Genomic DNA, 142,181 nt, shown 5'->3' with positions numbered 1-142,181 from the left:
CCCTCTGCCTGCCGTGAGACACAACCATGGGGTGTAATGTGTCACAACACACACACACACAACCATGCACACACACAGGCACAAACACAGACACACACCAATAATACAGGAATATGAATGTGTCAACCATTACATGCCTGGTCGCCTCGGATACGGCCATCCTGGTAATCAAATCTGGGCGATTGGGAGCGACATGTTTGATCAGAATGAGTTAAAGCAGAAATGAGAGACTGATTTCTTGCCCTGTTGACCATGACGACATTAGGACTGGAGGAGACGAGAGAAGGAAAGGAGAGGAGGAGGAGAGGAGGGAAGCTAAGGAGAAGACATACTGATAAAGGGTAAACGTGTAGAGCACAGTATAGAACCATAGAGGAGAAAAGAAGCAAACAGAACTAAGGATGACAGTTAAGGAACTAGTAATGACAGTTAAGGAACTAGGAATGACAGTTAAGGAACTAGGAATGACAGTTAAGGAACTAGGAATGACAGTTAAGGAACTAGGAATGACAGTTAAGGGAAAGGGGTATACCTATTCAGTTGTACAACTGAATGCATTCAACTGAAATGTGTCTTCTGCATTTAACCCCTCTGAATCAGAGAGGTGCGAGGGGCTGCCATAACCCACATCACTGTCACGACTCCCACCGAAGGTGGCTCCTCTTCCTGTTCGGGCGGCGCTCGGCGTTCGTCGTCACCGGTCTACTAGCTGCCACCGATCCCCTTTTCCTTTTCTGTTAGTTTTGTCTTGTTGGTTCACCTGTTTCTAGGTTTTGGTTAGGGCTATTTAAGCCGGTTATGCCCGCCTGCTTTTGTGCGGGCTTGTTTCTCTGTTCATTTTTGTGGTTGTGCGAGTTTCTTGTTGTCTCTGGTCTGTTTGGGTCCTGTTTTTGGGCCGGTCATTTGTATGCGCCTGGTGTTTTGGCGTGACCGTTTTCTGTTCCGGAATAAACACTTTGTCCTTTACCCTCTGCACTCTACGCCTGACTCCACACCCACTACTCCTAGAAGTCTCTCTATGCCTGACTCCACACCCACTACTCCTAGAAGTCTCTCTATGCCTGACTCCACACCCACTACTCCTAGAAGTCTCTCTATGCCTGACTCCACACCCACTACTCCTAGAAGTCTCTCTATGCCTGACTCCACACCCACTACTCCTAGAAGTCTCTCTATGCCTGACTCCACACCCACTACTCCTAGAAGTCTCTCTATGCCTGACTCCACACCCACTACTCCTAGAAGTCTCTCTATGCCTGAGAAGTGCGTAATAATCACGTCTTCGGCGCACGGGAACAGTGGGTTAACTGGGGTTAACTGCCTTGCTCTGAGGCAGAACGACAGATTTTTACCTTGTCTGCTCGGGGATTCAATCCAGCAACCTTTCGGTTACTGGCCCAACACTCTAACGAATAGGAACTAGGGGTGACAGTTAGGGAACTAGGGGTGACAGTTAGGGAACTAGGGGTGACAGTTAGGGAACTAGGGGTGACAGTTAGGGAACTAGGGGTGACAGTTAGGGAAAAGAGGAAAGCAGAGAAAGAAGGGGAAAGGCAGAGGAGAGGAACGGAGGAGGAGTAGAGAGGAGCGGAGTAGATGAGGATTTCGAGAGGACAGGGGATATGAGCGAGAAAACATGAGAGAAGAAGAGAGGAGGAGAAGAAGAAGAGAGGAACGGAGGCTCCAGAAGTCAGTTGGGTGGAGCGGAGCGTTGTCAGGCTAATCCGTTGTGACAGCGTCGCTACGCTCAGACCGTCTCTGCGGTTACGTTAATATCCCCGCCAGACATGGCTGATTAGAGCCGCACAGAGACGACAGTGTGTGTGTGTGTGTGTGTGTGGGGTTAAAGTCACGCTGAGCCAATACGGACAGGTGTGTGTGTGTGTGTGTGTGTGTGAATGAGGAGAATGTGGACCAACCTCAGCCAGGCAGGGTGTGTGTGTGAGCAGAGTGTCCACCAAGTCCCTTTAGGCTCACAGCAGCTCAGACACAGACATTAACTGAACTAACAGCAAAACAGACTGCATAGAGTCACAGATTTACAACATACAGTGGGGCATAAAAGTATTTAGTCAGCCACCAATTGTGCAAGTTCTCCCACTTAAAAAGATGAGGCCTGTAATTTTCATCATAGGTACACTTCAACTATGACAGACAAAATGAGAAAAAAAATCCAGAAAAATCACATTGTAGGATTTTTAATGAATTTATTTGCAAATTATGGTGGAAAATAAGTATTTGATCACCTTCGAACAAGCAAAATTTCTGGCTCTCACAGACCTGTAACTTCTTATTTAAGAGGCTCCTCTGTCCTCCACTCGTTACCTGAATTAATGGCACCTGTTTGAACTTGTTATCAGTATAAAAGACACCTGTCCACAACCTCAAACAGTCACACTCCAAACTCCACTATGGCCAAGACCAAAGAGCTGTCAAAGGACACCAGAAACAAAATTGTAGACCTGCACCAGGCTGGGAAGACTGAATCTGCAATAGGTAAGCAGCTTGGTTTGAAGAAATCATCTGTGGGAGAAACTATTAGGAAATGGAAGACATACAAGACCACTGATAATCTCCCTCGATCTGGGGCTCCACGCAAGATCTCACCCCGTGGGGTCAAAATGATCACAAGAACGGTGAGCAAAAATCCCAGAACCACACGGGGGGACCTAGTGAATGACCTGCAGAGAGCTGGAACCAAAATAACAAAGCCTACCATCAGTAACACACTACGCCGCCAGGGACTCAAATCCTGCAGTGCCAGACGTGTCCCCCTGTTTAAGCCAGTACATGTCCAGGCCCATCTGAAGTTTGCTAGAGAGCATTTGGATGATCCAGAAGAAGATTGGGAGAATGTCATATGGTCAGATGAAACCAAAATATAACTTTTTGGTAAAAACTCAACTCGTCGTGGACAAAGAATGCTGAGTTGCATCCAAAGAACACCATACCTACTGTGAAGCATGGGGGTGGAAACATCAGGCTTTGGGGCTGTTTTTCTGCAAAGGGACCAGGACGACTGATCCATGTAAAGGAAAGAATGAATGGGGCCATGTATCGTGAGATTTTGAGTGAAAACCTCCTTCCATCAGCAAGGGCATTGAAGATGAAACGTGGCTGGGTCTTTCAGCATGACAATGATCCCAAACACACCGCCTGGGCAACGAAGGAGTGGCTTCGTAAGAAGCATTTCAAGGTCCTGGTGTGGCCTAGCCAGTCTCCAGATCTCAACCCCGTAGAAAATCTTTGGAGGGAGTTGAAAGTCCGTGTTGCCCAGCAACAGCCCCAAAACATCACTGCTCTAGAGGAGATCTGCATGGAGGCCTCTCATCTTTTTAAGTGGGAGAACTTGTACAATTGGTGGCTGACTAAATACTTTTTTGCCCCAGTGTATAGCCTCTCACTGCTGGTGATGAAGTGTGTTTGTGCAGCAGAGAGTAACATGCTTGCCTAAAAGTTAAAAAAGTATAATGAACAGATAGCCACGGGAAGTAGGGGTGCTGCAGCAACCCCTGAGAAATTAGAATAAAACATATATTTTCTCTACTAGTCCTGTATTTGCTAACTGTTCGAACTGAATTTGGTAAAAGGGCTTTTATGTACTCTGCGCCATCGGCTTGGAACGACTTACAAAATACTTTTAAACTGGAAGAACTTGTCCCGATTGGTGTTTTTTAAATCATTGATGAAGGATTTTGAGGCGGATTCCTTGACTTTCCAATGTTTTTAATTCGCTGTTTTATGATTGTTTTGTACTCCTGTGAATTAAATGTTTTTTTTTACTAGATTACCTGTAGTTGTTCATGTTAACTGTCTGGAATTGTGTAATGACTTTGTGCTTCCTATCTTGGCCAGGACGCTCTTGAAAAAGATTTCAAATCAGCACTTCCTGGTTAAATAAAGGTTAAATAAATATCTGCAGCGAGGGAAGTACTGCGCTGGGCCTTTACAGCTATGAATCAACAACATTTTAGATGCAATCACATAATTCATCTTCCCCTAGATTGTTTTCTCTCCTTACTCATCCAGGTAAATTCATGGAGAACATGCCTTCATTTTCAATAACTTCAAGAGGAAACTCATCTTCAGGCTGTTATCTTCTATAATGAGTACGAGAGCAAATTCTCTCACACACAGAGAGAGAGCGAGATTGAGAGAGGGATTGAGAGAGAGGGAAGATGGAGTGAGAGATACTCTCTTGCTTCTCTCTCACTCCATCTTCCCCCCTCTCAATGTCTCTCACCGGAGTGAGAGAGAAAAACAAGAGAGTGAGTATAGCAGGGAGAGAGTGAGAGGAGGGGAGAGAAACCTCCAGACAGCCCTAGCCTCCACCAGACTCTCCAGTCGACGAGCATCATCGCACAGAGACAAAGTATTGCCATGGGAACTGGCTCCTTCACAGAACAGGCACTGGCTGTCATTCATTCCCTGCCTGTCTTCCCTCCATCCTGTCCTTCGCTCACCTCTCTCCATCCTCTCGTCTGTCTCCATCACTTCCATCTCCCTCCCTCTTACATTCACCATCTATTCCCTCCACCCCCTGTCCCTACATTCACCATCTATTCCCTCCATCCCCTGTCCCTACATTCACCATCTATTCCCTCCACCCCCTGTCCCTACATTCACCATCTATTCCCTCCACCCCCTGTCCCTACATTCACCATCTATTCCCTCCATCCCTTGTCCCTACATTCACCATCTATTCCCTCCATCCCCTGTCCCTACATTCACCATCTATTCCCTCCATCCCCTGTCCCTACATTCACCATCTATTCCCTCCACCCCCTGTCCCTACATTCACCATCTATTCCCTCCATCCTGTCCCTACATTCACCATCTATTCCCTCCACCCCCTGTCCCTACATTCACCATCTATTCCCTCAATCCTGTCCCTACATTCACCATCTATTCCCTCCATCCCCTGTCCCTACATTCACCATCTATTCCCTCCATCCTGTCCCTACATTCACCATCTATTCCCTCCATCCCCTGTCCCTACATTCACCATCTATTCCCTCCATCCCCTGTCCCTACATTCACCATCTATTCCCTCCATCCCCTGTCCCTACATTCACCATCTATTCCCTCCATCCTGTCCCTACATTCACCATCTATTCCCTCCATCCTCTGTCCCTACATTCACCATCTATTCCTTCTATCCCTACATTCACCATCTACTCCCTCCATCTACCATCTATTCCCTCCATCCACAATCTATTCCCTCCATCCACCATCTATTCCCTCCATCCACAATCTATTCCCTCCATCCACAATCTATTCCCTCCATCCACCATCTATTCCCTCCATCCACAATCTATTCCCTCCATCCACCATCTATTCCCTCCATCCACCATCTATTCCCTCCGTCCACCATCTACTCCCTCCATCTACCATCTATTCCCTCCATCCACAATCTATTCCCTCCATCCACCATCTATTCCCTCCATCCACAATCTATTCCCTCCATCCACCATCTATTCCCTCCATCCACAATCTATTCCCTCCATCCACCATCTATTCCCTCCATCCACCATCTATTCCCTCCGTCCACCATCTATTCCCTCCATCCACCATCTATTCCCTCCATCCACCATCTATTCCCTCCGTCCACCATCTATTCCCTCCATCCACCATCTATTCCCTCCGTCCACCATCTATTCCCTCCATCCACCATCTATTCCCTCCATCCACCATCTATTCCCTCCATCCACCATCTATTCCCTCCGTCCCTACATTCCCCCTCCTCACTCCTTACCATGTTTCTCTCCTTACATTTCCCCTCTGTCCATGTGTCTCTCATACAGTAGCCCTCTCTCATCAATTTAGACATTCCCTTCCTTCCTCCGTTACTCACCCACTCCCTCCCTCCCCCACTCCCTCCCTTCGGTTCACATCTCCTATTGCTCTAACAGCAGAAGGTGCTTTTCCCATAAAGTAGTCCAACCACATTCTCCACCAATCCTGTAAGAGACTGCTTCCGTTATTAGAAGACACAGATAAACTACAACCACACTGTCCTCTGTGCCCTAGGCCTGTAAACACACTGTTTGTATGCTAGCTAGCACACAGGGAGAACATGAAGGTTAAAGTAAGGCAGGAGGAGACACGCTTCTAATTGGTTCTACTGTTGAAGCTTTTAAAAGGCTCAGTGCAGTCATTGTTATCTCAATATCAAATCAATTAAGTACCTTACTGTTGTTCTTTTTTTCACAAACAAATTGTACAAAAAAATAGCTTTTTAGCAAACAGCAATTTCTCAAGCAACAATTTTGCTAAGACTGCCTGTGAGTGGTCTGAGTGAGGGGCCTAATTGGATGTGTGACCTAAAAACAAGCTATTATTGGCAGAGAGGTTTGAAACTTTGTTATTGGTCTATTAACTTATACCGCATGGTGATGTCACCAGGCAGGCCAAAACTCTTGTAAACTTTTCAAACAGCTCTTACACTAAAATTACATTATCTTAATTTTCACAATATTATTCCAAACTCAGTGTGGAAATATATATAAAAATGTTTTATGACTGCACTGGGCCTTTAACTGGTTCTACTGTTGAAGCTTTTAACTGGTTCTACTGTCCTGTTCCAAGCTTTTAACTGGATCTACTGTCCTGTTCCAAGCTTTTAACTGGATCTACTGTCCTGTCCCAAGCTTTTATTTATCTAGGCAAGTCCGTTAAGAACAAATTCTTATTTACAATGTTGGCCTACCAAAAAGGCAAAAGCTCTCCTTCGGGGACTGAGGCTGAGATTAAAAATATACGACAGAACACACATCACAACAAGAGAGACACCACAACACTACATAAAGAAAGACCTAAGACAACAACATAGCATGGCAGCAACACATGACAACACAGCATGGTAGTGCCACAAAACATGGTATAAACATTGGGCACAGACAACACCACAAAGGGCAAGAAGGTAGAGACAACAATAAATCACGCGAAGCAGCCACAACTCTCAGTAAGAGTGTCCATGATTGAATCTTTGAATGAAGAGATGGATATAAAACTGTCCAGTTTGAGTGTTTTATGCAGCTTGTTCCAGTCGCTAGCTGCAGCGAACTGAAAAGAGGAGCGACCCAGGGATGTGTGTGCTTTGGGGACCTTTAACAGAATGTGACTGGCAGAACGGGTGTTGTATGTGGAGGATGAGGGCTGCAGTAGGTAGCTCAGATAAGGGGGAGTGAGGCCTAAGAGGGTTTCATAAATAAGCCTCAACCAGTGGGTCGCAAGTATACACATATGACACGTTTACAGAGGAGTATAGAGTGCAGTGATGTGTCCTATAAGGAGCATTGAGGGCAAAACTGATGGCCGAATGGTAAAGAACATCTATCATCTTTTAACTGGTTCTACTGTTCTGTTCCAAACATTTACCTGATTCTACTGTTCTGTTCCAAACATTTACCTGGTTCTAATGTTCAAGCTTTTACCTGGTTCTACTGTTCTGTTCCAAGCTTTTACCTGGTTCTTCCTGCTCTACCTGTGTGTGGTTTGAAGAGTTGGGCTTTTATGATGATGATGCACTGTGGTCCCTAATAACTGCTCAGCGCTACCTGTGGAGATAATTTACCCTTTAGCATCATCATCATCATCCTCCTCCTATCACAAGGTTGAGGGGTGAGGCATCTAAACCACCAGTAAAAAGAGACCTTAGGAACGGCAAGAGGACTGGGGTTTTAGGAGCTTTGCGCTGGGGTCTTTTTGTTGAAGTGTCATCATTTCAAGGAGAGAGCACACACAGAACACACAGTGGCAGACTTACCATTAGGCAGACGAGGCAATTGCCTCAGGCCTCACATCATCAAGGGGCCTCAAGAGCTGGGCATATATAATTTAAATATAATTTCACAGTTTGAGGACCCCCCATGCTCCACTCTACCCCGACAGAGTTCGTGCTTTGTTTCCCTTGATATGATTGAAAACGTGACTTTCATTGAAATTAAGCTGCAGCAATGAGGCGTGTTCAGAGCAGAGAAAATAAAATACAAAAATAACCTAAATTAATGCATTTCTTTCATAAAAAGACAGGTACTGTACTGCTGATAATACTGCCATTTTCGTCAAGGCCCATGTCATACTATTTTTAGCCAGACAGCATCAGTTACACGGGCTACATATAGTAAAACAGAGGGGCGTTGTTTCGCTCGCTCGGATGCTTTCTCTCCTGTAAAATGGTTTCGGATGCTGGAATTATTTATTTTGGGATGAACCCACAAAGGTAACCTACTTTTTGAAGTTATTTGTTTGACAATCAGATGAAAACATGAATGGTTGTGTTCATGGCACATTAAGAAGGTAATACATTTTTACATTCTTGTCACGACTTCCGCCGAAGTTGGTCCCTCTCCTTGTTCGGGCGGCGTTCGGCGGTCACCGGCTTTCTAGTCACCACGGATCCATGTTTCATTTTGTCTTCATTATACACACCTGGTTTCCATTCCATAATCAATGTTCCTTATTTAACCCTCTGGCTTCCCTTTCTGTTTTGTGAGTGATTGTCATTGTCATGTGGGTTCGTTCTTTGTGCTCTGGATATTTGTATTTTTCCTTCTTCGAACATTGCTTACATTTGGAGTAAATTCAGATTATTACTCATACCTGTGTCCTGCGCCTGACTCTGTTTATCCATTCACCTAATCGCTGACAATTCTAGTAATTTCACTCTCTTACTCAGGGATTCAAACCAGCAACCTTTCGGTTACTGGCCCAACGTTCTTACTGGAACTGCTGGCTACCTGCCACTGTATTACATTTTTACAGTTAAATTACATATTTATTATAAAAACATTTATAGTACTGGCCTCTGCCTGGGGTCTCCAAATCACTAAATACACCAGTGCACGCACACGCATACACACAGGCAGGCAGACAGACAAACACTAAACTAGCATTAAATGACCAGCAAAGGAATGAGGAAAGAGAGAACAGATAAAGAGACGAAGGTAGGGGGGCATCTCATTAGAGCTGCTCTCCTAACAGAGTATTTTTAAATGACAGCGCAACCAAACACGGATTACACACGAGGATAATCCGTCTGTGCTGTGCCAATGCTCCTCTCTCGGCAATCTTCTGGGAAACGCAAGGGTGCGGAGAAGCGCCATTCATCTACCGCTGAGAGCGAGTGCGGGATAGGCACGCAGATGAGAAGACACACTAAATATAGAAGAAGATGCAAGGGAGAGGATGAAAAGAGAGAGGGAACGAGAGAGAGAGAGCGCGTAGGAAAGTGTCAAATCGCTCAGAGGGAGGCATGATCCCTGAAGAAATAAAATGTACCTAAACGGGTGTAGGCTATATAATGAATACGATTTTGCACTTAAGAGGAAAAACCTTCTTTGACATTCATGAATTGCCTGCAAACAGTGTCATCCAATTCATTTCAATGTGTAGCCTAGCCTACTTTCCATGAATTGGACCAGAAGTATTGTGTAACACCAAGTCCTATGAATTTTTAGAAACGTTTCATTTGTGATTTAAAAACCTTAAAAAGGCCCATTGCAATCAAACGTTATTTAGCTGTATTTTATATATATTTCCACACTATGAGGTTGGAATAATAGTGTGACATTCTGAAAATTATGATAATGCCATTTTAGTGTAAGAGCTGTTTGAAAAGCCAGGTGCCATCACCTGGCGGTAAATTAGTTAATAGACAAATAAGAGAGTTCCAAACCTCAGCCAAAAACAGCGAGTTTTCTGTTTTCCCCTCCTTACTCAGACCACTGCCAGACAGTCCTAGCAAAATTCTTGCTTGAGATATTGCTATTTGCTAAGAAGCAAATTTTATTTCTGGTTGACCATTTTGATTGAAAATCATCACATTAATTGTTGCTCAGAAACCATTTGATATTGAGATAAAAACGGCTGCATTTGGCCTTTAAGAAAACGCCAACGGTAAATTGCACGAGTTTGCACGACACATGGAGTGCGCCTGTGGGTTTGCCTTTTTGCTCCTGCACGCTCACCGCACGTGGCGAACTGCTTGGTGCGCATTATAACGATGGCAGTTTAGCAAACTGGAAATTATACATGACAGGTCGCTTACGCACGGAATCACTCTCTCCACGCTCACTCCATCTCTCCAGCTGCGCTTGACAAAATTTACTCTGTCACGAATATCTGGGCTTTAGCCTCTGCTTGGAATAAACACCGCACATAGTATCTGGCACAGGCATCACAATCAACATAACACAGGAGACAAGACTCGTTTTAGGCAACAGGTTTTTGGCAGAACGTAAGTACAGACTATTGGAGAGAATTGGTGGGTTGTTAACCGTTGTGACCCGAACTTGTGCTGTGCCCATCAAACGAGCCCGTGTTTAAGGGATCCATCCGGTTACTTCCCCCGCCGTCAAAAGTTAACGCTGCACAGTTGAGCCTACACACGTCTCATAAAACATCTCACAAGATTTATGTTTTGTATTTGAGGCCCGAGAGATGTTGCCACTATAACATAACACATTATGAGAATACTTGGTTTCATCTAGGGACATAACACCCGTGAACTCTGACCTACATTTCCATATCTCAATTCATAAACATATTTCATTTGTTTTTAGAGTAGACAAACAAAAGGTAGCCTACCGTTTGGAATCACCCGTAAGAGAAGTCTCTCGACAAGTCAGGACGCATGCGTAAGCGATGTGCTCATGTTTTTTTTACACGGTCACCGACACACAAACCCGAACTTTCTGTGGTAAGTGTCTTCACCCTGAGCGCCTGTCTGTCAATCCCGTCCTCTGCGTGATCACCACGGTTGACGAGCCACAAACAGCCGTTAAGGTCATGCTGCTCCGGTAACGGGAAAGCCCGAATCCTCCCTCTGACAACTGTACGGTACTGTATCTCTCCGGCAGCCCGACGCGTGATAACAGTGTGTGAGGAGTTCTCTCCTCCTGCTCCCTCCCTCTGTGTGCGAGAGGAAGTCTGCCTTTCCATTTCCCTCTGCTTATTGAACAGTCGCAGAAGGCTGATTTAACATACAAGGAGGGAAGATTATGAGTGTATGTGAAGAGGATGCCACAGAGCTACCATAAGAGCATGCTACAGCAAATGCTTTATGTCCATTTGTAGGGAAATTGAGATTGTGTGTGTTGTCTGGGTTCAGTTAGTCATGGACAAAAGTGTTTTTATGGTAAGGGGTTCAACGTGTGTGTATGTGAGTGTGTGGCCTGGTGTGTCCAGGGTGTCTGGGATTCATGTTAGACAGCGGTCAACACTGTAAATTCATTTTTCACAAGGGCTATCCAGACTGCTCCATAATTCAGAGCAGTCTGTCTGTCGGGGGGCAGTCACACCATCATACTGCTGTTTGTGAGAACAAAATGGTCTGTGACAGAACATTATGGTCAGTTATGTTGCCATGACAGAAAGTCTGCTCTGACCAACCAGCAGCCACTTCTGGGGTGTATGCCCGAATCAGAGGAACTAATCTGAATTTGTCCAATAATAAATTGTTTTCCGTTGCAAAATAACCACCCTGGGTCAAATTGTGTGCGTACCTTCACCAAATCCTAACAAATAAAACAAAGCTGACTTAAGTTAGGGCCAGCTTCATACTTTAATTGACTGTAGTAGAATCGTTAGGCATGTCTGCTCTTTGGATCACACTCTGGGTGTTGACCAACTTCAGATGTCAACCAGTCCAGTGAAGACAGAGCATCTATGCAACAGTAAACAGATACATTTTTCAGAAACAATCTTCTGGGAAGAAACTCCAAGGGTTATAATACAAAGCAGGATCAATGAGTTAGCCAGCTAACTTTCACAAACAACCAGAAATAACTATAGATTGTCTGGTTCATTATAACAAAGCTAAACTTGGATGTGTGTTTGTGGTTGAGTCAATTCTTTGACAATTCCAATTTCAAGCTTATCTTTCAAAAAATACAAATGTATTTGGGAAACACTGGCTTAGAAGACAAAGACAGGGAGTCAACAAATGTCTCTCAACTGATGTATCAAATAAATAAATATCTTGAAATGCAAAATGTGTTTATCAAATTTAAATGCAACCAGTTAATCCGTCGGTCTGAAAAGTGATAATCAAACTGAAAATATGGTATTAATACGTCATAAACACATCAAATCACACCACCTCTAAAAAAAACAACAAAAGAAAACAAAACATTCTTACAAAACACACTTGGTCAACAAATCAATCAGTGCAACAACAACAAATATATATAAAGTCAACTTTAAGAGAACTTCAACCATTAGTGATGGAACGCATTGCTGTTAGTTATGTCCTTCATTTCAGAGTGAATTAAAACAGGTTTCCCGACCCAGGCTGCTGGGCTGCATTATAAAAGTAGTTTATCAACACCGTCAGGTGAAATTGACTCAATGATTTTCCTCTTGGCGACGTACTGCAAGAGCTGGAACCGTCTAAGAAACATTGGCCACAGGATCCATAACTTAAGAAACGGCAACACTCAAAGGCTTATTCCCTATAGTTCACTACTGTTGCTCAGGGTTCTAGTCAAAAGTAGTGCACTAAATAAGGACAAGGGTGCCATTTGGTACGCAACCTAAGAAACATTGGCCACAATAAAAGGATTCATAACTTTGTAAACAGCAACACTCGAGATGATATCAGTGCATCCCAATTGTAAATACACTAACATCAATTCAATTAACCCCTCAACAAAAAAAAGCAGGCAGGCACTTCTAATTCACTGAAGTAAATCGAAATAAAAAGGTGATTTAAGTAGCGTAAGACAAGAACCTGTCAAGAAATTATATAAAAAGAGCACTAAGGCAACAGGAGTGCCTGAAAAATAATGTGCCAGTGTTGTGCCCAATTCTGCCCACAATAATTTGATGCATTAGTTTCTTAAATCAGAGGAAGATGGGGATGGAAACTTGAATTAATAATAGAAAAAGTCTAAATCAACACACTACTTTAAAAGGCTAATTTGTTGTTACAAATCTATGTACAGAAGCCCAGCAAAAAGCTTTACACCCAAACAAACTGACATTCAAAAACTTTCAACATAGTCAAACATAAAATATAAATATGCAGATGAGCTTAAAAGTATTTTCTTTTTGGGGGTTATCAAAACCAACCCCCACCCCCCCCAAAAAATAACATAAATGTAAAAAAGGCGTTGCTCTGTGCTGTAAACAAGCTGAAGCTCCAAAATCACTCCCTCTCTTCCCTGCGTTAGTGTTTGAGATGGGTTGAAAGCGGTCCAAACGCCAGGACCATGGTCCTAGCCAAGCCAAACACGGTCACAGTGACCAGGTGCAAGTGTCGAGCCGCCGTGGTCGGGTCGTAGAGATGTCGTAGAGAGAAAGCATCCTGAAAGTGATTATTTTTAAAGTCTATTGCTGCTAGCTCTCTAAAGGCCAGGATGTCACCGTGTGCTCCAGTCTGCATGGAGACGTCGCCCCCTTGTGGTGGTGAGGAATAACAAGCATTCAGTCAACTATCAGCTAGGATTCTAGAGCTTTTTCCCCAATGGGAGAATATTCATTGCATTTATTTTATTCCTTGCGTCCTTTCCGCGCCTCCTTCTCAAAACCCATTGGGTTACCTTGTCCTCAAATTGCATTGGAAAATAAGACCTGAGGGGCAGGACCTTGGTCCATCTCCTCCAATTTGATTGAGAAGGAGGCAAGGAGATAGGATGCGAGGAATCACAAGACAAATTGAGACTGTCCACATAGTCTGACAACTAGAGGAAAGAGAATAGAGTATGTTCCTCAAGATGGACATATTCTGCCATCATCCCTGACAATACAGACAAACTAGAGATAATTCACTAATTGAGCATTCGAATCAGCACTTTGAACACTTGCTCCACAATCACTAATTACTTAGAAATGACTGAAGAATGGAGGGAGAACAATTGAGATGAATTGTAAGAACAATGAAGATATGGAGAAAGACTTGATAGAAATGGCAGATGAGATACAGGAGGGAGGGGGAAGATGAATAGAAAGATTAGCAGAACAAAAAGAGACAGAAATCAGGAGGGTCTGAGTGTGTGTGTGTGTTCGTTCACCTGGTACAGCAGGAGGGTCAGTGGGCTGTGGACTACAGCAGAGTCTGGACTCCGCAGTCCACAAAGTTCTGGAAACGGGGCATCACATCACATAATGAGCAGTCTGAAACAACCACAGTGAACCTTAACACAGGAACTACTACAGCAAACACACCCTTGGCAGAAAATCAGTCATCCTTAGCCAACACATGAATTACTGCACTGGCAGGCAGATGGTTGATATTATATCCGCTTAAAGCACTCACACCAACATGACAATATAGGCTTTTCCCAACATTGCCACCTAGTAGTCATTACTCGATTAGATGACAGAATACACATCAGGGATGGGCAACTGGTTGCCTGGAAACTTCACGTTGAATTGAATTATACGTCGGGCTGAAATGAGCATTTGAGTCAGGGCATTTTTCACAACTTCTACAAGTCAGAATGTTGAATAAAACTTTACCGGTTGTCCGTGTGGTTTGTCCATTTGGCAGTAGGAATGTGAGACAATATAGGCACAGGAAAGTATAATTATTACATCAACGTTTCAAAGCACTGGTAGTGCAGATTTTGATCAGCTGAAGCATGCGCAGAACCATGTAAACACGGACACGAGCTCTGCAAGTATGCATGAGTCTCGTGCATGTATTTAAAAAAAACTTGTGCACTTGCTTCAGTTGATAAATCTGAACGCACTACCAGCGCTTTGAAAAGTTGATATAATTAGACTTTCCTATGGATATACAGTGCATTCATAAACTATTCAGACCCCTTCCCCTTTTCCACATTTTGTTACGTTACAGCCTTATTCTAAAATGGATTAAATACATGTTTCCCCCTCACCAATCTACACACAATAACCCATAATGACAAAGCGAAAACAGGTTTAGAATGTTTGAAAAATAAAAAACAGATACCTTATTCACATAAGTATTCAGACTCTTTGCTTTGAGACTCGAAATGGAGCTCAGGTGCATCCTGTTTCCATTGATCATCCTTGAGATGTTTCTACAACTTGAGTCCACCAGTGGTAAATTCAATTGATTGAACATGATTTGGAAAGGCACATACCTGTCTATAGAAGGTTCCACAGCTGACAGTGCATGTCAGAGTAAAAACCATGCCATGAGATCGAAGGAATTGTGCGTTGAGCTCCGAGACAGGATTGTGTCGAGGCACAGACCTGGGAAAGGATACCAAAACATTTCTGCAGCAATGAAGATCCCTAAGAACAGTGGACTGGCCTCTATCATTCTTAAATGGATGAAGTTTGGAACCACCTAGATTCTTCCTAAAGCTGACCGCCCAGCCAAACTGAGCAATCGGGGGAGAAAGGCCTTGGTTAGGGAGGTGACCCCGATGGTCACTCTGACAGAACTCCAGAGTTGCACTGTGGAGATGGAAGAACCTTCCAGAAGGACAACCATCTCTGCAGCACTCCACCAATCAGGCCTTTATGGTAGAGAGGCCAGACGGAAGCCACTCCTTAGTAAAAGGCACGACAGCCCATTTGGTTCTCTGATCTGAAGTAACCAAGATGGAACTTTCTGGCCTGAATGCCAAGTGTCAATTCTGGAGGAAACCTGGCACCATCCCTACGTTGAAGCATGGTGGTGGCATCATCATGCTGTGGGGATGTTTTCAGTGGTAGGGACTGGGAGACTAGTCAGGATCGAGGCAAAGATGAACGGAGAAAAGTACAGAGATCCTTGATGAAAACCTTCTCCAGAGTGCTCAGGACATCAGAACTGGGGCGAAGGTTACAACGATCCTAAGCACACAGCCATGACAATGCAGGAGTGGCTTCGGGACAAGTCTCTGAATGTCCTTGACTGGTCCAGCCTCAGCCTGGATTTGAAACCAATCGAACATCTCTGGAGATCCCTGAAAATAGCTGTACAGTGACGCTCCCCATCCAACCTGACAGAGCTTGAGAGGATCTGCAGAGAAGAATGGGAGAAAGTCCCCAAATACAGGTGTGCCAAGCTTGTAGTGTCATGCCCAAGAAGACTCGAGGCTGTAATCACTGCCAAAGGTGCTTCAACAAAGTACTGAGTAAAGGCTCTGAATACTTTTGTAAATGTTATATTTCAGTTTTTGAAATGTAATACATTTGCAAGAATTTCTAAACACATGTTTTTGCTTTGCCATTATGGGGCATTGTGTGTAGATTGAGAAAAAAAAAGAATTGAATCTATTTTAGAATAAGGCTGTTACGTAACAAAATGTGGAAAAGGTCAAGGGGTCTGAATACTTTCTGAATGCATTGTATTCTCACATTCCTACTGCCAAATGGACCAACCGCAGACAATCGGTAAAGTACATAAAAAATATAATTTTATTCAACATTCTGGCTTGTAGAAGTCGTGATACGAAACGGAAATTTCTGCCCAACGTAAAATTCAATGCCAGGTTTCCAGGCAAGGCAACTGATGGTCCGTGCTGAACACTGTCGGGGTCTTAACTTACTGTTGAGAGTTAAAATAGTGGTGTAATTATTTTGGGGGGCGATTGTGCGCCAGCTGTTGTTCTCTTGATTTGTAAATTATCCCATGTCAGCTAACATTTTTTAGAAGTTAGTCTAAACAGCTGTCGAATTACTGAATGGGGGACCCCACCACAATTTGTTTGTCACTCTCATTCAGATATCATATTAAAAACGGCAAACATAGGTCTCCTGAGTGGCGCAGCAGTCTAAGGCGCTGCATCACAGTGTTGCGGCGTCACTACAGCTTGGGGTTCGATCCCAGGCTGTGACACAACTGGCCGTGACTCGGAGTCCCATAGGGCGGCACACAATTGGTCCAGCGTCACCCTGGTTAGGGGAGGGTTTGGCCAGTGGGGCTCTACTTGGCTCATCAAACTCTAGCAACTCCTTGTGGTGGGCCGGGCACCTGCGGGCTGACTTCGGTCATCAGTTGAAAAGTGTTTCAAAAATGTTTTATAATTCCATTTATTTTTTAATTATGCTAACATTTCTCTCCACCCATGTCAAAATGTGTAGAATTGCAGTAAATGAACAGTAAAAAGCCCCTCCAACAACACACAAAAGGCTAGGGCCGGGTCTGACATTTACTTTTTTAGCAACTTTTTAAAACTTGTTATAAAGCTGAAGTCACTTGTGTCAACAAACAAACAAAAAAGGTCCATTAACACCATATGCCAAAAGGGTGAACTTGAAAATGAGTGAAGTACATAGGAGGGATCTGAAATCATTTTCTGTGCTTGCCCATAGACCACGTGTCAAACTCGTTTCACAGAGGGTGTCCACAGGTTTTCCACTCCTCCCTTTTACTTAATTGATGAATTAAGGTCACTGATTAGTAAGGAACTCCCTTCACCTGGTCATCTTGGGCTTAATTGAAAGGAAAAGCTAACACTAGGCCCTCCATGGAATGAGTTTGACACCCCTGCCATAGACAATGTTATCACCCCTTTACGGCCATCCAAAATAATGTACAAAAAAACTAAATAAATAAAAAGGACTGCTACATTTAGCTGGCATGTTCCAGGAGGGACGAGAGGAATCATGACATTGATCAAATATATTTAGAGGAGCCAAATATTTTTGAATAGCCTATTCCACTCTGGCTTTCCGTGGTACCAGCGAGATGTGTAGTAGCCCATCTGGCTTTCCATGGTACCAGCGAGATGTGTAGTAGCCCATCTGGCTTTCCGTGGTCCCAACGAGATGTGTAGTAGCCCATCTGGCTTTCCGTGGTACCAGCGAGATGTGTAGTAGCCCATCTGGCTTTCCGTGGTACCAGCGAGATGTGTAGTAGCCCATCTGGCTTTCCGTGGTCCTAACGAGATGTGTCGTAGCCCATCTGGCTTTCCGTGGTCCCAACGAGATGTGTAGTAGCCCATCTGGCTTTCCATGGTCCCAACGAGATGTGTAGTAGCCCATCTGGCTTTCCGTGGTCCCAACGAGATGTGTAGTAGCCCATCTGGCTTTCCGTGGTCCTAACGAGATGTGTCGTAGCCCATCTGGCTTTCCGTGGTACCAGCGAGATGTGTAGTAGCCCATCTGGCTTTCCGTGGTTCCAACGAGATGTGTAGTAGCCCATCTGGCTTTCCGTGGTACCAGCGAGATGTGTAGTAGCCTAGGCCTATCTGGCTCTCTGTGTGTCTGTGTGCTCCAAAGCATGCAGATGGAGAAAGTGACAGTCAATGAGCCTTGCTGCAGTGCAACTCTGCGGTCCTCAGAACTGGATAAGTATAAACTCATTCACATTTCCCCCCTTCATCCTCCTCTCTTATTTAGGCCTAGGCTGCTATATGCGTTGTAGGTAGGTTGCACACTGCTAGGATAACATGTAAATAGGCCTAAGCCAACTACGCATCTCTTTCATAAGCTTTCCTCAGCTGTAGTCATAGTTCTCTTTTCACTCATTAGATTTTTCCATCTTGGTATTTTTTCTCAATTTCATTTGTCATTCAAATATATTTGTCATTCTAAATAAATCTGTGAATGAGAATAGCATATTACGGTGGAAATTACAAGACTATGTTATAATGCTGTTATTGCATCAAATGGTTGTTTTATGCAACAGAATAAGGGGTTGTTAGAACACTCATCTGTGTGTGTTCTACTGAGGATGGGCCTCTAGAATATTTACAATGTCTTTGGGTAAAACCACATTCCAGAGCATGAGTTAATGTTTCTGTTCTTATAGGGTACCAGGGAGAGATGACCCCAGACCCAGACCCTGGTCTCTACACAATGAGATACTGTCTGCTGTGAATTATAAGTATCTTTCACACAAATCTTAACCTTGTGACACATTCCAAACATCTGTTGTTTGTCATATAGACTGAAGGAGGATGTACTTTGCTATAAAATGCTGTGGCTCAAACCAGGGGTGATTACTGACCAGCTCCATTACGGCACTAATTAAATAATGAAGTTTCATTATTTTGAGGAAATATAAAAGTCTCTCCTTTTGATTACAATAATTCCACCACAATAGACTCCGATGTTCATAATTATTCCCATTTAAAAGCTGCAATTTTATTAGAATAGTTTGGAAAAAACTTGTCGTAACTTTATTTCGTCTTAAAGTTTTTATGATATTTCAATTAGTAGGACAAGGCTTTTGGTTGTTTGGCTCACTATGATAAGGACAGATTTTTTTTCTGCCAGATGCATGCATCATTACTGTCTAACGCTTTGCTCAACTGTAAGGTTTGTTCAAATTTCTCATTCGATTTTTATATCTTGCTATTGTTTCTTCTCTCTCGCTCTCATTTTTACCTTAGGCCTCCCATGTGGGGTTATTCAAAAGCAACTTAAAACTTTGAGACATCTAACGGAGTTCAATGTTTGATCATGAAATCTAGCATGCATTAAACTAAAAGTGGCTTAAAACCCTTTAGAACCAATAGTGGTGGTCAACAGCCTTTCTTTAAATTGCTATAGCGGCCGCGAATGGCCTTGTTTTTCTAACAATAATATCTGTCTATCGCAAAATTAACTTGCTAACAAACTGTTGTCATATTCGCATGGCTGTTGTCATCAACCAGAAACAGGGTATGCTGTCATTTGACTTTAGAAAAAATATACAAAAATAAATGTATTTACCAAATGATGGTGCCGAAGCAACGATGACTATTCACTGTGGAAGAGGCTGTATCCATGTTGGTTTGTAATAAGGATTTCGGACACGTACTTGCACTTTGAAAGCGATGATGTCGAGGTGAGTGAAACAAGTCAACAGCAGATATACGTTTGGTGTTGTTGATGTTTGATGCTGTAAAACTTGGGGAGTAGCAAATCCTGTCATGATCACTTGGTTGGTACAGCAAGTACAGGCGAGCACATAAGCGTGGAGCAGGAGCTCCAATGGTTGCTCTCTGACTCATGGAAATAGTTGCAGTGTTTAGCTGTATATAGATATAGATTCTCTCAAATGTTGTGCACAAATTTGTTTACATCCCTGTTAGTGAGCATTTTTACTTTGCCAAGATAATCCATCCACCTGACAGGTGTCGCATATCAAGAAGCTGATTAAACAGGATGATAGTTACAGGTGCACCTTGTGCTGGGGACAATAAAAGGCCACTCTAAAATGTGCAGTTTTGTCACAATGACACAGATGTCTCAAGCTTTGAAGGAGCGTGCAATTGGCATGCTGACTGCAGGAATGTCCACCAGACCTGTTGCCAAATAATTTCATCTTAATTTCTCTACCGCGGATCACGTGTAACCACACCATCCCAGGACCTCCACATCCAGCTTCTTCACCTACGGGATCATCTGAGACCAGCCAACCGGACAGCTGATGAAACTGTGGGTTTGCACTGTCAGAAACAGTCTCAGGGAAGCTCATCCAAGTGCTCCTCATCCTCACCAGGATCTTGACCTGACTGCAGTTCAGTGTCATAACCGACTTCAGTGGGCAAATGCTCACCTTCGATGGCCACTGGCCTGCTAGAGAAGTGTGCTCTTCATGGATGAATCCCGGTTTCAACCGTTCCGGCCAGATGGCAGACAACGTGTATGGCGTTGTGTGGGTGAGAGTTTTGCTGAGGTTGTGAACAGAGTGCCCCATGGTGGCGGTGGGGTTATAGTATGGGCAGGCATAAGCTACGGACAACAGACACAATTGCAGACATCGTGATGAGATCCTAAGATCCATTGTTGTGCCATTTATCCCTCGCCATCACCTCATGTTTCAGCATGATAATGCATGAGTGTTAATCTGTTGTTTTTTTATAGTGAGGGTCTTTACACAATGAACGACAAAATGAGTTATTCTTACTGACATGAATGTGGTGTCATTAAAGAATAGGTTGTGCTCTTTAAAAAAACAGGTTAATTGTTATTTGTTCTTTGTTTTTGCACAAGGTATGTTTGTTTGAAATTCTGAGTATTCTACAGCAGCGGCCTAAAATTCTATTGGGATCTAAAGGGTTAATAGGCCAAGTCAGATTCATATCAAATGGACAGAAAATAGACCATTTGGGCTTCTATAACGATAAGACATCGGAGTGTCCCCTATAAAAACAGACTTTGGCTATTGGCCCTTATCATTCGAGAGAGAAAAATATAGATTTAGCTAGATCTATCTACATTGTTCTCTTGCTTTGTGTAAATATAAAATATTTATTGAAATGGGCTATAGCAAATGGGAATATGGCCAATTTACTGCCCTGCTGTGTGCTGCCACTGCCAATTCTGATTGGAGTAATTGTTTCATATTGTGATTTTTTTAACTTGCCCATTCAGTCAGACAACTTAAATCTATATTCTGGTTGTCCAACATTTTTTTATTATATTTTTTTTTTTATACTTGCCCCGGAACGCTGACGAGCCCTGGCATGTATGGGTATGGAACTCATGATGAGTTTAGATTTTTTGTGGCCCCACCCCCATCAAAGTTGCCCATCCCTGATAAAGATAGATGGTAAAAACATCACATCTACATAGCTTTTCCAATCAGTTAAAATAAAATATTGGGGATGCATCTTAGCAGTTTGCAAAACGTAGTCATTCAGAGGAAGTGTCACCTGGTTGATGAGCCGTGTCCTCTGCTCTCCAGTCCAGTGTGGTGAGGCGTACTGGGAGAGGAGAGCAGGAGTCAAAAGGTCAATACATACATGTCTAAAATGCATCCTTTTCCTTAATAAGTTATATGGGGAGAGGAACGAGTGTGTTTATCATGCTATGGTACAGTATTAAAGCAGATGTATGTGTGTGGTCTCTAGCATGTCACGCATGTATATTAGTTTGGATTAGTGTTGATGAGGAATGTGTCATGTTGTAGTGCATGTTTTCATACCAATCGCCACTAAGAGAACATGTATTGTTCTCCAGGGAACAATACATTTATTCAATGAATACGTTATCCCCCGCAAAAAAAGGTTATCTGCCTGCATGAGTGTGTTTGTTTGTTTACCTGGTACGTGTAATTGGTTTGCGAGTAGCGCATGGGGATCTGTGGAATCATGACTCCTGGAAAGCCGTTGTACGAGTAAGGCTGAGAAGAGAGGAAGGAGAAAACCGCAGTGTCAAAGGTAGATGTACGCAAAGTTCTATCTGCAACGTGCCACAATGTTTGCCTGCTGAACATGGTCCTGGTGTGCTGGGCGGGCAGGTTGGGGTTGGTGCACTTTTGGGACCACTATTAGTCCTAAAGTGTGAACTGATTCAAGCCCATCTTGCAACACAGTGCTTGCGTCCCAAATGGCGCCCTGGTCAAAAGTAGTGCACTTCACATGGAATAGGGTGACATTTAAGACACACTCAGTGGCTTTGGGGTAATGACAGGGCCTTACCTGGAAGTAGGGATTGCCGCCATTGAGTACAGGTGAAGGCTGAGCCATGCCCCCGCCCATAGGAGAGCAGCAGGTGCAGTAGATGTACTGGGAGGGGGTTATCCAGGGGGCCTGATCAACCAGGTGAGACGGCATGGAACCTGGGCGGGTAAACAAATGAACAAACCTTCGTCCTCATTCTAGGCTGACTATAATTAAAGACATGCCAGGTCTCACAATGCCTAGATGGGTGTTTGACATTTCAACTAACCACTAATAATTTGATATAGCAATTTGACGGCCGACTGCAGTCGATCTGGCATGCAACCATTGGTTGATGCAATGCAATGTCTGCAATGTGGTCGACGTAAATCACGTTTAGCCACAACCCAGACTTCTGTTGTGGCAATGGATTTACCAAAGGCAAGGAGCCAAAGACATAAGAAAATGTTGAGACTACAACATATCAATGGACCAAATGCACACAAGCAACACACTCACGTGAGCTCCTTTCCTTCATGATTGCTGGACCCAGCTTGAGTTTCCTCCCTTTAAAACTGATCTGTTGCTACAGAGTAAACATGGTGAAGACGAAACACATTAGCTTGTGAGTAGAGTGAAGGCAAAGTTTGAAAGACTTGAATGTGACCATGTTAAATAAATTACCCTTACTTCAATGATGGTTTGGATGTCAACGTCTTCATTGAAGTAAACAAATCCATAACTACACAAAGTCAAAGAGTGACATTGTTCCATAAGACAATGTTTACGGGGATGCACTTTTCTTGAATAAAGGTGGAGCCTACTAATTTGGGACTTACCCTTTGCAGATACCTCCACGGTAAGTGATGATTTTCACTTCCTTCACGGCACCAAATCTCGCAAAGAAGTCACGGATTTCGTTCTCATCCACCTGGAAAGGACAATATGAGCACGTTAGATAATGACGATGTATCCCAATCCATTTGGAAATTATTTGAGCTACTCACCTTCATGTCGATTCCTCCAACAAAAAGTGTGTTTGGAGTCATTTTACCTTCAGGTAAAATATAACCATTTGACAGCTTCAAACTTGCGGAAGTCTGACATCCGTTGCTCTGTTTCTGGATATCCTGGAAGAAATTAAAGTAGCTAGACATTGGTCATACCAGTTGCCTTTCACTTTTCTACAAAGTCCAATCACAACATGCTCAAGTGGGCAGAAAGATTGTAGCCATCTCAGAGTAAGCCTCATCATCAGATGGAGAATCTATTGATCCAGCTAGCTAGCTCAGTCACAGGTGAAAGGAATTAGTTATACCATGTGCTCAACCATTCTATCCAGGATTAGAACGTCAAGAAGGCAAGGGGAACTCTCAGAGGGCAATCCACTTCTATTTCAGCCATCAGGGTATTGTCATTGTCCAACCTTTCCCGGCTAGTTAGTTCCTAACTAACTTACCTATAGAAAAACTTGATTAGCTAAAGTTAACTATACAAAAATTGTATTATTCATATGTGACAAAACTAGCTAGCTAGTTAGCCAGCCAGGTAATGAACGATTGCCTATCTTGGATGGCCGGGCCCTAGCTTGCTAGCGTAACAAAGACACAGAGGAGCAACTAACTTTAGCTAGCTAGGTACGTTATGTTATTAACTAGAAACGTGGTCGTTTATTGGAGGGAAAATGATTAACTAGTTAACTAAACGACCTAGCTATAATGTTATGAACTGAATTTATCAAGCATGAGAACAGACGATACACTACTTTAATGTTAAGTATATTTAACTTGCTAGCTAACCTAGAAATTAGATATATAGCTTGTTGACTTTAGCTAACTCACTCCTGAGAAATTGGACAGTGATTTTTTTCCTCTTATTCCTTACTTAAAAAGTATACATATGTTTGGGTCATTCTCAAAACAAGGATGTAGCTAGCTACTCACCATTTCTAAAACCGTTAAAACAGAATAAATTAAACACACTGCCGCGCAAACTTTCCCAGCTTGAAGTGCACGAAAAAACGTTGAACCGATCGTCAAAAGCGATGCGCCACGCGCAAGCTTACATTTGCTGAACCTAATTGGGATGTTCCAAAAAGTACATTGGTTGCTTTTGTGTGTTTTTATTCTGTTGTTTTTTACGCGTAATTTCGTTACACGAGTAAAACTTTGTCGGGAAAAAAAGGTTAACACTATTTTGGGGTGTATTCTTTAAATAATGACATCTGATATCAAGCGTCTAGATTTCATCTCCCTCCGCAAATAAAATGTAGCAGATCTCGAACCCTCAACCCACTATCCCGAAGTCCAACGCGCTGTCGACTGTGCCACGAAAGTATCCTCCAGAAACAGAGTCTATATCCGCGCTTATAAACCCAGAGTCGTTACGCTACTCCCGCCTTTCAAATAGCGCATCAATTCTAGTCTGAGACTCAACGTTTTATAGGAACGCGCTCACCGGTCAAGCACACGCACAGTCCGATCACTTCTGACACCAGTGTAATGAAACAGCAGGGAGCAGGTCTTGAACCCTCGACGTTCTAGCCCGACGTCCAGCGGGCTATCGACTGTGCTGCAAAATCATGCTCAAGCGGCAGAGTCGATATCCGCGCTTATAAACCCAGGGTTGTAACAAAAGGTTTCACAAAGAGCAAGAATGTAGCTAACGTTAGCTGTTTCAAGTGTGTGAAAGTATAGGATTGTTCACAAATGGCGCCTGTGTTGACATTCAGCAGCAGCTCCATTGCAACAAATAACTAATTAACCACAATGTGGCATTAAGTACAGTAATCCATTCCTTTGATGACATTTAGCTCATCAGAGTCAGGTCCTGATCAATCGAGCTACCACATGATTTTGCTGAGGGAGAGTAAAATCAAAGATTTTTACAACTAACCAAAGATAGACCATAACCTGACTTTTCCAATGAGCAAATTAATCATACTGGGCAGAACAAATAATGAGATGGGCAAAGCCAAGCACGCGCTATTGAGATCCTATTTGCGCATTCCAGCAATTATTTGGACATTCCCGAAAGGAAACGCCTACTATGTCAAATGCGCGGGTGCAATAACTCAATTCGCCCTTGTACTCCTAAACGCATTTTTTTTTTGTAACTTTGGCAAAGGGTAAAGTCCACAAAATTAAGTTCACTCTGTTTGTTACAGATTGTAGTTTTGGAAATAGAAAAATGTATGGACATCAAATGTTTAATCGGTGAGAAAATTGGCAGAATCTATTTTACTCCATCATCTCCCACTACCGGTCACTAGGCTCCCGCTCATCACCATATGTGGTAGTGAGTGGAAACGCCAAACAGATGCTTCACATTTACACATCCGGTGAAATATTTGTTTTTTACTCGTTAGCAGCTGCCAAGGCAACAGCCTGGGGTCCAGCAAAATTAAGGCCGTTTATACAATTTTAAAAACATTACAGTAGATTCACATATTTAAATATCTGTCTCATTGTTCTATCTATGGTGACATGCTGGACAGGCGTGACTCTAGTCTAGACAGGGTTAGGGTGCCCCCTTGTGTCTGCATTTCATACGGTTGAGTTCCTATCAGAGCTTCCAACAAATGGCCACTAGAGTTCACTATAGAATCACCGTGCTTCTACACCTGCATTGCTTGCTGTTTGGGGTTTTAGGCTGGATTTCTGTACAGCACTTTGAGATATCAGCTGATGTACGAAGGGCTATATAAATAAATTTGATTTGATTTGATTTGTTGAATGTGTCCTGTTAGTTGTGTGCGTGTGTGTGTGTGTGTGTGTGTGTGTGTGTATGTGTGTGTGTGTGTGTATGTGTGTGTGTGTGTGTGTGTGTGTGTGTGTGTGTGTGTGTGTGTGTGTGTGTGTGTGTGTGTGTGTGTGTGTGTGTGTGTGTGTGTGTGTGTGTGTGTGTGTGTGGAAGGGGGGGGGGGGGTCCAATCACAAACTACTCTAATTTATGTAAAACATTTTTGATGATTCATGTTGTATTTATTTAGAATTCACTGCACATAACTTAACTGCATCTAAGTAGCATCACTAGCAAACCCCTTGTTTTACTGCCAGTCGTTAAGTTCATAGAGAACCAAGATAGTATGTGTTCTATGTACATATTCTCCATCAGTCAATTTCTCTGGGTGAAATAAAAAAGTAAAGAACTGTTCATCATTTCCATGCACTTCACAAGCCCCCTTTGTTCCATGTTGGGAATGACGTGGAAACAACGTTGATTCATCCAGTGTGTGCCCAGTGGGATGGATGTCCTCCAAATGTCAAACAGGCCATACTGATAGTTCCCCTGAGAGCTCCCTCTCTCAATGACACACCAGGGACTGGTTGGAGTATATAGATTGGAGTAAACACACACACACACACACACACACACACACACACACACACACACACACACACCAGCCCATTGCCTTTTAAGCATAAGTGCCAAAAAGGAGTGAGGGAGTGAAATCCCTTGGGAAAATGATCACACACTTTGTGTCTTTGTGTACCCATGTAGACTAATGACATATTTGCCAACATGCTCTAATTAGCATTCCATTCCCCTTCATCAGTACAAGCTATGATGCAATAATCCAGCAGATATGAGAGAGCATGGAATATCTAGGGTTCCTATGTATCAAGCGTCTCAAAGTAAGAGTTCGATTTAGCATCAGTTTTGCTTTTTAGAGCACAATGAAAAAAGTTACATGGACAGGGAAGACCTGATCTCAGATCAGTACTCCTATATGGAATTATTTTGTAGACCTAAAAGTTAAAAGTCTGATACAGATGTCAGCATATTACCCAAGACAGTGTAATAATTATGACATTATAGAATATTGGAGGCTCTCTAGCTGTATTTTGAAGTGCGTCATGAATTCAACTGATCATCGAGCCCATCCAGGTGTACAAACGTGTCACGAGGGACTGGGTGTGTGAGGTAAGAATCAGGCGCAGAGAGCAGAGAGTTCCACAGGGAAAAAGTGCACTTTAATATGGCACCAAAATCCAATGCCCAAAACACAGGGCGCGAAAAATACTGACCAACCCAAAACACAGGGTACACGGTCTGGAGCACGAACACACCCAACGACAACAACATGTAACACAAAATCAATCCCGCACAAAACAAGGGCGGGTTCACTAGTCTTAAATAAGGAAACAAATCAGAAAAACACAATTAGACACAGGTGCAACTAATAAGACAAAACAAACAGAAAAAGGGATCAGTGGTGGCTAGTAGGCAGAGCACCGCCCGAACAGGCAGGGGAGCCAACTTCGGCGGAAGTCGTGACAAAACGAGTTACTGCAAGGAGCAGAACAGGGATTGTTCCTCTTGCAGCTATAGGTCCTGGATGCCCCTGTGGCAACTTGTATTTGCAAGAATAGGTTGGTGTTTTTTTGTTTTGAAGGAAGAACTAAATAAAGCACAATATATTTATTCAATGCATCTGGCTGGTATTTAACCTTGAAGAAGAAAGGCTCCATAATAACGCCCCTCAGAAGCCCAGCTAATGCAATTTATTGTGTTATTCATCCCATGACATTCAATTCAACTTATTTTTAAAAGGGCATCCAATATGGGTTGCTATACAAAAGACAACGAGGACATTTGCAGCAGATCAGTGCAGATCAGAAAAGAGCAACTTGTGCAATTTTCCCTACAGGTTTTGTCTTACAGAATAGAATAGTGTTTATGCATCCGTAGCCTGGATATGTCCATTGGAATATTGGCACAATTACATTTGTTTGCCCAATAACTTTTCATGTGAAAATCCAATCATTATAATCAAAAAAGGAAAAACTCACTACTGAAAATCGCTCTGGATAAGAGCGTCTGCTAAATGACTAAAATGTCAAATGTAAATGTTATATTCTCATGAAACACAATTTTTAGATTTTTTTGAATGTAATATAATGTAAGTGTTTGGGGTGGAAGAAAAACATGTTATATTGTTATTTATCTTTCATTGTAAGTGCAAAATTGTCCTCTGTAGTTGTCATTAGGACATAAATAAGAAACAAAAAGTACCTTACAGTCAATGGGTATAGTAGATGAAGAACATTTACATTACTGTCAATGGGTATAGTAAATGAAAGCATAGCTGTGACATCTGGGTGTCCACTACAGAGAACATTTCTTGATAATCTCTTATTTAGCTTTTATTTAATGTAAAAAAAAAATATTACACAGTCCTGACAACTCACTTAACCATTCCTTACTTACTATATTCAATTTGAATATCAGATAAGGTAATACTTACAAATACATACTTCTTTTCAAATTTCCATAAAATGTGCTAATTTTCTAGGCAGGAACCAGGAAGGTAAAGTTGTCAAGGTAACACACATGTGATATTGGAAAACCCATAATGTCTTCTCAAAGGGACTACAGGAGTTAACACAGTGGCTTGAATGGACTCAGAGATACTGACAAATAACTGATGTCCACTAGAGAGGACACAAATTAATTGCTGGGTCTCAGGAGGGTATGCTGTTTCATACCACGTGGGGATCACCACGGTTCACACTTACCAGTCGAGAAGAAGTAGACATGTTTATGGAAACGTAGCCAATATTGCATCCGTACTAGGCTGTTGTATGAAAACCCATCAATAGGTAGGTGCCCAAAGTGTAACACTCGCGTCACTGTTTCCACGCAGACAGTGAATAAATTCGACAACAGCTGGAAATATGCTGCTCATCTACTGTAGTAGTATAGACTATGCCTAGGCTACAACGGGTAGGTGGTGAGAACTGACAAGTCAAGACCCCGAAGCAGTTTTATCTAGAAGGGATACAGCTCTTGTCAAACTTGACTTTTCGTAGCAGGTTTAGGAGAACTTACGCAGCAGGTTAGGATAATTTGGTCAAGGTTGGCTAAAATGCACAAAAAAATATAGTTTTGACGTCAATTTGACAAAATCTGTATCCCATCTAGACATGACCCATGAAGCCAGTTGCTTTCACTTCCCTGTTATGAAGATGACTATAGCGCCGTCAGGAGTGGTTACAACTGCGCAGGGCACTTGAGGTGTGCCATCCGGTTCATTGTAACATAAATCTCTTTTTGAATTTCCATTATGGTGAGTCGCCGGCAGAAGGTGATGCTGCAGATTATTTCTATCATTGGCATTCCCATTCTCGTGTAAAGCAATGTCTACCGACGGAGAATCAAGATTTGTAGAGGATATCTTTTGGGTAGTCTACTTTGCAAGATAACACGGGCTGTGTGGCTGTCTGTTAAAGCCTTGTCGCTTTGGCGTGCTGAAGCATCGTGGATCGTATTATTGTCAGTTATTTCACGTAGCGAGGCGATCACCAATCAAGACCTACACACAGCTACCGTGAACGAAAATCCACATTTATAGCGGATTTAAAGACAGTTAGGGTGCGCGCCCACCTGTTGCTGGGATGAAACCCTCGCCAGGCAATGGGGTGAGCCTCGAGAGGCATCGAGAGGAATTGCTGTCCAACGGAGGCTGCGGGGTGTCAGACACCGTGACTGCTGTCCAACCTGAAACTGGTCCCGGATCCCCAATGACTGGAGAAACTACAGATGCCAAAGGAATCCCTAGGCGGAGCAGTATTATCAAGGTAAAGGTTGGAGGGCATTACATACTATTTCTCCCTGTCTCCTATCTGTTTCCTCTCCTTTCTCTCAGTCTCCTATCCTTCTCCCAGTCTCCTCTCATTCTCCCAGTCTCCTCTCCTTCTCCCAGTCTCATCTCCTTCTCCCAGTCTCCTCTCCTTCTCCCTGTCTCCTCTCCTTCTTCCAGTCTCATCTCCTTCTCCCTGTCTCCTCTCCTTCTCCCTGTCTCCTCTCCTTCTCCCTGTTTCCTCTCCTTCACCCTGTTGCCTCTTCTTCTCCCAGTCCCTCTCTTTAGACCACACTGATTGGCAAGACCTGGACAGGTGATTGCTTTCACCTATCCTGTCTTTCCAGATCAATGCAGATAAAGGGAAGGATACAAGGAGAGGAAGCACCTTTAGACTATTGAGATGCACCCCAGATCCATGCGCTCCAGCTACTGGCAATGAATGCAATACATGCTTGAAATAAATAGGCTATTATTTGGCAGTGTTTTCAATGCCTATCTCTAGGCCTATTACTAAGCTAGCTTTGCGTTGTCTTCATCTTCAAGACAGACAGAAAGACAGACTTATTCGTAGATCTTTGGACTGGGCTGGATGGAATGACACATCTGACCCAGCTCCTCCCTCTTTATTCTTCGACTTTAGACAGACTTCATTCCTGTTTTAAACTTTATAACATTATCTTCACATCCCGAAGGTAATCTGACAACTGGTGAGAAGGACTCAAGTATGTGATGAAATCATTGCTTGATCTGTGATCACAGCAAGACTTATGTTTCTTTATGGGACTTTAATGTAATTCATAAACATTGGGCTTGTCCAAACAGTTCATCTTGTGTTGTAGGTTTTGCTGAATGTTTTATTAGGCCTTATATTGATCTCTTACGTTGCCAGTTTTGTATGATACTGCTCCCTACAGAGGAATGACTTGTCGTCAATGTTGGCTCTGTGCCGGTCTGATTCGCTCCCAGCGCTTGGCAGGGCAGGAGGTTGGCCAATTTCCTCACATTTGATGTTGCAATGTTGCTTTGAGTCACGAACAGTTAGAGATACTGATGACTCTCTCTCTCGCGCCATCTCTCTCTCTCTCTCTCTCTCGCTCTCTCTCTCCTCTAACTTTCTCTCTCGTGTTTTGTTGCCGTCACCTCTCTCTCTCCTCTAACTTTCTCTCTCGTGTTTTGTTGCCGTCACCTCTCCCACTCTCTCTTTCTCACCCTCTCTCTCTTTCTCGCCCTCTCTAACTTTCTCTAACTTTCTCTCTCATGTTTTGTTGCTGTCACTCTCTTTCAACTCTAACTTCCTTCCTCACTCCTTTTTTCACTTTCTCTTTCTATTCGTTGACTTTATTTGTTTCTGCGTTGCCAGTAAAGGATTGTCAGAAACACAAATGTGTTTAACTTTCTGTCATGCTTCAGAAAAGTTGTGTGGCGCCTAAAATAACCAGCTCTGTCCCACGCTGGGCTGAAAGTGGCGTTAAATGACTTCTTTGCAAGGGCGTTGCTGCTCGACGTATGCGACAGAGTGTGGAGCCACAGCGCTGCTATCTGCTGTGGCTCCGTTTGTTTGATGTGGTGGTGATAGCTACAGCACACGTCTAACTTGCAACACAAACTGTGTATCTTCAAAGGGCAGCAGAGAACGACACGGCATGGGACAACTGAACACAAAGATAAATGCATACATACATGCATACGAAGTCGGAAGTTTACATACACCTTAGCCAAATACATTTAAACTCAGTTTTTCACAATTCCTGACATTTAATCCTTGTAAAAAATTCCCTGTTTTAGGTCAGTTAGGATCACCACTTTATTTTAAGAATGTGAAATGTCAGAATAATAATATAGAGGATTATTTATTTCAGGTTTTATTCATTTCATCACATTCCCAGTGGGTCAGAAGTTTACATACGCTCAATTAATATTTGGTAATTGTTTAATTTTGGTCTAACATTTCGGGTAGTCTTCCACAAGCTTCCCACAATAAATTGGGTGAATTTTGGCCCAGTCCTCCTGACAGAGCTGGTGTAACTGAGTCAGGTTTGTAGGCCTCCTTGCTCGCACACGCTTTTTCAGTTCTGCCCATGTAACAGTATAACTTTAGACCGTCCCCTCGCCCATACCCGTGCGGGTACCAGGGACCCTCTGCACACATCAACAACAGTCACCCACGAAGCATCGTTACTCATCGCTCCACAAAAGCCGCAGCCCTTGCAGAGCAAGGGGAACCACTACTTCAAGGTCTCAGAGCAAGTGACGTCACCGATTGAAACGCTATTTAGCGCGCACCACTGCTAACTAGCTAGCAGTTTCACATCCGTTACACTCACCCCCCTTTTGACCTCCTCCTTTTCCGCAGCAACCAGTGATCCGGGTCAACAGCATCAATGTAACAGTATAACTTTAGACCGTCCCCTCATCTATACCCGGGTGCGAACCAGGGACCCTCTGCACACATCAACAACTGACACCCACGAAGCCGCGGCCCTTGCAGAGCAAGGGGAACCACTACTTCAAGGTCTCAGAGCAAGTGACGTCACCGATTGAAACGCTATTTAGCGCTCACCACCGCTAACTAGCTAGCAGTTTCACATCCGTTACACCCACACATTTTCTATAGGATTGAAGTCAGGACTTTGTGATGGCCACTCCAATACCTTGACTTTGTTGTCCTTAAGCCATTTTGCCACAACTTTGTAAGTATGCTTGGTGTCAATGTCCATTTGGAAGAACCTTTTGCGACCAAGCTTTAACTTCCTGATTGATGTCTTGAGATGTTGCTTCAATATATCCACATAATTTTCCTTTCGCATGATGCCACCAATTTTGTGAAGTGCACCAGTCTCTCCTGCAGCAAAGCACCCCCACAACATAATGCTGCCACCCCCGTGCTTCACGGTGGGATGGTGTTCTTCGGCTTTCAAGCATCCCCCTTTTTCCTTCAAACATAACGATGGCCATTATGGCCAAACAGTTCTATTTTTGTTTCATTAGACCAGAGGACATTTCTCCAAAAAGTATGATCTTTGTCCCCATGTATAGTTGCAAACCGTATTCTGGCTTTTTTAATGGCGGTTTCGGAGCAGTGGCTTCTTCCTTGCTGAGCGTCCTTTCAGGTTATGTTGATATAGGACTCATTTTTACTGTGGATATAGATACCTTTGTACCCGTTTCTTCCAGCATCTTCACAAGGTCCTTTGCTGTTGTTCTGGGATTGACTTGCACTTTTTGCAACAAAGTACGTTCATCTCTGAGACAGAACCTGTCTCCTTCCTGAGTGGTATGACGGCTGCATGGTCCCATTGTGTTTATACTTGCGTACTATTGTTTGTACAGATGAACGTGGTACCTTCAGGCGTTTGGAAATTGCTCCCAAGGATGAACCAGACTTGTGGAGGGCTACAAGATCTTGGCTGATTTCATTTGATTTTCCCATGATGTCAAGCAAAGAGGCACTGAGTTTGAAGGTAGGCCTTGAAATACATCCACAGGTACACCTCCAATTGACTCAAATTATGTCAATTAGCCTATCAGAAGCATCTAAAGCCATGACATCATTTTCTGGAATTTTCCAAGCTGTTTAAAGGCACAGTCAACTTAGTGTATGTAAACCACTGTAATTGTGATACAGTGAAATAATCTGTCTGTAAACAATTGTTGGAAAAATGACTCGTGTCATGCACAAAGTAGATGTCCTAACTGACTTGCCAAAACTATAGTTTGTTAACAAGAAATGTGTGGAGTGGTTGAAAAACGAGTTTTAATGACTTCAACCTAAGTGTATGAAAACTTCCGACTTCAACTGTACATACATACATACATACATACTGGCGCTTTTATCCAAAGTCACTTTGGAAAAAAATACAAAATAAAACTTACAGTAGTGCATGCATACATTTTTATATGGGTGTCTCCAGTGGGAATCAAACCCACATCCTGCCTTTGCAAGCGTCATGCTCTACCAACTAAAGTGAGTCACGTAGCCTACACACTGATGTGTAACACATTTAAGTTTGCCACAATGGTTCATTTCAAGAATTAAAATCAAATACAATTTTATTTGTCCCATGTGCAGAATACAACAGGTGTGGACTTTACTGTGAAATGCTTACTTACGAGCCCTTTCCCAACAACACAGATTTAAAATGTTTTTTTGTTTTTTAAAGGAAATAGTAACACAATACAATAATGAGACTATATACAAGGATTACCAGTACCGAGTCAATGTGCATGGGTACGAGGTGATATGAGTCCATGTGCATGGGTACGAGGTGATATGAGTCAATGTGCATGGGTACAAGGTAATATGAGTCTATGTGCATGGGTACGAGGTAATATGAGTCAATGTGCATGGGTACGAGGTAATATGAGTCAATGTGCATGGGTACGAGGTAATATGAGTCAATGTGCATGGGTACGAGGTAATATGAGTCAATGTGCATGGGTACGAGGTAATATGAGTCGATGTGCATGGGTTTAAGGTAATATGTACATGTAGGTAAGGGTGAAAATGACATCCAGGATAAATAATACACATAGTAGCAGCAGCGTGTGTGAAAGTGTGAGTGGATGTGTGAGCATATGTAGTTTGTGTTGGAGTGTCTGTGTAGTATGTGTGACTGTGTGGGTAGAGCCACCAGCTCTCATGGGTACGAGGTAATATCAGTCAATGTGCATGGGTACGAGGTAATATCAGTCAATGTGCATGGGTACGAGGTAATATGATTCAATGTGCATGGGTACGAGGTAATATGAGTCAATGTGCATGGGTACGAGGTAATATGAGTCAATGTGCATGGGTACGAGGTAATATCAGTCAATGTGCATGGGTACGAGGTAATATCAGTCAATGTGCATGGGTACGAGGTAATATGAGTCAATGTGCATGGGTACAAGGTAATATGAGTCAATGTGCATGGGTACGAGGTAATATGAGTCTATGTGCATGGGTACGAGGTAATATGAGTCAATGTGCACGGGTACGAGGTAATATGGGTCAATGTGCATGGGTACGAGGTAATATCAGTCAATGTGCATGGGTACGAGGTAATATGAGTCTATGTGCATGAGTACGAGGTAATATGAGTCAATGTGCATGGGTATAAGGTAATATGTACATGTAGGTAAGGGTGAAAATGACATCCAGGATAAATAATACACATAGTAGCAGCAGCGTGTGTGAAAGTGTGAGTGGGTGTGTGAGCATATGTAGTTTGTGTTGGAGTGTCTGTGTAGTATGTGTGACTGTGTGGGTAGAGCCACCAGATCTCACAGTCTCACGTCACAATTAGATGTTCATCCATGCTTCTCAAACATCACTTTTCAAAGTGTTTGGTTACCTCTCTTTATCGTTCAAAGGTTCAGATTAAGCATTAGCTCTGAATAGTTAAGGTAAGAGTTAAGGTTTGAGATTGGCACAAAACAAAAATATCAAAAACAACTTTCTATCGCTGGATTGGAACATGCAGCATTTGGAACCAGAGGCAGACGTTTACACCCCTCCGCCATCCCCGTCCACAAAGCCTCAAGGTCACAGCGCTCACTGTTGCCCCTAGCGGCCGGTTTCCACTTCATCGCCCGACATCCTCAGACATGGATGGATGTCGAATACTGACTTGTGTCATGGGTGACCTGCCTGAGTAGAGTCCAGTGAGTGTGTGAGTAGAGTCCAGTGAGTGTGTGAGTAGAGTCCAGTGAGTGTGTGAGTAGAGTCCAGTGAGTGTGTGAGTAGAGTCCAGTGAGTGTGTGGGTAGAGCCGGTGCAAGAGAGTCAACGCAAATACAAAGGGGGTCAATGTAAATAGTTCAGGTAGCCATTTGTAATAACTGTTCAGCAGTCTTATGGCTTGGGGGGCTGAAGCTGTTCAGGAGCCTTTTGGTCCCAGACTTGGTGCTCTGTTCAGGAGCCTTTTGGTCCCAGACTTGGTGCTCTGTTCAGGAGCCTTTTGGTCCCAGACTTGGTGCTCTGTTCAGGGTCCTGTTGGTTTCAGACTTGGTGCTTCAGACTTGGTGCTTCAGACTTGGGGGGCTGGAGTCTTCGACAATTTTCTGGGCCTTCCTCTGACAGCCTGGTATAGAGGTCCTGGATGGCAGGGAGCTCAGCCCCAGTGATGTACTGGGTCATACACACTACACTATGTTGTGCTTTACGCTCAGATGTCAAGCAGTTGCCATACCAAGTGGGAATGTAGCCAGTCAATACCAAGTGGGGATGTAGCCAGTCAATACCAAGTGGGGATGTAGCCAGTCAAGATGCTCTCAATGGTGCAGCTGTAGAATTTGAGGATCTGAGGACACATGCCAAACCTTTTCAACCTCCTGAGGGGGAACAGGTGTTGTCGTGCCATCCTCATGACTGTGTTGGTGTGTTTGGATCATGATCCTCGGGATGAGATCAATGCCTATGTGGTACAGTATGTAGGAAAACTGGAGATATGACATTATTGACCTTTTGAACATAATTCCGAGCATTTGGCTGTGTGTGTGTGTTTGGATAGGGGCATGTAGGGGAGAGTTTAACTGTCTGTCTCATATGCCTGGAGATCACCTCCAGGCATATGAGACTTTCCTCCCTATTGCTCTTCTTCTCTTCCTCTTCCCTCCTATGCTTCTTTACCCCCTCTTCCTCTCTCCATCCTTGGCCTGGGCTGGATCCCACATGGTGCCCTATTCCCTACATGGTTAACTTCTTTGGGACAGAGCCCTGTTTAATCCTTTCTTTCGTCTGGTGTACGTGCAGGCTGAGTAGGTATGTAAGGGTGCTCTGGGTAGTGCCTTGTCTCTGAGTGGTAACCTGTCTCTGAGTGGTAACCTGTCTCTGAGGGGTAACCTGTCTCTGAGGGGTAACCTGTCTCTGAGGGGTAACCTGTCTCTGAGGGGTAACCTGTCTCTGATTGGTAACCTGTCTCTTAGGGGTAACCTGTCTCTGATTGGTAACCTGTCTCTGAGTGGTAACCTGTCTCTGAGTGGTAACCTGTCTCTGAGTGGTAACCTGTCTCTGAGTGGTAACTTGTCTCTGAGTGGAAACCTGTCTCTGAGTGGAAACCTGTCTCTGAGTGGAAACCTGTCTCTGAGTGGTAACCTGTCTCTGAGGGGTAACCTGTCTCTGAGGGGTAACCTGTCTCTGAGGGGTAACCTGTCTCTGATTGGTAACCTGTCTCTGAGTGGTAACCTGTCTCTGAGTGGTAACCTGTCTCTGACTGGTAACCTGTCTCTGAGGGGTAACCTGTATCTGTCTAGTATCCTGTCTCTGAGGGGTAACCTGTCTCTGAGTGGTAAACCTGTCTCTGAGTGGTAACCTGTCTCTGAGGGGTAACCTGTCTCTGAGTGGTAACCTGTCTCTGAGGGGTAACCTGTCTCTGAGTGGTAACCTGTCTCTGAGTGGTAACCTGTCTCTGAGGGGTAACCTGTCTCTGAGTGGTAACCTGTCTCTGAGTGGTAACCTGTCTCTGAGTGGTAACCTGTCTCTGAGGGGTACCCTGTATCTGTCTAGTATCCTGTCTCTGAGTGGTAACCTGTCTCTGAGGGGTAACCTGTCTCTGAGTGGTAACCTGTCTCTGAGTGGTAACCTGTCTCTGAGGGGTACCCTGTATCTGTCTAGTATCCTGTCTCTGAGTGGTAACCTGTCTCTGATTGGTAACCTGTCTCTGAGGGGTAACCTGTCTCTGATTGGTAACCTGTCTCTGAGTGGTAACCTGTCTCTGAGGGGTAACCTGTCTCTGAGTGGTAACATGTCTCTGAGTGGTAACTTGTCTCTGAGTGGAAACCTGTCTCTGAGTGGAAACCTGTCTCTGAGTGGTAACCTGTCTCTGAGTGGTAACCTGTCTCTGAGGGGTACCCTGTATCTGTCTAGTATCCTGTCTCTGAGTGGTAACCTGTCTCTGAGGGGTAACCTGTCTCTGAGTGGTAACCTGTCTCTGAGTGGTAACCTGTCTCTGAGGGGTACCCTGTATCTGTCTAGTATCCTGTCTCTGAGTGGTAACCTGTCTCTGAGTGGTAACCTGTCTCTGAGTGGTAACCTGTCTCTGAGGGGTAACCTGTCTCTGAGTGGTAAACCTGTCTCTGAGTGGTAACCTGTCTCTGAGGGGTAACCTGTCTCTGAGTGGTAACCTGTCTCTGAGTGGTAACCTGTCTCTGAGTGGTAACCTGTCTCTGAGTGGTAACCTGTCTCTGAGGGGTACCCTGTATCTGTCTAGTATCCTGTCTCTGAGGGGTAACCTGTCTCTGAGTGGTAACCTGTCTCTGAGTGGTAACCTGTCTCTGAGTGGTAACCTGTCTCTGAGTGGTAACCTGTCTCTGAGGGGTACCCTGTATCTGTCTAGTATCCTGTCTCTGAGTGGTAACCTGTCTCTGAGTGGTAACCTGTCTCTGAGTGGTAACCTGTCTCTGAGTGGTAACCTGTCTCTGAGGGGTACCCTGTATCTGTCTAGTATCCTGTCTCTGCGTATGGAGGGGCAGCGGGGGTGGTTAGGTGTAGTGAGTTTGTTTGGAACTTGAGTGGTATATTTTCAACTGTTTGGATGACAAATCTGGTCTGTGTTTGTAGGATTGTATGAGTATTAATGATTGCCCAGTGTGTGTGTGTGTGTGTGTGTGTGTGTGTGTTCTGACTGTGAGAACAGTGTTAGCCTGGGGGGTTGGCAGACAGCTGGGGAAGGATATGGTTTGAATTGTAGCTCCTCCAACCTGCTACTTTGGTTAACATTGATTAACGTCTTTGGCCCACTTTAGCATGCTCTGGCCCACTTTAGCATGCTCTGGCCTACTTTAGATCACTTCCCATTGCTTCAGGCTGTTTTAGAACAAGTAACCACAGCAAACCAACAACTTTAAATATTTTTCCTTCAGTGGTTGTGATGGAACAAATGATGTTTTCTGAATCACACAGCTAACCCTGTTTTCCTCACATACATGCAGTACCTTCAGAAAGTATTCACCCCCCTTCCCACATTTTGTTGTGTTAGTCTGAATTTAAAATGGATTCAATTGAAATGTGTCACTGACCTACACACAATACCCCATAATGTCAAAGTGGAATTATGTTTTTAAAAATGTTTACGAATTAAAATGAAATCCTGAAATGTCTTGAGTCAATAAGTTTTAAACCCCTTTATAATGACAAGCCTAAATAAGTTCAGGAGTAAAAATGTTCTTAACAAGTCACATAAGTTGCATGGACTCACTCTGTGTGCAATAATAGTGTTTAACATGATTTTTTTATGACTACCTCATCTCTGTACCCCACACGTACGAGTATCTGTAAGGCCCCTCAGTTGAGCAGTGAATTCAACCACAAAGACCAGGGATGTTTTTCCAATGCCTTGCAAAGAAGAGTACCTATTGGTAGATGGGTAAAAAAAACAGACATCGAATATCTATATAGTTAATTCCACTTTGGATGGTGTATCAGTACATCCATCTAGAGGCAAAAGAAACGTACACCTGTTTAGGCGAGCAGCTGGCCAGCGGAGTAGAACACTAACAATTTAAGGAGAGCCGCACACTCTAGGAGCTCAGATGCAATAATTTAATAATCAACGTTTCAACAGACAAGCTGTCTTCATCAGGGTATAATGACAAACACTGCAGGTCACTAGCTTATATAGTGTCAAAGGACACACATAGGTGTCAGTAAACATGGCCAGGTGTGGCTTGATATCATTGGTTAATCTTCAGATATCAAAATAACATGCAAAAACATGGATAGCATACAATCATAGATACAATGTGGCTACATAAGCCTACAAACATGTACAATAGCAAAATCACAATAATCACAAGACTGGCTTCAGATCAAAGTCTTCATTGAGACCGAAGGGAGCAAGGGTCTTTAAATTAAAGATCCAGGCAGCCTCTCGTTTTAACAATAAATTGTTGAGGTCACCCCCTCTCCTAGGGAGGGTGACATGTTTAATGCCAATATAACATAGGGATGAAATCGGGGTGGTTTGCTTCCAAAAAGTGGGCCGCAACTGGGTAAGTCGAGTTTTTACACCTAATGATGCTACGATGCTCCGAGATTCGTACTTTTATTTTGCGCTTTGCTTTACCCACATACATTTTACTACAAGGACAAGTTATAAGATTAATAACTGCCTTAGTGGAGCCCATGATAACACCTTTAATTGGGATCGGTTTCCCTTTTTTGTGGTGTTTGAAGGATCTACATTTATGTGTGCCATTGCATTGAGCACAGCCATTACACTTGTAGTTTCCATGTCATTATACCCTGATGAAGACAGCTTGTCTGTTGAAACGTTGGTTATTAAATTATTGCATCTAAGCTCCTAGAGTGTGCTGCTCTCCTTAAAATGTTCAAGTATCAATACAACCAGTCACTACAAAGATACAGGCGTCTTTCCTAACTCAGTTGCCGGAGAGGAAGGAAACCGCTCAGGGATTTCACCATGAAGCCAATGATGACTTTAAAACAGTTAGAGTTTAATGGCTATGATAGGAGCAAACTGAGGATGGATCAACAACATTGTAGTTACTCCACAATACAAGCCTAAATGATTGAGTGAAAAGAAGGAAGCCTGTACAGAATAAACAATTTCCCGGAACATGCATCCTGTTTTCAATAAGGCACTAAAGTAAAACTGCAACAAATTTGGCAAAGAAATGAATTTGCGTTATGTTTGGGGCAAATCCAACACAACACATCACTGAGTACCATCCTTAATATTTTTAAGCATGGTGCTGGCTGCATCATATTACGGGTATGCTGGTCATCGGCAAGGACTACAATTTGTTTTAAGATAAAAATAAACGGAATAGATCTAAACACAGGCAAAATCCTAGAATTAAACCTGGATCAGTCTGCTTTCCAAAAGACACTGGGAGACAAATTCACCTTTCAGCAGTACAATAACCTAAAACTCAAGGCTAAATATACACTGGAGTTGCTTACCAAGATGTCATTGTATGTTCCTGAGTGGCCTAGTTACAGTTTTGACTTAAATTTTCTTGAAAATGCATGGCAAGACTTGAGAATGGCTGTCTAGCAATGATCAACAACCAACTTGACAGAGCTTGAAGAACTTGAAAAATGCAAATATTTTACAATCCAGGTGTACAAAGCTCTTAGAGACACAGCAGTAATCGCTGCCAATGGTGATTCTAACATGTATTGACTCAGGGGTTCTTCCCACAAATTTTCCATAGGATTGAGGTCAGGGCTTTGTGGTGGCCACTCCAATACCTTGACTTTGTTGTCCTTAAGCCATTTTGCTACAACTTTGGAAGTATGCTTGGAGTCATTGTCCATTTGGAAGACCCATTTGCGATCAAGCTTTAACTTCCTGACTGATGTTTTAAGATGTTGCTTCAATATATGCACAATTTCCCCGCCTCATGATGCGATCTATTTTGTGAAGTGCATCAGTCCCTCCTGCAGCAAAGCACCCCCACAACATGATGCTGCCACCCCATGCTTCACGGTTGGGATGTGTTCTTCGGCTTGCAAGCATCCCCCTTTTTCCTCCAAACATAACGATGGTTATTATGACCAAACAGTTCTATTTTTGTTCCATCAGACCAGAGGACATTTCTCCAAAAAGTAGGATCTTTGTCCCCATGTGCAGTTGCAAACCATAGTCTGGCTTTTTTAATGGCGGTTTTGGAGCAGTGCCTTCTTCCTTGCTGAGCGGCCTTTCAGGTTATGTTGTTATAGGACTCGTTTAACTGTGGATATAGATACTTTTGTACCGGTTTCCACCAGCATCTTAAAGGTCCTTTGCTGTTGTTCTGGCATTGATTTGCACTTTTCTCACCAAAGTACGTTCATCTCTAGGAGACATAATGCGTCTCCTTCCTGAGCGGTATGACGGCTGGGTGGTCCCATGGTGTTTGTACTTGCGTACTATTGTTTGTACAGATGAACGTGGTACCTGAACCAGACTTGTGGAGGTCCACAATTTTTTTCTGATTCAGTCTTGGCTGAATTCTTTTGATTTTCCCATGATGTCAAGCAAAGAGGCACTGAGTTTGAAGGTAGGCCTTGAAATACATCCACAGGTACACCTCCAATTGACTCAAATTATGTCAATTGGCCTGTCAGACGCTTCTAAAGCCATGACATAATTTTCTGGAATTTTCCAAGCTGTTTAAATGCACAGTCAACTTAGTGTATGTAAACTTCTGACCCACTGGAATTGTGATACAGTGAATTATAATTGAAATAATCTGTCTGTAAACAATTGTTGGAAAAATGACTTGTGTCATGCACAAAGTAGATGTCCTAACCGACTTGCCAAAATAAATGTTTGTTAACAAGAAATTTGTGGAGTGGTTGAAAAACGAGTTAATGACTCCAACCCAAGTGTACTGTATGTAAACTTCCGTCTTCAACTGTGTGTGTGTGTGTGTGTGTGTGTGTGTGTGTGTGTGTGATAACAATCACCAGACTCATCACCGCCTAACTCACCAAGGCTTCACTAAGGCGTCCTACATTTTAAACAAATACCCTGCTCATGCCCAAACAGCCAAACAAATATTTACAATGTGCTTGATAGCTCAAACTCCACTACCCTCCAGCCTCTGGTGGTTCAGTAGGTTTGGGGTTGAACTGAGGGCCTACAGGACAGCTGAGGGCTGCTGTCACGTTTTAAGCAGAAACTGTGGTTAACTCGCTGTCTGAATTACCTTCATCATGTCCGCCTTTTACCTGAGAATCATCCTAAAACATGCATCTCATCTGGAACATCAAAGATTTGTACAGAAGGAGAGATACTTCTGGTAAGCTCTTAGTTGGTGGTTTTGACTTGAGGAGAGATACTTCTGGTAAGCTCTTAGTTGGTGGTTTTGACTTGAGGAGAGATACTTCTGGTAAGCTCTTAGTTGGTGGTTTTGACTTGAGGGGCGATACTTCTGGTAAGCTCTTAGTTGGTGGTTTTGACTTGAGGAGAGATACTTCTGGTAAGCTCTTAGTTGGTGGTTTTGACTTGAGGAGAGATACTTCTGGTAAGCTCTTAGTTGGTGGTTTTGACTTGAGGGGCGATACTTCTGGTAAGCTCTTAGTTGGTGGTTTTGACTTGAGGGGCGATACTTCTGGTAAGCTCTTAGTTGGTGGTTTTGACTTGAGGAGAGATACTTCTGGTAAGCTCTTAGTTGGTGGTTTTGACTTGAGGAGAGATACTTCTGGTAAGCTCTTAGTTGGTGGTTTTGACTTGAGGAGAGATACTTCTGGTAAGCTCTTAGTTGGTGGTTTTGACTTGAGGAGCGATACTTCTGGTAAGCTCTTAGTTGGTGGTTTTGACTTGAGGAGAGATACTTCTGGTAAGCTCTTAGTTGGTGGTTTTGACTTGAGGAGAGATACTTCTGGTAAGCTCTTAGTTGGTGGTTTTGACTTGAGGAGAGATACTTCTGGTAAGCTCTTAGTTGGTGGTTTTGACTTGAGGAGAGATACTTCTGGTAAGCTCTAAGTTGGTGGTTTTGACTTGAGGAGCGATACTTCTGGTAAGCTCTTAGTTGGTGGTTTTGACTTGAGGAGAGATACTTCTGGTAAGCTCTTAGTTGGTGGTTTTGACTTGAGGAGAGATACTTCTGGTAAGCTCTTAGTTGGTGGTTTTGACTTGAGGAGAGATACTTCTGGTAAGCTCTTAGTTGGTGGTTTTGACTTGAGGAGAGATACTTCTGGTAAGCTCTTAGTTGGTGGTTTTGACTTGACCATGCTGGTTATGGACTGGTGTGGGTGTTGTGAATTAAATGGTGTAAATGGTGTGTTGAATCATGTTGTTGCTGAGGGAATGACACAACCACTTCACACTTCCTGTTTCTCCTCCCCGTTGTAACAGTGACTTCCTTTCCCATACTGTATCATGTACGTACGTACGCACGCATGCGCACACAAAATGCATGAATGTCATACACACACACACAGTTGAGGAAGTGGGACAAAATGATCATAGTTAGGCCTACACCTTTTGAATTCTAAGACTCCCTGTCCAGAACATTTATTAGATGTTTTTGTGTGATGGGTTTGGTTGTGTGTGTGTTTTGTTTTTAGCACAGAGATCTCAGATAGCCATGTGTTTACACCTGCTGGCACCTACTGTGTGTCTCTTGATCGTCTCTTAATTAGTAGTGTGCCCACTAATGACCTACACTACATCCTAAATATTTTTTAAATAATTTGTTAAAATGTTATAAACAATATAGAAAGACAACTTAACATCCCCCAAACAAAGCTCCACTAAACTAGACATGATGTTGGCTGGGACTGCCCAACCTTCAGCATACAGAGAAAAAAAGATGGATAAAAACTAAAACAACAACTCAGACATACATTCATTTCAACAAACATTAATGACATCATAATTGCCCAGACCCACATGCTCCCACTGAATTCATACCCATCCGTCTCACAATAACATCCCTTTTCTTTTCACTTTTTTGGGATATCTTCAGCGCTTGTAACACTTTATGCCATAATGGCTTCAAATTGCACTGTTTTGTTTCTCTCTGTAGCCCACATTTTGTCAATATTTAAATAACGAATTTGATTAATCCTCTGTTTTAACGATGGAGGATCATTTGATTTCCAGTTAAGTAAAGTTTTTTCAAAATAATTGATGAGAAAAGTATGGTCCAACCCATTGTAACGGTTCTCTTCTATCTCCTCCTCTGACGAAGAGGTGGAACAAGGATCGGACCGAAATGCGGCGTGATGATGATTCATGTTATTTTAATGAAGGAAGAAACTATACATGAAGAAAATACAAAATGATGAAATGTGAAAACGGAAACAGCCCTATCTGGTGCAAAGACAGGAACAAGGACACTAAGGACAATCACCCACGAAACACTCAAAGAATATAGCTGCCTAAATATGGTTCCCAATCAGAGACAACGATAAACACCTGCCTCTGATTGAGAACCATATCAGACAGCCATAGATTTAACTAGAACACCCCACTAAGCTACAATCCCAATACCAACACACCACATACAAAAGCCCTATGCCACACCCTGGCCTGAGCAAATAAATGAAGATAAACACAAAATACTTCGACCAGGGCGTGACAGAACCCCCCCCCCCCCCCCCCCCCCCTAAGGTGCGGACTCCCGGACGCACATCAAAACAATAGGGAGGGTCCGGGTGGGCGTCTGTCCATGGTGGCGGCTCCGGCGCGGGACGTGGACCCCACTCTATCAAAGTCCTAGTCCCTCCTCCTCGCGTCCTAGGATAGTCCACCCTCGCCGCCGACCATGGCCTAGTAGTCCTCACCCAGAATCCCACTGGACTGAGGGGCAGCTCGGGACTGAGGGGCAGCTCAGCACTGAGGGGAAGCTCAGCACTGAGGGGAAGCTCAGCACTGAGGGGAAGCTCAGCACTGAGAGGAAGCTCAGCACTGAGAGGAAGCTCAGCACTGAGAGGAAGCTCAGGCAGGTAGTTAGATCCGTCAGATCCTGGCTGGCTGGTGGTTCTGGCAGATCCTGGCTGACTGGCGGATCTGGAAGAGTCTGGTTGACTGGCGGATCTGGAAGAGTCTGGCTGACTGGCGGATCTGGAAGAGTCTGGCTGACTGGCGGATCTGGAAGAGTCTGGCTGACTGGCGGATCTGGAAGAGTCTGGCTGACTGGCAGATCTGGAAGAGTCTGGTTGACTGGCGGATCTGGAAGAGTCTGGTTGACTGGCGGATCTGGAAGAGTCTGGCTGACTGGCGGATCTGGAAGAGTCTGGCTGACTGGCGGATCTGGAAGAGTCTGGCTGACTGGCGGATCCTGGCAGACTGACGGATCTGGCTGCTCCATGCTGACTGGCGGCTCTGGCTGCTCCACTCTGACTGGCGGCTCTGGCTGCTCCATGTAGGCTGACAGCTCTGGCGGCTTCTTACAGACTGGCAGCTCTGGCGGCTCCGTGCAGACTGGCAGCTCCTTGCAGACTGGCAGCTCCTTGCAGACTGACAGCTCCTTGCAGACTGGCAGCTCCTTGCAGACTGGCAGCTCCTTGCAGACTGGCAGCTCCTTGCAGACTGGCAGCTCTGGCTGCTCCATGCAGACTGGCAGCTCTGGCTGCTCCATGTAGACTGACAGCTCTGGCTGCTCCATGCAGACTGACATCTCTGGCTGCTTCATGCAGACTGGCAGCTCTGGCTGCTCCATGTAGACTGGCAGCTCTGGCTGCTCCATGCAGGCTGGCAGCTCTGGCTGCGCTGAACAGGCGGGAGACTCCAACAGCGCTGTAGAGGAGGAAGGCTCTGGCTGCGCTGAACAGGCGGGAGACTCCGACAGCGCAGGAGAGGAGAAAGGCTCCAGCAGCGCTGGAGAGGCGAGGCGCACTGTAGACCTGATGTGTGGTGCTGGCACTGGTGGTACTGGGCCGAGGACACGCACAGGAAGCCTGGTGCGGGAAGCTGCCACCGGAGGGCTGGTGCGTGAAGGTGGTACAGGATAGACCGGACCGTGCAGGCGCACTGGAGCTCTTGAGCACCGAGCCTGCCCAACCTTACCTGGCTCGATGCCCACTCTAGCCCGGCCGATACGAGGAGCTGGAATGTACCGCACCGGGCTATGCACCCGCACTGGGGACACCGTGCGCACCACTGCATAACACGGTGCCTGCCCGGTCTCTCTAGCCCCCCGGTAACCACAGGAAGTTGCCGTAGGTCTCCTACCTAGCGTCGCCATGCTCCCTGTGAGCCCCCCCCCCCAAGACATTTTTGGGGCTGACTCTCGGGCTTCCATCCGCTTCGCCGTGCTGCCTCTTCATACCTGCGCCTCTCAGCTTTTCCGCCTCCAGTTCTTCTTTGGGGCGGCGATATTCTCCAGGCTGAGCCCAGGGTCCTTTACCGTCCAGTTCGTCCTCCCATGTCCATTCCTTCTCTTGCTGCACCTTGGGGCGGCTACACTCCCCTGGTTTAGCCCAGGGTCCTCTCCCGTCGAGGATTTCCTCCCATGTCCAGAATTCCTTATTAAGTATCTCCTGCTGCCGCTGTTGCTTCTCCTGCTGCTCCTGCCTGTTGACACGCTGCTTGGTCCTGTTGTGGTGGGTGATTCTGTAATGGTTCTCTTCTATCTCCTCCTCTGACGAAGAGGTGGAACAAGGATCGGACCAAAATGCGGCGTGATGATGATTCATGTTATTTTAATGAAGGAAGAAACTATACATGAAGAAAATACAAAATAATGAAATGTGAAAACCGAAACAGCCCTATCTGGTGCAAACACAAAGACAGGAACAAGGACACTAAGGACAATCACCCACGAAACACTCAAAGAATATAGCTGCCTAAATATGGTTCCCAATCAGAGACAACGATAAACACCTGCCTCTGATTGAGAACCATATCAGACAGCCATAGATCTAACTAGAACACTCCACTAAGCTACAATCCCAATACCAACACACCACATACAAAAACCCCATGCCACACCCTGGCCTGACCAAATAAATGAAGATAAACACAAAATACTTCGACCAGGGCGTGACACCCATTGGGTATCTCACCGCACCCTCATATGCCGTGTCGTCAAATATGTCGATAGATAGATTACAAGTAAACTTACATTGTAAAACTTCTGACAGCCAACTTTCTAACTCCGCCCATAACTTTTGCACTTTATGCCACTCCCAGAAAGCATTCATTATTGAGTCATTTGAAGTTTTACACTTAAGACATGACTCTGCCGTTGTGCTGTCGATTTTGTACATTTTGTTTCTTGAATAATTCACTCTGTTTATACTGGATTAAGCATACATTTTCTTTCACTGTAATTTATTTAGTTATGTTCCAACACTCCCTCCATCTTGTGCCATTATATATCAATTATTTTAGGCCTTGGTTCCAATAGTTTAGTTTATATTTTTTTCTAAGAGATTGTCAGTTGGATATGCTCTCTGCAAGGTTTTATATATCTTAACTATCATATGAATTTCATTTTCTGACTAAAATAGAATTACTTCAACATTGCTTTGATGTCCAAAATATTTAAAATAAAAATGTTGTGATATACAACTATTAAGTTGCATGTATTTAAAAATGTCACATTGGTCAGTCCAAAATGGCTTTTTAATTCTGTCATGGAAATAATTGTATTTCCTGTTACCAAGTCATTTATTTTATACCTTTTAGTTTCCCATGTGGGTGAATTTATTTGTGATTTCTGAAAAGCTATCCAAGGATTGCTCAATAGGGGTGTGTTTTTAGGAGTGATATTGGTTCTTGTAGAATCAGTTTAATCTTCCATGTTGTTCTAGTGTTCTAACTGGGAAGTTGTTCATGTTCTTAGCTCCATCCTTTGAAAACAAACACGTAAAAAATAATCTGTGATTGATTATGCGCATCTTCAGTATGTACCCATTGTTCCAGTTTAGTGCATTTAACTCTACATCTCAAGTCTCGTTGGGTGGCTAATTGATACAGTTCCACATCTGGAAGGTTACAACCACCCTCAGACTCAGGAAGATGTAAAACCTTCCTAGTTTATTCTATGAGTTTTATTTGCCCATATGAAGTCTGTTATGACCGAGGATACTTTTGGGAGCCATGCCATTTTGAAGAGGTTTAGTCTACCTTTAAAATTGATGGGAGAATTGTTCCATTTCATTCAATCTGCTAATGGGAATAAGTTATCTTTATATATTTGTTTCTTTGTCACTTATTAAGCATCCTAATTATTTAATATTTTTTGTTGTCCACTTAAAGGATAATTCCTATTGCCATTATTTAATTTGAATTTTTTAATATCCTGAGATTTGACAGTATTCTGAAAACATTCTAATTCTGCTGACTGGAGTGTTCTTTAATGAGGCTCATTCTGGGTGGGTGTTGATTACACACCTGTGTTCTGAGACCATGATTTGAACACCATGTTTGCATCTGAAGTTGCTATGTGGCAGCATAGATAGACTAGAGACTACCTGCTACAAGGCACCTATCCATACAACGCGCACACACCCTCACACATTTTCACACACAGCTTTATCTTCTGGAATTAGGTCAGTGGTTAGAGAATGGTTGATTAAAGGGTCTGTGATTTAGGAATGTGGTCTGTCTGTGTGCCAAAGCTTTCAGTATTAATGCATTCCAGGAAAGGCTTGGATTTATTTAGCACACACAGTATTCTCTGTTCCGACCTTCATCCCCCCACGTCTCTCTCTCTCCTCGCTCTCTTTCGGCATACCTCTATCTATCATAGATGAACCTTTCATTTTTAGCTATATCCCCTGTTTATTCCTCATACCTCCCCTCAGAACATCAACCTCTCCCTGCTTCTCAAGGCCTATCTGCCATTTCCTTCTCTTGTTCTCCATCTTTCTCTCCCTCCATCTGTTCACTCACCCATATAATGCAGTAAAATGGATCTCTCCTGTCTGCTCAGGCCACACTTGAGCATCTAAAACTAGATAGAATATGTAGAAATGATGATGGACCTACATGTATATATTCTGGGAAGGCTTTCCAATAGATGTTGGAACATTGCTGCAGGGACTTCCATTCAGCCACGGGCATTAGTGAGGTCGGGCACTGATGTTGGGGGATTAGGTTTGGATCGCAGTCGGTGTTCCAATTCATCCCAAGTTCTTCCACAACGATCTCCACAAACCATTTCTGTATGGACTTACTTACTTACTGACTTTATTGTCCCCATGGGGAAATGTTGTTGCAGTGTCATGAACACATTTAAAGTGGCGTTTAAATACAAAACAAGATTGATTTTCATAACAGTTACGCACCAATAAAAATAATAATAGTAAGAAATAATATATATATATATTTTTTAAAGAAAAGACTAGCCTGCTGGCCTTACGGGGTCAATGGGAACATTCGCCCGAGCTATTTAGGAGAGATATCACACCTGGCACAAATGATTTGTCTCATTCTGTTTTTCCTGCTGAGGGGTGCCATATACCTGCACCCAGAGGGGAGTAATTCACAGTCCAGGTACAGGGGGTGGCTTGGGTCTAAAATGACCTCGCTTTGTGCACGGGGGAATTGTTATGCTGAAACAGGAAAGGGCCTTCCCCAAACTGTGTCCACACAGTTGGAAGCACAGAATCTCCTAGAATGCTAGTGTATGCTGTAGTGTTAAGATTTCCCCTCACTGGAACTAAGGGGCCCAAACCATGAAAAACAGCCCCAGACCATTATTCCTCCTCTACCAACCTTTACCTACCTCAATGCATAGTGACAACTGTAGTGTTCTCCTGCCATCTGCTAAGCCCAGATTTGTCTGTTGGACTGCCAGATGGTGAAGCGTGATTCATCACTCCAGAGAACGCGTTTTCACTGCTCCACAGTCCAATGGCGGCAAGCTTTACACCTCTCCAGCCGATGCATAGCATGGTGATCTTAGGCTTGTTTGTGGCTGCTCGGCCATGGAAACCCATTTCCATGGCCAAGTAGCCGTTCTTGTGCTCACGTTGTTTCCAGTGGAAGTTTGAAACTCGGTAGTGAGTGTTGCCACCAAGGTCAGAGGACTTTTATGAGCTTCAGCACTCAGCGGTCCTGTTCTGTGTGCTTGTGTGGCCTACCACTTCGCGGCTGAGCCGTTGTTGCTCCTAGACGTTTACACTTTACAATAACAGCACGTACAGTTGACAGGGACAGCTCTAGAAGGGCAGCAATTTGATGAACAGACTATGAAAGTGCCACGTTGAAAGTAACTGAGCTCTTCAGTAAGGCCATTCTACTGTCAATGTTTGTCTATGGAGATTTCTTGGCTGCGTGCTTGATTTTATACACCTGTCAGCAACGGGTGTGGCTGAAACATACTTTTGCATATATAGTGTAGATACATACACACATTTGTGATAAAAAAAAACAGCTTCATTCCAGAGAACACAACTCTGTGGTTTCAATGCGTCTACAATCTTGTTTGTCCCCTATGGGCCCTGGTCAAAAGTAGTGCACTACGTAGGGAAATAGGGTGCATTTGGATGCAGCTTTGTCTCATGTCTAGGAGCTTGGCTCTTCAGTTCAGTTCTTCCTGTGATGCCCCAGACCACCACAGGAAGTTGCTTTGTGACTGACCACTGCTTCCAACTGCTTCCTGTTTTGAAGGCTTCGGAGTGGCGATGGGAGGTTTTCACCATATGTCTCGGATTTATGAGAAACACTGGCGACAAGGAGAGAACTGTTGAGGACAAAGATTTTGTTTCTTTCTTTCTCGCTCTTTCTCCCACCGATGCATAAACACACACACACACACACACACACACACACACACACACAGTGTGGTTAAGGTAGCGTGGCTAATTCTATCATTCAAGCAGAGGTTACAGATTGTTAAAGGTTACATGACTCTTCGGCAAACATTTTAGAAGACAGTGTACACTGTGTGTATGTTTGTTTGTTTTTCTCACCATGCTTGTCTTTATAAGCCTGCGTACAGGTCACTTGTGTACAACTGAATGAGTGTGTTTGTGTGCCCAGGTACTCTCTTTTCAAGGTCATTTGTTCAGGGTCTATATTGATGTCCGAGGTGTGTGTGTGTATTGATACGTGCACTGAGGTTGTATGTAGACATATGACAAATGAAGTGGCTCTAAAGAGACTGTAATTTAATCAGTCTATTGAATAGGTCACATGGCATTTGCTCCTCCAGATCAACACAAATCTCTGTCTGTGAGACGATATCCTCATAGAACTACACATCATTCTCTAGAGACTTGTTACTGGTCTTGTCCCAATACACACACTTGCCTAGTATGCAAAAACAAGAGTTCGACCGATTATGATTTTTTAACGGCGATACCCATTTTTGGAGGACCAAAAAAATGCTGATACCCGATTAATCAGCCGGTTAAAAATATATATATATTATATTTGTAATATTGACAATTACAACAATACTGAATTAACACTTTTCTTAAACTTAATATAATATATCAAATCTATTTTGTCTCAAATAATGAATCTTCAATTTGGTTTAAATAATGCAAAAAACACAGTGTTGGAGAAGAAAGTAAAAGTGCAATATGTGCCATGTAAAAAAGCTAACGTTCAAGTTCCTTGCTCAGAACATATGAAACCTGGTGGTTCAATATTCCCAGTTCTTCAATATTCCCATTTAAGATGTTTTAGGTTGTAGTTATTATAGATTATGACCCATCAACTATTTCCCTCTATACCATTTGTATTTCATATACCTTTGACTATTGGATGTTCTAATAGGCACTTTAGTATTGCCAGCCTACTCTCAGGAGTTGATAGGCTTGACGACATAAACAGCGCTGGGAAGCAAGCATTGCTAACACGGAACCCATCGTGAATAAATGTATTTTGTCCCCCTACACCAAACGCGATCACGACACTCAGGTTAAAATATCAAAACAAACTCTAAACCAATAACATTAATTTGGGGCCAGATTAAAAAACATTAAACATTTATGGCAATTTAGCGAGTTAGCTTGCACTTGCTAGCTAATTTGTCATATTTAGCTAGCTTGCTGTTGCTAGCTAATTAGTCCTGGGATATAATCATTAGGTTGTTATTTTACCTGAAATACACAAGGTCCTCTACTCCGATAATTATTCCACACATAAAACGGTCCACCGTATCGTTTTTAGTCATCTCTCCTCCTTATATGGTGAATGGCATTTAAACTTTCGTAGTTTTACCATGACAACCGGCAACACTTTTCGTCTTTCAATCACCCACGTGGGTATAACCAATGAGGAGATGGCACATGCGTACCTGCTTCTATAAACTAATGAGGAGATGGGAAAGACTGGACTTGCAGCGTGATCTGTGTCAGAAATTGAAAGGACTTCTATTTTATCTCTTGGCAACGCAGACGCATGTTGACGCTCGCGAGCTGTGTGGATGCAATAATTGAATAACATAGATTTCTAAATGTATTTTGCAACGCTCGCGCATGCAACGTGTGCGGTGTAGTCAGGGTATTACGAGCCTGCTACCGCCTACCACCGCTCAGTCAGGCTGCTCTATCAAATCAGACTTAATTATAATAAACACAGAAATACAAGCCGTTGTTTAAATATTCTTGTTACATTGCACAACCTTCAATGTTATGTCATAATTATGTAAAATTCTGGCAAATTAGTTCGCAGCGAGCCAGGTGGCCCAAACTGTTGCATATACTCTGACTCTGCTTGCAATGAACGCAAGAGAAGGGACACATCTTCCCTAGTTAATATTGCCCGCTAACATTAATTTCTTTTAACTAAATATGCAGGTAAAAAAATATATACTTGTGTGTATTGATTTTAAGAAAGGCTTTGATGTTTATGGTTAGGTACAGTCGTGGAATGATTGTGCTTTGTTCACGAATGCGCTAGTTAAATCATCACCCGTTTTGCGTAGTAGGCTGTGATTCGATGATAAATTAACAGGCACCACATTGATTATATGCAGCACAGGACAAGCTAGTTAACCTAGTAATATCATCAACCACGTGTAGTTTAACTAGTGATTATGTGAAGATTTATTGTTTTTATAAGGTAAGTTTAATGCTAGCTAGCAACTTACCTTGGCTCCTTGCTGCACTCGCGTAACAGGTGGTCAGCCTGCCACGCAGTCTCCTCATGGATTGCAAAGTAATCGGCCATAATCGGAATCCAAAAATGCCGATTACCGATTGTTATGAAAACTTAAAATCGGCCCTAATTAATCGGCCATTCCGCTGCACCTCTAGCAAAAACATGTAGGTTTATATTATGTGCAATTTCAATAATCTAGTGTGCTTTAAATGCCAGGATGTCATACTCAGTTTGGCTTTTCATCTAGTAGAATTCATTGCACACTTTTGAGGAAGAGAATCTTCTTTTCACACAGGCATGTTCGACAACAGCTGATAATCCGAATAGTGTTCCACAACATCAACAAACGGCTGGGAACAAGCTGGATTGCACATATGATGACACATTCTCAGTATGGATGAGTAGTATGTTGATATTTGGACCCTGCTGCATATGATCGTACTAAACAGTATGTTCTAAATAGTACGCAGTACGATTAGTACAAAGTTTGGAGTTGAAATAAGTAGTAGGCAAGCCAGATTTAGGACACGGCCATTGTCTGGCTGTGTGTGAAATGGCACCACATAGGGCTCTGGTCAAAGGTGGTGTACTATACTATATAGGGAATAGAGTGCCATCTGGGACACCTCTGATTGGGGAAGTATCAGTAACGGATGTCTGGTGTCTAAGCTATACATGGTACAGACACAGGCCTTTAGACTGCAAGATAAACAAGTCATTGATAGCATTTCGATGGTATTTATGTCCAGTCATTATCGCTTGGTCTCAAGGCGTTTTATGTGCACCTGGGTGTGAATGGCCGGGAGAAACCACACTAGTACTGATGAAGTACTGTAGATTTAGTGCCACATTGATTTTCTTTGGCATCACTGGAGCTAGTGTCTGTCTGTCTGTCTGTCTGTCTGTCTGTCTGTCTGTCTGTCTGTCTGTCTGTCTGTCTGTCTGTCTGTCTGTCTGTCTGTCTGTCTGTCTGTCTGTCTGTCTGTCTGTCTGTCTGTCTGTCTGTCTGTCTGTCTGTCTGTCTGTCTGTCTGTCTGTCTGTCTGTCTGTCTGTCTGTCTGTCTGTCTGTCTGTCTGTCTGTCTGTCTGTCTGTCTGTCTGTCTGTCTGTCTGTCTGTCTGTCTGTCTGTCTGTCTGTCTGTCTGTCTGTCTGTCTGTCTGTCTGTCTGTCTGTCTGTCTGTCTGTCTGTCTGTCTGTCTGTCTGTCTGTCTGTCTGTCTGTCTGTCTGTCTGTCTGTCTGTCTGTCTGTCTGTCTGTCTGTCTGTCTGTCTGTCTGTCTGTCTGTCTGTCTGTCTGTCTGTCTGTCTGTCTGTCTGTCTGTCTGTCTGTCTGTCTGTCTGTCTGTCTGTCTGTCTGTCTGTCTGTCTGTCTGTCTGTCTGTCTGTCTGTCTGTCTGTCTGTCTGTCTGTCTGTCTGTCTGTCTGTCTGTCTGTCTGTCTGTCTGTCTGTCTGTCTGTCTGTCTGTCTGTCTGTCTGTCTGTCTGTCTGTCTGTCTGTCTGTCTGTCTGTCTGTCTGTCTGTCTGTCTGTCTGTCTGTCTGTCTGTCTGTCTGTCTGTCTGTCTGTCTGTCTGTCTGTCTGTCTGTCTGTCTGTCTGTCTGTCTGTCTGTCTGTCTGTCTGTCTGTCTGTCTGTCTGTCTGTCTGTCTGTCTGTCTGTCTGTCTGTCTGTCTGTCTGTCTGTCTGTCTGTCTGTCTGTCTGTCTGTCTGTCTGTCTGTCTGTCTGTCTGTCTGTCTGTCTGTCTGTCTGTCTGTCTGTCTGTCTGTCTGTCTGTCTGTCTGTCTGTCTGTCTGTCTGTCTGTCTGTCTGTCTGTCTGTCTGTCTGTCTGTCTGTCTGTCTGTCTGTCTGTCTGTCTGTCTGTCTGTCTGTCTGTCTGTCTGTCTGTCTGTCTGTCTGTCTGTCTGTCTGTCTGTCTGTCTGTCTGTCTGTCTGTCTGTCTGTCTGTCTGTCTGTCTGTCTGTCTGTCTGTCTGTCGTGTAACCAGGGTTTCTCCAAAGATATTCTCAAAGAAGCAGCAGAGAGGAAAGATACTCTTTTTTTTTTATCTTCCAGGAACAAAAAAAGAGTGGGAATAGAGAAGAGAGAAAAGGGAGCCATGAGTTGATGAATAAAGGAGGCATGATGATCAGACATAACTGATCCCTGTTGGGAGAACACCTGTTTGACAGAGACTGTTACATGAAGGATCAGGGACTTAAAACCCACCACCACTGTTCTCTCTCTCTAGTTATCCCCCCGTTCACACGTTCATTCCTACTCCTCAGATAAAACACTGCTGCCCTTCGGTGTTCTCCGAACTCCCTGTCCCCTCTCCGTGTGATCACACTCATGTGTACATACCATTCATATTCTCTCTCTCTCGCTCTCTCTCTCTGTCTCTTCTTGTGGCAACAGGTCACAAATCTTGCTGCTGTGATGGCACAGCAATCTCTCTTCCTCTTTTTACCAAACAGTCCTGCTGTTTACAGTTGAACAGTTAAAGGGGCTTTTTATTGGTTATACCTGACTAGCCAACTAACCTTTGACCCTGATCAGTGTATGATGCAGTCAACCTTAACGATATGACATAGATAAAAGGACGTGCTAAATGACTGAAGCTTCTGAACAAGGTATCTGGGTTTCCTCTTGGACAAGAAGCTTCAGTAGAGTAAATGTACAGACCTGATCAACAAAAAGACTCAACGGAGACTGTACTTTCTCAAAAAGCTGGAATCTTGTAATGTTAGTTGTACTATACTGACTCTGTTTTACAAATCTTTCATTGAGAGTATTTTAACTTTTTGTATTGTTTGTTGGTTTAGCAATTCCACTGTCAGCCAGAGAAATATGCTGAGAGGGATTATCACCACAGCAAGCAAGGTACTAGGAGTCAAACAGACAGGCCTGGATGAGATCTTTAAGGTCAGGGCCCTCCCCAAGGTACTTGGAGTCCAACAGACAGGCCTGGATGAGATCTTTAAGGTCAGGGGCCTCCGCAAGGTACTTGGAGTCAAACAGACAGGCCTGGATGAGATCTTTAAGGTCAGGGCCCTCCCCAAGGTACTTTATTAGACCCAAGCCACCCAAGACTTTGAACTACTCCCCTCTGGTCGCAGGTATAGAGCTCCCCTCAGCAGGAAAAACACAACTAGACCATAATTTGTGCCAGGTGTGGTATCCCTCCTAAATAGCTCAGGCTAATGTTCCTACCAACTCAGTAACTGTTATGAAAGTTGTATTGTCAATTTGTTTTGTTGTTTAAATGTGTACATGACACTACAACAAAATTTCCCCATGGAGACAGTAAAGCCAGTAAAGGTTGACGCAGTTGAAGGAGATAGATGGGCCCATAGAATTACATTCAGGAGGCTGTGCAGCGAAGATTGCAAAGGTCCTACACCTATTTGTTTGGTGCATTTCTCTGGGTGTTTGTGTGGGTTCAGATTCTACATTGATTCTACATTACTCCGATTTAAGTTTAATGTTTACCCGCGTTAGACCTATTCTTGAGTATCGGCTAGGCTGATTGATAAGATTGCCAAGGTATTCATTGGCTGCGTTATAGGAACCTTTTAATGTGTGTTAACGTGATTGGATTACAGAACGTGACCCCTCTGTTCTTCCCTGGTTCCCCATCATTCAGACTCCAGCTCCGATGCTGCCACAGATTGCCTTTGACAGTTAAAAAATAATAATCTAGAGCTAGATATATCCGTAATTGAATAAACCCACCCCTCTCTCTCTCTCTCCTCGAGCGGAACAGTGATAGAACTCAGATCATTCGGAGGCCAAAGTCATCAAGGGGGCATGGAATTTGAATTTTCAAAGCCCATCAGTGTTTGATTAATGGGTTATTGGTGAAGGTCAAAGGCACTCTGACACATGTTATCAGAAAGAACACCAGCAAAGTGAAATGAGCCTCTGCTGGGCTGGGTAGGAGTGTAAGTTTATCTGTATTCATTCATTCATTCATCTCTCTCTCTGTCTCTCTAATTTCCCCTTATCGATTCCCCACACATCCGCTCCTCCTCTCTCTATAGGATGGGTCTCGTGCTGGTCGTGAGAGGAAGAAGACGGTATCCTTCAGCAGAAGTCTCTCTGAGAGGAAGATCAGCAGCGCTGCAGACTGCATCAGCGCCATGGTGGAGAACATCACCCATTACACACACTAGTTATAAACCCGTTACTACACTAGTTACACATGTTCCATTCTAGTTGTACAGTTCTGAAGTGGCAGTGTCTGTTGGTTTGTTTTTTATACAAGTGACTGAAATATAACTGGGGTGTATTCGTTAGTGCACACCATAGCAAAACATTTCACAACGGAAAACAAAGTCAAAAAAGTTTCTCATTGGTCAAGTGCAGGCAGTTCCTTCCCGTTCAAGGTGTGTGCATGTTTGACGTCTCATCTGTCTCCAGATGGAGGGTACTGAGTTTCGGAAGGTGCGCTCCAACTCACGAGTCTACCAACGCTACTACCTGCTGGAGTCAGGTCTGCAGGCCCTGCGATGGGAGCCCTCCAAGAAGGAGTCAGACAAGGCCTGCATCGCCGTCCCCTCCATCAGAGAGGTAGGTAGCTACACCCGCATCGCCGTCCCCTCCATCAGAGAGGTAGGTAGCTGCACCCGTATCGCCGTCCCCTCCATCAGAGGTAGCTACACCCGTATCGCTGTCCCCTCCATCAGAGAGGTAGGTAGCTACACCCGTATCGCCGTTCCCTCCATCAGAGAGGTAGGTAGCTACACCCGCATCGCCGTCCCCTCCATCAGAGAGGTAGGTAGCTACACCCGTATCGCCGTCCCCTCCATCAGAGAGGTAGCTACACCCGTATCGCCATCCCCTCCATCAGAGAGGTAGCTACGCCCGTATATCGCCGTCCCCTCCATCAGAGAGGTAGGTAGCTACACCCGCATCGCCGTCCCCTCCATCAGAGAGGTAGGTAGCTACACCCGTATCGCCGTCCCCTCCATCAGAGAGGTAGCTACGCCCGTATCGCCGTCCCCTCCATCAGAGGTAGGTAGCTACACCCGCATCGCCGCCCCCTCCATCAGAGAGGTAGCTACACCCGTATCGCCGTCCCCTCCATCAGAGAGGTAGGTAGCTACACCCGTATCGCCGTCCCCTCCATCAGAGAGGTAGGTAGCTACACCCGTATCGCCGTCCCTTCCATCAGAGAGGTAGGTAGCTACACCCGCATCGCCGTCCCCTCCATCAGAGAGGTAGGTAGCTACACCCGTATCGCCGTCCCCTCCATCAGAGAGGTAGCTACGCCCGTATCGCCGTCCCCTCCATCAGAGGTAGGTAGCTACACCCGCATCGCCGCCCCCTCCATCAGAGAGGTAGCTACACCCGTATCGCCGTCCCCTCCATCAGAGAGGTAGGTAGCTACACCCGTATCGCCGTCCCCTCCATCAGAGAGGTAGGTAGCTACACCCGTATCGCCGTCCCTTCCATCAGAGGTAGGTAGCTACACCCGTATCGCCGTCCCTTCCATCAGAGAGGTAGGTAGCTACACCCGCATCGCCGTCCCCTCCATCAGAGAGGTAGGTAGCTACACCCGTATCGCCGTCCCCTCCATCAGAGAGGTAGCTACACCCGTATCGCAGTCCCCTCCATCAGAGAGGTAGCTACGCCCGTATCGCCGTCCCCTCCATCAGAGGTAGGTAGCTACACCCGTATCGCCGTCCCTTCCATCACAGGTAGGTAGCTACACCCGTATCGCCGTCCCTTCCATCAGAGAGGTAGGTAGCTACACCCGCATCGCCGTCCCCTCCATCAGAGAGGTAGCTACACCCGTATCGTCGCCCCCTCCATCAGAGAGGTAGCTACACCCGCATCGCCGTCCCTTCCATCAGAGAGGTAGGTAGCTACACCCGTATCGCCGTCCCTTCCATTAGAGAGGTAGGTAGCTACACCCGCATCGCCATCCCCTTCATAAGAAGGGTAGGTAGCTACACCCGCATCGCCGTCCCCTCCATCAGAGAGGTAGCTACACCCGTATTGCCATCCCCTCCATCAGAGAGGTAGGTAGCGACACCCGCATCGCCGTCCCCTCCATCAGAGAGGTAGCTACACCCGTATCGCCGTCCCCTTCATAAGAAGGGTAGGTAGCTACACCCGTATTGCCGTCCCCTCCATCAGAGATGTAGGTAGCTACACCCGCATCGCCGTCCCCTCCATCAGAGAGGTAGGTAGCTACACCCGTATCGCCATCCCCTCCATCAGAGAGGTAGGTAGCTACACCCGTATCGCCATCCCCTCCATCAGAGAGGTAGGTAGCTACACCCGCATCGCCGTCCCCTCCATCAGAGAGGTAGGTAGCTACACCCGTATCGCCGTCCCCTCCATCAGAGAGGTAGGTAGCTACACCCGTATCGCCGTCCCCTCCATCAGAGAGGTAGATAGCTACACCCGCATCGCTGTCCCCTCCATCAGAGAGGTAGGTAGCTACACCCGTATCGCCGTCCCCTCCATCAGAGAGGTAGCTACACCCGTATCGCCATCCCCTCCATCAGAGAGGTAGCTACGCCCGTATATCGCCGTCCCCTCCATCAGAGAGGTAGGTAGCTACACCCGCATCGCCGTCCCCTCCATCAGAGAGGTAGGTAGCTACACCCGTATCGCCGTCCCCTCCATCAGAGAGGTAGCTACGCCCGTATCGCCGTCCCCTCCATCAGAGGTAGGTAGCTACACCCGCATCGCCGCCCCCTCCATCAGAGAGGTAGCTACACCCGTATCGCCGTCCCCTCCATCAGAGAGGTAGGTAGCTACACCCGTATCGCCGTCCCCTCCATCAGAGAGGTAGGTAGCTACACCCGTATCGCCGTCCCTTCCATCAGAGAGGTAGGTAGCTACACCCGCATCGCCGTCCCCTCCATCAGAGAGGTAGGTAGCTACACCCGCATCGCCGTCCCCTCCATCAGAGAGGTAGGTAGCTACACCCGTATCGCCGTCCCCTCCATCAGAGAGGTAGCTACGCCCGTATCGCCGTCCCCTCCATCAGAGGTAGGTAGCTACACCCGCATCGCCGCCCCCTCCATCAGAGAGGTAGCTACACCCGTATCGCCGTCCCCTCCATCAGAGAGGTAGGTAGCTACACCCGTATCGCCGTCCCCTCCATCAGAGAGGTAGGTAGCTACACCCGTATCGCCGTCCCTTCCATCAGAGGTAGGTAGCTACACCCGTATCGCCGTCCCTTCCATCAGAGAGGTAGGTAGCTACACCCGCATCGCCGTCCCCTCCATCAGAGAGGTAGGTAGCTACACCCGTATCGCCGTCCCCTCCATCAGAGAGGTAGCTACACCCGTATCGCAGTCCCCTCCATCAGAGAGGTAGCTACGCCCGTATCGCCGTCCCCTCCATCAGAGGTAGGTAGCTACACCCGTATCGCCGTCCCTTCCATCAGAGGTAGGTAGCTACACCCGTATCGCCGTCCCTTCCATCAGAGAGGTAGGTAGCTACACCCGCATCGCCGTCCCCTCCATCAGAGAGGTAGCTACACCCGTATCGTCGCCCCCTCCATCAGAGAGGTAGCTACACCCGCATCGCCGTCCCTTCCATCAGAGAGGTAGGTAGCTACACCCGTATCGCCGTCCCTTCCATTAGAGAGGTAGGTAGCTACACCCGCATCGCCATCCCCTTCATAAGAAGGGTAGGTAGCTACACCCGCATCGCCGTCCCCTCCATCAGAGAGGTAGCTACACCCGTATTGCCATCCCCTCCATCAGAGAGGTAGGTAGCGACACCCGCATCGCCGTCCCCTCCATCAGAGAGGTAGCTACACCCGTATCGCCGTCCCCTTCATAAGAAGGGTAGGTAGCTACACCCGTATTGCCGTCCCCTCCATCAGAGATGTAGGTAGCTACACCCGCATCGCCGTCCCCTCCATCAGAGAGGTAGGTAGCTACACCCGTATCGCCATCCCCTCCATCAGAGAGGTAGGTAGCTACACCCGTATCGCCATCCCCTCCATCAGAGAGGTAGGTAGCTACACCCGCATCGCCGTCCCCTCCATCAGAGAGGTAGGTAGCTACACCCGTATCGCCGTCCCCTCCATCAGAGAGGTAGGTAGCTACACCCGTATCGCCGTCCCCTCCATCAGAGAGGTAGATAGCTACACCCGCATCGCTGTCCCCTCCATCAGAGAGGTAGGTAGCTACACCCGTATCGCCGTCCCTTCCATCAGAGAGGTAGGTAGCTACACCCGTATCGCTATCCCCTCCATCAGAGGTAAGTACACACCTAGGAGGAGACCAAAGTGGAGACAGCGATGTTATGAATCTTTATGGAGTTAACTCCTGATAAATGCAATGACGTCTGGTTTCCTGTAAAAAACAGAGCAATTAAATTGAATGATCTGCAATACATTCAAATGGAGTTTGCACTCATCAGGAATGGTCTATTCTTCAGCACTGTCTTGGAGCCAAATATAACTCAGTCAGTCAATGGAACTGAGTGAAACAATAAGAACTCTTGACTCTCATGTATACTGTTCTGTACTTGGTCTCATTTGATTGGATCCTTCTTTGTGTCTTTCTAGGTCCGCACCGGCCGCAACACAGAGACCTTTAGGACCAACGGCGTCTATGACCAAATCTCTGAGGACTGTGCCTTCTCTATCATCTATGGAGAGACCTATGAAGCTCTGGACCTGGTGGCTAACTCTGCAGAGGTGGCCAACGTCTGGGTCACTGGCCTGAGGTAGGATAGATGTCCACAATGTCTTGCTAGGTTGCCAGATCTGGTTGTGCTTTAGTTTAAACAACTCTCCATGGCTAAGTGGTGTCATATCAAAAGGATATCCTTGAAGATAGATCCTTGAAGATGTACAGTAAATCTAGACCGACACCCAAATGGATCTCACAGTTAGACAATGGAAGTGAATGAAAACAACTGGAACAGATGACTCCCATAGTATTTCCTACCCTGGTATCTTTTAATTATGACAATCTCTGTGTAATCCTTCTCCGTCTCATCCTAGGTATCTGATTCTGTATGGGAAGCATGCCATAGACATGATGGCCAGCAGTGAGGACAGCCTTCGTCTCGCCTGGCTAGCAGAGACATTTTCCTCTATGGTTGTCTCAGATGGACAGGGTGGAGGAGAGGTGGTGGGGATCAGTTTGCGGTCGGCTGTAGGTCTGATCAGGAGTGTTAACCCTGGGGTGAGGAGTGAGAAAGTGGAACACCGGTTTAAGGAGCTCCATCGTGTCAAGGAGAGGATGAATGGGGCCGGGACATCTGGAGTTGGAACTGTGGCTGAAGCAAAGGTTGGGTCTTCAGTTGTAGCTGTGATTGGCTCAGGAGCTGGCGATGAGGATAGGGCTCCAGCTGTGACTGAAGCTGAGGAAAGGGATGGGGGTGAATCTGGATCTGGGACTGGAGCAAACGCAGACAACAGAAAAGGAGGGATAGAGGACAGGGTAACCAAGGAGGAGTTCATTGAGGTCTTTCACGACCTTTGCACCCGACCGGAGATCTACTTCCTGCTGGTGCAGTTCTCTAGCAACAAGGAGTACTTGGATACCAAGGATCTAATGAGGTTCCTGGAGGTTGAGCAGGGCATGGCTCAGGTAAGGATGGTGAAGAGGACCACTTTTCTGTTCTACCAGTAGGACTGTTTCAATGGGTTTTCTGTTCTGCCAGTAGGACTGTTTCAATGGGTTTTCTGTTCTGCCAGTAGGACTGTTTCAATGGGTTTTCTGTTCTGCCAGTAGGACTGTTTCAATGGGTTTTCTGTTCTGCCAGTAGGACTGTTTCAATGGGTTTTCTGTTCTGCCAGTAGGACAGTTTCAATGGGTTTTCTGTTCTGCCAGTAGGACAGTTTCAATGGGTTCTCTCTTTTCTCTTCTATTGTCCCTCTTAGCTCTGTCTAGCTGATAAGAAATAAAGTGTCTCTCCAATAGATAGTTGTCGATTTAGAAATACAAGTAACAATTTCACTTCAAGAGATGCTCATTTCTCTGTTCTCCTCTGCCCTCCGTGTCTAGGTGACTGAAGACACCAGTCTGGAGCTCATCCAATCCCACGAGCCGTCGGAGGAGGGACGTCGCCAAGGCTGCCTCTCATTGGACGGTTTCACCAGATATCTCACCTCCCTGGAGTGCCACCTGTTTGACCCGGAGCACAGCCAGGTGTGCCAGGACATGAGCCAGCCCTTATCCCACTACTACATCAACTCCTCCCACAACACCTACCTCATCGAGGACCAGTTCAAGGGGCCCGCTGACATCACCGGCTACATCCGCGCTTTAAAGATGGGCTGCAGGTGTGTGGAGGTGGATGTCTGGGATGGCCCTAGCGACGAACCCGTGGTTTATACCAGTCACACCCTCACCTCGCCCGTCAAGTTCCACTGTGTCCTGGATGTGATCGGCCGTTTTGCGTTCGAGGCTTCGGAGTTTCCACTGATCCTGTGTGTGGAGAACCACTGCTCCCCCTTCCAGCAGAGAGTCATGCTCCAGCACCTGAGGAGGATACTAGGGGAGAAGTTGTACACGAAGCCCCTCAGGGAAGGGGAGGTGTACCTGCCCTCGCCTAATGCCCTGAGGGGCAAGATCCTGTTGAAGGGGCAGAAGTTGGAGGAGGGATGCGGGGGGGCGGAGGGGGACGTGACTGACGAAGACGAGGGGGCGGAGATGTGCCAGAGGATGAAGGCTGGTAACAGTGGAGAGGGAGCGGGGGAGGGGGTGCAGAAAGGTGGAGGGGGTGGTGGTACTAGTAGCATTAAATCCCTGACCCCTCCTACTACCCCTAAACGGTTCCAGCTCCTAAAGGAGCTCTCTGACTTGGTGACTCTGTGCAAGTCAGTACGTTTCACAGACTTCCAGATGTCGTTCTCTATCCAGAAACCCTGGGAGCTCTGCTCGTTCAATGAGACCCTGGCTTTGCGCTGCGCCAGCGAGCGCCCAGGAGACTTTGTCAACTACAACAAGCGCTTCCTGTCGCGGGTCTACCCCAGCGCCATGCGCATCGACTCCAGCAACATGAATCCACAGGACCTGTGGAAGTGCGGTTGCCAGATTGTGGCTTTGAACTACCAGACGCCTGGGTTGATGATGGACCTTAACATTGCCTGGTTCCGCCAGAACGGGAATTGTGGGTACGTGCTGCGACCCGCCATCATGCGACAGGAGGTGTCGTATTTCAGCGCTGATACAAGAGACTCTGTGCCGGGTGTGTCCCCTCAGCTGCTCCATGTCAAGGTGAGTGGCTAGCAGATAGACAGCAGTGTTTATTTACATCTGTTCAATGGAGGCTCCTATTCACTGCCTGGCTTGTTGGCTCCTTAGTGGTTAAATGCTATTGGTTCTGTTATTCAGTACACTTCTCTTAGTGGTTAAATGGTATTGGTTCTGTTATTCAGTACACTTCTCTTAGTGGTTAAATGGTATTGGTTCTGTTATTCAGTACACTTCTCTTAGTGGTTGAATGGTATTGGTTCTGTTATTCAGTACACTTCTCTTAGTGGTTGAATGGTATTGGTTCTGTTATTCAGTACACTTCTCTTAGTGGTTGAATGGTATTGGTTCTGTTATTCAGTACACTTCTCTTAGTGGTTGAATGGTATTGGTTCTGTTATTCAGTACACTTCTCTTAGTGGTTGAATGGTATTGGTTCTGTTATTCAGTACACTTCTCTTAGTGGTTGAATGGTATTGGTTCTGTTATTCAGTACACTTCTCTTAATGATTGAATGGTATTGGTTCTGTTATTCAGTACACTTCTCTTAGTGGTTGAATGGTATTGGTTCTGTTATTCAGTACACTTCTCTTAGTGGTTAAATGGTATTGGTTCTGTTATTCAGTACACTTCTCTTAATGATTGAATGGTATTGGTTCTGTTATTCAGTACACTTCTCTTAGTGGTTGAATGGTATTGGTTCTGTTATTCAGTACACTTCTCTTAGTGGTTAAATGGTATTGGTTCCGTTATTCAGTACACTTCTCTTAGTGGTTGAATGGTATTGGTTCTGTTATTCAGTACACTTCTCTTAGTGGTTGAATGGTATTGGTTCTGTTATTCAGTACACTTCTCTTAGTGGTTGAATGGTATTGGTTCTGTTATTCAGTACACTTCTCTTAGTGGTTAAATGGTATTGGTTCTGTTATTCAGTACACTTCTCTTAGTGGTTGAATGGTATTGGTTCTGTTATTCAGTACACTTCTCTTAGTGGTTGAATGGTATTGGTTCTGTTATTCAGTACACTTCTCTTAGTGGTTGAATGGTATTGGTTCTGTTATTCAGTACACTTCTCTTAGTGGTTGAATGGTATTGGTTCTGTTATTCAGTACACTTCTCTTAGTGGTTGAATGGTATTGGTTCTGTTATTCAGTACACTTCTCTTAGTGGTTGAATGGTATTGGTTCTGTTATTCAGTACACTTCTCTTAGTGGTTGAATGGTATTGGTTCTGTTATTCAGTACACTTCTCTTAGTGGTTGAATGGTATTGGTTCTGTTATTCAGTTCACTTCTCTTAGTGGTTGAATGGTATTGGTTCTGTTATTCAGTACACTTCTCTTAGTGGTTGAATGGTATTGGTTCTGTTATTCAGTACACTTCTCTTAGTGGTTGAATGGTATTGGTTCTGTTATTCAGTACACTTCTCTTAGTGGTTGAATGGTATTGGTTCTGTTATTCAGTACACTTCTCTTAGTGGTTGAATGGTATTGGTTCTGTTATTCAGTACACTTCTCTTAGTGGTTGAATGGTATTGGTTCTGTTATTCAGTACACTTCTCTTAGTGGTTGAATGGTATTGGTTCTGTTATTCAGTTCACTTCTCTTAGTGGTTGAATGGTATTGGTTCTGTTATTCAGTACACTTCTCTTAGTGGTTGAATGGTATTGGTTCTGTTATTCAGTACACTTCTCTTAGTGGTTGAATGGTATTGGTTCTGTTATTCAGTACACTTCTCTTAGTGGTTGAATGGTATTGGTTCTGTTATTCAGTACACTTCTCTTAGTGGTTGAATGGTATTGGTTCTGTTATTCAGTACACTTCTCTTAATGATTGAATGGTATTGGTTCTGTTATTCAGTACACTTCTCTTAGTGGTTGAATGGTATTGGTTCTGTTATTCAGTACACTTCTCTTAGTGGTTGAATGGTATTGGTTCTGTTATTCAGTACACTTCTCTTAATGATTGAATGGTATTGGTTCTGTTATTCAGTACACCTGCATCAATCAAACAAATAAACAAACTAACAGACAATCAATCAATAAACCGGATCCATCCATGCAGGTGATCAGTGGTCAGAACCTTCCCCGTCCGAGGGGTTCTGGAGCTAAAGGAGATGTGGTGGACCCGTACGTCTACGTGGAGATCCACGGTATCCCTGCCGACTGTGCCGAGCGCCGCACCCGCACGGTGATGCAGAACGGAGACAACCCCATCTTTGACGAGAGCTTTGAGTTCCAGATCAACCTGCCAGAGCTGGCCATGGTGCGCTTCGTGGTGCTGGATGACGAATTCATAGGGGACGAGTTCATAGGTTAGTAGTGGAGGGAGGGCGAAGGTCAGCTCTGCACTGTCTGCTAGTCCGGTGTCCAGTCTGCTTTTGGTTGAGCTTGTCTGAAGCCAATAAATATTTGATTTGATACTACAACAACCTTTCAGCCATGTGAAGATTATTGGTAGCTCACAAGCAAGTATCACTAGCTAAGATAAAGAACACTTGGTAGCAGTTAAAGAGTGAGTGAACATTCACTGTCTTCTCATGGTCATTTAATTGTCTAACACTCTTGTACATCATTTGTAATCCCCCGTTTTACCACAGGTCAGTACACCATTCCCCTGGAGTGCTTACAGCCAGGCTACCGACACATACCATTACAGTCACTGATGGGGGAGGACCTCCCGTACGCCATGCTGTTCGTCCATGTGGCCCTCACCAACCGGAGAGGAGGGGGAAAGCCCTACAAGCGGGGGCTGTCTGTGCGGAAGGCGAGGCGAGGGAGGGACTACGCTGCACTCCGGGACCTGGGGATCAAAGAAGTGGACGAGGTTTTCAAAATGGCCGGCCCGCAACTGAAGGAGGCCACGGACCTGCGGGAGAACATGCAGGTGAGGCGGAAGGATAAACAGTAATTTATCAATCACAATTTTCACATTTCATTACTGAAATGCCTGTACACCTGTATTCACAACAGATGATGTCTAACTCAGAATGGTAGATTGAAACCTCCATGGGTTGGGTTCATCTCAGTGATCACTAAACTATGACCATAAACATGGCTGATCACAGGGTATCAGTGGCACATCAGAAACAGTGTTTAAGTCGATGCATTAACAACGGAGTACTTATACTGGAACGTAGACCCACCCATTTTCTTTTCTTTAAAAAAAATAAAACGATATGTTCTGAATCGATCATTTTCCAAATATCTAATATCTAATATCAGTAACTATAAAACTGCACAGCGTATGTGATCAGAACTAGATTAAGCATACGACACAACTAAACAGACCAATAACAGCAATAAAACAAACATACCAAAACAAGAGAGACATCAACTGACTTGCCTAGTTAAATAAAGGTTCAATAAAAACAACAGACATCAACAGGTTGAGACTGAGTGGCGGTGGCGGAGTGGCCTGATCTCTGAAGATCTGCTTTAGACTGACAGGTTATGGTTATGGTAAGGTGATGGTCCCTGTAAGTGTAACAGTATAGCTTCCGCCCCTCTCTTCACCCCTACCTGGGCTCGAACCAGGGACCCTCTGCACACAGACAACAGTCACCCTTGAAGCATCGTTACCCATCATGCCAAAAAAGCCACAGCCCTTGCAGAGCAAGGGGAACAACTCCTTCAAGGTCTCAGAGCAAGTGATGATTGAAACGCTATTAGCACGCACCACCGCTAACTAGCTAGCCATTTCACATCGGTTACATAAGCATTTAGTCTGGCTGTCTAAGTGATGTTAAGGACATCTGATGTGTTTAGGCTGGAGATACCTGGGATTCATGCTATGAGTCATCAGACTATGATGCCACCCTGATGTAGTAGACTGATGCACTAATGCAAAGAGGCCATGAACACACACACACACTCTCTCTCACACACACAGTCTTGAAACACACACACACACACTCTCTCTCACACACACACAGTCTTGAAACACACACACACACTCTCTCTCTCTCACACACAGTCTTGAAACACACACACACTTAAACAGAAGTAAACACTGAAGGCAAGCACCATGACATCATGAAGAGATAAAAAAAAAAATCTATATTGTAAAAATGTATGTGATTTATTGGTCATAATTTAATGTTAGGGTTAGGCATTAGAGTTAACAGTGTGGTTAAGGTTAGGGTTAGGCATTAGAGTTAACAGTGTGGTTAGGGTTAGGGTTAGGCATTAGAGTTAACAGTGTGGTTAAGGTTAGGGTTAGGCATTAGATTTAACAGTGTGGTTAAGGTTAGGGTTAGGGTTAGGCATTAGAGTTAACAGTGTGGTTAAGGTTAGGGTTAGGCATTAGAGTTAACAGTGTGGTTAAGGTTAGGCATTAGAGTTAACAGTGTGGTTAGGGTTAGGCATTAGAGTTAACAGTGTGGTTAGGGTTAGGCATTAGAGTTAACAGTGTGGTTAGGGTTAGGCATTAGAGTTAACAGTGTGGTTAGGGTTAGGCATTAGAGTTAACAGTGTGGTTAGGGTTAGGGTTAGGCATTAGAGTTAACAGTGTGGTTAAGGTTAGGGTTAGGCATTAGAGTTAACAGTGTGGTTAGGGTTAGGCATTAGAGTTAACAGTGTGGTTAAGGTTAGGCATTAGAGTTAACAGTGTGGTTAAGGTTAGGGTTAGGCATTAGAGTTAACAGTGTGGTTAAGGTTAGGGTTAGGCATTAGAGTTAACAGTGTGGTTAAGGTTAGGGTTAGGCATTAGAGTTAACAGTGTGGTTAAGGTTAGGGTTAGGCATTAGAGTTAACAGTGTGGTTAAGGTTAGGGTTAGGTTTCATGATGGAAAAACACTAACCTGTGCTGTTAAATAAAACTGATTGGATTTTAGTGGTTCAATGACCCCAATAAAACATGAATTCAGTAGTACGACAGTGATACGGTGGCTTTGTGGTTGTCACGTTAACCATCTCCCAATAAAGCTTCTCTAATTCAATCAGATGTTCTCAGTGATGGTATCCCAGGAAACCATGAATTCAATAGTACGACAGTGATACGGTGGCTTTGTGGTTGTCACGTTAACCATCTCCCAATAAAGCTTCTCTAATTCAATCAGATGTTCTCAGTGATGGTATCCCAGGAAACCATGAATTCAATAGTACGACAGTGATACGGTGGCTTTGTGGTTGTCACGTTAACCATCTCCCAATAAAGCTTCTCTAATTCAATCAGATGTTCTCAGTGATGGTATCCCAGGAAACCATGAATTCAATAGTACGACAGTGATACGGTGGCTTTGTGGTTGTCACGTTAACCATCTCCCAATAAAGCTTCTCTAATTCAATCAGATGTTGTCAGTGATGGTATCCCAGGAAACCATGTCACAGTTTGTTCCATGATTAAACTCCAGCAACTAATCGCTTAGTAGAGGATTACAGTATGATCCACAGAACACTACATCACTAATACAGGACAAGCAGTATGTGTGTGTCTGTGTGGGTGTGTGTTTTGCATAAACCCCCCGACCCTCTGTATCTCTCTCTGTCCCTGTAGAACTCAGTGGCAGTGTTCAGGGAGCTGTGTGGGGTGTCAGCGGTGGCTAACCTCATGCAGTGTGTATTGGCCCTGGGATCCCGTGTGGTGGGGGCCGATGGGGACCCCCTGATGCTGTTTGAGCTAAGGGAGCAGTACCCCTCCATGGAGCCCCAAGGGCCCCTGCCGGATGTCCTACGCAGGGTGGTCTCCACCTACGAAACGGTGAGGATCAATCAAACCTAGTCAATCCTTCACATTTTATTTATGTAGCGCTTTGGGTTTCCATTGACAATAGTTGTGCAGGTTATAAGTTGATTGATTCTTTGACTTGTTTTTAACCTCTTTCTCTACTTGCCTCTCTCTCCCTGCCACCATGACATCATGGCACTGATTCAATTTATAAGTGATTACTTTCGTAGATGCCCCCAAAGTAGAATGTGTGTGTGTGTGAGAGTGTGTGTGCGCTTTGAGAGTGCATCCTCATTCCTGATGAATCAGAGTGAGGGAGAGCTCACCATGTCTTCACGGGAGATTATTTCGCTAAGTGGATCTCACGCCTTGACTTGAATGCTTGGGGGAGAAATGAATGGGAGGAAGCTGTGGGGGGGGGGGGGATCTGGACAGACCCCTAGGAGCAGTAGTGTTCATCCTCATTTGTCGAACACCAGACTCACAAAGTGGGGTCGTGTCCCAAAAGGCATTGCAGCGAGAAGTGTTTAGTTAATCAGACGTGGGGTCTGAATCTCTCCGGGGTTATTAATGAAATGTTTGCTATTTTGATGTGTGTGTGTGTGTGTGTGTGTGTGTGTGTGTGTGTGTGTGAATAATAGACGGATCTTGTGTACTCTGTCTACAGATGATCCAGGCGAGCAGAGCAGTGATGGAGCTGTCAGACGGAGTCTACGACAGGATCCTACAGATACAGACAACAGGTGTGAGAGAGAGAGACCATATTAGAGACACATATTTCCCTCAGATTACACAGACCCACAAAGAAATTGAAAACAAATCCAATTTTGTTAAATATCTATTGGGTGAAATACCACAGTAGAATCAACTTAGAACCAATGTAGAATCTGAACCCACACAAACACCCATAGAGAAATGCACCAAACAAATAAGTGTAGGACCTTAGCAATCTTCGCTGCACAGCCTCCTGAATGTAATGCTATGAGCCCATCTATCTCCTTCATCTGCGTCAAGCATAGCCTTGTGTAACAATTGCTTAACACTATGGGCTACTGTATGTTTAAGCTTAAACTCTATTGGACCAGGTGGGTTCTCTACTGGACCAGTTGGGTTCTCTACTGGAGCAGTTGGGTTCTCTACTGGAGCAGTTGGGTTCTCTACTGGACCAGTTGGGTTCTCTACTGGACGAGTTGGGTTTTATATTGGACCAGTTGGGTTTTATATTGGACCAGTTGGGTTCTCTACTGGACCAGTTGGGTTCTCTACTGGACCAGTTGGGTTCTCTACTGGACCAGTTGGGTTCTCTACTGGACCAGTTGGGTTCTCTACTGGAGCAGTAGGGAGAAATGAAAACCACACAACTGAATAATTTAGGAAAAGAATGCCAGCGTGTATTTTGTAAATAACCATACTTACAGAAAATGAATCACCTTGAGTAAATATTGATATGTGAAATTTGTTCAATGAGCTGAATGTGAATGAAATACATCAATAAGACATACAGTATCAGCCATATATCCTGCCTATAGTTTACTAGGATGCACCCAGCTCTATCTTAATCTGAGGGTCTCTCAGATTTCAAAGTTCAATAGCAATACAAGAAACATGAATCCACAGAAACACCCAACGCAATTCACAAATACTGACTTATAAACCTCTATGAGATGGAATCAAATGTGAGTGACTGTGCCTAACAATCAACACTGTCAGGTGTTTAAGTGTAGCATGTGCTTATAACAATCACACTGCAATGATGTCTTGCAAGAGTCACCACAACGTAGTATGGCAGTGCAAATTCAGTGTTCTACAAGGAAAACAAATCTTCTTATTGATGTCCTGGGTTCGGGCGGCTCGCCATCCTTGGTGGAACTAAATTCATACTCAAAAAAACCTGACCAAATCCTGGCGTCAATCTTTCCCTCAATCCCCTCACAGTTTGTATAGATACGTGTTAATATCCAGTTCTCTCTGTTCAGTTCAGTTTTATACAACTTCTCACAAAATGAGACTTTTTCTTCCATAGAATAGCGGAAGCTATTCACATTCCGTTCAAGCTTTTTTTCAGAACTATGGCACCAACTTGTGTATAATGTGAGTTTTTAGTAGAGCGACTTAGAGAATACGGAGTTTTGATTGGCTCAAAATAAACTGCTCGTCATACAGCTTCTGACAGCTGATTTGTAATAGCTGTCGACTTAACCATATCAATAGCAATATAGTATAATATGATTGGTTACTGGAATCTTACTAGTAACGGTAAGTATTCAACATTAGTTGACCTGCGTTACACCTGCTATTGAGAAAGTCTGTCTTCTCGACGGCCTATGTGCACAGTGCCCACAAAATGAGGTGGAAACTGAGCTGCACTTCCTAACCTTCTGCCAAATGTATGACCATATTAGAGACACATATTACAGACCTACAAATATTTTGAAAAACATACCCAATTTTGATCAACTCCGATATCTATTGGGTGAAATTCCACAGTGTGCCATCACAGCAGCAATATATGTGACCTGTTGCCACAAGAAAAGGGCAACCAGTGAAGAACAAACACCATTGTAAATACAACCTATACATGTTTATTTATTTTCCCTTTTGTACTTTAACTACACACACAAGTTATTTTGGGACTTCTGTGAGTGTAATGTTAACTGTACATTTTTGTATTGTTAATTTCACATTTGTTTATGATCTATTTTATGATCTATTCTTGCTTTGGCAATGTAAACATATGTTTCCCATGCCTATAAAGCCCTTAAATTGAATTGAGAGAGAGAGAGAGGCAGGCCTCATCACGTGACTCAAAGCAACATCAACAGTGATGAAATTGGAGTTGGCGATGGCCAGTTAGGTGGTTAGAGAGCACGATTGTTTTCTTCAGTGATCTGACTCCATGTCAACAGTCTAGTAGTCGTGTGAAAGACTTGCCTACAGGCCCTGCCAACTGACTCTCCTGCTAAGACCTCATCAACAACAGCCTGAAGCCTTTAGTCTGCTGAGACTTCCATGGTTGTCTCAAATGGCACCCTATTCCCTATATAGTGCACTACTTTTGACCAGAGTCCTATGGGCCATTTGGAACGCACACCATGTCTCTACCTCATCCATCACAGGAACTATTTTCATCTTGGCTCTGAGGGAGATTTGTCCATATGTTAATATTAGATGAGTTTATTTATTGACTGAGCTCTTGATTTATGTAGTTTGTGTTGGCGTAAGCTCTGAGTACCGGTCAATAATCAGTTTATCCTCCCCAAATCTCATCCTTAACCATTAGGGATGGAAATACAAAACTGACCTTAGATCAGTCTCGTGGTGTAACTTGGCGGAGCAAGGTTTGTTTACCCTGCAGTGACTGCTTGCTGGGCATCATGGGACGGCTGACAACTTGGCATCAATCACATAATACCCCATAATGACAATCACATAATACCCCATAATGACAATCACATAATACCCCATAATGACAATCACATAATACCCCATAATGACAATCACATAATACCCCATAATGACAAAGTGAAAACAGGTTTTTAGAAATAAAAAAACATACCTTATTTAAATCAGTATTCAGACCCTTTGCTATGGGACTCAAAATTGAGCTCAGGTGCATCCTGTTTCCATTGATCATCCTTAAGATATTTCTAGTCCACCTGTGGTTAATTTTATTGATTGGACATTATTTGGAAAGGCACACACCTGTCTATATCATTCTTAAATGGAAGAAGTTTGGAACCACCTAGACTTTGGCTGCCAGGCCAAACTGAGCAATCAGGGGATAAGGGTCTTGGTCAGGGAGGTGACCAAGAACCTGATGGTCACTGAGTTCCTCTGTGTAAATGGGAGAATGCTCCAGAAGGACAACCATCTCTGCAGCACTCCACCAATCAGACCTTTATGGTAGAGTGGCCAGACGGATGCCACTCCTCATTAAAAAGCACGTGCCCACTTGGATTTTGCCAAAAAACACTTAATCTTGTTTCTCATGGTCTGAGAGTGCTTTATCTGGTCTGATGAAACCAAGATTGAATTCTTTGGCCGGAATGCCAATCATCACGTCTGGAGGAACCCTGGCACCATCCCTACGGTGAAGCATAGTGGTGGCAGCATCATGCTGTGGGGATGTTTTTCAGTGGCAGGGAATGGGAGTCTTGTCAGGATTGCGGGAAAGATGAACGGAGCAAAGTACAGAGCGATCCTTGATGAAAACCTGCTCCAGAGCGCTCAGGACCTCAGACTGGGGTGAAGGTTCACCTTCAAACAGGACAACGACCGTAAGCACACGGGCAAGACAATGCAGAAGTGGCTTCAGGACAAGTCTCTGAATGTCCTCGAGCAGCCCAGCCAGAGACCAGACTTGAACCTGATCAAACATCTGGAGAGACCTGAAAATAGCTGTGCATCGACGCTCCCCATCCAACCTGACAGAGCCTGAGAGGAACTGCAGAGAAGAATGGGAGAAACTCCCCAAATACAGGTGTGGCAAGCTTGTAACATCATACCCAAGAAGACTCAAATCAATTTATTCATGTAGCCCTTCTAACATCAGCTGATATCTCAAAGTGCTGTACAGAAACCCAGGCTAAAACCCCAAACAGCAAGCAATGCAGGTGTAGAAGCACGGTGGCTAGGAAAAACTCCCTAGAAAGGCCAAAACCTAGGACGAAACCAGGCTATGAGGGGTGGCCAGTCCTCTTCTGGCTGTGCCGGGTGGAGATAACAGAACATGGCCAAGATGTTCAAATGTTCATAAATGACCAGCATGGTCAAGTAATAATAATCACAGTAGTTGTCGAGGGTGCAACAAGTCAGCACCTCAGGAGTAAATGTCAGTTGGCTTTTCATAGCCGATCATTAAGAGTATCTCTACAGCTCCTGCTGTCTCTAGAGAGAGTTGAAAACAGCAGGTCTGGGACAGGTCGCACGTCCGGTGAACAGGTCAGGGTTCCATAGCCGCAGGCAGAACAGTTGAAACTGGAGCAGCAGCACAGACAGGTGGACTGGGGACAGCAAGGAGTCATCATGCCAGGTAGTCCTGAGGCATGGTCCTAGGGCTCAGGTCCTCCGAGAGATTGAAAGAAAGAGAGAATTAGAGAGAGCATACTTAAATTCACACAGGACACCGGATAAGACAGGAGAAGTACTCCAGATATAACAAACTGACCCTAGCCCCCCGACACACAAACTAGTGCAGCATAAATACTGGAGGCTGAGACAGGAGGGGCCAGGAGACACTGTGGCCCCATTCGATGATATCCTTCCTGTTTGGCCCTGTCCGGGGGTATAACCCCACCCACTTTGCCAAAGCACAGCCCCCACACCACTAGAGGGATATTTTCAACCACCAACTTACCATCTTGAGACAAGGCCGAGTATAGCCCACAAAGATCTCTGCCACGGCACAACCCAAGGGGGGGCGCCAACCCAGACAGGAAGATCACATCAGTGACTCAACCCACACAAGTGACGCACCCCTCCTAGGGACGGCATGAAAGAGCACCAGTAAGCCAGTGACTCAGCCCCTGTAATAGGGTTAGAGGCAGAGAATCCCAGTGGAAAGCGGGGTACCGGCCAGGCAGAGACAGCAAGGGCGGTTCGTTGTTCCACTGCCTTTCCGTTCACCTTCACACTCCTGGGCCAGACTACACTCAATCATATGACCCACTGAAGAGATGAGTCTTCAGTAAAGACTTAAAAGGTTGAGACCGAGTCTGCGTCTCTCACATGGGTAGGCAGACCATTCCATAAAAATGGAGCTCTATAGGAGAAACTCAACACTAATCTCTGCCAAAGTACTGAGTAAAAGGTCTGTATACTTATGTAAGTGTGATATTTCAACAACAAAAAATGCCAACAATTCTAAAAAACAGACATTGCTTTGTCATTGTGTGTAGATTGATGAGGGGGAAAATGTGTAGAAAGTCAAGGGGTCTGAATACTTTCTGAATGCACTGTATTCACACCCCTTAACTTTTTCCACGTTGTGTTACAGCCTGAATTTAACATGACATTGAGATTTTGTGTCACTGGTCTACACCATTATGTCAATTTTTACAAATTCATTTGAAATGAAAAGCTGAAATGTCTCAAGTATTCAACCCCTTTGTTATGACAAGCCTAAATATGTTCACAAGCAAAAATGTGCTTAACAAGTCACATAATACATTTTCATGGACTCACTCTGTGTGCAACAATAGTGTTTAACATCATTTTTGAATGACTATCTCATCTCTGTACCCCACACATACGAGTATCTGTAAGGTCCCTCAGTTGAGCAGTGAATTCAACCACAAAGACCAGGGAGGTTTTCCAATGCCTCGCAAAGAAGGGGACCTATTGGTAGATGGGTAAAAACATGTAAAAGCAGACACTGAATATCGCTTTGAGCAAAATGAAGTTATTAATTACACTTTGGATGATGTATCAATGCACTCAGTCACTACAAAAATACAGGCGTCCTTCCAAACTCCGTTGCCGGAGAGGAAGGAAACCGCTCAGGGATTTCACCATGAGGGCAGTGGTGACTTTAAAACTGTTAGAGTTTAATGGCTGTGATAGGAGAAAACTGAGGATGGATCAACAACATTGTAGGTACTCCACAATACTAACCTAATTGACAGAGGGAAAAGACGTAAAGCCTGTACGGAAGAAAAATATTACAAAACATGCATCCTGTTTGCAACAAAGCAGTTATACTGCAATACATGTGCCAAAGGAATTAACTTGTTGTCCTGAATACAAAGTGTTATGTTTGGGGCAAATTCAATACAGCACATTACTGAGTACCACTCTCAATATTTTCAAGCATAGTGGTGGCTGCATCATGTTATGGGTATGATTCAATCATTAAAGAATGGGAGTTTAAGGATTGAAAAAATAAACGGAATGGAGCTAAGCACAGGAAGAATCCTAGAGGAAAACCTGGTTCAGTCTACTTTTTCACCAGAGGTGAATTCACGTTTCAGCAGGACAATAACCTAAAACACAAGGCCAACTCTACACTGAAGTAGCCTACCAAGAAGCTGGTGAATGTTCCTGAGTGGCGGAGTTACATTTTTGACATGAAAATCTACATCAAGACCTGAAAATGGCTCTCTAGTAATGGTCAACAACCAACTTGACAGAAGAATTATGGGCAAATGTTGCACAATTCAATTGTCTTAGAGACTTACCCAGAAAGACTGACAGCTGTGATCACCGCCAAATGTGATTCTATCATGACTCAGGGGGTTGAATACTTATCGAATGAAGATAGTGTTTTTCTTCCACTTTGATTAGTATTGTGTAGATCAGCGATGTGTGAATACTTTCTGAAGGTCTATATACTCTCTATACTGTAGATTAGGATTTATATACTCGCTATACTGTAGATTAGGATTTATATACTCTCTATACTGTAGATTAGGATTTATATACTCTCTATACTGTAGATTAGGATTTATATACTCTATACTGTAGATTAGGATTTATATACTCTCTATACTGTAGATTAGGATTTATATACTCTCTATACTGTAGATTAGGATTTATATACTCTCTATACTGTAGATTAGGATTTATATACTCTATACTGTAGATTAGGATTTATTAACTCTATCCTGTAGATTAGGATTCATATACTCTCTATACTGTAGATTAGGATTTATTAACTCTCTATACTGTAGATTAGGATTAGGATTAGGATTGCCAAGGCAGCAGCTCGTCTTCATAGGGCCCTGCAAAATTAAGGCAGTTTATGCCATTTTAAAAACATTACATTACAATACATTCACAGATTTCGCAACACACTGTGTGCCTTCAGGCCCCTACTCCTCCACTATCACATAACTACAGTACAAAATCCATGTGTACGTGTGTGTATAGTGTGTATGTTATCATCTGTGTGTGTATGCATGTGTCTGTGCCTGTGTTTGTGTTGATTCACAGTCCCCGTTGTTCCATAAGGTTTAGAGAGAGAGCGAGAGATATATGAATGGCTTAATAGCTAGAGGAGAGATGACAAGTTTGATAAATGGATGTATTTCAGAGTGGAAGACCGGTGATAGAAAATGGAGTGATTATGTAGATCTGGCAAAACACCCCAGAGTCTGCTCCCAGTCTCCTCTCAGAGATTTTCTCAGCTCACCTCAGTTCAACCCTTTATTCTCAGATAAATATGAAAAATGAAAATTGTGTGTTTGTGTCAAATAAAATTAAAAGTTATTTGTCACATGCTTCGTAAACACCAGGTCTAGGCGAACAGTGAAATGCTTACGGGTCCTTTCCCAACAATAGAGTTAAAATAGAAATAGTGAAACGAGGGATAAATACACAGTGTAAAACGAATAACCAGTAAAAATACCATGGCTATATACGAGTTGATGTGCAGGGGTACGAGGTCATTGAGGTAGATACAGTATGTACATAGTGGTAAAGTGACTAGGCAACAGGACAGATAGACAGTAGCAGCATGTGTGTGTAAGTCCAGTTTATGTGGATAGAGTCCAAGCAAGAGAGTTAGGTTCAATGCAGGTAGTCCGGGAGCCATTTTATTAGCTATTTAGCAGACTTGTTTAGCAGCCTTATGGCTTGGGGGTAGAAGCTGTTCAAGGATTTTGTTGGTCCCAGGCTAGGTGCACTGGTACTGCTTGCCATGTGGTAGCAGAGAGAACAGCCTATGGCTTGGGTGGCTGGAGTCTTGACAATTTTTGAGCCTTCCTTGACACCGCCTGGTATAGATGGCCGGGAGCTCAGTACTTTTTTTTGGGGGGGGGGGGGGTTGGATGGATGTTTGGGCAGTATCAGGCAGAGTTCTGGCCAGTGCTGATGTTCTCTCTCTCCGTTCTGTCGGTTCCGCTCGGTTACACAGGGAAATGGAACATTTACCACATGCACACAACGGAATGCCCTGGCACTCAAGCCTCAAGTCGCCTAGCAACTGCACTGGCAGGCAGGCAGGCAGCCAATGTGGTGTGTGTAATGTATATATTAAATTCTGTGTAATTGTGTACTAGTGAATTTTGAAGTTAGTGAGTTGTTTGTGTGTGAGTGAGAGGGAGAGAAAATTGAAGTAAAATATACTGAGTTGTGTTCAGGTCTGTGTTGGCAGTGGTGTTGCTCAGGATGCTGTGTTTAAAAGTCCCCTCACATTATCCCTGGTTTTGACTAGATGTTATACAGCTATGGACGGAAGGTACTTTACGTAGCAGGTTAGGAGAGCTTACTGCGCGTGCTGTATTAACCCACTTCTTAGTCTCCATGGAGATGGTGACAGAGTGTGACAGTGTCCCGGGGCAGACAGAGAAAGTGACAACACCACACATACCCAATCTGGCCAGAGGGAAGAGAGGACAAAGAGTCTGCCTGTCACTCTTGAATCTCTTGTTCTCTTTCCCCATCTATCTATCTTTAATTGAGGCCAGGATTAAACCAAAGGCACATTGTAGAAAGGCACATTTCACTGTAGACAATGCAGAGATTGCATTCACAGATCAACAATGTAGATTTCGGCTCAACCGTAAAACTACCTTTAAAAGTTTAAAAAATCAATGCACCTTCTTATTCTTGTATTCAGATCTCTTACCTCTCTGCCTTTCTCTGCGTAGTGTAATAGACTGGTTTAGACTTGATCGTTCAATCACAAATACCAGACACCACCAAACCACAGACCTGAGCCAGTCTTGAACCCTGGTTAAGACCTGGAGAGGTTGACAAAGAGGGAAAGGTTCAACATTGCTAATAAGTGTGTGTCATCCCCTAGCCATGAAGTTCCATGAGACGTTGCATTCCATTGCAGTGAAGGAGGGGCTTAAGGATCGTAAGGTCACCAGAGCTGTGGAGAGTTTCAGCTGGAACATCACCATATTGAAGGTGACTCTACACACACACTGTCACGCACAGCAGACCAAACACAACCACAGAACAGTGCCAGTCTGTTTCCATATTAGCCAACTCCGACAAACAGCTCGCTCTCCTATCCTCCCCCTTCTCCCACTCTCTCTCTCAGGGGCAGGCAGACCTTCTGAAACGGGCTATGACGGAGGTGCAGGAGAACATGAAGCAGGTACACTATGCTGCCCTGACCTCTAACCTTAGTAAGGGTGTGACAGGAGAGGCGACCCGCCCCCGACGCAGCCTGGACACCATCCAGGAGAGAGCTACCGCTCCGGCTAGAGGTTCCACTTAGGTACAGGTCTAGGACCAGCTTACCCACCTCAAATTATATATTAAATCAAAACGGGGGAAATGTCAACTCTGACTTTAGATCAGTTTCTAAGGGCACCGTCATCCTGAGGATCGGCAGGTTGGCCAGAACTGACAACCAAGTTGCTACACGCACTCAAAAGTGAATGGCTCCTTCTGCATCTAAACCGCTTAGGGGCTGTTGGAGTCTAGTTGGCCATTCTCTCCACACAACGATGAAGAGAAGAAAGATGGACTAAAACAATTAAAAGAAAAATACTCCTGTTATACCACTGTCAGGAGGGAGGAGTAACATCAAAGACACTGGAGACAGGAATGTGGAGAGGAATGAAGTCAGACAATCAGAATGGCCTGTCCCTGAATGTCGCTGGAAATATGTTTTTAATCCTACTCTCTGAAGTGTTTGAATCCAGCTCCTAAAAGAACAATCTGTATCGCCGAGTTATCGATGAAGATCCGTTTTAAAATGTTTGAGCCGACATACAGTATGAAGCGACCGCGGGAATATTGTCTTTAATTGTTGATCGCGCTATAAAAGCGTCTCTTCAGCACTATGGATTGAATGGAGTCCTTGTTTTTTGTTGGGGGGAGTGGAGGGCTTTCAGGGCGATCAAAACTACAGAACAATGTGAAACTGAATGAGACCGAAGTGATAAATTACGTGTGGGAGGAGGCTGATTCAGAATGTGTGAATTGTGACTGCTACCAATAAAATATGCTATTTAGCAGAAAAGTTTATCCAAAGCGACTTACAGTAGTGCATGCATACATTTTGTTTTTGTATGGGTGGCCTCAGCGGGAATCAAACCTACGATCCTGAAGTTGCAAACACCAACTGAGCCACTTCAGCTTCTCCGGGTACAGAGGAACAAAAGAATGTAGACGTGTACAGAGTAGAATGGGAATCCCCATTCATGTAAATTATGCCGTAATGTACGTGTCTGTCTGCAGGCTTTCACTCCCTTGTAGTTGACTGATGAATTAAGGGTGCTGATTAGTAAGGAACTACCCTCACCTGTGGATATTGGTGGGATAGGGTTACTGACTCAACTGTATGATCAAAAACAGTATTTCAAGCACTCCTTCCATAGCACCTTGACCAATGCTTTTCTAGGTAGTTGTGTCACACTTCACAGTATTATCCTCATTCTGTAAAATGTTACTGGATTTTTACAAAATGGTGACTTCCGATAATAAAATAAACAAACATTCCTGACACTGATGTCCTCCATGGTTTACCGTCAGATAGCGTGACGAATCAGCCTGCACTGAGCATCACGTAGACTCTTTTTGTTGTCCTCTTGAAAACCTGGATGCTGTAGGATGATTCCTTGTTTCGTGGTAAATTGACATCAATATCTCCTTCAAACTATATCCATTACATTTTCATTACCAGAACCAACCAGTAAGCCAGTCACTTCAATCATAAAACCCTGTTGTTTTACACACACTACTTTGACCATTTGCTCAACTGATAGCCAGCTGGCCACACATGCAGTCAACAGAGAGACAGAAAACCAGGGCCTGACATCTAAGAGAAGCCAAAGTATTGGATATCCACTGCCATTTTCAAATGTCACTTACAACAGTGGAGGCTGCTGAGGGGAGGAAGGCTCATAATGGCCAGGATGGAATCAAGCATGTTTTTGTTGTTGATACCATTCCTTTCATTCCATTCCAGCCATCAAATCCCAATTTAAATATTAGTTGTACTCACAATTCAGCATGTTGCTAGCACTTGTATACTGTCCTGTTGAAAAGCCATTCTCTCCCCCTCTGAACATGACACAGGCATACTGTAACAAGCATTTTATTGGTCTATAGATAATCATCTCTCTGCTGTAGGGACATCCGTCGTGTGTGCAATGCTTCACTTGGCTACCCCAGGAAGCAAGATAAATACAAGGACATCAGAAATAATGAAATCTTATTACATGGAATTGATTTTTTTTTAAAGCCTGTTTTTCTTAATTTAATAATTTCATATTGTAATGCAGCTGTTTTGGGTTAAAATTGTATCTTTAAACAAAATGTAAAGAAGAAGTGAGAGTCAGTTAATCTGTCAATGGTTTCCAGGCACTGGTTAAGAGTAGGTAGAAGTTGCCTCCTAACAACTGATACAGGATCAGATATTGTACCATCCACCCTAATGGTAGGTGTAAGACTGCCGATTGGTTAGGAGCAACTTCTACCTCGAAACAGTTAAAGGACAATCAGAGGCGGTGAATGGAGGTAAGACAAGAGAAGCTCTTTAGATAGACAGAGGTATGGTACAGACAACTCCCCTACCTGGAGAAACAGGGTACTACCCTACCATTACTACATACCGAGAAGGGAAAGGCATCCCCCAAATGCACTATGAATTCCAGTTCCTGAGGGTAGCCTGTGGTGAACTGTCTTGTAGCACCCTCATGTGGCAGAAATGGGTATCACCATTAAAGTCAGATGGGGTTTGGATAAGCACTAAGTCCCTAGCATTCAGGAGAAGAGGCTATCTATGGTATTCATGAAGGAATACAGAGCAGGTAGGTTAAGGTATTGGCGACAGCCTAACGGTAGGCTGCCATAGTCCGATCCAGCAGTGGCGAGTTGGTTTTCCCGTGTGGGGCAGCATATCCTCCAGGTTGGGATGAATCCCTCCAAATGGTTAAGGTGGGGGATTAGGGAGTAGATAAACTGATCCTAGATCTCTGGTTAGTGGTAACTCCCACACAGATCAGTAAAGTCCAATCCCTCACAGGTCCTGGGAGTTGACCATGGCGAAGTCTGAGTCTTTGCTGTGAGTGCTGCCCTCGTCTGGGCTGGAGGAACCCGATGCTGCACCCTGGAACGGCTCCACCCTGACCGAGCCGTGGAGCTGTCTGATTGGAGGGGTCCTCTCCACCCCTCCCCCGGTGGGTGGCAGCTCTCCGTCCTGCGAGACCAGAATGTAGTCATCCCAGTTCCTCCCCTCCGAGCCCACACACAGAGAGGACTCTGGGGGAGAAGCCTGAAAGAGAGACAAGGGGCTTGTTCAACAAATCAAGTTCCATCATAAATAACTACTAGTATTATTTGTAGATCAGTCAGTCACATTATACCCACAATTCATCACAGATTTTGAAGCATAGGGAATGATACCAAAGCATGCAAGGGTACACTGCAAACATGAGTCCACGTATTAATACAACAACGTGTTCACCGGTTGCTCTGGTGGGGTTTGCTCCCGCTCTTCTTCCTCCTGTTCTCCATCACCGTCGCCACGCTGTGGTGCGGCCAGGTAAGGCTGGTCTTCATGGTGACTGTTGGCGTGCTGCTGCTGTGTGGCAGAGGCGTGGTCATAGTGGTCGTCAGCGATGGTGATCTCCTCGTTCTCCTCAGTCTCCAGCAGGCTCTGGTTGAAACGCAGAGCTCCCTTCAGGATGTCCTTGATCTGACGGATTCATTCATAAACACACAGAGCAATTCATGATGAACACACAGATGTACCGAGAATACACACACAGACAATGTACAGTACACATGCACGTACTACACACATGGTCAAAATGCTATCTCACTCAGAGAGGCGCTAACATGCAAACCCCCCCCACTTATGTGGTGCTGCTGTCCAGTACCTGTTTAAGTCCAGCCAGTGACACCAACACCTCATCCTCTTTCTCCAGGTGCTCCTGTAGGATCACCTCCTGGATCCTACCTGAGGAGACAGACATCAGATCACAAGCTAGGTTTCCATCCAACTGGTGACCGATTTTCATGCTGAATATTCTAAAATATGCATAAAAACAATGTGCATTTTCCCACCAGAAATGTTTCCATCGAATTGTTGCGGTTAAATTCTAGGCTACCTACATGAGATTATTATGGATAAGAGCCATATTTGTATCTGTCAAACAGCAGCCATGCATCGATCATCATGTCACCAGAATAAGACCCTCAATAGTTATTGGAAAGGAGCATCAAGCTCATCACCTTGCGTTATAACTTCACAGGGTGATGAAAGTGCATTTCATCTGTAGCATGCTTTCCTGAGGGTCAGTGCTATCCGGGATCCTCGGGACATCCCTACCTTAAACCGTAACCATTTTATATGTCAACTTCAATGGAGGTAGGCACGTCCCATAGATCTTTTCCAGAGTCGTAGTGGGAGGACCAGATAACATATCAAAGCGTGACTCCCAAGTTCACTTTGATATTATTATTATATCAATATTTGCGCATTAAGGAGTTTCCAATGCCATTTCTTGCATAATTACTGTTACCAACAAAAAGATCCCACCTCATCTAGTTAGATCACAGTCGTAACCCTACACATCGACTTGGTACTGGTACTCCCTGTATATAGCCATGCTATTTCTACTCGTTATTCACCGTTTGTCTGAATATACCCACACTAGTGTACTGCATACTATTTAGCATGCACCGTTTAGTAAAACGTATGCAGGTATGCCAAGGGCACAACACAGTAGTGGCTCTTGACTGTCTGAGTAGGTGGGGCGGGGGGGCGGCTCGATTTTTGCATATTCAACAGACATGCGTCGCATTAACCAGCCTGATGATAGCTCATTTCCAATTCGATTACTTTCTGTAAACTCTGAATAGGAATGGAGTTATAGGCCTATTCAGCCTGGTTATAGGCTGTCACATTGGCCCTATACCATTGCCCATTTATTCAGCCCATACAGTTGAAGTCTGAAGTTTACATAATTAGGTTGGTGTCATTAAAACTTGTCTTTCAACCACCCCACAAATTTCTTGTTAACAAACTACAGATTTGGCAAGTCGGTTAGGACATCTACTTTGTGCATGACAAGTCATTTTTCCAACAATTGTTTAAAGACTATCAGACTAGATTATTTCACTTATAATTCACTGTATCCAGTTGGTCAGAAGTTACATACACTAAGTTGACTGTGCCTTTAAACAGCTTGGAAAATTCCAGAAAATGTAATGGTTTTATAAGCTTCTGAGAGGCTAATTGACATAATTTGAGTCAATTGGAGGTGTACCTGTGGATGTATTTCAAGGCCTACCTTCAAACTCAGTGCCTCTTTGCTTGACATCATGGGAAAATCAAAAGAAATCAGCCAAGACCGCAGATTTTTTTTTTTTACCTCCACAAGTCTGGTTCATCCTTGGAAGCAATTTCCAAACACCTGAAGGTACCACATTCATCTGTACAAACAATAGTACGCAAGTATAAACACCATGGGACCACCGTCATACCGCTCAGGAAGGAGACACATTAGGTTCAAAATAGATGGCCTCATGAGGAGGGAAAATTATGTGGATATATTGAAGAACATCAAGACATCAGTCAGGAAGTTAAAGCTTGGTCGCAAATGGTTCTTCCAAATGGACAATGACCCCAAACATACTTCCAAAGTTGTGGCAAATTGGCTTGAGGACAACAAAGTCAAGGTATTGGAGTGGCCATCACAAAGCCCTGACCCCAATCCCATAGAAAATGTATGGGCAGAACTGAAAAAGCGTGTGCAAGCAAGGAGGCCTACAAACCTGACCCAGTTACACCAGCTCTGTCAGGAGGAATGGGCCGAAGTTCACCCAATGTATTGTAGGAAGCTTGTGGAAGGCTACCCGAAACGTTTGACCCAAGTTAAACAATTTAAAGGCAATGCTACCAAATACTAATTGAGTGCATGTAAACGTATGACACACTGGGAATGTGATTAAATAAATACAAGCTGAAATATATCACTAATATTCTGACATTTCACATTCTTAAAATAAAGTGGTGATCCTAACTGACCTAAGACCGAATTATTACTAGGATTAAATGTCAGGAATTGTGAAAAACTGAGTTGAAATGTATTTGGCTAAGGTGTAAGTAAACTTCCGACTTCAAATCTATATCCTTTTTAAAAAAGGACTGAAGACAGAAACAGAATTTGGTTCCATTTCAACATAGTCTATTTATTAGTAAAACCAAAGTGCTGTAACATATCTGAATTAAAACCAAATAGCCTAGTACACACACTAAAACCTTTCAAATCAAAAGGCACAGGAAAACGTGGACCGTCAGCTGCATTGCAAATTCAGAACTGCTGGACAGCAACATACTAACTAAAGGAGTGATCATTGGGAATGAGTCGTCGGTGCCAACACATTCAGAAATCAAAACATGGTTTAGTATTTAGTTTAAAAGCTCTGATTGCCAAGAGAACAATAAACAACTTAATGAGAAAACAGAAATCCACTTTAGGGTAAAAAGACCTGCAACATCATTTTTAGGAGAACAAAAACTGTAGACTTTTGTTGTCTGGCTACTTAAAGAGAACTGTGGCTCTCCAGCAGCCCAGCTCTTCCAATGCATTGTGTTCTACTAGAAGAGCTGAAAGTAGAACATCCTGGTTTTTAAACCATACTAGACTTTCAAAAATGCACATAGTATAAAACACATTTTACCATACTGAAACTGTCCTGCGCCATTGTGTAGTTTCCTGTTATTCATTGATTTCAGTAGCACACCCCCATGTCTAACTGATCAGCTGTTGATTTGAGTAGCACACCCCCATGTCTAACTGATCAGCTGTTGATTTGAGTAGCACACCCCCATGTCTAACTGATCAGCTGTTGATTTGAGTAGCACACCCCCATGTCTAACTGATCAGCTGTTGATTTGAGTAGCACACCCCCATGTCTAACTGATCAGCTGTTGATTTGAGTAGCACACCCCCATGTCTAACTGATCAGCTGTTGATTTGAGTAGCACACCCCCATGTCTAACTGATCAGCTGTTGATTTGAGTAGCACACCCCCATGTCTAACTGATCAGCTGTTGATTTGAGTAGCACACCCCCATGTCTAACTGATCAGCTGTTGATTTGAGTAGCACACCCCCATGTCTAACTGATCAGCTGTTGATTTGAGTAGCACACCCCCATGTCTAACTGATCAGCTGTTGATTTGAGTAGCACACCCCCATGTCTAACTGATCAGCTGTTGATTTGAGTAGCACACCCCCATGTCTAACTGATCAGCTGTTGATTTGAGTAGCACACCCCCATGTCTAACTGATCAGCTGTTGATTTGAGTAGCACACCCCCATGTCTAACTGATCAGCTGTTGATTTGAGTAGCACACCCCCATGTCTAACTGATCAGCTGTTGATTTGAGTAGCACACCCCCATGTCTAACTGATCAGCTGTTGATTTGAGTAGCACACCCCCATGTCTAACTGATCAGCTGTTGATTTGAGTAGCACACCCCCATGTCTAACTGATCAGCTGTTGATTTGAGTAGCACACCCCCATGTCTAACTGATCAGCTGTTGATTTGAGTAGCACACCCCCATGTCTAACTGATCAGCTGTTGATTTGAGTAGCACACCCCCATGTCTAACTGATCAGCTGTTGATTTGAGTAGCACACCCCCATGTCTAACTGATCAGCTGTTGATTTGAGTAGCACACCCCCATGTCTAACTGATCAGCTGTTGATTTCAGTAGCACACCCCCATGTCTAACTGATCAGCTGTTGATTTCAGTAGCACACCCCCATGTCTAACTGAGCAGCTGTTGATTTCAGTACCACACCCCCATGTCTAACTGATCAGCTGTTGATTTCAGTAGCACACCCCCATATCTAACTGATCAGCTGTTGATTTCAGTAGCACACCCCCATGCCTAACTGATCAGCTGTTGATTTCAGTAGCACACCCCCATATCTAACTGATCAGCTGTTGATTTCAGTAGCACACCCCCATGTCTAACTGATCAGCTGTTGATTTCAGTAGCACACCCCCATGTCTAACTGATCAGCTGTTGATTTCAGTAGCACACCCCCATGTCTAACTGATCAGCTGTTGATTTCAGTAGCACACCCCCATGTCTAACTGATCAGCTGTTGATTTCAGTAGCACACCCCCATGTCTAACTGATCAGCTGTTGATTTCAGTAGCACACCCCCATGTCTAACTGATCAGCTGTTGATTTCAGTAGCACACCCCCATATCTAACTGATCAGCTGTTGATTTCAGTAGCACACCCCCATGCCTAACTGATCAGCTGTTGATTTCAGTAGCACACCCCCATATCTAACTGATCAGCTGTTGATTTGAGTAGCACACCCCCATGTCTAACTGATCAGCTGTTGATTTCAGTAGCACACCCCCATGTCTAACTGATCAGCTGTTGATTTCAGTAGCACACCCCCATGTCTAACTGATCAGCTGTTGATTTCAGTAGCACACCCCCATATCTAACTGTTGTCAAAGCTGAAATGAGTATGACATCCGGGCATTTAAAGTTTACTTGATTTTTTCGCATACTCAAACAGTCTACTATTTAGGACTCAAGTATGGGTATTCAGACACTGTTTCTTTATTCCTCGTGTCACCATTTCTATTTAATTTGACATTTTATCTTTCACTCTGCATTGTTGGAAAAGGGCCGGTAAGTAAGCATTTCACTTTCCCTGAAGCATGTGACAAACACAATTTGATACAGCAGTAGCAGACAGTTAACAAAAGCCTTTGTTTTAACGACAACTGATTACACCTGTTTACTGGTTCAATCACTAGATTGTTCAAAACATCATTGTGGTTATAGCGCAACTCACAGGCTATCATTGGAACCTCACAGATGTGTGTGTTGATACTGGATGTGCAATCTATCCACTGATGCGTCAGGGTTGTTAAACTCAATGTGCATGTTAATACATGTAGGGAAACTTACCAATGTGTGTGTTCATCATCTTGGCACAGTACTTGCTCATGGCCTCTAGGTCATTGATCTGACCCTGCAGGAAGGACACCTGGGCCTCCAACTCCTCCTCCTGACAACACAGAGGGAACAACTTAGTGTGAGTGAGAAATATGAGCTAGGAAAGAGACCTGCAGAGAAAGATGGAGAAAAAGAGATATACTCACGGCCTCTTTCTTGCCCATGGTCTTGCTGTGGGAGCGAGTGATGTTGAAGAAGGAGTCCTTCTTGGTGGCTGAGAGGGGTGGGGACAAGGTGCTGATGTCACTTCCCCTGGAGACGGGAAGGGGCGGGGACGCTGTGGTGTGACCCTGTCCCCCAGAGAGACTCTCTATGCTGGGGGAGGAGCTAACTGTCCTGGAGGTTTGGCCTAAAAAAGAGAAAAGATGAACACAAAGACAAACAGATGAGGGCTGTGAGTAGCAGAGAGAGAGAGAACCGATGAACCAGTGCTGTTGTCACCAACCTTGATCCTGTTCTTACCTCCTCAATGTTCAAATCTCCTCAACATATGAGTGTGTGATGACTATTCAGGTTCAACCTACTTACTGCAGCGAAGGAGAATGTTTTGAGTCAGATCCAGTCTCTCTTGACTAGTGGTATAACATGCATCCAAGAAGGCACTATACTATTCAACACTGGACTACCACACTTCTGCTGGCTTGCATCTTTCAGTGATTGGTTAAGACCAGTGTGAATGTGGACCTTATGAAAGTTCAATGCCATTGACTGATGGATTCTTTGGTGATAAATTAACCAGGAGGAAAATACTTTACAAAGCCAACAGTGCTGTGATGCTCAGAGATCAGGGTTTAAACAAACGATTGAAAGGGGACGCAAAAACACGGCAACACACACATATGCAGACACAAGCGGTTGCTATGGTAGCAGTTACCTTGTGTGTCAGAAAATGTGGGTGGAGAGACTCCGCCTGAAACTACATCTAACATACAGGAGGGTGAGTCTATCGCTCGAGCACACCACAGGTTGGTGGCACCTTAACTGGGGAGGACGGGCTCGTGGTAATGACTGGCTCTAACCAGAATAGAAAGAGGATGTCTGTACTAATGTACTTGTCCTCCTGCTCAGTTGTGCACTGGTGCCTCCCACTCTTTCTATTCTGGTTAGAAACAGTTTGCGCTCTTCTGTGAAGGGAGTAGTACACAGCGTTGTACGAGATCGTCAGTTTCTTGGCAATTTCTCGCATGGAATAGCCTTCATTTCTCAGAACAAGAATAGACTGACGAGTTTCAGAAGAAAGGTTTTTGTTTCTAGACATTTTGAGCCTGTAATCGAACCCACAAATGCTGATGCTCCAGATACTCAACTAGTCTAAAGGACAGTTTTATTGCTTCTTTAAAATCAGCACAAGTTTTCAGCTGTGCTAACAATTGCAAAAGGGTTTTCTAATGATCAATTAGCCTTTTAAAATTATAAACTTGGATTAACTAACACAACGTGCCATTGGAACACAGGAGTGATGGTTGCTGATAATGGGTCTCTGTACGACTATGTAGATATTCCATAAAAAAATCTGCCGTTTCCAGCTACAATATTCATTTACAACACGAACAATGTCTATACTGTATTTCTGATCAATTTGATGTTATTTTAAATGGAGAAAAATGTTTTGCTTTTCTTTCAAAAACAAGGACATTTCTAAGTGACCACAAACTTTTGAACTGTGAAAGAGAAAAATATTCGGAAAGTATTCAGACCCCTTGAATCTTTCCACATTTTGTTACGTTACAGCCTTATTCTAAAATCGATTAAATAACAACCCCCCCCCTCCCATCAATCTACACACAAATGTTTGCAAATGTACTAAATATTAAAAACAGAAATACCTTATTTACATAATTATTCAGACCCTTTGCTATGAGACTTCAAACTGAGCTCAGGTGCATCCTGGATCCATTGATCATCCTTGAAATGTTTCAACTTGATTGGTAAATTCAGGTGAACTCGAACATTTCTACAGCACTGAAGGTCCCCAAGAACAGTGGCCTCCATCATTCTTAAATGGAAGGAGTTTGGAACCACCAAGCCTCTTCCTAGAGCTGGCTGCCAGGACAAACTGAGCAATCGGGGGAGAAGGGCCTTGGTCAGGGAGGTGACCCGATGGTCACTGACAGAGCTCCTGAGTTACTCTGTAGAGATGTGATAACCTTCCAGAAGGACAACCATCTCTTCAGCACTCCACCAAACAGGCCTTTATGGTAGATTGGCCAGATGGAAGCCTCTCCTCAGTAAAAAGGTACCTAGACTCACAAACCATGAGAAACAAGATTCTCTGATCTGATGAAACCAAGATTTAACTATTTGGCCTGAATGCCAAACATCATGTCCTTGATGAAAATCTGCTCCAGAGCGCTCCTCAACTTCGGCAATGTAATTTAGAAAATAGCTTCCAATAATCAACTCAGCAAACTGGATGCAGTCTATCACAGTGCCATCCGTTTTGTCACCAAAGCCCCTTATACTACCCACCACTGCGACCTGTATGCTCTAGTGGGCTGGCCCTCGCTACATATGTCGCCAGACCCACTGGCTCCAGGTCATCTATAAGTCTATGCTAGGTAAAGCTCCACCTTATCTCAGCTCACTGGTCACAATAACAACACCCACCCGTAGCACGCGCTCTCTCACTGGTCATCCCCAAAGCCAACACCTCCTTTGGCCGCCTTTCCTTCCAGTTCTCCGTTGCCAATGACTGGAACAAATTGAAAAAATTGCTGAAGCTGGAGACTTACAATTCCTTCACTAACTTTAAACATCAGCTATCCGAGCAGCTAACCGATCGCTGCAACTGTACATAGCCCATCTGTAAATAGCTCACCCAATCTACCTACCTCATCCCCATATTGTTTTTATTTTACTTTTCTGCTCTTTTGCACACCAGTATTTCTACTTGCACATCATCTGCTATTTATCACTCCATTGTTAATTTACTAAGCTGTAATTACTTCGGTACTATGGCCTATTTATTGCCTTACCGCCTCACGCCATTGGGACACACTGTATAGACTTTCCCCCCCTATTGTGTTATTGACTGCACGCTTGTTTATTCCATGTGTAACTATTCCATGTGTAACTGTGTTGTTTGTGTCGCACTGCTTTGCTTTATCTTGACCAGGTCGCAGTTGTAAATGAGAACTTGTTCTCAACTAGCTTACTTGGTTAAATAAAAGGTGAAAAAAATACAGAATCTTAGAAAAGATTTTTGTATGGATGGATGTGTGAGCATCAATGTCCTAGTATACCTGTTAGATTATGTGTGTATGTGTTCCCAACCCTCACCTTGGCTCAGGTAGACTGGCATGCTCTCAGACTTCAGTAGGCGCTGGTGCTGGGAGTGTGTCTGCAGGGGGGCGTGGCCAGAGAACAGGGGCTCGGCCTGGGGGCGGGGGGCTGCAGTGAAGGGGGAGGGGGCAGAACGAATCTCGCTGTTGATTGGAGAGATAACGCTGGCAACACCCCCTGATATGGCTGGGGCGATGAGCTTCCTCCCAAAACTAAGCAGGCTGCTGGAGACTTTGTTGATGTTGAGAGGAGCCGCCTTGGCACTGGCACTGAGGGGGTGGGAGAGAGAGAGAGAAAAAAGAAAGTTAGTTTAGGAAGATATTGTGAAACAACAAAGTGTGTGTGTGTGTGTGGTTGTTACGATCATTGTCCCTCATGCTCGTGTGTGTGTGTGTGTGTGCAAGCAAGCTTACCGGGTGCTGTTGACCAGGTCTGCCCCTCTGGTCTTGTAATAGTCCAGATTCTGTTGGAACTGGTAGTTGGCCGGCCGAGGATTGTTCTAAAGGAAAAGGTATTGACAGTGAATACAGCTCAGCTTAAATAGTGATAAAATGGAGACGCTGTGAAAAATAGTGTGTGTGTGGTCTCACATGGTCCCAGATCTCCATGTGGTTGAGCCAACTACTCTGAATAACATCGCCATGCCACACTACGAACTAGAGGTCTTAATGGGTCCGGGTGGACCTGATATTACCCGGACCAGGTTCTGAAATTCTAACTTGTCATCTGGGTCAGGTCCTGTTGGATTGTTGTCAAGTCTCTGGCCTATGTAACTACAGCTGATAGACCCGAGTGGACCCAACCACAGCGCTGCATAACCAGCATATTTATTTTACTCTACTAAGGTTACTTTATTAACTACTAGAAGGCCTAGCCAATACACACTGAGTCAAAAACATTAAGAACACCTTCCTATTATTGTGTACTCAGAACAGACTCAATTCTTCAGGGCATGGACTCTAAAAAGGTGTCGAAAGCGTTCCACAGGCATGCTGGCCCATGTTGACTACAATGCTTCCCACAGTTATGTCAAGTTGGCTGGATGTCATTTGGGCAGTGAAGGGACATAAGTCAGGACAGCTCATAACAAACCAGAACACTGTCAGGGCAGCGACCCTGCAGTCTCCAACACACACCTTCAGGGTGGAAAAACAACCAAGTAGAGGTGTGTGTTGCTCATGTCTCTCAGAAATGTGTGTGAGCTCTTACCTTGGGGTCTCGGAGGAACAAAGCCTTGTGTAGTAGGGTGTGGATGTCTCCTATAGGTGGGTAGTGCATTAGAAGGCCCAGACAGGTCTGGAAGTTACTCGCTATCACTGAGCCAGACAGGGGAACAACACAAACAGTTAGCAGGGCTCAATGACTGACTGGCTGACAAGCTGACTAACTGATTGACAGCTGATTGATGGGCAGTGAGAGAGGTCCTTACAGGCATCTCTGATGTAGAGCAGCATGGCTACGAAGACATAGTCCACCAGGTCTAGAGTGATGCTGTCAGCGAACAGGGCATCCCACACCACCAACAGGTCCTGCAGGGGGAACTCACGGCCAAACAGCAGACGCACCCAGCGACTAGAGATATACACGGATACACACACAATAAAGACGCATACACACACACTAAACAGACGCACCCACTGACTAGAGATACAGACGGATACACACAAGCTAAACAGACGCACCCACTGACTAGAGATACAGACGGATACACACAAGCTAAACAGACGCACACACACACACATTATACAGACGGACACACACCGACTAGAGAGACTGACACACACTGAACAGATGCACACCCACGCAGTAAACAGATGAGTGGGAGCAAACACACTAAACAGATGGACACATTATACAGAAGCACTCACCGACTAGAGATACAGACTGACACACACACCACACGGACACACACCATCCACACAGACGGACACACACCATCCACAGACGGACACACACCATCCACACCCACACCATCCACACCCACGGACACACACCATCCACACCCACGGACACACACCATCCACACCCACGGACACACACCATCCACACCCACACACACACCCACACACCACCGACGAGAGATAGACTGAACCAAACAGACGTGCGCACACATGCACACCGACTAGAGATAGACGAATACACACCACATACAATAAAGACACGCACACGCACTTAGACCCAGACACACAAACACAGGTGGCGATACTCACATGCCGTATATCTGTGGGGCGATCTCCAGGCGGTTGACGTGCATGTGCAGCTCCACATCGTGCTTTTTCACCAGCTGGTCCTGGATGCGGTTCACTTTGGTTACTATGGCAATGGACGGCCCCAAGTCTTGCGGCCGGGCGAACGGCATGCTGGTTAGCATTTCCTCCTTTCCCTGAGGAGAACGTCAACACGAGGTTTAGACGGCGTCATCACAGCATTGGAATAACATGAAACATGAACATACAATGCTGGAATACGTTAGAATTAGTAACGTCATCAAAAGTGTTCAGTTTAAAAACAATCCTAATGAATGGATAAAGATACTCCAAACTTTTTGAATTGGTTTTAAATCCATTAGGTATAAAACATTTTACTGACACGGACAAATAATGAATAAGAGTTCAGGAATTTGTGGGAATTGAAGTATTATATTTGTCAAATTTACCCTACCCGTCTACCCTACCTGCACCGTCTAGGGTCTACCCTACCTGCACCGTCTACCCCTACCCGGTCCGTCTACCCCTACCCGGTCCGTCTACCCCTACCCGGTCCGTCTACCCCTACCCGGTCCGTCTACCCCTACCCGGTCCGTCTACCCCTACCCGGTCCGTCTACCCCTACCTTCTAGACTGCTTCACCACTGAAGTTGGAGACTTATATCTCCCGCACTAACTTTAACCATCAGCTGTCAGAGCAGCTTACCAATCGCTGCAGCTGTACACAGCCCATCTGTAAATAGCCTATAAATACCTAACTCTACTTGCACATCGATCACTCCAGTGTTAATTTGTCATTAATTCACCACTACCTCCTTACTTAATTTGTACACACAGTATACAGATTTTTCTATTGTGTTATTGACTATGTTTGTTAATTCCATGTGTAACTCTGTTGTTTTTGTCGCACTGCTTTGCTTCATCTTGGCCAAGTCGCAGTTGTAAATGAGAACTTGTTCTCAACTGGCCTACTTGGTTAAATAAAGGTCAAATAAAATGTAGAAATGAATTACTGTTGTTGTGTATCAATAGAGGGGTACCCTCAGATGAAAAATCAACATGCCTGGCTCCAGGTCTATTAATACTCTACATTGTTTGTGAGATCAGACATAATATCACTATAATCTGAGTGTTCATTTTTGAAAGTTGCTTTCATTTCAGGGCATTTCAATTTGTAAATCTGTCAACTGTATTAAATTATCATTTTCCTCTATTCTGCAAAAAAAGGAACAACCACCAAAATAAGTTATCTTTCTTGTGAAACAAGTGTTGAGACAATGTGTTAAATCCCCTACAAAGCTTCAGCATTCTTATAGATGCAACGTAAAGAAAATGTATTCCATTGAGCTCATTTAAGCCATTGGCGGAGTGTTTCTGACAGGTCTTTACAAAAATAGCTGGTGAGTGTTACAACTAAAGAGTATTAGCAGGAGTACTACTACTACTGACCCTTCTGACTTCCCTCTGGAAGCTGGAGAACCAGGGTTCTGCTGTCTCCATCAGCTGGGAAAACATGGCACTGCACAACAAAGACACACAGAGGAGAATGTCTCATGTTAGAAGTCTCTCTGACTTGTCCATATTATTGCCATCACCTAGGACAGGGATGGGCAACTTTGATGGGGGTAGGGGCCACAAAAAAACAGAACTGTTCATGAGGCCCCCCCGCAGACAAAACATTTTAGCTGCCCCCCTCGTGAAAGCGAAGATAAAAAACAAAATGTGGGTTTATGTTCATTTCATGCAGTTCTGCACATTTTGCCATGTTGCTGTTTTAAAGCAAGTTTGCTGCAATTCTACACATTTTGCCACAGGGTTGAGGTAAATGATGATCAATGGACCCCACCCCGGTCATAATTCAAGTTTGGTAAGTTAGTCAAGCGGCCAGCTATTTAATAAAAAAACATTTAGCTGACAGGCTAATTTAGTGTATTTTACTATTCTAACTCTCAATAGTAAGTTAAGACCCTGACTGAGTTCGTAAAATATAAATTTATATAAAAATTGAAATTAGTTCACGGGCCTAAAGACCAGTTGGCCATCCCTGACCTACGATGTGATGAATGTAGGAGAATAATGAATATTTAACTCACTAGGCATCATGCTCCTGGAACATAGGATTCAGTAGAGACATCATCTCCTCACTGTGGACCAAAGACAAAAGCATTAGATCACTACAGACCAATTTCGAGGAATGGACAGGATAGGGTTAAACTGAAGGGAAGTCAATGTGGAGGAGGAGTGCAGGTGTGACTGACCTGGGGTGGGCGGTCTCGCTGGCGTGCTGAAAGGCCTGATGGTCACAGTGTAGGACGAACACAATAGGAGCCAACAACTCATGCATTCCCTGCAGAAAGAGAGGGGGATAGAGAGTGAGAGTGTGAGAGCGTGAGAGAGCGCATGAAAGACAGCGTGAGAGAGAGAGACAGCGTGAGAGAGCGAGAGAGAGAGACAGCGTGAGAGAGCGAGAGACAGCGAGAGACCTGCGTGAGAGAGCGAGAGACCTGCGTGAGAGAGCGAGAGACCTGCGTGAGAGAGCGAGAGACCTGCGTGAGAGAGCGAGAGACCTGCGTGAGAGAGCGAGAGACCTGCGTGAGAGAGCGAGAGACCTGCGTGAGAGAGCGAGAGACCTGCGTGAGAGAGCGAGAGACCTGCGTGAGAGAGCGAGAGACCTGCGTGAGAGAGCGAGAGACCTGCGTGAGAGAGCGAGAGACCTGCGTGAGAGAGCGAGAGACCTGCGTGAGAGAGCGAGAGACCTGCGTGAGAGAGCGAGAGACCTGCGTGAGAGAGCGAGAGACCTGCGTGAGAGAGCGAGAGACCTGCGTGAGAGAGCGAGAGACCTGCGTGAGAGAGCGAGAGACCTGCGTGAGAGAGCGAGAGACCTGCGTGAGAGAGCGAGAGACCTGCGTGAGAGAGCGAGAGACCTGCGTGAGAGAGCGAGAGACCTGCGTGAGAGAGACAGCGTGAGAAAGAGCGTGAGAGAGAGCAAATGGCCCGTTTCTCTCAGCGTGATGCATGAGGTGTGTTCTGTATTGAGACAGCGCGCGAGAGAGACAACGCGCGAGAGAGACAGCGCGCGAGAGAGACAGCGCGCGAGAGAGACAGCGCGCGAGAGAGACAGCGCGCGAGAGAGACAGCGAGCGAGAGAGACAGCGCGCGAGAGAGACAGCGCGCGAGAGAGACAGCGCGCGAGAGAGACAGCGCGCGAGAGAGACAGCGCGCGAGAGAGACAGCGCGCGAGAGAGACAGCGCGCGAGAGAGACAGCGCGCGAGAGAGACAGCGCGCGAGAGAGACAGCGCGCGAGAGAGACAGCGCGCGAGAGAGACGATCAGACTGCTGGAGGAGAGGTTGAGGGGGATGGCGTGTGACAAAGAACAACCCACTAGAGAGGGGGCCACCCCCACAGAGAAGCCAGCAGAACAGCCCACCTCAGCACCTGACAAAAGTCTCGACACCACAGCAGAACAGTCCATACCAGACCCTGACCATAGAGTCGACATCACAGCAGAACAGACAAATGAAGAACCAATCCTAGCGGCTCTCACCCCCTCTGAGCACCCCCCGATAGCCCTTCTGACAACCCCCCCACACTCACTGAGGACAAACACAAGACACAGATTGTACTCCTTATGGACTCAAATGGGAAATATATAGAAGAAAAAACCTTTTTCCCCAAACAGTGTGTCCAAACACCCAGCGCGCCCTAGACCTTCTGTCTGAGGACCAACTAGGTTCACCTAGCCACATAATAATACACACAGGCACAAACAACCTGAGAGCACAGCAGGAAAGGGTGGCCACAAAACTGAAGGGAGTGATTAAAAAGGCTTCTTTTACTTTCCCCAACGCACAAGTGGTTATCTCCACCCTGCTACCACGAAAAGACTTCCACCCTGCCACAATACAGCAGGTAAATGCAAGTATTTCCCGTGACTGTGCCTCAAAACCAAATGTTTTCCTGGCCCACCACTCCACCCTGGACTTGAACAGCCTCTATGACCAGGTCCACCTCTACAAACAAGGCAGCAGTGTCCACCTTTGCCCGGACTCTAAAGGACATTGCTCTCAAACGTATCCAACACTTCACACAGGAGCAACAGATCAATTAGACACCCCACCCAGACCAGCGAGACACCCTCCCAGACCTGCAGGACCTCCCCCCTGGACCTACACATAGAGGACCCACGCCAAGAGGACTTACATCCAGACCACAGCACCCCCAGACACATCCACACCCCAACCAATCAACACCCCCCCACGTCAACCATGCCCACACCCCATTTAGGCCCCCTCAGATCAGACCTATGCCACTCCTGCCCACCCCATGCACCCCACCCCTGCAAAGAGGGCCTCAACATGATAGTCACACATACGCCCAGGTAGTGAGCGGGCAAACAGGCCCAACCCCCACTCTTACACTTGCCCAATGGCATGTACCAGATGCTCAGCAGGCTCTGCTCACACTTACTGGCCTGAGGCCAAACCACGACCAACAACATTGGACACTTCATCGAACAAAAATCCTTCACTATATCATCCTGGAATATCCAAGGCCTGAGGTCATCTGCCTTTGGCTTAAAGAGCAGGAACCCGGACTTCACCAAAGAAATCGGTAATACAGACATTGTCATCCTGCAAGAAACCTGGTATAGAGGAGACGGACCCACTGGTTGCCCTCTAGGTTACAGAGAGCTGGTAGTCCCATCCACCAAACTACCAGGTGTGAAACAGGGAAGGGACTCAGGGGGTATGTAATTTGGTATAGAGCAGACCTAACTTACTCCATTAAATTAATCAAAACAGGAATATTTTACATTTGGCTAGAAATTCAAAAGGAAATTATCTTAACAGAGAAAAATGCATCCTGTGTGCTACCTATATCCCCATACTTTAATGAAGACAGCTTCTCCATCCTGGAGGGGGAAATCAATCACTTCCAGGCCCAGGGACATGTACTAGTCTGTGGCGACCTAAATGCCAGAACTGGACAAGAACCTGACACCCTCAGCACACAGGGGGACAAACACCTGCCTGCAGGTGACAGCATTCCCTCCCACATATGCCCCCCTAGGCACAACTATGACAACATAGCCAACAAAAACAGTTCACAACTCCTGCAGCTCTGTCGCACGCTGGGTAATATATATATATATATATATATATACTCTGTCTGCCGTATTCGCTCTTTGTTCTTGTTTCCTTATTAGGATGCCGGTGGGCGGAGTTGGGAGGGTCGTCAGCTACATGGGAAACACCTGGGCCCGGTGTCTCCCAGGATAAATACCCCACTTCCACATTCATGGAGGAGACTCTCTCCATGCAGACACCTTTACAGATTTTGTTGTGTATCTTGGTGGCCTTTTGGTTGTTTGCTTTGGCACCTTTCAACACCCTGCATTATCACATTCATGCATGCAAAACACTCACTTACACTACTGATTACACACACACCATTGTATATTGTACTTTGTTTACTTTATTTAATAAATATGTTTTGTTACTCCTCATCTCCATGTTGTCTCTTTGTTACGTGGGAGCCTATCCGGGATCTTTGAACGTATTGGTTTGGGAGAACGTGGAGGTAATGTTACATTTTGTACATGTTTGGTTTGCATATTTTGTTTGAGTTTGATAAGCCCAGTATTGGTTGCCTTTGTTGTTTTGGTTTGTTTGCTGCGTTGGAGTATAATGGACCTGCCCAGCCTGGAAACTCTTGTTCTACTTGCTGTTGGGACATCGGTCCCAGTAAATTGGCTGTGTACCTCGGTGGGAGATTTGGGTAGGGTAGTGGAACTTGCTACCTGGAGCTATAGCCTTTTTCCCCTGATAGGCTTAGACTTGTTTCATTTTTTAAATATGTTGGGCGTGGATAAATGTTTTATTTTTGTGTGGTGCCTGGACTGAACAATTGTCTCGGGGGCACATCCGTGGCTTGGTGGAATTTGCCAGCATGCTGGGGAGTTCTATTTCCTTGCCAGCGGGCTACAGTGTGTAAATACCCACCGCAAATCCGCACGAAGACTAGGGTTGCGTTATTGTAGGTTTTGGGGAAGCTCCGTATCTCATCTCTTCTGTGGTGCTCAGGGTGATTGTCATTTCTCTGGTTCTGGTCTGATGTGCTCAGCAGAGGGGTTGAGCAAGATTATTCTCTTATGACTATGGTGTCTCATGTAGGCAAGATCATTCGCTTTCCATCAGAAGAACTGTTAGAATTATGTACTAAAGAACAGCTGTTGAAGATCGCTGAACACTACAAGGTTGAATGATTGAAATTAGTGAAGTTGGGAAGTGGGGAAGTGACCATGAATCGTTGGAAGTTGATGTAAAAATTAAGAAGGACCCTGATGTTCTTTTCATTTGAGTTTGTAGCTGTTGTCTTTCGTGCCATGTTCCTAAATCTTTACGTGACTGACCATTGTTTGGGGTTGTCATGTTCCATCTTTCCTGTCTGTTCCCTCCTGGTCTTGTGTTCTTCTTTCCTCTTAAACATTGCTTCCTATGCACAAAAGTTGCTGAGGTCTGGGGAGGTTGGCAGAGGCTGTGTCAATTTGGGAGGCAGAGGCTGTGTCAATTTGGGAGGCAGAGGCTGTGTCAATTTGGGAGGCAGAGGCTGTGTCAATTTGGGAGGCAGAGGCTGTGTCAATTTGGGAGGCAGAGGCTGGTATGTTCTTTGTTCTTGTTTCCTTATTAGGATGCCGGTGGGCGGAGTTGGGAGGGTCGTCAGCTACATGGGAAAACACCTGGGCCCGGTGTGTCCCAGGATAAATACACCACTTCCCCATTCATGGAGGAGACTCTCTCCATGCAGACACCTTTATGGATTTTGTTGTTTCTTGGTGCTTTTTTGGTTGTTTGCTTTGGCATCTTTCAACACACTGCATTATCACATTCATGCATGCAAAACACTCACACACACCATTTTATATTATACTTAGTTACTACTTTAACTTCTTGCGACTAGGTGGCGCTATTAAAAATATGAAAAACGTTCCCGTTTTAAACAAGATAGTCAAAGATGCTCGAATATGCATATAATTGACAGCTTTGGAAAGGAAACACTGACGTTTCCAAAACTGCAAAGATATTGTCTGTGAGTGCCACAGAACTGATGTTACAGGCAAAACCCAGATAAAAGTCCAACCACGAAGTGACGCATTTTTTGAAACCGCCTCATGGCTGTGAATGAGCTTACGTTTTCCACAGCATTGTGACGTCTTTTTAGGCATTTCCATTGAAGAATGGCTGTAAGGGACCATATATAGCAAGTGGTCACATGGTGTCTCCCACAGAAAATCTTGCGTAAAATACTGGAGGTAGCCATTTTTCCAATCGCTTCTTATGAGAAACCAATTGCCGCGACGGATATATTAACACCTTGAGGATAGATCCTAAACAACGTTTGCAGTGTTTGTCGATATTATGGAGCAAATTTGGAAAAGTTTGGCGTTGTAGCATTTTCCGGTCGATTTCTCAGCCAAGCATGAAGAAACGGGAGCAATTTCACCTACAAAAATATTTTTGGGGAAAAAAGGAACATTTGCTATCTAACTGAGAGTCTCCTGAGTGAAAGCATCTGACGTTCTTCAAAAGGTAAATTATTTAATTTGGTTGCTTTTCTTATTTTCGTGAAAATGCTGCCTGCTGCCAGCAGAGCCTAGCATTATGCCATGATAAACTTACCCAAATGCTTGTCTAGCGTTGGCTGTAACGCATATTTTGAAAATCTGAGATGACAGTGTTGTTAAGGCTAAGCTTGTGTTTGAATAGGAAAGGTTTCTAGGGGTATTTATGTCCGCTGCGTTATGCTAATGCGTTTGAGGCTATGATTACGCTCCCGGATACGGGATTGCTCGTCGCAAGAGGTTAACACTGACATCAAACCAGTCTCAGAGCGTTCAAAGTCAGTTTACTGACACCCCTATCAGACCACAGCAAAATCACAGTCTACTTGAACAGAGCAATACTCATGATTGAGGCATCAAAGCCAAAGGAACTGAGTAACGTTTGGAAACCTACCAAACAATTAGGCAACAAATTCAATCCCTTTTAGACAATTTCCTGGGTAAAAATGTTCCACTGTAAACTTGGCAGTAGAAAATCTTAACAGTATACTTGACCTCTCAGCTTCCCTATCAAATTTAAAATAGAAAATTAATAATGATGAATGCAAAAATATAAGAAACTCAAACCTGTCCAACCAAAAACAGAGGGACCAGGAAAATTCACTATGGTGAATCACTAAAACAATACAGAAATAGAAGTAACAGCACATCAAAAATCAGCTCAATGTAATTGAAGAATCTAACCACTTCTGGGAAAATTGGAAAACACTAAACAAAAACTAAGAATTATCTATCCAAAATGGAGATGTATGGGTAAACCACTTCTCCAATCTTTTTGGCTCTATAACAAAGAATAAAGAGCAAAAACATATACATGATCAAATACAGATCTTAGAATCAACTATTAAAGACTACCAGAACCCACTGGATTCTCCAATTACCTTGAATGAGTTACAGGACAAAGTAAAAAGCCTCCAACGCAAAAAGGCCTGTGGTGTTCATGGTATCCTTAATGAAATGATCAAATATACAGACAAATTCCAATTGGCTATACTAAAACTATGGCATCTTCCCCAATATTTGGAACCAAGGACTGATCACCCCAATCCACAAAAGTGGCGACAAATTTGACCCCAATAACTACCATGGAATATGCGTCAACAGTAACCTTGGGGAAATCCTCTGCATTATCAGCAGACTCGTACATTTCCTCAATGAAAACAATGTACTGAGCAAATGTCAAATTGGCTATTCACCCTGCACACCCTAATTGACAACCAAACAAACCAAACCAAAAGGCAAAGTCTTCTCCTGCTTTGTTGATTTCAAAAAAGCCTTCGACTCAATTTGGCATGAGGGTCTGCTATACAAATTGATGAAGTGGTGTCGGGTTTAAAACATACGACATTATAAAATCCATGAACACAAACAACAAGTGTGCGGTTAAAATTGGCAAGAAACAGGCACATTTCTTTCCACAGGGCCATGGGGTGAGACAGGGATGCAGCTTAAGCCCCACCCTCTTCAACGAATTAGCGCGGGCACTAGTAAAGTCTGCAGCACCCAGCCTCACCCTACTAGAATCCGAAGTCAAATGTCTACTGATGATCTGGTGCTTCTGTCACCAACCAAGGAGGGCCTACAGCAGCACCTAGAACTTCTGCACAGATTCTGTCAGACCTGGGCCCTGACAGTTAATCTCAGTAAGACCAAAATAATGCTGTTCCAAAAAAGGTTCAGTCGCCAGGACCACAAATTCCATCTAGACACTGTTGCTCTAGAGCACACAAAAAAAACTATATATACCTTGGCCTAAACATAGCCTGTCTTCTCTTGAGAGCCAGGTCTGCCTATGTGCTCACTGCCCACAAAATGAGGTGGAAACTGAGCTGCACTTCCAAACCTCCTGCCCAATGTATGACCATATTAGAGAGACATATTTCCCTCAGATTACACAGATCCACCAAGAATTCGAAAATAAATCCTAATTTTGATAAACCCCCATACCTACTGGGTGAAATTCCACAGTGTGCCATCACAGCAGAAAGATTTGTGACCCATTGCAGAGAGAGAGAGACAGAGAGACAGAGAGACAGAGAGAGAGAGAGAGAGAGAGAGAGAGAGGCCCATTTCTTTCAGGGTGATGCATGAGGTGTGTTATCAGTATTGACCGGTATCATTAAACTTCATTACCCAGTGGCTAGACGTGTGTCACTTCCTGTTAGAACACTGACTGGTCATCGTCCTCTCTCCGTCTGTAGCACTATGAAGACAGTACACTGTCTAGTCTATGGGGTGCATTAGCATGCCTAGTGGCATATCTAACACTTGTGTGCCTCTAGAAATCTTAACTAATGCTGGAATGGTACCTGTTTGTACAGTAACTGTTCATTCTCTCGGGCGTAACAAAACAAGATGTCTGTCAGCTTGGTCCTTACGTCCTCCTCTTGGAAGTAACGCATGTCAGGAAACCTACAGACAGGATAGAGGGGGAGGGTGGAGGGGGGAGAAGAGTGTTTATTTCAGAGGTGTACAGTAGATATGAGAATGACAGTCCGATAAACATTTAAATACAGGTCTGGTTAACAGTTAAGAAATGTTAAATCAGACTCACGTTCTCATAACATCCTGTTTGATCATCCCTCTCAACTCGTTGTCCTGGAAGAACTTGTTCCACAGGCTCTGGACAGGAGGGAGGAGAACACAATGACATATGGACCAGGAAATACACCATAGACTCATTCACCTAGCATCCTACGACCAGACTGATTATAAAACGTTGTACACGGTTCCCATTCCCCATTGGGGTCAATACACAATACAAGGACATTTGGGTAAATGACAAAATAAAGGAAACCCCAACAGAAAGTGTCTTAATAGGGTGCTGGGCACCACGAGCCAGAACAGCTTTAATGCATCTAGATTCTACAAGTGTCTGGACCTCTATCGTAGGGATATGACACCATTCTTCTATGAGAAATGTTGTTGATGGAGGTGGAAAACCTAAGTGTTCAATTGGGTTGAGATCTGGTGACTCAGACGACCACGGCATATGGCTTACATCGTTTTCATGCTCAACAACCATTCAGGCACATCTTGTGCCCTGTGGGTGGGGGCATTGTCATCCTATGGGGGCATAGCCATGGTAGCCTAAATAATATCCAGCATTTTTATGACCTTAAACATGATGGGATGTTAATTGCTCCATTAACTCAGGAAACACACCTGTGTGGAAGCAATCTACTTTATATCCGGCATTACATTATTTTGTCAGTTACCTGTATACAGATCATAATAAATCCTAAAGGTATTATAATAAGTAGGCATTTACAACAGGGACACCCCACTTAGTCCTGTGATAGAGTTATTTAGATGTTGACATTCCCACGGTTCTGGAAAAAGAGTTGTATCTAGAGAGGCTACACCTACCCCCTCGTCCTGTGAGAGTGGGTTGTTGACCACCAAGTCCTGCTGGCCTGCAGCCTTACGGGGGTTGGTGATGTGCTGGGAGGAGGAGAGGTGGTCAGTGACTGGCACACACACACGAGTAAAAAGTAGGAGTTGATGCTCACCCAAACGAGCAGGCACAGGTGAACGCATGACACACACACACACACACCAACTCACTCTCTCTTTGATCTTCTCGTACTGGGATCGTAACTCCTTGGTCTTGTTGATCCATTGGCTCTTATCCTCAGGAAGGACCTCCAGGTACAACTAGAAGACAACACACATGACTCACATGGTAGAACTACCTTCAGACACCCAAGAACCATGTTTGTCTGTGACTGGTTTACCTTCCAGCACACACTGCGGAATCGGCTGCTCCGCAATCGACCGTTGATGCCTGCCTGACGGATCCTGGTCAGGTAATTACTGTTCAGAAACAAGTCATCCCATTCTTTCCTTTAGAGGGAGGGAGGTAATGAGAGAGATGAGAAGAGGTTTTAGTGAGTTTTCAGCCCTCTCCAATTTTATTTAATCTAATATGGTATAAGCAGAGAATTAGATCTGGCTGTGACGTGAACCAAAACATAAATTACACACATTACCTGTAGGAGAGGAAAGTGGACTCAGACAAAGTGCTACTATCCAGAGATCCTCCTGTTAAACACACATGAAAAGCATTAAACATGCAGCCACTAGAAGGCGCTATAGACACCAATGATGTGGCACAATGAAGCTCAGCGCCAACATAATGGATGTTTGAATACTTGATCAATGCACCCTTTTCTGACGAAGGCATGTTTTCTTATAAACTCAACAAAAACATCCCTTTTTCAGGACCCGGTCTTTCAAATAATTCGTAAAATCCAAATAACTTCACAGATCTTCATTGTAAAGGGTTTAAACACCGTTTCCCATGATTGTTCAATGAACCATAAACAATTAATGAACATGCACCTGTGGAACGGTCGTTAAGACACTAACAGCTTACAGACAGTAGACAATTAAGATCACAGTTATGAAAACTTAGGACACTAGAGGCCTTTCTACTGACTCTAGAAACCACCAAAAGAAAGATGCCCAGGGTCCCTGCTCATCTGCGTGAACGTGCCTTAGGCATGCTGCAAGGAGGCATGAGAACTGTAGATGTGGCCAGGGCAATAAATTGCAATGTCTGTACTGTGAAACGCCTAAGACAGTGCTACAGGGAGACAGGACGGTCAGTTGATTGTCCTCGCAGTGGCAGACCACGTGTAACAACACCTGCACAATATCGGTACATCCGAACAGCACACCTTACGGACAGGTACAGGATGGCAACAACAACTGCCCGAGTTACACCAGGAACGCACAATTCCTCCATCAGTGCTCAGACTGTCCGCAATAGGCTGAGAGAGGCTGGAATGAAAGCTTGTAGGCCTGTTGTAAGGCAGGTCCTCACCAGACATCACGGGCAACGTTGTCTCCTATGGGGACAAACCCACCGTCGCTGGACCAGACAGGACTGGCAAAAAGTGCTCTTCACTGACAAGTTGTGGTTTTGTCTCACCAGGGGTGATGGTCGGATTCACGTTTATCGTTGAAGGAATGAGCGTTACACAGAGACCTGTACTCTAGAGCGGGATCGATTTGGAGGTGTAGGGTCCGTCATGGTCTGTCACAGCATCATCGGACTGAGCTTGTTGTCATTGCAGGCAATCTCAACGCTGTACGTTACAGGGAAGACATCCTCCTCTCTCATGTGGTACCCTTCCTGCAGGCTCATGCTGACATGACCTCCAGCATGACAATGCCACCAGAAATACTGCTTGTTCTGTGCGTGATTTCCTGCAAGATAGGAATGTCCGTGTTCTGCCATGGCCAGCGAAGATCCCGGATCTCAATCCCATTGAGCACGTCTGGGACCTGTTGGATCGGAGGGCAAGGGCTAGGGCCATTCCCCCTTGGTGGAAGAATGGGGTAACATCTCACAGCAAGAACTGGCAAATCAGGTGCAGTCCATGAGGAGGACATGCACTGCAGTACTAAATGCAGCTGGTGCCCCCCCCCCTCCCTTTTGTTCAGGGACACAATATTCAATTTCTGTTAGTCACATGTCTGTGGAACTTGTTCAGTTGTGTCTCAGTTGTTGAATCTTGTTATGTTCATACAAATATTTACACATGTTAAGTTTGCTGAAAATAAACTCAGTTCAGTTGACAGTGAGAAGACGTTTATTTTTTTCCCCCTGAGTTTACAATGTAGAAAATAGTAAAAATAAAGAAAAACCCTTGAATGAGTAGGTGTGTCCAAACTTGACTGGTACTGTAAATATTTTACTAATCTATACTAGGAGTCATTTCGATATAGTTACTTCTGGAAGATAGTATCGACTTTTCCCCACATCACTAGATATTAACATTTCATATTCAGAATAGCTTAATTAAGCCTCAGATGATAAGACTTATAACATGTTAATAAATCCTTAATGAATGTGTTGTAAATGTCGACTCACCACGGCTGAGATTCCTGTTTAAGTTGTGGAGCGGGTCAAAACCCATCTCCTGCTCTCCCTCTGGCTGGAGAGGGTGGTGAGTCTCAAAGTTAGGGTGCTGCATGACACCCACCCAACAGAACCTGTGATGAGAACAACAGGAGGGGTTAGAGCTACCCGTGTACCATAGAACAAGTCCAAACAAACAAAAAAACACTAAACTTAAAACGACTAAACCCAGATATAAAGTATGTAGCAAAGATTATAGACCTACAGTATAGAATTATGATAAAAATCATCTTTGCGCACTAACAGGCATCAAAATAAAAGCTAGACAGTCAGGCAATAGAACATTCCCAAAATGATTTAATAGTATTGATTTTGTTATTAAACGGAAATTTCACAATTTCTCAACTCCAGCCCAACATCAACATAATAAAAATGGCACGTTTCTATAATTTTCACATATGTTGATGTTGAGCTGGTGCTGGAGATGAATATGAAGTTGAAAACATGTGATGTTTCCCTTTGAGCAAAAGAACACAGCATTAGCTGTGCAAAATGCATAGAACTGCAGGAAGTTATCTTTCAAATGATCTCAGCTCCACAGCTCCATGTGTAGAATCCCTGGAAATTAGCTTTAAAACTGCTACATCTTCTGTCAGCTGAATGGCAAAACCTTAAAACTGCAAAAATATATCTCTGCTCCATGGACAAATTCTGAGAATTGCAGGAAATAGGTTTAAAAATGCTAACACCAAAATAAATGTTCTAAAATTACACTGTGCCGACCGCGCCCATTGTGCCGACCGCACCTACCACCACCTAAGCCCCTTTTTAACCCAGAAAAAACATGGATGACTGCAGCAGTAAAGAATACCATGGAGTAACTGAACACACCAGAGCAAGAACAGGAGGATTTCTGATAATAGAAAGAGTGGGAGGAAGTTGAGCAATTAAAAACAGAACAAAACAGTATAAAATGGGAATATTCTTATCCAATTAAGCTTTAGGCCTAGGCTTGGTCTTCCATGTCAGTACTTACTTACTTAGTCACAACAATGTGTTTCTCCTCAGCTTAGACTCACGACAGATGAAGGCTTATCTGAGAGAAACAACACAGAGGGACATTCAGGACAAAAAGAAGAGAAATCAAAGATCAACAACAGAAAAAGCAGTCTTTGTATTTCTCTCTATCCCTGGGTATGGAGATCACACCAAATGAATTCAACACAACACTAGTGAAGGGAATTCAACACAACACTAGTGAAGGGAATTCAACACAACACTAGTGAAGGGAATTCAACACAACACTAGTGAAGGGAATTCAACACAACACTAGTGAAGGGAATTCAACACAACACTAGTGAAGGGAATTCAACAAGACCATAGTGAAGGAGGAACTGATAGATCTGATGACTGTCTTCGTTGCTGCATGGAGTTTAGACTACTGTAATGTGTGCTGAGTGGCTTTCAAACATTGCTGACAGCCTACACTGTAATAAGACAGATTGGACAAGAACAAGAAGTGGAAAATAACATTATGTAAATTGACATGAAAATGTGTATGCAAATGATAGTGACTTGTGCACAAAAACAACCACTTCCATGGGCAGAGTAGGGAATAAAGATAGCCCAGGGAATGTTCAGACTGACAGCTCTATGTGGGAGATGTGACAAATAGACACTACAACGCCATGGAAATCAGACTAAGTCCTGCAGTATCAAAAGAGAAAAATCATGACGTTTCGCATAATACGATAGGCCATCGAGCATCTCCATTCCAGAATTAGCCTAAACCCCACACGTCTTTCATTTAAAAGAAACACCAACATTTTATAACATCCTCAATAAACCCTGTTTATCTTATTTAGGTTAAACTCCTCCTCCTGTTTGTTCTTTATCATGAATAGGCCTCGCAGGTTATCAATGTGTTGGTGTGTACACACATTAGACCTAGCATACATAACACATGCCTCCTTCCACTGCAGCAGCACACACATTATGTATGTCCCTTTATTAATTATGGAAATCACCTTTACAAAAGGCATCTCCTTAAACCCATTAACGAGGCGCATGGAACGGGGCTTCCATAAATCAGCCGTGCACGCTACCAAAATAAATCATTTTATATGCATAATGCATGCTCCCGTTTGCCTCGGCAACATCTGTTCTTCACAAAGACTAATGCCTTCTTTAAGTAATTTCAGTTTTTCTTCTCCCCCTTTTAAAAAGGCATTATCCCATTAAATAATTAGAACTAATCTCCAATGAGAGAGAGAGAGAGAGAGAGAGAGAGAGAGAGAGATGCTGTGAATAGGTAAATAATGGGTTGCGTTTCCTCATTTTGAACTAGAATGGATTCTGAAAATAGTTTGACGTGCTTCAGACGTGCCTGATCGTCAAGTTCCTCAAACTCTGACTGCTCACTGTCAGGCCACGTTGCGTTGGGCTGTGTACGTTTCATGTCAATTTCATTTTTATAGAAGAATCAGAACATGTAACAGAAGCTTCTAGCAGTGCAGCAGTTCCAGCATCTCAAGGTCCTCTAATCATGTAAGATGACGGCCTTCATCTTCAAATGGCCCAATAGAGACCAACCAAACCATTATTAAAAGAAGGGGGAGTTCCAATCTCAATATTTAGAAATGTAACAACTACACTGAACAAAAATATAAACACAACAGGTAAAGTGTTGGTCCCATGTTTCATGAGCTGAAATAAAATATCCCAGAAATGTTCCAAATGCACAAAAAGCTTATTTCTCTCAATTTGTGCAGAAATTTGTTTACAGCCCTGTTAGTGAGCATTTCTCCTTTCCCAAGATAATTCATCCACCTGACAGGTGTGGCGTATCAAGTAACTGATTAAAGAGCATGATCATTACACAGCTGCAAATTATGCTGGGGACAATAAAAGGCCACACTAAGATGTGTAGTTTTGTAACGAAACACAATGCCTCAAGTTGAGGGAGAGTGCCATTGGCATGCTGACTGCAGGAATGTCCAACAGAGCTGTTGTCAAAGAATTTAATGTTAATTTCTCTAAGCCGCCTCCAACAACGTTTTCGAGGATGACAGTACATCCAACCGGCCTCACAACCACGTGAAACCACGCCAGCCCAGGACCTCCACATCCAGCTTCTTCACCTGCGGGATCGTCTGAGACAAGCTGCCCGGACAGCTGGTGAAACTGGGTTTGCACAACCAAAGAATCTCTGCACAAACAGTCTCAGGGAAGCGCATGTGTGTGTTGGTCGTCCTCACAGGGTATTGACCTGACTGTTCTAGAATGTAGGGCCCCGACCTCAGCGGGAAAATGCTCACCTTCAATGGCCACTGGAGAAGTAAGCTCTTCATGGATCAATCCCAGGTTAAACGATTTCTAACTTAATTTCTGCTAGTTAGTATTTGCTACCATGTGGGTTTTAGCTTGCTTGAGCCTGCTAACTGAGGAGTGTTAATTCACCCGTTTCCATACATATTTAATTTTAAAACATTTATATTACAAAGGAGTTGTTTAATCTAACTGCTTAACTATTTATTTGTACATGGAATTGTATTTAGATTTTTTTTTACTAATCTTTACAGGAAAATTCCATGGGCATCATCTGATGTGTGGAGACATTTCACTGCAGCTAATGTAAAAGAAAAAGCTGTGTACATTTGCAAATACTGTGCCAAATCATTTGAAGAACGCAAATAAAGATGCAGAATCATCTGGCCAAGTGCATAAAGTTCCCTCAGCGCTCACAAGCAACCTCGAATAGAAGATGAGGGACTTCTGTCAGAGGTGAAAATTATGTATCAGACACCTTATAGATAGCAACAGCTCATGGTCCTCCTGGAATCAGAACTTCTTTTTTTAACTCAATGGAGGTACGTTGTCAGAGAAATGATAAATGTCTTGCTCGAGCTGTGTATGCAACTGGTTCACCTGACGCTCACAGGCAATGTGTATTGAAAGAGATTTCTGAATGCTCTTCGCCCAGCATACACCCCTCCAACCAGACATGCTCATCTACTCATTTGCTGGACGCAGAGTTCAACAGAGTTCAAGTGAAGATCAAACAAATTATAGCGAAAGCAGACTATTGCAATCATCTCTGATGGGTGGTCGAATGTTTGTGGGCAAGGAATAATTAACTACATCATTTCCACCCCTCAACCAGTATTCTACAAGAGCACAGACAAGGGACAACAGACACGCCGGTCTCTACACTGCAGATGAGCTGAAGGCAGTCAATGACCTTCGACCACAGAAGGTATTTGCACTGGTGACAGACAATGCAGTCACCATGAAGGCGAACATAAGGCTGCTTGCTCTAAAGTGAAGAAGTCCTACCCCCACATCACACCCATTGACTGTGCTGCTCATGCATGGAATCTGCTCCAGATTCCCCCTGTGGGGGAGGGGTGTGGGCCTGGGAGGGCCTAGGCATGGGTGGGCCTGGGAAGGCACAGGCCCACCCACCCAATCAGATGGAGAAAAAGCTAAACAATAATGTAATATTATTACTAAAATACTCCAACATTTACAGTGGGGCAAAAAAGTACACTGCTCAAAAAAATAAAGGGAACACTAAAATAACAATTAAATATTCTTATTAAATACTTTTTTCTTTACATAGTTGAATGTGCTGACAACAAAATCACACAAAAATGATCAATGGAAATCAAATTTATCAACCCATGGAGGTCTGGATTTGGAGTCACACTCAAAATTAAAGTGGAAAACCACACTACAGGCTTGATCCAACTTTGACGTAATGTCCTTAAAACAAGTCAAAATGAGGCTCAGTAGTGTGTGTGGCCTCCATGTGCCTGTATAACCTCCCTACAACGCCTGGGCATGCTCCCGATGAGGTGGCGGATGGTCTCCTGAGGGATCTCCTCCCAGACCTGGACTAAAGAATCTGCCAACTCCTGGACAGTCTGTGGTTCAACGTGGCGTTGGTGGATGGAGCGAGACATGATGTCCCAGATGTGCTCAATTGGATTCAGGTCTGTGGAACGGGCGGGCCAGTCCATAGCATCAATGCCTTCCTCTTGCAGGAACTGCTGACACACTCGAGCCACATGAGGTCTAGCATTAGGAGGAACCCAGGGCCAACTGCACCAGCATATGGTCTCACAAGGGGTCTGAGGATCTCATCTCGGTACCTAATGGCAGTCAGGCTACCTCTGGCGAGCACATGGAGGGCTGTGCGGCCCCCCAAAGAAATGCCACCCCACACCATGACTGACCCACCGCCAAACCAGTCATGCGGGAGGATGTTGCAGGCAGCAGAACGTTCTCCACGGCGTCTCCAGACTGTCACGTGCTCAGTGTGAACCTGCTTTCATCTGTTAAGAGCACAGGGCGCCAGTGGCGAATTTGCTAATCTTGGTGTTCTCTGGCAAATGCCAAACGTCCTGCATGTGTTGGGCTGTAAGCTCAACCCCCACCTGTGGACGTCAGGCCCTCATACCACCCTCATGGAATCTGTTTCTGACAGTTTGAGCAGACGCATGCACATTTTGGCCTGCTGGAGGTCATTTTGCAGGGCTCTGGCAGTGCTCCTCCTGCTCCTCCTTGAACAAAGGCGGAGGTAGCGGTCCTGCTGCTGGGTTGTTGCTCTCCTACGGCCTCCTCCACGTCTCCTGATGTACTGGCCTGTTTCCTGGTAGCGCCTCCATGCTCTAGACAATACGCTGACAGACACAGCAAACCTTCTTGCCACAGCTCGCATTGATGTCCCATCCTGGATGAGCTGCACCATCTGAACCACTTGTGTGGGTTGTAGACTCCGTCTCATGCTACCACTAGAGTGAAAGCACCGCCAGGAAGCATAGGAACTGAGAAGTGGTCAGTGGTTATCACCTGCAGAACCACTCCTTTATTGGGTGTCTTGCTAATTGCCTATAATTTCCACCTGTTGTCTATTCCATTTGCACAACAGCGTGTGAAATTTATTGTCAATCAGTGTTGCTTCCTAAGTGGACAGTTTGATTTCACAGAAGTGTGATTGACTTGGAGTTACATTGTGTTGTTTAAGTGTTCGCTTTATTTTTTTGAGCAGTGTATTTAGTCAGCCACCAATTGTGCAAGTTCTCCCACTTACAAAGGAGAGAGGCCTGTAATTTTCATCATAGGTACACTTCAACTATGACAGACAAAATGAGGGGAAAAAAAATCCAGAAATTCACATTGTAGGATTTATGAATTTGCAAATTATGGCAGAAAATAAGTATTGGGTCAATAACAAAAGTTTCTCAATACTTTGTTATATACCCTTTGCTGGCAATGACAGAGGTCAAACATTTTCTGTAAGTCTTCACAAGGTTCACACACACTGTTGGTATTTTGGCCCATTCCCCCATGCAGATCTCCTCTAGAGCAGTGATGTTTTGGGTCTGTTGCTGGGCAACACGGACTTTCAACTCCCTCCAAAGATTTTCTATGGGGTTGAGATGTGGAGACTGGCTAGGCCACTCCAGGACCTTGAAATTCTTCTTACGAAGCCACTCCTTCATTGCCCGGGTGGTGTGTTTGTGATCATTGTCATGCTGAAAGACCCAGCCACATTTATTCTTCAATGCCCTCTCACGATACATGCCCCATTCATTCTTTCCTTTACACGGATCAGTCGTCCTGGTCCCTTTGCAGAAAAACAGCCCCAAAGCATGATGTTTCCACCCCCATGCTTCACAGTAGGTATGGTGTTCTTTGGATGCAACTCAGCATTCTTTGTCCTCCAAACACGACGAGTTGAGTTTTTACCAAAAAGTTATATTTTGGTTTCATCTGACCATATGACATTCTCCCAATCTTCTTCTGGATCATCCAAATGCTCTCTAGCAAACTTCAGACGGGCTTGGACATGTACTGTCTTAAGCAGGGGGACACGTCTGGCACTGCAGGATTTGAGTCCCTGGCGGCGTAGTGTGTTACTGATGGTAGGCTTTGTTACTTCTGGTCCCAGGTCTCTGCAGGTAATTTACTAGGTCCCCCCGTGTGGTTCTGGGATTTTTGCTCACCGTTCATGTGATCATTTTTACCCCACGGGGTGAGATCTTGCGTGGAGCCCCAGATCGAGGGAGATTATCAGTGGTCTTGTATGTCTTCCATTTCCTAATAATTGCTCCCGCAGTTGATTTCTTCTAACCAAGCTGCTTACCTATTGCAGATTCAGTCTTCCCAGCCTGGTGCTGGTCTACAATTTTGTTTCTGGTGTCCTTTGACAGCTCTTTGGTCTTGGCCTGTCATGGTTGAAGTGTATCTATGATGAAAATTACAGGCCTCTCATCTTTTTAAGTGGGAGAACTTGCACAATTGGTGGCTGAGTAAATACTTTTTTGCCCCACTGTAAATACACTTAACAGAATAGCTAGTGTTTTTCCAGATGGCCTTGGTGCCCTGGCAGGTTGGGCACCTCTTGAAGGCCAAATGGCCTTGCATCTAAAATTCCAGGCCTGGTGTGCGTGCGGTTGGCCATGCCTGGAGGAAGACTTCACTTCTATTCTGAAGTTATATTTCAGAGTGTCAACTCATTTTCTGTAACAATAAACGACAAACTTCTCAGTGCAATAATCAACGCAAATTAAACTACTGCATAATTTACCACATATCGCAAAAAGATACGTCAATAGTTCACCGTCAATAGTTCACCGCATTCATCTTTTATGTAATCAAATAAATACATACATAACGGAAGGCATTAATAAACCAATAGGTAAATAGCAAGGTAAAACCTGGACTTGGTGCAAGGTGAAACCTGGACTTGTCCAATAAGAAACGCTTGTTATTTTTCCATTGCAACAATGTTTTGCTACAGTGTGCACTAATGAATATGATCCAGACATTTGGGGAATGAGGATACCCTGAGCACAGTCTGAGCCATTAACAGACATTATTACGACACACATTAGAGTCCTCGTCCTGACCTCTACATGATCCCAGCCAGAAACAATGATTAGCCTTATGTAGTCGTTTGTACAGCGTATGACAACACATTACAGAAACAGAAAGCTAAATTTGACAAATGCCTTACAAAATAAAATGAGACATGCAAGTGAAATACATAAAGCTACACTTTCATTCCCTCAGGGAGATTAATAAACCAACATAATGATTCACTTCCTCTTTACTGTAAACAGCACATCACTTCATGCCTGCTGTGAAGAGGTGAAGTCCCTCTCCCTCCCTCCCTCCCTCTCCACTCCAATTAAAAGAAAGATTGAGGACTTGGAAGACCTGAAATGGTAGACAACAAATTGGATATAAACTGAGCTAGACAGAGGGGCTGTGTAGTTTCTGCCCAGAACCATAAAGACTTTCTTCTGCTTTCAGTCAGTCTGATTATGTTGCTGTAGAAAAGCAGATAAACTAGACATTCTGAGTTCTGACAACAGCAGAATACACTGAGGAACAACAGAAAGAGCAGGGTACTTCAGTGCTAGTATAGAAGACTACGACTTTCATGTGACTGATGGTCCATCTTAGTGGAAGTAGTCTATACAGATTGGTTCAGTCTTCTTCACTCTGCCTAGTGTAACATGGTTCAAGAAGCTAGGGGGCATGTCGCACATCGCACACAGGAGAGGCATTTAAAAAATCCCCAATTTCATAGTATCCTATTGTTTTTAGTAGCTACTATCTTGTCTTATCGCTCAGCCGCACCAATGTGTCGGAGGAAACACTGTGCACCTGGCAACCTTGGTTGGCCGGCACTGCGCCCGGCATGCAACAGGATTCGTTGGTGCGCGATGAGACAAGGATATCCCTACCGGCCAAGCCCTCCCTAACCCGGACGACGCTAGGCCAATTGTGAGTCGCCCCACGGACCTCCCGGTCGCAGCCGGTTACGACAGAGCCTGGGCGCGAACCCAGGGTCTCTGGTGGCACAGCTGGCACTGCAGTACAGCGCCCTTAACCACCAGGGAGGCAGGAGAGGCATTTTAAGTTATTTTAAATTGATTTTTTTTTTTTACAAAAATGCCTTCGGGAACATGTGAGCTTTCATGTGCTTTAACAAACTTGTATGCCATCTGTAAATACGAATAACATTTAAATTATGTGCCTAGTTGGTTTATCCACAGAAGAATACAGGAACCTTCCCGCTAGCCATTGTCATGACGTTGGCCTGGGGGTTAGGTTTATGACAAGTCATAAATACCTCTTCCCACCTTTTCCATTCTCTGGCCTACTGAGGTTACATTTGCAAAACCCTTGGTTAACATAGAGATTCAGGGAACATCATAAGGTGTGGGGAAATGAACTATATTCTGGTCATCCAAACAATTGAACATGTGCTTTGGTACTTAATGAAAATGATGTCAGTTCGGTTGTCATCTGAGACATTCTCATCAATGATCAGATGACAAACTCTACAGTGGAAAGTCTACACAGAGTTATCGGATCCACATGGAATTGTTGTTCAATTTAAATGTTTGAATATGAAATTATTTGTGATGGGATGAAATGTGATTTTAGCTTCTAAAATGTGAGACGGGGCTCTGCTCAATCAGTGGCCCGCCCCTGTGAAGGGACATGGGCTATAAAACTTTTCAAACACGCCCTCCTCTCCCTTCCTATATAAGCCCTTGACGACAATATAACTTCCTGTTCCGAGGATGTAGGACGACAGTCCTATGTCAGAATGGTTCAGATAATAACTACAGAACGAAGCCAACATCAGCGTGAGCTTTGGTTCCGAATGGTATGAACTTTGAACTCTTATTCACTACAGAAGTGATACCTCCTAGCCGTCGAGTTAGCAACAGCAGATGCAACGAGGGTTAGGAAGGAACAGACAGAGTATCCTGTCTATCACCCATCGACGTTACTACAAAATATTCAATTGACAACCAGAGACATTCTTCAAAGGACTCGGTTGGGCAACACAGCCTTTCATCTACCACCAACCTACCGAAGCGCAGCTCAGAGTAAATATTTATTGCATTTTCGTTTTCCAAATGGGCGGTAATTTAGAATGCATAAGATACTGTATTTACGATAGCACAGCTTCGCCTTTGATCCTCAGTCTTCCCGCTCCTTCACTCAAACCCAGTCCCTTTTCTTGTGTAACAAGCTGTCATATCTGTTCCGCCCACTAGGGACGTTTTCCTTTATGACGTAATTTGTAATCAAGTTATGATTTAATTATGTGTATGTGTAATTAGTTAGGTATTTAGTAAATAAATAATTAAACCCAATTTTGTATTGCTGATTCAACTTGTTAGCCAGGGTTCGTGCAGATAACTAAGAATTTACAACTTTCAGATGAGACTGAAATAAGATTACGATTGATATTGACTGCTATTGATGTAAAATATTACTAGGTCTTTAAGAGTTTATTCAGAAGATAACAGCTCTATAAATATTATTTTGTGGTGCCCGACTCTAGTTAAATACATTTACATGATTAGCTCAATCAGGTAATATTAATTACGGATAAATTATTTTATAGAATATCATGTCATATCACTTAATCCGGCAAAGCCAAAGACACCATGATCGGCTAAGATAATGGATGGGCTGGACAGGCCAAGAAATTAGTTTGGATTGGTCTACCATGAAGCATGCTCCTGTCTATAACATCAGATGCTCAGTATGTGTGGATAATCCCCTAACGCCGTTTGTTTTTTAAAGATATCATTAAGAACTGAAAAAAAAAAGTGTTCCATTGCTGCCCTGAAGTTAATAGCACTATAGACAAAGATCAGTGGGAAAACATTGTGATGGACTACTTTTTTTTGACGATTGTTACATTCTGAAAATGAATCACGATGAGGAAATCCCTGATTTTAGGTTTAAAAAATTTTGAACCAGACACTGTAGTCTTCCCCCATCACTGTCGTCAGAAGAAACAGCGAACAACAGTGGTTGTTACGAACAAGTTGCCCAAGTTTTTTAATCAGTGGAAGCTGAGAGAGGCTGTTGTATAAAAACACCTGTCTCCGGATTACATTTTCAAACAAATGGCAACTACATGACAGAGAAGCGGTCATCCATATAGACGGGGAAGAGTCTAGCTACATTTTCAGATATTATACGTTTCTAATTTTGTCAGAAAGCTCATTTCATTGCAAGTTAAAGCATACTGTTAGCTAGCTAACGTTAGCTGGCTCGCTCACTATCTAACGTTACGTGTATGATCTGATTAGTAATATTATTGGCATCTCAGACCATTTGCATTGCTAGTTATAGCATAATATTAGTTAGCTAGCTAACATTGAACCTAGTTGGTTATCTTTAGCTACCTGCAGATTCATGCGTGGTAAAATGAGTTGGGATTATGGTTCATTGTTTAGCTAGCTAGATGTTTAAACAAAAGGCTACTATGCAAGTAACCATTTCACTGTACCGTTTACACCTTTATCCAATGCATGTGCCAAATAAACTAAACTTGGATTGGATTTGATATAGTGTGTGTTCACCAGACGGTGATGTGAAGAACAACCTGACCGGCACCAAAGTCAGATCAGGATACAGGCCAAGGACTAGTGTATTTTTACTACTACTTTATTCTTCTACTTACAGTCTTTAGTTGTTTACTAGACTACCGTATTCACTCTGTTCAGTACATGGCCTTACATGTGAATCCTTAAAGAGGTGGGTGGAGCTAAGGCTTAAGAGGGTGTCAACAATGCTGAATGGGTGTAGACAAATAAGAGCTCTCCAGTATGTGTACCAAAACATTCAAGGGCCATTTTCTCAAAAGTGGGGTTACAAGTTTATCAACTTTCAAAGTAGAATTACTTTCCCATTGTTCCTCAACTGCAGTGGATGATATACCATTTTGTTGCTTTGAGTCTCCACTTTACACCAAAGTAAAATATTTTAAAAAACATTTCAAATTTTGCTACATAGGATCAAATCCAGGTGGTGGATCACCTAGTACTCCCCACACAGCAAAAATACTATACTTCAACTGTAATCCTTTCTGTATGTAAGCCTAGCTAGCCCTAACTATATATGTCACCTGCTGACACAGACTCATCACCTGCTGTTCTGTTGACAGCACTAGTCTGTCTACCTACCAACACTATAAGCTACTGTGATGTCATCCTACAGGGAAAGACAGGATGTTTATGATCCTCCTCATAATAAACTCAGAGAGATACCCACTAATTATCAAAATCCAGAAAATAGATATTAATTCTACAACCACCTAAAAGGAAGCGATTCCCAAACCTTCCATAACAATGCCATCACCTACATGCATGCTGGTCCTGGGGCTATGTTCACAAACCATGAAAAAACAAAAAGATAATTACTTGACACATTGGAAAAAAATTAAAAATAATGTAAGAGTAAACTAGAATGCTACTTGGCCCTAAACAGAGAGGACTGACCCAAACTTAAGGAAAGCTTTGACTATGTACAGGCTCAGTGAGCATAGCCTTGCTATTGAGAAAGGCCACCGTAGGCAGACCTGGCCCACAAGAGAAGAGCTCTTAAGAGAAGACAGGCTATGTGCACACTGCCCACAAAATGAGGTGGAAACTGAGCTGCACTTCCAAACCTCCTGCCAAATGTATGACCATAGACACACATTTCCCTCAGATTACACAGACCCACAAAGAATTTAAAAAACAAACCTGATTTTGATAAACTCTTATCTACTGAGTGAAATTCCAGTGTGCCATCACAGCAGCAAGATTTGTGACCTGTTGCCACAAGAAAAGGGCAACCAGTAAAGAACAAACGGCACTGTAAATACAACCCATATTGATGTTTATTTATTTCCCCTTTTGTACTTTAACTATTTGTACATGATTACAACACTGCATACACACACATTTCTTTATTCTTTTGGAACTTCTGTGAGTAATGTTTACTGTTCATTTCTTAAAATAGTTTATTATCTAATTCACTTGCTTTGGCAATGTTAACTATGTTTCCCATGCCAATATAGCCCCTTGAATTGGAGTGAGAGGAGCTGCTCTGATAAGAGCTGACAGGAAGAGTTAGGACTAGAGACCTGGTGCCATAAACTCCATGCTAGGTGAAAAAAAGAGAAAATGGAGAAAAAGAGAGAACCCCTGTTAAACAAACTCACATGCCTACACTTCAGCACACAATTACCTCCATATTACTGCTGTACAGGGCTCTAGTCCCATGGTCTACAGGAGCTCCCAGACCAACACACAGGTTAATGTTAGATCCCAAATGGCACCCTATTCCCTATATAGTGCACTACTTGCCCCCAGGGCCCAAAGGAACTAGTGCACTATGTAGGGAATAGGGTGCCATTGGGGATGCCCCCTATAGGCTACCACAGATCCTGAGCAGGCCAGGGTGCAGACCGGGATCCTGAAATGTTCTGTCTCTCAGTGTTTGAGACATGAAACAAACCCCCCCACACACACACACACCAGGAGCAAACACAAAGAACAAAGTATGAAGACAATCATAGGCAAGAAACATCCTACTGCCCCTAGCCCGGCACAGTTTAGTTATGGACATGTACCAATCAGCTTCAACCATGAGTCTGGTTCCTTTTAAAGTTTCTTTCTATCCACTACCTAGGGATTTGTTTTCCCTACAGCTGTCATCTCAGCTAGCTCTATAGAGCAGGGGTGTAAAATACACTATTATTATTTTTATTATATATACACTTTCTTGCTACGCCCCTGCTATAGAGACTAGGTAGCATTTGCGCATGGGTGTCCTAGAAAGATCCAATGCAGGGGGGCCTGGACAATAACTAGCTATATCTATAATCCGGAACTCCGGAAACCGTCTGAGCCTACATTTATCTCCAAACCGGCACCTATAACTCGGCTTGGGTAGACTATCCGGATGGACAGACAAGGAGTTACGGATGAGATATGTCTTCAGTGACAGGTTAGACTGGCTGCTTCCCTGCAGTCAGCGTACCTCGCTCAGAGATCATAGGGTCGACGCTGACAGAACGGTTCTTACTGGACAGACCTCTCCTGTCTGGCCTCCGAAATAGCTCTGGATACAACCTGACTCAACTGTCACTACACTATGCAAACGCCCTGCAATTACCTAATATAATCAATGCCTTATACTGGGCCACAAGTGTTGCTGGCAACCATAACTTGGACATAATAAAAACAGGTAGGCTAGTGCATAGCTAACTAGCAAACAGATTCAAACTGAATGTCTCAAAATGCATCGACCGAATGTGAACACAGGGTAAATAGACTTAACAAAATTATAGCTTTAATAACAGAAAAGGTGAACAGACACATTTTCACCGTAATTTTAGTGTGTAATATTGGCATGACTTAGCAGCTAACGTTAGTTGTCCAACAACATGGTGGTAGACCAACAAACATGTCTTTAACTAGGTAGCAACACCATGCATATTTACAACAGCAAGCAAATAATGTAATCGTAATATAATTTAATCGTTAAACTGTCTCGCTAGTTTTTTTTTCTTCAGGCTAGCTGCAAGAGCATTGCACACAGGCCCAGCTGTACACTTCCGACATGCAGTTAGATAAAGACAAAACAAAATAGCAACTTCATGCAAACACAAGAGTTGTTTCCCAATAAAATATAAATAAAAAATAATATGTATATTCTGTCGTTTACTGTGAGTGTGTTTTACCAGTTCTGCTCATGCGGGGTTCCCCATTCTGGTCTGTCTTCTGATTGTAAACAGTCGCGAAACAGGCGGATATGCTGGTGCACAGCTGATAGACCATGTGACCGGGGAGGTAATATTATGGCAGCGTATTTACCATAAACATGTTCTTGAAATGATCAATCATAACAAAAACAGGATGGGTTGAGGACCCATATTAAAATATGAACCTTGGGATATGTTTAATTTATATTACATACTTCTACATCAAAACATTATCATGCAACACATCACTATCCTCTGTCATGTGATGAATGATGAGGATTAAACGTGTGTGATGAAGGCCCACTTGCAAAGTGCATGTCTGTGAAGGCTAAAAGAGAATCTACAATGGTGAAATGGTTAAACGGTACATTAAGCACACTTGCCCGTTGATTATTCCCAAACAGACTGAGGAACAATGCTTACATTGTTTTAGGGTTTGCAGCATAATAAGAGACAGCCCCTGAAGAGCCCCATAGCCACTAGCCCTCTGTAAGTAGTGCAGACAACTATTGTGTCAGATTGATATGTGTGTGTGTGTGTGTGTGTGTGTGTGTGTGTGTGTGTGTGTGTGTGTGTGTGTGTGTGTGTGTGTAAGCATGTGCAGGGTTGAATTCAAGAAATTTAAGCAGCCTATCAATCAATGTTTTTGAAACCAGTGGACAGCCGGTGAACAATGCACTCTTGGAACAGCTGCATTGTGTGGATTGAAGCCTATGGAATAAAAGTGGGGCTTTTATTTCTCAATCCAATTCACGCTGATACAAAGTAAATAAATACATCCATAGCTCTATTGACTCTTAAATAATATAACTTTATAAATGCCTCATGAGTTTAGTTCAACTGACACACTCCATGAGAACCCAAAATATAGACTTGTTTTATTCCAATGTTTGTAAAGACTGTAAATGTAAACAAACACCCTATAGCCTCATAACATGGTTAAAACAATACTTCTGATATTGTGGAGGGTCAGTCCTTGCATCCATAGCTCTGTCTATTAATCTGAGAGTGGGTATATTTCTCCAGGCCCATCCCTCCGCATTTTACCAAGACGCGGGGCGTCTGTTTAGTTATTATTTAATCTGTAGATTTGTCCTTTAAACAGCTGCATATTATCAAGATATCAACATGTTACCAACAAAAAGGTAAACAATAGGCCTATCGCAAACGCAGCATATGGCATTCATTTTTCACATGTAAATAGCACTTTTCAGTAGTTCTCAAAGCAGGTCATTACATGAGCGCAGCATTTATTTTTCAACTCGAATCAAATGAGCCCAATCAGTCCTCCATGACAACAAAATCATAAACAACAGAGTAGGGCTGGCTAATAAGTCCTTAGTTTTGGGGTCATGCTCAGGTAAAACAATTTGGCTAATCTATACTTCCATATTCCAAGTCCTGTTCTTGAAGATCAAGGGGTATAACATTTATCGGAATGACTGGAATTCTGATAGACTGTGTTTTTAATGTAAAGATATAATTTAACCATATTATTATATGTAGCAGAAAGTATATGGGTTAGAAGAAGCCTACATAACCAACCCATATAGTAAAATGTAACATTCATTTATGGCCAGCTATGCAAACTTTAACACTGATTTATCCTGCAATAGATGTCATTTAATTGGTAACATAAATTTTTGTATTCTTCTAATACCTCTTAAGGGGAAAGTCATCTAAACGTAACGGAATGTAATCAGATTATGTTACTGAGTTTGGCTAATCAAAAAGTTACATTACTGATAAAAATGTTAGACAGGTAACTAGTAACTGTAATGGATTACATTTAGAAAGTAACCTACCCAACCCTGGGGGGGGGGTATCCTTTTTCTCGCTTATACAGTATAAAAGTTACATTCCAAATGTTTCCAAAACTGTATCGCAAGTGAGGCGTATTTGCATTTAGACAGAGCGTCGGGATTGTAGTTCACGAGGGAGCCAGCTGTGATCAGTACCATCAACTGAGAACCCAAGGGAGGCCAGTTTATGGCAAACTTACCCCTGTCTGGAGAGCAACGCGAGTATGGCAAACTTACCCCTGTCTGGAGAGCAACGCGAGTATGGCAACCTTACCCCTGTCTGGCCAAGACAGGTATGAAAGATGTTATAAAAACATTCCATTAAAGAGCAACTGAAGGCATTAAGGCATGAACAATTTCTCTGGTAGAAAATGGATCATGTGGCATCGATGTTAGCCAGACACATTTATTCTCGTGTCAAAATTGACTACACAGTGTAAATATGATCATTTTGGTCATGAAGTCAGTCTAGTCACACAATACCCCATACTGACAAAGCAATAACAGTTTATTTTATTTTAATTTTTTCAAATTTATAAAAAATACAATTGTAAATATTACAATTTACATAAGTATTCAGACCTTTGTCGAAGCACCTTTGGCAGCGATTGCAGCCTAGAGTCTTCTTGAGTATGAAGCTACAAGCTTGGCACACCTGTATTTGGGGACTTTCTCCCATTCTTCTTTGTAGATCCTCTCAAGCTCTGTCAGGTTGGATGGGGAGCATTGCTAGACAGCTATTTGAAGGTCTCTCCAGGGATGTTCGATCAGGGTAATGTCCGGGTTCTGGCTGGGCCACACAAGTACATTCAGAGATGTGTCCCGAAACCACTCCTGCATTGTCTTGGCTGTGTGCTTAGGATCGTTGTCCTGTTGGAAGGTGAACCTTCATACAAGGCTGAGGTCATGACGGCTCTGGAGCAGGTTTTCATCAAGGATCTCTCTGTACTTCGTTCCGTTCATCTTTGCCTCAATCCTGACTAGTTTCCCAGTCCCTGCCGCTGAAAAGCATCCCCACAACATGATGCTGCCACCACCATGCTTCACCGTAGGGCTGGTGCAAGGTTTCCTCCAGACGTGATTCAAGTGATGCTTGGCATTTAGGCCAAAGAGTTCAATCATGGATTCATCAGATCAGAGAATCTTGTTTCTCATAGTCTGAGAGTCTTCAGGTGTCTTTTGTAAACTCCTAACAGGCTGTCATGTGCCTTTTACTGAGGAGTGGCATCCGTCTGGCCACTCCACCATAAAGGCCTGATTGGTGGAGTGCTGCAGAGATGGTTGTCCATATGGAAGGTTCTCCCATCTCCACAGAGGAACTCTGGAGCTCTGCCAGACTGACCATCGTGTTCTTGGTCACCTCCCTGACCATGGCCCTTCTCCCCCAATTGCTCAGTTTGGCTGGGGGGCCAGCTCTAGGAAGAGTCTTGGTGGTTCCAAACTTCCTCCATTCCATGATGGAGACCTTCAATGCTGCAGAAATGTTTTGATACCCTTCCCCAGATCTGTGCCTCGACACAATCCTGTCTCGGAGCTCTATGGACAATTCCTTCAACCTCATGGCTTGGTTTTTGCTCTGACATGCACTGTCAACTGTGGGACCTTCTATAGACAGATCTGTGCCTTTCCAAATCATGTCTAATCAATTGAATTTACCACAGGTGGACTCCTATCAAGTTGTAGAAACATCTCAAGGATGATTCATGGAAACATTACCTGAGCTCAATTTCGAGTCTATTTCGAGTCTCATAGCAAAGGCTCTGAATAGTTTTGTAAATAAGGTATCTCTTTATATGTGATTCTATGCTAACATGCTGACCACACCTCTCACGTTGCGTGTGTGTGTGCGAACGTTGCAAAATAAATGTACACATACATGTTATTCAATCATTGCACCCACTCTGCTCGCACGCATCAATGACCATTTGCCTAACCAGGCGCTAAAATAGAACTTGGTTCTATTTGTGACACTTGACGGGCTGCAAGTCCCGTCTCTCCGATGTCCTCATTGGTTTTTAGGAGCATATACCCACATGGGTGATTGCAAGATGAACTGAGGTCCACACTCCAGTCCAGTTGGTAGAGGTTATACACCTTAAAGTTGGTTGCCAAGCACCATATAAAGTCCAAAGAAAAAGATGAAGCCTGAAGGAGGAGAGATTACTGGAAATGAACTTGGTTTACCCTTTTATCTGTGGATTAATTGTCGGAGGAGAGGACCTTGTGCATTTAAGTTAAAATAACAACCCAATGTTTATATCCTAGGACAAATTAGCTAGCAACAGCAAGCTAGCTAGCTAAATTTCCATAAATATTTAATGCTTTTCAGCCTGTCCCCAAATTAATATAGTTGGTTCAGAGTTCATTTTGATATTTCAACCTGCGTGTCCTGATCGCATCTATTGTGGGTGGACAAAATCAACATGCGAACGGTCTGATCGGCATGTAAGAGACATGTAAGGTTTTTGGTGAGCAACTGAGACACTGATAGAGAAACTGACACTGATTATCAAGAGCGGTTCTCAGACAAATCTAACTCATTAGTTCTGATTAAGATATGCTTAATGAGATAATTAGAGACAATTGATGATAATAGGAACAGAAGTCAATATGAAAATAAATGTAACGCACAAAGTTCGATGGAAGTATATTCATTTATTTTGAAAAACTTGAGGGAGTGTGTATGTGTGTGTGAGAGAGAGAGAAACCATTTGTATGGGGATTTATTTTTAAGATTGCTTTTGACAAGTGTTGATGATACTTCAATGATGATGGTGCTTCATACTTCTCAGAGTTGACTGCTTGGTGACAGCCATGAAAGTTATCACAGCCATGAAGGTCATCACAGTAAAAGGCAATGAGTCTCCAGTCCATTAAGAACCTCAGTAATGTCTGATGGGAGAGAGTAAGGGGGGAGGGTCATTAACCTGTCCTGCATTAAGAGTACTACAGGAGGATGTTGATATGGGAGGGGGAGATGGGGCAGCGTAACGAAACAACAATGTCTAATCATCATCATCATTACCATCGTAATAATAATCAGGAGCGCTGCATTTTCAGAAACGCCATTAACGTTATTATCGCTAATATTACCGATGACGAGGATTCCACGGGCCCTGATTGGCCCCGGTAGAGATGTCGTCATGGTAACAGATGACAGAATGCCGCAAATCTTTATTGAATTATGCTAAAAGACATTCAGAGCAAATGGGGCTTGAACGATTCACTATCTGGTGAAGAATAGCAATGGGCAACATCATCGAGCAGAAGAACATAGAGAGAGAGAGACATAATGAAAGAGAGACAGAATGACAGAGAGACAGAGATAGACAGTGGCAGACAGAAAACTGAGAGGCACTAACCTATGTCCGACAAGACACAGATTCACTCATTCAGACAGAAAGCACCAACATTTTACAAGGTGACAGACTATAACTAAATAAAGCTGATAAACTGTGCATTCAATCTATTTAAAGTTTTAGGCCTACAATTCAACACCTGTATCTATTAATGCTCTGACTGAGACTTACAGATTGTTTGAGCATTGAAGTAGTTGAACATAGTGCATGATGGAAAACGTGTTAATCTGACAACAACATCCATCAACTCAGCCAGTGGCAATCTGTTTGATCCCCAACTGGTTTTTTGTTGTTGTTGTTTTTTGTTGCCTGTCTTTGCATGTTATTTTGCCATTAATACGATGCCCCTTGAATTTGTACACATTTTGTTACATTACAGCCTTATTATAAAATGGATTAAATAAATAAACTCCTCACTAATCTACACACAATACCCCATAATGGCAAAGTGAAAACCGTTTGGGTCTGAAAAGGGTCTGAAAAGCATTCAGACCCTTTGCTATGAGACTCGAAATTGAGCTCAGGTGCATCCTTTTTCCAGTGATCATCCTTGAGCTGCTTACACAACTTTATTGGAGTCCACCTGTGGTAAATTCAATTGATTGTACATGATTTGTAAAGGCACGCACCTGTCTATTTAAGGTCCCACAGTTGACAGTGCATGTCAGAGCAAAAACCAAGCCATGAGGTTCAAGGAATTGTCCAGAGAGCACCGAGAAAGGATTGTGTCAGGGCACAGATCTGGGGAAGGGTATCAAAACATGTCTGCAGCATTGAAGGTCCCCAAGAACATAGTGGCCTCCATCATTCTTAAATGGGAGTAGTTTGGAACCACCAAGACTCTTCCTAGAGATGGTCGCCCGGCCAAACTAAGCCAAGGACCTTGGTCAGGGAGGTGACCAAGAACTTGATTGTCACTCTGACAGAGCTCCAGAGTTCCTCTGTGGAGATGGGAGAACCTTCCAGAAGAACAACCATCTCTGCAGCACTCCATCAATCAATCAAGAGTATGAGAAACAAGATTCTCTGGTCTGATGAAACCAAGATTGAACTCTTTGGTCTGAATGCCAAGCGTCACGTCTGGAGGAAACCTGGCACCATCCCCACAGTGAAGCATGGTGGTGGCAGCATCATGCTGTGGGGAGAATTTTCAACGACAGGGACTGAGAAACTAGTCAGGATTGAGGCAAAGATGAACGGAGCTAAGTACAGAGAGATCCTTGATGAAAACCTGCTCCAGAGCCGTCATGACCTCAGCCTGGGATGCAGGTTCACCTTCCAACAGGACAACGACCCTAAGCACACAGCCAAGATAATGCAGGAGTAGCTTCGGGACACATCTCTGAATATCCTTGTGTGGCCCAGCCAGAACCCGGACTTGAACCCGATTGAACATCTCTGGAGGGACCTTAAAATAGCTGTCTAGCAATGCTCCCCATCCAACCTGACAGAGCTTGAGAGGAACTGCAGAGAAGAATGGGAGAAACTCCCCAAATACAGGTGTGCCAAGCTTGTAGCTTCATACCCAAGAAGACTCTAGGCTCTAAACGCTTCCGAAGGTGCTTCAATAAAGTACTGAGAAGTGGGTCTGAATACTTGTGGAAATTGTGATATTTCCGCTTTTTTTTGTATACATTTGCAAAAATGTAAAAAATACTGTTTTTGCAAAAAAAACAATTTAATCATTTTTAGAGTAAGACTGTAACATAACAAAATGTCAGGGGGTGTGAATACTTTCTGAGGGCACTGAACCTGGTCTGATCTATCTAATCAGTCAGACTTGTGGGAAAGTACTTGTTATCACTCAGGAAGTTGTAGTGGCTGGTATCGTCATCACTCCTTCCCAGCTACACTATATACACAAAAGTATTCAGACACCCCTCAGATTTTATACATCTATTTCAGGTGTATAAAATGTGTATAAAATTGAGCGCACCGCCATGCAATCTCCATAGACAAACAGTGGTAGTAGAAGGGCCTTACTGAAGCGCTCAGTGACTTTCAACGTGGCACCCACATAGGATGTCAGCTTTCTCATAAGTCAGTTCGTAAAATGTCTGCCCTGCTAGAGCTGCCCCGGTCAACTGTAAGTGCTGTTATTGTGACATGGAAACGTCTAGGAGCAACAACGGCTCAGCCGTGAAGAGGTAGGCAACATAAGGTCACAGAACAGGACTGCATAGTGCTGAAGCGTGTAGCGTGAAAAAAAACGTCTGTCCTCGGTTGCAACACTCACTACTGAGTTCCAAACTCCCTCTGGAAACAACAGCAGCACAAGAGCTGTTTGTCGGGAGCTTCATGAAATGGGGTTCCATGGCCGAGCAGCCGCACACAAGCCTAAGATCTACACACGCAACGCCATGCAAGACTAAGATCAACACACAAGCCTAAGATCACCAAAGCTTGCCACCATTGGACTCTGGAGTAATGGAAAGGCGTTCTCTGGAGTGATGAATCACGCTTCACCATGTGGCAGTTTGACGGACTAATCTGGGTTTGGCAGATGCCAGGAGAAAGCTACCTGCTCCAGTGCATAGTGCCAACTGTGTAGTTTGGTGGAGGAGGAATAATGGTTTGGGCTAGACCCCTTAGTTCCAGTGAAGGAAAATCTTAACGCTACAGCATACAATGACATTCTAGACAATTCTGTGCATGACAATGCCCCCGTGAACAAGACGAGGTCCAAACAGAAATGATTTGTTGAGATCGGTGTGGAAGAACTTGACTGCCTGCACAGAGCCCTGACCTCAGCCCCATTGGATACCTTTGGGATAAATTGGAACGCCGACTAGAATTCAGGTTTAATCGCCTAACATTAGTGTCCGACCTCAATGCTCTTTTGGCTGAATGGAAGCATTGCCCCACAGCAATGTTCCAACATCTAGTGGAAAGCCTTCTCAGAAGAGTGGAGGATGTTATAGCAGCAAAGGGGGGACCAACTTCATATTAATGCCCATGATTTTGGAATGAGATGTTCGACAAGCAGGTGTCCACATACTTTTGGTCATGTAGTGCATCACTAAACTATGACCTCAGCCCTAGGGTAGTTGCGCAAAGCGAGTTTTGTCCCTCTCCTTCCGAGCATTAGAAGTGTGTGTCTGAACGAGATGATCTAAAACCCAACCTATATTTCCTCACTGATTCTGTATCATGCCAGTGTAATACGAGAATGGGAGGGTAGGGTTGTTGCCAAAAAATGTGTTAGTCCATCATCAGATTGATGAACCACAAAGTTGAGGTTGTGGAGACTTCACCAATCTATAAAAAACACTGCACCACGGCTCTTTAATGATGTTGGACACCATTACTCTAACCTTACAGCCATGCTGCACCACTGCACTACCATAGGTGCTATCTAGAGCCTAAAATGATTCTTCAGCTGTCCCCATTGAAGAACCCTTTTTGGTTCCAGGTATAACCCTTTTGGGTTCCATGTAGGACCCTTTCCACAAAGAGTTCTATGTGGAACCAAAAAAGGTTCTCCCTGAAATCCAAAAGGTTTCTCCTATGGGGACAGCCAAAGAACCCTTGTGGAACTCTTTTTTCTAAGAGTGCATTACTCATGCTCAATAAACTATTGTTGATTGAAATGTTGGCTAGTTGCACTCAATGATATCAAAGGTAACATTATTGTTCTTTGAACTGGTCAGTGTAAAAAAACAGTGTGTGTGTGTTAATAGTGTATATCAGAGCATCTCCTTTGTGCTCCAAAGTGAGCTTGTAACGTCCTCAACAAAACGATCGAGAATAATAAGACGTTATTAGATATATATGAAGTAAGCTATATGCTAATGTATGACTAATGAAAGTCATTTGATCTATTAACTGTAATTTGGCCGTGTTCTACTTCTCGCTCTTCTACAGCAGAGTTTATAGAAAGAAATTAGAGGCAGTTTGTCTCACGCATTAGTCTTTCTGTGCACAACGCATAACATAAACCCTGAATTAATATGTGAGAAATTATCTTTGAAAATTATGATTTACTCTCGGGAGAGAAAGGTTTATTAAAATACGCAAAAAATAATCTAAAGAGAGAAAATGTGCAGTTGATTAAAGAGTCCTCGCCTTGAACAACATTACAGAATAATTAAGATGATTTCACTTCATAGGCCTATGCAGTGGCAGTTATTGTGTGGAGGTGTTTTTAAAAAGTCAAATTGCTTCTCTGAAGGACTTAATCTCGTATGAATGGTGTTTAAATATATCATGTGATATGATTTATTTGAAAAAAATAATTAAAACCCCCGAACAACCAGTCTGGCTTGAGAGGAGGGCGCAGTCAGTCAGTCTGTCAGACAAGCCAGGAAATTTTCATAAGGGCCCATCGTTTTGTCAGATGCTTTCAGATCCTCCATAGTAGCTGATCCTCCGTAGGTAGCTGATCCTCCATAGTAGCCGTTCCTCCGTAGGTAGCTGATCCTCCATAGTAGCCGTTCCTCCGTATGTAGCTGATCCTCCATAGTAGCCGTTCCTCCGTAGGTAGCTGATCCTCCATAGTAGCCGTTCCTCCGTAGGTAGCTGATCCTCCATAGTAGCCGATCCTCCATAGTAGCCGTTCCTCCGTAGGTAGCTGATCCTCCATAGTAGCCGTTCCTCCGTAGGTAGCTGATCCTCCATAGTAGCCGTTCCTCCGTAGGTAGCTGATCCTCCATAGTAGCTGATCCTCCGTAGGTAGCTGATCCTCCATAGTAGCTGATCCTCCATAGTAGCCGTTCCTCCGTAGGTAGCTGATCCTCCATAGTAGCCGTTCCTCCGTAGGTAGCTGATCCTCCATAGTAGCCGTTCCTCCGTAGGTAGCTGATCCTCCATAGTAGCCGTTCCTCCGTAGGTAGCTGATCCTCCATAGTAGCCGTTCCTCCGTAGGTAGCTGATCCTCCATAGTAGCCGTTCCTCCGTAGGTAGCTGATCCTCCATAGTAGCCGTTCCTCCGTAGGTAGCTGATCCTCCATAGTAGCCGTTCCTCCGTAGGTAGCTGATCCTCCATAGTAGCCGTTCCTCCGTAGGTAGCTGATCCTCCATAGTAGCCGTTCCTCCGTAGGTAGCTGATCCTCCATAGTAGCCGTTCCTCCGTAGGTAGCTGATCCTCCATAGTAGCCGTTCCTCCGTAGGTAGCTGATCCTCCATAGTAGCCGTTCCTCCGTAGGTAGCTGATCCTCCATAGTAGCCGTTCCTCCGTAGGTAGCTGATCCTCCATAGTAGCCGCTCCTCCGTAGGTAGCTGATCCTCCATAGTAGCCGTTCCTCCGTAGGTAGCTGATCCTCCATAGTAGCCGCTCATTGGGGGGGGGGGGGGGGGGGTCATTGCCACGAGCCCGTATTCCCCGATTAAGGTGCCACCAACCTCCTGTGCTATACAACATAAGAGCAATAGCCAACAACGCATTTCCCCATGCTACATTGCGAAATGACAAGATTGACTTAAAATCAAAACAACAGCAGCTCAGTTAATGTCATTGATTATACACAGTTGAAGTCAGAAGTTTACATACACTTAGGTTGGAGTCATTAAAACTCATTTTTCAACCAATCCACAAATTTCCTGTTAATAAACTATAGTTTTGGCAAGTCGGTTAGGACATCTACTTTGTGCAAAGTAATATTTCCAACAATTGTTTACAATTCCAGTGGGTCAGAAGTTTACATACACTAAGTTGACTGTGCCTTTAAAAGGCCTGGAAAATTACAGAAAATTATGTAATGGATTTAGATGCTTCTGATAGGCTAATTGACATCATTTGAGTGGATGTATTTCAAGGCCTACCTTCAAACTCAGTTCCTCTTTGCTTGACATCATGGGAAAATGAAAAGAAATCAGCCAAGACCTCCACAGGTCTGGTTCATCCTTGGGAGCAATTTCCAAACGCCTGAAGGTACCACATTCATCTGTACAAACAATAGTACTCAAGTATAAACACCATGGGACCACGCAGCTGTCATACCGCTCAGGAAGGAGACTCGTTTTGTCTCCTAGAGATGAATGTACTTTGGTGCGAAAAGTGCAAATCAATCCCAGAACAACAGCAAAGGACCTTGTGAAGATGCTGGAGGAAACAGGTACAAAAGTATCTATATCCACAGTAAAACGAGTCCTATATCGACATAACCTGAAAGGCCCCTCAGCAAGGAAGAAGCCACTGCTCCAAAACCGGCATAAAAAAAAGCCAGACTACGGTTTGCAACTTCACATGGAGACAAAGATCGTACTTTTTGGAGAAATGTTGTCTAGTCTGATGAAACAAAAATAGAACCGTTTGGCCATAATGACCATCTTTATGTTTGGAGGAAAAAGGGGGATGCTTGCAAGCCGAAGAACACCATCCCAACCGTGAAGCACGGGGGTGGCAGTATCATGTTGTGGGGGTGCTTTGCTGCAGGAGGGACTGATGCACTTCACAAAATAGATGGCATCGTGTGGCAGGAAAATTATGTGGATATATTGAAGCAACATCTCAAGACATCAGTCAAGTTAAAGCTTGGTCACAAATGGGTCTTCCAAATGGACAATGACCCCAAACATACTTCCAAATTTGTGGCAAAATGGCTTAAGGACAACAAGGTCAAGGTATTGGAGTGGCCATCACAAAGCCCTGACCTCGATACTACAGAACATTTGTGGGCAGAACTGAAAAAGCATGTGCGAGCAAGGAGACCTACAAACCTGACTCAGTTACACCAGCTCTGTCAGGAGGACTGGGCCAACTTTGCCCAATTTATTGGGTTCACCCTCTTATTATTCTGACATTTCACATTCTTAAAATAAAGTGTTGATCCTTACTGACCTAAGACAGGGAATTTTTACTAGGATTAAATGTCAGGAATTGTTCAAAACTGAGTTTAAATGTATTTGGCTAAGGTGTATGTAAAATTCAGACTCAACTGTCGTACATTTATTTTCAAGGGAATAGTAACTGAGCAGGTGTGAACATGTCAGAAAAAAGATGCCTGTCTACCTCTTAGTCTGTTTGGGAAAAACCTGCTTAGATTGAAAATAATATTTGTAACCATAGATACCACAGAAAAAACAACCAAATCAACAGTAGCTCCATTTTATAAGTGTTTAATGTGTGACGAAGCAAATCATAAATCACAGGTATAAATACAAAATGAATTAACATCCACATTCATTGCATTTCTGAACAGATAAATTATGAAAGATGTTAAAAACAACCACTTCGATCAAGTTACTCATAAATCGATGGAATTAACTATTTTAAAACAAATACATTTTTACAAAGATGGTAGGTTAAATCAAAGGCAGTTATACACACACATTATTTGCATATTAGCCTTTTCTTCTACAGTTGACCAACTGAAGTATTAAATTGCATGAGTGAAATAATTTGCATACACAATTTGAGAGAAGCCACTCAAATATGTTGATTGTTGACCAAAAAATACCTTAAGACAATTGATTTTACCGTCAGTCAAAGAGACACATAAAAGTGGACTTTGTGACAGAAAGATATAAGAAAGCATAGTTGAGTTTGGTGACAGAGAAAGAAATCAAAACAAACTATTCACATTTCAGTATCATCAGAATCCAGAGAGGACGATCTAGCCATAGGACCAGGTGGGTAGTGACGCATACTACAAGGCATTTGTTGGCATAGTGTTTAAAATGGGATCCTCAACAGTTAAAATATCTTGTGTAACTACATAGTCTCATTTCCTTTCACAAAGACAGTCCTTTATTTCAATATTTCATTACAAATAAGGGAATCACCTATTATGACACATCATTACTACAGTTCTTCAGAAATGGGGAATATTATTTGGGTTAGAGGGGACAACTAGTGGTTGGGGCCATGCTATTCATCAGAGTCATGTGGTTGGGTTGTCTCCGGCTGTGATTGGATAGAGTCATGTTGCTCCTCCTCCTTTAGGGTGATAACGGTGTTAGTCTGGGTGCTCACATCCAACTCTTTCCCCCCCTCCCACTCTATTACCTCTTCCCCCTCCATGTCCTCCTCCTCCTCTCCACCTATCCGTCCAGTGGGATCTACGGCTCCTCCTTCTTCCTTCTCCCCTGTAGTTCTGTCAGGCTGGGTTGGGCCTGCTCCAATACAGAAGAGCAGGTCCTGGTCCCTGTGGTTCTGGCTGGGAAGTTGGTTGTGGTGGATCTCACTGTAGTCCTGTCTATGGTTCTGGTGTGTGTAACTGTGGTGGTGGCAATGGAAGAAGCTGAGGATGGTGTGTTTTGGCAGGCCTAGCTGGGCTGACAGGGTGTGGACAGCCTCCTCGTCTGGGTTCAGACCCACGTCCTGGATGAAGCTCTGCAGGATCCCCTGCGCCTCCCGGGACACCCGAAACCCCTCACCATTACGCCCGCCATTGCCCTCCCCGTTACTCTGTCTGGCCCCCGACCAACCTCCCTCGCCCCCTTCCTTGTCACTACTACCCTCAGCCCTACTCCTATTGCCCAGACCAGTAATGTCCTCTACCCTCCCATCAACCTTACTACCCCCCAACCAGGTCTTCAGTTGGCCCCCACCCCCCTCATTCTCGGCTTGTGATGCTGTGGACGGTTGTCGTGGAGGCAGGCGAGGCCCCGCCTGGGGCTGCAAGGGCTGCTGGGACCGAGGGGTCAGGAGTCGTTGATGGTGTTGCTGTGGCAATGGGGAGTGGCGTTGGAGCTGGTGGAGACAGATGGAAGTTCTAAACAAACGAATGGGAGCTGATGGCTGTGTTACAGGAGGACCAAACTACACGTATGAACACTATCGTCAAACAGCTACACAACTCTACATTCAATTATCTACATACGCATGTGTAACGCATGTACATTAACAGAGTAGAATTATGTGTTTATGTTGTGAGTGCGCTTCCATCCGTATACCTGTGTGTGTGTGTAGGCTATACCGGGTAGACTGACCAGTGTGTAGTCATTGACTAGCTGTGTGAGTCTGTCTCTCCAAAGTTGTTTTTGTGTTGACTGTGTATTACTGTAGGAGTGTGTCTATGTACAGATGTAGGATCTTAATTTGACCAGCATTGTCGTAGCAAAACAATCCTGCAGCAACTGGATTTTAATGTTTAGTCAATAATGTTGCTTGATCGGTGGTTAGGCTATTAGTTGGCTAAAATTAAGCTACATGAAAAGTGCATTACTGTTAATATGACCGTGTGGTAGTGCAGGTTTTCAGTGAATTTATGTATATCAAAAAAAACTAATTGGCATTTGTTGCGGCGCAGGAAAATTCTCAGCAACAACATAGTGATCAAATGAAGATCCTACATCTGTACAGGCTATTTAGAGTAGACTGACCAGTGTGTTGTTGTTGACTTGCTGTATCAGTCTGTCTGTACAGTGTTGCTGCAGAGCGTTGCTCTCCTGTTCGTAGATGGCATCTCGCTCCGTCTGGGCCAGACTCAGGAAGCGCCTGATCATACACAGGTTCTCCCACAGGGTCCGGTTCTCCGGGGACGGATCCTCCTTCCAGCGCAGCAGCTCACACAGCCAGCCCTGCAGAACACATATCAGAACCCAGTCAGAGAAACCATAGAAAAGGAACCTTTTCAGAAGCCCTTCAATAAAATAAAATGTTATTTGTCACATGCTTTGTAAGTAACAGGTGTAGACTAACAGTGAAGTGCTTACTTACTGGCCCTTCCCAACAATGCAGAGAGAAAATAGAGAAATAATAGAAAAGTAAAACACGTAATAATAAAAGTAATAATAGATACACAATGAGTAACAATAACTTGGCTATAAACACGAGGTACCTGTACCGAGTCGATGTGCAGGGGTACGAGGTAATAACTTGGCTATAAACACGAGGTACCTGTACCGAGTCGATGTGCAGGGGTACGAGGTAATAACTTGGCTATAAACACGAGGTACCTGTACCGAGTCGATGTGCAGGGGTACGAGGTAATAACTTGGCTATAAACACGAGGTACCTGTACCGAGTCGATGTGCAGGGGTACGAGGTAATAACTTGGCTATAAACATGAGGTACCTGTACCGAGTCGATGTGCAGGGGTACGAGGTAATAACTTGGCTATAAACACGAGGTACCTGTACCGAGTCGATGTGCAGGGGTACGAGGTAATAACTTGGCTATAAACACGAGGTACCTGTACCGAGTCGATGTGCAGGGGTACGAGGTAATAACTTGGCTATAAACACGAGGTACCTGTACCGAGTCGATGTGCAGGGGTACGAGGTAATAACTTGGCTATAAACACGAGGTACCTGTACCGAGTCGATGTGCAGGGGTACGAGGTAATAACCTGGCTATATACACGAGGTACCTGTACCGAGTCGATGTGCAGGGGTACGAGGTAATAACTTGGTTATATACACAAGGTACCTATACCGAGTCGATGTGCTGAGGTACGAGGTAATACCATGGCTATATACACGAGGTACCTATACCGAGTCGATTTGCTGAGGTACGAGGTAATGAGGTAGATATGTACATATTACTAGGAACAAAGTGACTAGGCAACATGATAGATAATTAACAGTAGCAGCAGTGTATGTGATGAGTCAAAGTTAGTGCAAAAAGAGTCAATGCAGATATTCCGGGTAGCTATTTGATGAATTATTTAACTAACTTTTAGCAGTCTTATGGTTTGGGGGTAGAAGCTGCTCAGGGTCCTGTTGGTCCCAGACTTGGTGCTCTGTTTAGGAGCCTTTTGGTCCCAGACTTGGTAATCTGTTCAGGGTCCTTTTGGTCCCAGACTTGGTGCTCTGTTCAGGAGCCTTATGGTCCCAGACTTGGTGCTCTGTTCAGGAGCCTTATGGTCCCAGACTTGGTGCTCTGTTCAGGGTCCTTTTGGTCCCAGACTTGGTGCTCTGTTCAGGGTCCTTTGGTCCCAGACTTGGTGCTCTGTTCAGGAGCCTTATGGTCCCAGACTTGGTGCTCTGTTCAGGGTCCTGTTGGTCCCAGACTTGGTGCTCTGTTCAGGGTCCTGTTGGTCCCAGACTTGGTGCTCTGTTCAGGGTCCTGTTGGTCCCAGACTTGGTGCTCTGTTCAGGATCCTGTTGGTCCCAGACTTGGTGCTCTGTTCAGGAGCCTTTTGGTCCCAGACTTGGTGCTCTGTTCAGAAGCCTTTAGGTCCCAGACTTGGTGCTCTGTTCAGAAGCCTTTTGGTCCCAAACTTGGTGCTCTGTTCAGAAGCCTTTTGGTCCCAAACTTGGTGCTCTGTTCAGGGTCCTGTTGGTCCCAGACTTGGTGCTCTGTTCAGGAGCCTTTTGGTCCCAGACTTGGTGCTCTGTTCAGAAGCCTTTAGGTCCCAGACTTGGTGCTCTGTTCAGGAGCCTTTTGGTCCCAGACTTGGTGCTCTGTTCAGGAGCCTTTTGGTCCCAGACTTGGTGCTCTGTTCAGGGTTCTGTTGGTCCCAGACTTGGTGCTCCGGTACTGCTTGCCGTGTGGTGGCAGAGAAAACAGTCTATGACTTGGGTGGCTGGAGTCTTCGACAATTTTCCGGGCCTTCCTCTGACAGCCTGGTATAGAGGTCCTTGATGGCAGGGAGCTCGGCCCCAGTGATGTACTGGGTCATACGTACTACCCTCTGTAGCGCCTTGAGGTCGGATGCCAAGCAGTTACCATACCAGGCGGTGATGCAGCCAGGCAAGATGCTCTCAATGGTGCAGATGTAGAACTTTGTGAGGATCTGAGGACCCATGCCAAATCTTTACAGCCCTCAACACGACTGTGTTGGTGTGCTTGGTCCATGTTAGAAACTTGAAGCTATCGACCCGCTCCACTACAGCATCGTCAAGCAAGATACTAAAATGAAGTGTACTATCTTTAGTAAATCAGATGTTCTGTGCTTTTCATGAGTAGAAAACAACAGTTATTAATGCTTCATACAAAGCAAGTACACTTCAAACTCATCGCAGAACCCTTCTCTGTATTAGGAGCTGGAGGACAGGAGGAGACAGCGAGGGAAAGCAGCAACAATGCCAAGCTTTCCACCTCTACACAATTACAGTGGCACGCACACACACCTGGCCGTAGTCCAGCACTAGCACAAACAGCCATCCAGATGCAGTAAGCAGATACAACACAGAGCTTCAACATGGTGCTGCCTGCCAAACAGCCATACACTAACGTGAGCTGACACAATCGTGAGAGAGAGAGAGAGAGAGAGAGAGAGAGAGAGAGAGAGAGGGAGAGAGAGAGAGAGAGAGAGAGAGAGAGAGAGAGAGAGAAGGTGGGGTTTGAGAGAGAGAAAGAGGCAGAGGGAGAGAGAGAGAGAGATTAAACAGTAGCCCAGCAGGGGTAGAGTACCACCTGTCAGTGTAATGGCATTGACCTCAACATGACCTTAGAGGAGAACAACCTGATCCTCACTGAAGTACTTTATACTGGAGAGAGAGAGAGAGAGTGTTACGGTTTTCTAGTGGTGATGAAGGAGAGTCGGACCAAACTGCAGCGTGTCGATTGAGATTCATATTTAATGAAACAAAATAACACGAACTTACACGAACAAAACAATAAACGTACTGAAAACCGAAACAGCCTATCTAGTGCAAACTAACAGAGAGTACAAGTAAGACACTAAGGACAATCACCCACGACAAACTCAAAGAATATGGCTGCCTAAATATGGTTCCCAATCAGAGACAACGATAAGCACCTGCCTCTGATTGAGAACCACTCCAGACAGCCATAGACTTTGCTAGACAACCCACTAAGCTACAATCCCAATACCACCACCAAAACCCCAAGACAAACACACCACAATTACAAAAACCCCATGCCACACCCTGGCCTGACCAAATACATAAAGATAAACACAAAATACTTTGACCAGGGCGTGACAGAACCCCCCCCCCCCCCTAAGGTGCGGACTCCCGAACGCACCTCAAAACAATAGGGAGGGTCCGGGTGGGCGTCTGTCCATGGTGGAGGCTCCGGCGCGGGACGTGGACCCCACTCATTTAATGTCTTAGTCCCCTCTCCCTTCGTCCCTGGATAGTCCACCCTCGCCGCCGACCATGGCCTAGTAGTCCTCACCCAGAACCCCACTGGACTGAGGAGCAGATCGGGACTGAAGGACAGCTCGGGACTGAGGCAGCTCGGGACTGAGGGGAAGCTCGGGAGTGAGAGAAAGCTCGGGAGTGAGAGAAAGCTCAGGAGTGAGAGGAAGCTCAGGAGTGAGAGGAAGCTCAGGAGTGAGAGGAAGCTCAGGAGTGAGAGGAAGCTCAGGAGTGAGAGGAAGCTCAGGAGTGAGAGGAAGCTCAGGCAGGTAGATAGATCTACCAGATCCTGGCTGGCTGGTGGTTTCAGCAGATCCTGGCTGACTGGCAGATCTGGAAGATCCTGGCTGACTGGCAGATCTGGAAGAGTCTGGTTGACTGGCAGATCTGGAAGAGTCTGGTTGACTGGCAGATCTGGAAGAGTCTGGTTGACTGGCAGATCTGGAAGAGTCTGGTTGACTGGCAGATCTGGAAGAGTCTGGTTGACTGGCAGATCTGGAAGAGTCTGGTTGACTGGCAGATCTGGAAGAGTCTGGTTGACTGGCAGATCTGGAAGAGTCTGGCTGACTGGCAGATCTGGAAGAGTCTGGCTGACTGGCAGATCTGGCGGCGCTGGGCAGACTGACGGCGCTGGGCAGACTGGCGACGCTGGGCAGACTGGTGCCGCTAGGCAGACTGGCGGTGCTGGGCAGACTGGCGATGCTGGGCAGACTGGTGGCGCTGGGCAGACTGGCGGCGCTGGGCAGACTGGCGACGCTGGGCAGACTGGCGGTGCTGGGCAGACTGGCGACGCTGGGCAGACTGGCGGTGCTGGGCAGACTGGCGATGCTGGGCAGACTGGCGGCACTGGCTGCTCCATATAGGCTGACAGCTCTGGCGGCTTCTTACAGACTGACAGCTCTGGCGGCTCCGTGCTGACTGGCAGCCCCTTGCAGACTGGCAGCTCCTTACAGACTGACAGCTCCTTGCAGACTGACAGCTCCTTGCAGATTGACAGATCCTTGCAGACTGACAGCTCCTTGCAGACTGACCGCTCCTTGCAGACTGACAGCTCCTTGCAGACTGGCAGCTCCATATAGACTGGCAGCTCCATGCAGACTGACAGCTCTGGCTGCTCCATGCAGACTGACATCTCTGGCTGCTCTATGCAGACTGACAGCTCTGGCTGCTTCATGCAGACTGGCTGCTTCATGCAGACTGACAGCTCGGGCTGCTTCATGTAGACTGACAGCTCTGGCTGCGCTGAACAGGCGGGAGACTCCAGCAGTACTGTAGAGGAGAAAGGCTCTGACAGCGCTGGAGAGGAGGGAGACTCCGGCAGCGCAGGAGAGGAGGAAGGCTCTGACTGCGCTAAACAGGCGGGAGAATCCAGCAGCACTGTAGAGGAGAAAGGCTCTGGCAGCGCTGGACAGGCGGGAGACTCCGGCAGCGCAGGAGAGGAGAAAGGCTCTGGCAGCGCTGGAGAGGTGGGAGCCCTCGTAAGGATGGGCCGGAGAGACAGCCTGGTGCGGGGAGCTGCCACCGGAGG

At 44.4% G+C, this 142,181-nt stretch overlaps 5 protein-coding genes across 9 annotated transcripts in view; 1 reads left to right on the top strand and 4 right to left on the bottom strand.

The window, feature by feature from the left end:
• Positions 1 to 10,917, bottom strand: part of LOC109904384 (raftlin) — a 50,061-nt gene extending 39,144 nt beyond the window's left edge. Inside the window, exon 1 of the mRNA XM_031788954.1 lies at positions 10,591 to 10,917. The gene's annotated coding sequence lies outside the window, so the exon portion shown is untranslated. The remainder of the gene's footprint in view (positions 1 to 10,590) is intronic.
• Positions 10,918 to 11,542: 625 nt separating this feature from the next.
• On the bottom strand, positions 11,543 to 25,094 carry LOC109903352 (deleted in azoospermia-like). 2 transcript variants are annotated; one of them, XR_004202901.1, is made up of 10 exons: positions 24,182 to 25,091; positions 23,246 to 23,368; positions 23,078 to 23,169; positions 22,929 to 22,980; positions 22,758 to 22,824; positions 22,278 to 22,417; positions 21,899 to 21,979; positions 21,510 to 21,560; positions 14,016 to 14,118; positions 11,543 to 13,401 (listed from the first exon to the last, which is right to left on the bottom strand). XR_004202901.1 is itself a non-coding variant. In XM_020499992.2 (10 exons), exons 1-9 carry the CDS (start codon positions 24,182 to 24,184, stop codon positions 14,048 to 14,050), a joined length of 645 nt encoding a protein of 214 aa, XP_020355581.1. In that variant the 5' UTR covers positions 24,185 to 25,094; the 3' UTR covers positions 11,543 to 13,401; positions 14,016 to 14,047. The 2 variants fall into 2 exon arrangements, 1 of the variants encoding a protein (XP_020355581.1); XM_020499992.2 differs by having other exon boundaries at positions 14,016 to 14,083; positions 24,182 to 25,094.
• A 2,105-nt stretch (positions 25,095 to 27,199) lies between these two features.
• LOC109904385 (inactive phospholipase C-like protein 2) lies at positions 27,200 to 81,493 on the top strand. Of its 3 annotated transcripts, XM_031788951.1 has the most exons (12): positions 27,200 to 29,821; positions 57,287 to 57,388; positions 57,666 to 57,815; positions 61,786 to 61,946; positions 62,227 to 62,818; positions 63,236 to 64,450; positions 66,488 to 66,737; positions 67,023 to 67,309; positions 69,920 to 70,123; positions 70,758 to 70,833; positions 79,833 to 79,942; positions 80,079 to 81,493. In XM_031788951.1, exons 1-12 carry the CDS (start codon positions 29,639 to 29,641, stop codon positions 80,256 to 80,258), a joined length of 3,510 nt encoding a protein of 1,169 aa, XP_031644811.1. In that variant the 5' UTR covers positions 27,200 to 29,638; the 3' UTR covers positions 80,259 to 81,493. The 3 variants fall into 3 exon arrangements, with proteins under 3 accessions (XP_031644811.1, XP_031644812.1, XP_031644813.1); XM_031788952.1 differs by lacking the exons at positions 27,200 to 29,821; positions 57,287 to 57,388; positions 57,666 to 57,815 and adding an exon at positions 57,838 to 61,351; XM_031788953.1 differs by lacking the exons at positions 27,200 to 29,821; positions 57,287 to 57,388; positions 57,666 to 57,815 and adding an exon at positions 61,380 to 61,393.
• A 576-nt stretch (positions 81,494 to 82,069) lies between these two features.
• LOC109903355 (TBC1 domain family member 5) lies at positions 82,070 to 122,637 on the bottom strand. Of its 2 annotated transcripts, none has more exons than XM_020499997.2 (22): positions 122,539 to 122,637; positions 109,015 to 109,074; positions 107,991 to 108,112; positions 106,102 to 106,153; positions 105,847 to 105,955; positions 105,677 to 105,766; positions 105,479 to 105,553; positions 104,664 to 104,731; positions 104,419 to 104,521; positions 96,745 to 96,833; positions 96,580 to 96,630; positions 95,936 to 96,005; positions 94,490 to 94,662; positions 93,709 to 93,851; positions 93,489 to 93,595; positions 92,693 to 92,778; positions 92,277 to 92,548; positions 89,144 to 89,346; positions 88,950 to 89,049; positions 83,872 to 83,951; positions 83,457 to 83,687; positions 82,070 to 83,264 (listed from the first exon to the last, which is right to left on the bottom strand). In XM_020499997.2, exons 3-22 carry the CDS (start codon positions 108,091 to 108,093, stop codon positions 83,010 to 83,012), a joined length of 2,460 nt encoding a protein of 819 aa, XP_020355586.1. In that variant the 5' UTR covers positions 108,094 to 108,112; positions 109,015 to 109,074; positions 122,539 to 122,637; the 3' UTR covers positions 82,070 to 83,009. The 2 variants fall into 2 exon arrangements, with proteins under 2 accessions (XP_020355586.1, XP_020355584.1); XM_020499995.2 differs by having other exon boundaries at positions 109,019 to 109,074; positions 122,539 to 122,634.
• A 12,114-nt stretch (positions 122,638 to 134,751) lies between these two features.
• LOC109904386 (DNA-binding protein SATB1-like) overlaps positions 134,752 to 142,181 on the bottom strand; it is a 31,660-nt gene continuing 24,230 nt past the window's right edge. The window contains exons 10-11 of the mRNA XM_031788950.1: positions 136,985 to 137,182; positions 134,752 to 136,352 (exon numbers count right to left, since the gene is read on the bottom strand). Coding sequence (XP_031644810.1) covers positions 135,528 to 136,352; positions 136,985 to 137,182 — 1,023 coding nt within the window. The 3' untranslated portion in view covers positions 134,752 to 135,527. The remainder of the gene's footprint in view (positions 136,353 to 136,984; positions 137,183 to 142,181) is intronic.

This window comes from Oncorhynchus kisutch, linkage group LG14, assembly GCF_002021735.2.
Source record: "Oncorhynchus kisutch isolate 150728-3 linkage group LG14, Okis_V2, whole genome shotgun sequence".
Classification (NCBI taxonomy): domain Eukaryota; kingdom Metazoa; phylum Chordata; class Actinopteri; order Salmoniformes; family Salmonidae; genus Oncorhynchus; species Oncorhynchus kisutch.
Note: the sequence above shows the minus strand (reverse complement) of the source record. Positions and strands in the feature narration are given on the sequence as shown.

Coding starts and splice junctions, on each gene's coding strand:
- LOC109903352 (XM_020499992.2), bottom strand. Junction 22,981..23,077: donor CGTGGAGGTATCTGCAAAGG/GTAAGTCCCAAA, acceptor GACTTTGTGTAG/TTATGGATTTGTTTACTTCA. Junction 22,418..22,757: donor CATGAAGGAAAGGAGCTCAC/GTGAGTGTGTTG, acceptor TTACCCGCCCAG/GTTCCATGCCGTCTCACCTG.
- LOC109904385 (XM_031788951.1), top strand. CDS start 29,639: ATGAAACCCTCGCCAGGCAATGGGGTGAGCCTCGAGAGGCATCGAGAG. Junction 64,451..66,487: donor CTCAGCTGCTCCATGTCAAG/GTGAGTGGCTAG, acceptor CCATCCATGCAG/GTGATCAGTGGTCAGAACCT. Junction 70,124..70,757: donor TGGTCTCCACCTACGAAACG/GTGAGGATCAAT, acceptor CTCTGTCTACAG/ATGATCCAGGCGAGCAGAGC.
- LOC109903355 (XM_020499997.2), bottom strand. CDS start 108,093: ATGCAGCACCCTAACTTTGAGACTCACCACCCTCTCCAGCCAGAGGGA. Junction 106,154..107,990: donor AAACAGGAATCTCAGCCGTG/GTGAGTCGACAT, acceptor TGTGTTTAACAG/GAGGATCTCTGGATAGTAGC. Junction 93,852..94,489: donor GCCCCACAGATATACGGCAT/GTGAGTATCGCC, acceptor GTATATCTCTAG/TCGCTGGGTGCGTCTGCTGT.